Source organism: Oryctolagus cuniculus, chromosome 1, assembly GCF_051225735.1.
Source record: "Oryctolagus cuniculus isolate XC-2025 breed Fujian yellow rabbit chromosome 1, ASM5122573v1, whole genome shotgun sequence".
In the NCBI taxonomy this organism is placed as follows: Eukaryota; Metazoa; Chordata; class Mammalia; order Lagomorpha; family Leporidae; genus Oryctolagus; species Oryctolagus cuniculus.
In genome coordinates, this window is record NC_142867.1 from 130,198,239 (window position 1) to 130,342,417 (window position 144,179).

At 40.9% G+C, this 144,179-nt stretch overlaps 1 protein-coding gene and 3 pseudogenes across 1 annotated transcript; 1 reads left to right on the forward strand and 3 right to left on the reverse strand.

Moving 5' to 3' along the window:
- Positions 1-7,461: 7,461 nt before the first annotated feature.
- On the forward strand, positions 7,462-52,391 carry LOC103345342 (zinc finger protein 248). The gene is made up of 4 exons (XM_017338021.3): positions 7,462-7,761; positions 41,775-41,901; positions 42,146-42,238; positions 49,151-52,391. Exons 1-4 carry the CDS (start codon positions 7,741-7,743, stop codon positions 50,740-50,742), a joined length of 1,833 nt encoding a protein of 610 aa, XP_017193510.2. The 5' UTR covers positions 7,462-7,740; the 3' UTR covers positions 50,743-52,391.
- On the reverse strand, positions 19,937-21,134 carry LOC108175702 (vacuolar protein sorting-associated protein VTA1 homolog; annotated as a pseudogene).
- Positions 52,392-73,603: 21,212 nt separating the features above from the next.
- Positions 73,604-74,730, reverse strand: LOC127488069 (NIF3-like protein 1 pseudogene; annotated as a pseudogene).
- A 33,777-nt stretch (positions 74,731-108,507) lies between these two features.
- Positions 108,508-110,610, reverse strand: LOC100357783 (palmitoyltransferase ZDHHC5 pseudogene; annotated as a pseudogene).
- Between the last annotated feature and the right edge of the window lie 33,569 nt (positions 110,611-144,179).

Below are 144,179 nucleotides of genomic sequence, written 5' to 3' on the forward strand. Positions count from 1 at the left end.
GGGGTTTGGGCTGAGGCTGGACTCTGAGGCTGAGCTGCTGAGATAGAGGGAGACAGCTTGGGAAGAGTGGAGGAGATCTCAGGCTGATAGCAGAGTTTTCACATAGTGTTGTGTCCAAAAGTTGAGGCAGAGCAAGGCGGGTCAATGCATGGTTGGGGAGAGAGGGTGTATTAGCAAGACAGAGAAACAGGGGACTGCTTGTTCTGTAGGTGAGAGATCAATATGGACATAAGGATTTTTGTCCTTTTTCCATCACTGTGTATGATAAAGTCAGAATAAAGCAGACTTTGGTGGCAAATTTCTGATATAAATTCTATAATGAAAATTTAGCCAATCACAATCTTTTGCAGTTCAGATAGATTCGGTGGGTGATCCCATGGGACTTTCTGCCCTGCCCATGTGGGAGATGGAGAGGGCATGGTGTGCCATGCCTCCCAGGAGGGACCCCACAACCAGGCTGCTGGCGGGTGGCAGGAGCTCCAGGCCCATTTCTCCCATCCCCTATTCCTGTTGGAAACCTTGTGGCTGTGCTTTTTGTGGTTGATAAACAGAGAGCTGATAAGCAATTCTCAGCTGTAGGCCAGTTGCACAAAGGAGCCCAGGGGCCTATGTGTCCTATGTGATTGGCTAGGGGCCATTTGGCATGCTGCCCCTTCTGTCCTGTAGAATTGCTGTTACTAAAAAAAATTTTTCTTCCCCTCTTCCCCTATAAATTCTGTGTCTGACTGCTAATAAACAGACAGGCTCATCAGGCCTGTTTCTGGTGTTTCTTGTGGAGAGATGCTGTTGCTCTTCCAGCCCGACAGCTGAGGGTCTCACACAAAGAGACCACAGATGTCAGTCTTTAGATAATGGGATTCATGTTTCACTGCCTTTTAGCTGGGAACCTGAAGAAATGTCTAGCAAGGGTAAATGCCATAGGAGTTGTCAGACTCTAGTAGAGAAAATGATGTGCACCACCAATGGCAAAATCCAGCTCTAGTGACGGAACTCACAATCCCCAATGTGGGGCCACACATTTAGTATCTTTCAAGTCAGCAAGGAGTACTTATATTTTGCAACAACTCTCAGTTTCAAGCTATGTGCATGCCTATATTTGTTTTAAGAAAATATCATTTGTTGGGCCATTTTAGGAAAGACAATCAGAATATTATCCACATTAGGCCCTTTATTCACAAGTTCCAACATCATTACTACAACCAATTCAGATTTAAGAGGAGGGTAATTGCTAACCTTGGGTGTGCATCTTGGGGAAGGGGCAAAGGGGATGTAGTATTTCCTATCTCTTTGCTCATTTTTGAGCCTGCAAACCTTTCTTCTTCTTTTCTAGTAGCCCCAGGTAAGAAATCAGCCTGCTTCACTCGCTCATAGGTCCTTCTTGAAAATCCCATGGCCCACTCTCCCTCTGTCTGACCCTCATCCATATCAGGCATGTGGGTGAACACATGGGCCAGCACCCATTGTTGCACATATGGTTGCCACTATGACCCACAACCCGCATACATTAACCAGAATTTCACGTGGTGGTCTCTCAGCATCACTCACCCAGGTTGTTGCACTCAACTCAGGCTCATGCAAGTTCAGAGGAGCACAAGAGGAAGGACATGTAGTTAGGAGGCCACCCTGCCTTGCAGGGCTACCCCTGCCACATCACCTTCTGAAAATATTGCCATGGCAACTTTCCAACCTTGAGGCCAGTGCTTCATACTTCCTCTGACTGTAGGTCTACACACATCCCTTGGCCTCATCAGGCACTGCAGGAGCAGACTCACTCCATGCATACTACAGTGCTGGGCAGGCAGAGGCAGGGTTAGCTCAAACCACTGCCCACCAGTCATCCCTGATGTGTCAACAGCTGCAGCCAGTACCATGAGGCCACAACTCACAACACATCTTTAGGCCTTCTGTGATCATCCTTCTCTGTGGGCAGATGTGTGATGCGGCAAGACTCTAAGTCTTCTGCTGAATCCTTTGACCAATGGGCTTTAGTGGGGCAGGGCTTTTCCTCCCCAAATGATTTCTTTTTTTAAAAAAGATTTTTTGTTTATTTATTTGAGAGGTAGAGTTACAGACAGTGAGAGGGAGAGGCAGAGAGAAAGGTCTTCCTTCCGTTGGTTCACCACCCCCCCAAATGGCCGCTACAGCTGGAGCTACACTGATCTGAAGCCAGGAGCCAGGAGCTTCTTCCTGGTCTCCAATGCAGGTGCAGGGCCCAAGCACTTGGGCATCCTCCACTACCCTCCCGGGCCACAGCAGAGAGCTGGACTGGAAGAGGAGCAACTGGGACTAGAACCCGGTGCCCATATGGGATGCCAGTGCCGTAGGTAGAGGATTAGCCAAGTGAGCCATGGTGCTGGCCCATCCCCAAATGTTTTCTACACTGGAGACAGTGCCTGCCCAACTCTGGCCTTAGGGGATTTGTCATTGTTCCAGGAGCATGTACTCAGGAAGTGGGTGGCTGGGCACTTCTGAAGTGTGAATAGGATTTTCTGTTTTCTTTTCTTTTTTTTTCTTTTCTGCTTTGTAAGGACTCTATGGTTGAGCATGACCAAAGTCCCCTGCCTCAGTTTTCTCACCTTCAAGTACACCCATAAGGTGCAAATAGATTCATACATCTTCCATTTACATGATACCTCAAGATTCTGTTCATTCATCCATTCATTATCATGTGCCCTGTGATGCGGGTCTATGGAGGTCTGGTGGCATGAGAGGTTTATGCTAAAAGACAAGGCCAGAAAAGCCTTCCTATGAAAGAGGGAATCTCAGGGTTAAAAAGATTCTGGCTTCAAATGCGGGGAGCTCCCACAGTCCCCTCAGCCAAAGCCAGAGATGATTTTCTCTTTCTTGGTTATGCCTCTCTGCAAAGACATGGGCACTATGATAGAAGTTGGGAGATTCCAGCCTTGTCCAGGTTAATAATTGGTTTGACAGCCTGCCAGTCAAGATCCATGTTCTGATCTCAGCTTCAGTTACCAAGCTTCTACCTACCATCTGCCTATTTTCATTTCACACAATGGTGTCATTTCTGGGCTCTGCTATCTCTAAGATCTGACCCCCTTTTTTAAAAAAAAGATTCATTTACTTATTTGAAAGTCAGAGTTACACAGAGATAGAAGGAGTGGCAGAGAGAGAAATAGGTCTTCCATATGCTGCTTCACTCCCCAGTTGGCCATAATGTCAGGAGCTGCCCTGCTCAGAAGCCAGGAGCCAGGAGCTTCCTCCAGGTCTCCCCATGAGGGTGCAGGGGTCCAAGAATTTGTGTCATCTGCTTTCCCAGGTCACAGCAGAGAGTGGGATTAGAAGTGGAGCCAGGAATTGAGCCAGTGTGCTTATAGGATGCTGGCATTGCAGGTGGTGGCTTTACCCTTTACACCACAATGCCAGCCCCGAGATCTGACCTTAACCTGATGGTTCCTGCCTGATGGGCATGGCATCCACAAATGATGTAGGTGTTTCTATTGTGCCCCTACAACTTTTGTCAAATTATTTTGTAATTGTCTATGTCCTTGTCATTCATCCACCAGGACTGAAATAACCTTTAGGGTAAGCATGATGTTCACATTATTCATGTTGCATCAGTTTTACCCAGGAGAGTACCAGGCATAATGCAGATAAGTCATGCTGTCTTCATTCATCCTCTGCTCCTCATTCCCACAGTGCTAGGGGCTCTTGCTCTTCTCCTCCTCCACTCCTCCCTCTGCACAGCTATCACCACCATGAGACTCACACACCATGCTCCTCTACTCCCTCTGACCATATATGCTTTCCAGTTCCAGTGGATCCAAACAGAATGACATATTAGGTGTGGGGGCTTAGTTGTACTCATGAAGCAAAGCTACAGTGCTCCACTATCACTAAGTGAATTGTGGATGTTGGACTTGAAAGCTCTGATTGTTGTGATCAGTTCTATGGTCCTAGAACAACTCAGAGCATGGCAGAAATTAAGGAGATGCCTGCCTGCATATCACATTCAGTTAGGAGCCACAGAGCTCTGCAGCATTGTTGTTGGAGCCCTTTCCATTTATTCACTGCTCAGACCTATTGCTTTCTTTTCTGCTTTGTGTCCATCCACTCATATCAGAGTAGCCAGGACAGAGTGAGTTTTTTATGAGTCAGGATGGTGAGTCAGTGGCTAGACACCTTACTTGGACTTTATAAAGTGCATTTTGGCTATTCTGGGAAATTGTTTTTTTTTAAGGATTTATTTATTTGTTTGAAATAATTACACAGAGAGAGAAGGAGAGGGAGAAAGAGAGAGAAAAGTCTTCCATCCATTGGTTCATTCCCCAGTTGGCTGCAATGGCTGGAGCTGCACCGATCCAAAGCCAGGAGTCAGGAGCCTCTTCCAGGTCTCCCATGTGGGTGCAGGGTCCCAAGGCCTTGGGCCATCTTCTACTGCTTTCCCAGGCCATAGAAGAGAGCTGGATCAGAAATGGAGCATCTGAGCCTTGAACTGGTGACCATATGGGATGCTGGCATTGCAGGTGGTGGCTTTACCCACTATGCCATAGTGCCAGCCCCCTGGGAAAATTTTTTTCTCTTCTTTCCTGCTTAATTGTGCTTTGGTTACCTACAGTTGGTGAATACATGAATTGTGAATTAGCAAAGTATTACAAATTTAGCTTTGAATTATATGATTTTGTGGGTTTTTGATTTAACTTTTTAAATAAATATTGACCATTACTATTCTTTTTAAAAATTTATTTATTTATTTGGAAGTCAGAGTTACAGAGAGAGGAGAGGCAGAGAAAGAGAACTCTTCCCTCTGATGATTCACTCTCCAGATGGCCACAACGGCCAGGGCTGCACTGATCTGAAGCCAGGAGCCAGGAGCTTCCTCTGGGTCTCCCACATGGGTGCAGGGACCCAACAAGTTGGCCTATCCTATACTGCTTTCCCAGGTCATAGCAAAGAGCTGGATTGGAAGTGGAGCAGCTGGGTCTTGAACCAGTGCCCATATGAGATGCTGGCACTTCAGGCCAGGGCATTAACCTATTGTACCACAGCACTGGCCCCTGAATTTAACTTTTTTATTTAGATTGTTCTTATAGACACTGATTATGTCTTCTAGTTTCTAAGTAACTGCATCATAATGAGGACCATTGTATATTGTAGCAGTTAAAAATATTTGGCTTGATGATCAACATAAGGCTTATAGATAGTAGATACCCATGAGATTGTGTCCTGGATTTAGGGGAAGTTTACAAGTCAGTTGGAGGTAGCCTTTTATTACTGATGAACACTAATGTACTAAGAACTCCTTGCCTATTAAATAATAAAATTCAAATGAAGATTTACACATGAGTTCCCTCCTGCCTTCATCTACCATTGAAATCCTGTTGTTTCTGCCTTTTAGATCGCCCTGTAATCTGTTGCCTCTTCTTCATTCCCACTACCACCATACCTTGGTTCAGGTCCTACTAAATATCTTTGATATACATTTTTATTGACCTCTCTGTGTTTTTTTTTTTTTTTTTTTTTTTTTTTTTTTGCCTTTGTGTCAAAAGCCTTTTAGTTCATCTCAGCCTTTTTCTGATTGCTCAGGATATCTTACTCCAATATCTAGGAAAATCATGTGGCTGGTAGTTCTTTCAACACACCACACAAAAGAATGCTCAGTAAATGCTTACTAAATAGTGGATGGAATGCCTTACAAAGCTAGGGTGAACATTTAAGCTGCTTGGCCCTGGATGGTTTCTGTTATACATTTCAACCCTGTGTCATTATTAATATGTCTCTTTTATTATCAAATTTGTCTCTGAGCAACAAATTATACATTCATCTAATTGTGGCAGTTATGAAATAGACATCTATTTCATTGTCTCTTCAACTAGGTAGTTCTTAGGCATCAGAAATTGTATTTATTTCTTTTTATATCCTCATTTATTCATTCAACTAAAAGAATGACTCTATCAAGATGCTGAGTTTTAATGTCAAAGCAAACATGTTTCTTGCCCTCCTGAATTTTCAATCTGGCATGAAAAAGCAGTCTACACAAAGACTATTGCCTGATATAATAAACATTAGTGTGAAATGAATGGATACATTTAAGCATTCCTAATCCAGCAATTCTAATCCCATGAATTATAATTGACAGAAGTAATCACAAACAGAACTCCATGTCATCCTGCTTCCATTTACATTTCTACTTAAAATCTTAAAAATCAAACACCACAAATATACTTAAGAATGCATTTATATGCTATCTTGATATTAAACATGAAAAAAATAACCATACAGCAACAGCAACTTTGAATCTCCTTTCTTATTCAGACAAGTTACAATCCTATGTGTTTCTCTGCAGTGAAGATTAGCATTATAGATACTCTTCCTCTCCCTCACTTCTTATTTTAGAGATGAGAAACCTGGGGTTTTAGAAACTGAGCCCCAAGATAAAAGAAATATTTACTTTTTTAAGGAAGATTTATTTTTTTATTTGAAAGGCAGAGTTACAGATAGGCAGAGGCAGAGAGAGAAGTATTCTATCCACTGATTCACTCCCCAAATGGCTGCAATGGCCATAGTTAAGCTAATCCAAAGCCAGGAGCCAGGAAATTCTGGGTCTCCAATGTGGTTAAAAGGTCCCAGGCATTTGGGCCATCTTCTCCTGCTTTTGTAGGCTAGAGCAGAAAGCTGGATTGATAGTGGAGCAGCAGGGACTTGAAACAGCACCCATATTGAATGCCAGTGCTGAAGGCAGAGGCTTAGCCCACTATGCCACAGTGCTGGTCCCGAAAAATTTCATAAACCAATATTTCACTTTGGTTTGCCTTTAACCTAGACTTTTTATCCATATTTCCCTGGGCAAATTCAATTCTAAACTCTTTCCTCCTCAGCTTTCTCTTTGTAAATTGATAATACTGTCTCCAGAATTAATCTAAGGTATAAATGATACAAAGTAAGGCATTTACTACGTTAATCTGGCCCCTAGAAGATACTCGGCAATGTTAGTTCTGTATCCAGTTCTCCTTTTTTTTTTTTTTTTGTACTTGGTGAATTAGAGGGTACAAAAAAATTGTATTCTCAAATCTAGAGGTTAAACTATGCCGTCTACACCTGTGCTGTGAGTTAAATTGAAATAGTTGTCATTTATTACCTGAGAGAAGCTGTCCAGGAATAAAGCAGCAGTAGGATTTTTCTGAGGGAAGCAGCGTGTGTGAGGGAACCATCATTTGGGACTCAGCAGCAGTGGCTCTCACTTCTTAAGATTTTGTTCAAGAAAGGAAGAACAGCACCTGACCCTTGAGATTTGGGGTGGGAAGGAAGGGAAGGGGGATGTAAACCAAAGCAAATGCCCTCTGGTTCCCAGCCTGTCTCCACCCACCCCACACCGAAGCCCTAGGAGAGGGCCAGTAAGTCTAACTAGGAATGCCCTGGCCTGGACTCCATTTCCCAGAGTCACCCGGTGCTGTAACGTTTCCTGTTCTGAATGCCTGTGCGTGTGAATGTGGGAGAACATGCGCATGCGCGTGCCTTTCCCTGTGGCTGGGGGTTGGGAACAGATGAAGTTCACTTACTGATCAGAGTGTGCCCTGAGAGGCTGCGCTGCTCCTTCTCCCACATTCACTGGGGAGTCTTGCTCTGCAAGTGCAATTGCAGGCAATTTGGGAGCACACACCCCACACCTGCTGCCCGCTGCTTCTGTGCTTCTGCATCTGCCACCCCTGGGTCCCAAGTTCCAGCGACTTCTCCTGGCCCACACTCTCTGCTTTGCTTCCCGTGTGTCCTGAAGAAAGGGGCATGCTCCCGAGATTTTCCACGGCAAGTATGGAGAACAGGAAGGGGCATCTATGCGTGTGTGGGAGCGGGGTGGGTGCGATGGCGGGTGGCAGCTCCCAAACATTGATCACTCACTTCTCAGTGATCCTAGGAGCTTCTCCTGCAGAGAACAAGGCTGGGGCCCAGGTGTCATGTCTCCCACTGCCGCTTACCAGTCTCCCACCGCTCGGCCGGTCCCACGGGCTGCCTCGCTCAAATTCTCCTTAAAGTACACTGGACCAGGAACGACACTAGCAGGGCAGTTGAGAGTATGGGTGAAGGAAGGAGTCCCATTCCCTATATTTAAGTAAGCCCAGTTCTCACTTTGGGTGGGTCAAAGAATGCCTTCCTGCTGGGCCTCCAGCTATATCCCCATGGATATAGCTGGGTGGGGCTTGGTGGCCCTCAGCTGGAGCCCGAGGCAGTGGAGTGGTGGGGATGGATGATCAGAGTAGGATCATGGCTCATGGCCCATTGCTGGACCCCCAGGACACATTTGCTAGCAAGGGCGCTGTGTGTTTGGATGTATTTCCCAGCAGCACGTGAAGCTAGTGCAGTAGCTTTGTGGATTGATCTCTCTTCTGTGTATAATTAGCAGACTCTCAATCTGGAGCTTGAGGCCATGGGAACGTAGCAGAAGATTTATTTCCCTGCTTTTCGATTTCTGTCTTCAACCTTTCCTTCTTCTCATGTTATTAGGAATGTCAATTATTATTACCTGCAGCTAATCCCTTTGCAAAGTGAGAAGTGAACTGAAATTAATGCAAGTCTACCGCGTGAGTCAATAATGAGCCAATTTAATATGGATTTTCATAAAGTGGAGAGCTACGAAAACATAAATACAGAAAAGTAACAATTTTTCTCTTCCCTCACTCAACTCTCCGCCAAGCTGATTATCTTACAGTCTATACGGTTTTAATTAAGAGGACCAGTTACTTTTCTTTTTAAAGATTTTATTTATTTATTTGAAATGCAGAGTTACAGAGAGGCAAAGACACAGAGAAAGAGAGGTCTCCCATCTGCTGTTTCACTCCCCAGATGGTCACAATGGCCAGAACTGCATGGATCTGAAGTCAGGAGATTCTTCCAGGTCTCCCACACAGGTACCAGGGACCATGCACTTGGGCCATCTTCCACTGCTTTCCCAGGCCATAGCAGAGAGCTGGATCAGAAGTGGAGCAGCCAGGTCTCAAACTGGCACCCATAAGGTTTTACCTGCTTGGCCACAGCACCAGCTTCAAGTTACTTTTTTTATTCTGGGTTCTGTGTTTAACCCCATGACATTTTCAACATGGGAGGATATTAGTGATAGATTTTCATAGTTACTGTGGTCTGTGGAAGCCTTCGTACAGGGTATTAATGTGAGGAGGGATAAGGAAGAAATAAAATATGCCCCTCTGCCCCCACAGAGATGCCCACACAGTAGGGTAAAAGATGTGGCTTTGGGCTGACACTGTGACTCAGTAGGTTAATCCTCTGCCTGTGGAGCCATATAGGCACTGGTTTGAGTCCCAGCTGCTCCTCCTCTGATCTAGCTCTCTTCTATGGCCTGGGAAGGCAGTGGAAGATGGCCCAAGTGCTTGGGCCTCTGCACCCATGTGGGAGACCCAGAAGAAGCTCTGGCTCCTGGCTTTAGATCAGTGCAGCTCTTCTGGCCATTTTGGCCATCTGGGGAGTGAACCAGCAGAAGGAAGGCCTTTCTCTCTGTCTATCCCTCTAAGTATCTATAACTCTACCTCTCAAATAAATAAATAAAACATCTTTTTAAAAAAGTGTGTTGTGGCCTTCAAAACTATTGCTGTAGACTAACTTTCAGTATAATGAAATTTTCACTGGGTTAACTGAGTGATTCATAGATTCTGTTAGAGTCCTGTTGTCACCAGATTACTAATCTATGAAACTCATTTAACATAGTAAGGTTACCTAGGAAGTAAAAATAGGAAGGGAATCCTGGCTAGAGGTTGTTAGGGTAACAACATTCTTCCTGTCAAACCCAGTGTGTTTTTGACCTTTTCTCCCATGTACACTCTATCACAGTGCTTGTGAGTGGACAAGCAGTTATGTGTTTCTGCTGAAAAGAGTTGCTTCACACCCAGGAAACAACTATAAGACACTTTCTCAGCAATTATGTTGTGTGTACATTAATATGAACTTGAAAACAGCCAAGAACAGGATTCCTGGACTACTCAGGCTAACTGACTGTTCTTGGCACATCATTCCCTGCTCTAAGTTTCTGGCAAGTTCTTTAAAATTTTTAGGAGAGACATGTTTCATATGAGAGACATAATCTGGTAATGTAGCAGTGATGTCTTTAAGGTGCCATGTGAGGAAGCAGTCTGATGGTGTCCATTCATCTTCCCATTAATGACTTTGATTGATGTCTAGCACAGGGTGGCAGAAGGCAATCCTCCTCCTGAATTGCATCAAGCCAGGAGGATTCATCTACAGTTTATCGGAGCTTTCTTTGTGTGAAGGAATAACCAAGATACTACATTGTATAGGTTTTTTTTTTTTTTTTAAGATTCATTTTATTTACTTGATAGGCAGATTTACAGAGAGATGGAAAGACAGAGAGAGGTCTTCCATCCATTGGTTCACTCCTCAAATAGCCACAATGGCTTGAGCTTGGCCAGGTGAACCCAGGAGCTAGGAGCTTCTTTTGGTTCTCACACTTGATTGCAGGGGCCCAAATACATGGGCCATCATCTTTTGCTTTCCCAGGTGAATTAGCATGGAACTAGATTGGAAATGGAGCAGCCAGGTCTTGAAGCAGTGCCCATGTGTGGTGATGGCCCTGCAAGTGGCTGCTTAACTACTACAGCAGCCCCATGTGCATTTTTTCAAAGTGGGGGGAGGGGTTAAATTTTTTATAGTATGATTCTCAATATAGAGATGATAATTTGTAGTAGATGATGATTTTGGTTATATTTGAGTTTCTTTGAATTTCTATATTTTTGAAGTTAATAAGTACTAGTAGTTATGTTATCCTTACTTTGATAAACAAACTCTCTCCCATCCCTCATTTAAAATGCTTTTTAAGATAGATTTAGTTTGGGGGGACTGGCACTGTGGTGTGCCAGGTGAGGCTACCACCTGCCATGCTGGCATCCCATATGGGTGCTTTTTTGAGATCCAGCTTTCTGCTATGGCCTGGGAAAGCAGTGGAAGATAGCCCAAGTTCTTGGGTTCCTGCACCCAATGGGAAACCTGACAGAGGCTTCTGGCTCCTGGCTTCAGATAGATCCAGCTCTGGCCATTGTAGCCATTTGGGGAGTGAATCAGTGCATGAAAGACCTCTCTCTGTGCCTCTACCACTCTGTAACTCTACCTTTTAAATAAATAAATAAAATTTTTACATGCTTCACCATGGCACTGGCCCCAACACCTAACAGGTTTTTTGGGTTCTTACCCTGGGGTTCACTTTGAGCACTAAGTACAGTTATTCTGTGTGACTGCATATTTCATGTTCCTTCTATGGAAAAGCTTTTCACATGTTCTGAGTGCCTGGTTGGGCTACATCTGCCCATAATGGAAACTAAACCTCCATTTGGCACTTGGAGAGAGAGAGTGCTGGGTCCTGCAATCTTCTAAATGAATTTAATCAGAAAATGTGTTTTGAAACATTTGGTCTATAGGTAGGCAGGGCAGTTTTCCTGGATCCCTGTGAGAATTGATGAACTGATGGTGTTATTCTATCTCACATTATATTCTGAAATTTACTTCATTTTATTTTCTTAAAATAGCTATATTTGAAATTTGCTCCCCCTTCTGAAATTTTTGTGCTTCTGTCTTCCTTATAACCATGGATATGTGTAGCCCTTTTCCTTCTTTTTATGATGCTAGAAGAACAATGGGACATTGCAACTCTCTCCCCTGGCAGCACACCTTCCTTCTCTTTGAATTAGACCCTGGGTTAACTTGGTTGCACAAAAAGCATATATCTAAACCCAGTGTACCTAATGAATGAAAGTCATCATGAAATCAATATGCCTTGTAAACCTCTCATCTCTTGTTTTGAAATGTGTTGTGAATGTGTCTTTTATGTCAGTGTAAGCTGGAGTCTTCCCACTTAAGGCAGAAGGCTGCTGAGGGACAGCACAACTGTAGCCTTGCTCTGTTATTTTACTGTGGCTCCTCTCTCACTCTTTCCCTTTATTTAAGTTGAAAAATTTTATTTTAAAGACAGTTACAGAGAAAGAGGCAGAGACAGAAGGATGGGGATCTTGTGTCTGCTGGTTCACTCAAGAGACTGCAGTGAATAATGCTGGCCCAGCCTGGAAGTCCAACCAAGTGTCCGATGTTGGTGCAAGGACCCAAGACATCTGTTTCTGCTTCCCCAGTTGCATTAGCAGGGAGCTGGATCAGAAGTGGAGCAGCTGTGACTCAAACTAGCACTCATGGGGCTGACATTGTGGCACAATAGGGAAAGCCACCATCTGCAATACCAGCTTCCCAGATGAGCAGCAGTTCATGTCCCAGTTGCTCCACCTCTAACTAGCTCCCTGCTGATGGCCTGAGAAAAGCAACAGAGGATGACTCAAGTGTTTGGGCCATTGTAACCCATGTGGGAGACCCAGATGAAGTGCCTGGCTCCTGGTTTCTGTGTGGTTCAGCCCTGGCCATTGCAGCCAATTCAGATGGGAAATCTCTCTTTTTTAGCATCTATTTATTTATTTGCAAGGCAGAGATAGAAAAAGGGAGAGAATGAGAAAGAGATTTTCCATCTGCTGGTCTACTCTCTAGATGGCTGCAATGGCTAGGACTGGGCCAGGCCCAAGTCAGGCACCAAGAGCTTCATCCAGGTCTCCCACATGGGTGGCAGGGACCCAAGTATTGGACCATCTTCTTTTCCAAGGCCACTAGCAGAAGAGAGAGAGCTTGAGCAGAAGTGGATCAGAGCTGTACTGGGTAGTATTATTTCTTTTAGATTTGAGTGCTTGGATAGCAAAAGAAATAAATATTTTTTTTTCTTATAAAATGAATTGAGGAGGCACTACATAAAGTCAGCAGCAACTTTCTTGGCTCCTGTTACATGTCAAGATGAATCAGAATAAAAATATTAATTTATTAGAAAGGCAGAGTTAGAAAGAGAGAGATGTAAATCATTTATCCACTGCTTCACACCCCTAATGGCCACAGCACCTGGGGTTGGAACTGGGTTAAAGTCAGGAGCCAGTATCTTCTTCCACATTTCCCATGTGGGAGTAGGAGCACAAGCACCATCCTTTGTAGCTTTCGTAGGCACATGAAAGAGCTGGATCAGAAGTAGAGCAGGTGGGACATGAACTCATGCACAATATGGAATACCAGCATCACAGGCAATGGCTTTCCCACTGTACTCTACAAGAGAAAAAGGGAAGGCCGGAAGAAATCTTGAAAAGTATTCCAAAGGATAAAGTAATAGGACACAGGACATTTGTGCAGATTTCTATTATAGGGTTTTATTATAGGGTTTTCCTTTTTTTTTTTTTTTAATTAGAGATAATTTCTAACATAATTTGTGATATACTTGACTCACTTTTCAGTTTTCTTACAGATAAGATGTGCTTATAAGATGTAGAGGGGCTGGTACTATGGCTTTGTAGTTTAATCCTCTGCCTGTGGCACTGGCATCCTATATGGGCCCTGTTCTAGTCCCAGATGCTCCTCTTCTGATCCAGCTCTCAGCTATGACATGGGAAAGTAGTAGAAGATGGCTCAAGGGCTTAGGCCCCTGTACCCAAGAGGAAACAGAGAAGAAACTCCTGGCTCCTGGCTTCAGATCAGTGCAGCTCCATCTGTTATAGCCATTTGGGCAGTGAACCAGCAGATGGAAGACCTTTATCTCTGTCTCTTCCTCTCACTGTCTATAATTCAACCTCTTAAATAAATAAAATCCTCAAAAAAATATGTAGAGAAGTACTGTAATTAAATGCAATAGTACACTCCTAAATATGCAGTTAGCATTAAATTTTTGTTGAGAAAGGGATGAGCTTGTCTTTATGTGTGTCTTGCTTAGAGCAGAATTTTTATGACTGAATTTGAGATAATTAAAAATCAGTTTTATAATTGAAACATTGACCATTTTTACAGCTGCAGCCTCCCACTCACACTCTGTGTCCCTATGCAGATATTCCACATGAGGGTACAACAGAAAGAGAGGCCTGCATATCTGGAGTAATGCAAATATGCCCTTTGCTTAAACCAGGGGATTGATTGACTGGAGTTCTTTGTGATTCAGTTTGCATTTTTCTGTACAGTGAAATACAGTGATTTGGGTAAAGTATCTTGTCTTCTAGTAGATGATTCCATTTGTCTTTCTTATCCATCTACCTGGCATCACAGGTGATTCCCAAGACAGGGAAAAAAAAAAGTAGCTTCTTCAGAGTTGATGTATTTCTCCTGGAAAATTGGAGAAATATTTTGTAAGAAGCAGTTCATGGAGGATGTATAAGTCCCTAGAAATGAAACGGAAGTGATTCCCTTTAATTGCCCCTCCCTGAGCTAGGTCCAGAGGCTCATTGATCAGGGCAAGAATGCTAATATTTATAGGCCAATTATGAATGATCCATGTTTGTCTTACACATGAGATGTCTACAGATCTGTTTCTCAAGGCCTTTAAGATAAAATAAGAAAACTTTGTAACAAAAGAGAAGTTTGGCATTGCCTGTTGCCTTGGTCTAAGATCTGTGCATTTATTACCCACTTAGTTCTCTGACTCCTATTGTGAGCATCTCCTAATGGTTCTTTTTTGGCCATTCCTCTGTCCAGATTCCTTAGTGGGTGACAACCTTTGACCAGACTTACAGTCTGATAACTCAGCCCAAATTGGAGTTGACTAGTTTATGTACCCACTTCAGGATTAAGGTGGTCTAAAACTGCCAATGACCAATGACTGGGTGCCTTTATGCTCCCTCAAGAGATAAGACTCTGGGCAAGGTCCCAAGTGGCTTTGCTTGGTCCTCTTCCCTTGATCTCTCTGGTGACCAGCCTGATTCTCAGGTAGGCAGGGAACTTGTTGGCTCATAGAAGTCTCCAGATTTCTGTTTTGCACTCATCTGCAAAATATTGAGTTTTCTCTTGGATCTCAAAAGTCCTGAGTAGGGGGTTTTATTTTGTGTTGAGATGTGTCTTTATAAAGACAGGTGTCACTGAAGACTGTGAATCCTCAGAATCTACTGAACTCACCCAGGCCTGCATGGAGTTCTGGGATCCTGGCTTCAGGCTGAACATTGCCTGCTGTTGTGAGCATTTGGGTGTGTACCAGAAAATGGAAAAAATCTCTCTCCCTCTCTATCTCCCCCTACCTTTCAAAGAAAATGAAAAACAGATAAAAATTGGAAAAAGTGTGTTTTGCCTTGTGTCCTAAGGAAAAAGTAATTGCTGTTGTTATAGGTAGAACTCATTTGTACACTTCACAAATACTCACAAATCTCAGGTTAAAGGCTTGGTGATCACTGCTGGCTGGCAGCCTACTCAGCTCCCATTCTGTAATGCATCTCCTTCCATCATCTGCAGTTCACTTTGGGTGCTCATAAAACACCAAACTACCTCCTGACTTTGCATCCCTGTGTTCTTTATACATAGCTTGGCCATAATCTCATTTTCTTTAGCAGCATGCTAATTTTTATGAGTACTTCATAGGCAAAGAATAACGGGGACATTGATTTTTTTCTGAGCTTTTGCCCTAAGTGGTTTATTTTATGAAGCTGATTCTGGGTACTGTATAGAACTTTGCTGGATCATAAGTTGGGGTGCAGAGGTTGATGTTAGAGAAATAGGGCTAGCACTGCCACTTCCACCCTGCAACCCATGCCTGCCTTTGGATTCTGTTTTTATAGAGTGTTGGAATGAGGCAGTAGTGATGCAATAAAGGAATGAACTTTCAATTGTTAAACATTTTTATCTTTATTAATACAAAGAGAACAGATTGCATAAGAATGTAATTCCAGAAGAACATAACCATACTTCTCTATTTCCTCCTCCTTTCTTCCTTTCTCTTTTTAAGGATTTAATAAGCTGGCTTTTTTCCCTAACCTAGTCTTCACCCCTTCACCTCCAGCCTTCCTGTCCATTTGTTCCTACTTTACAATCTGGTACTTTAAGCTTTTTCCCCCTTCTTTCATGCATGTTTTTGCCTACTCCTACCCCAATTCCAAAGAAGGAAAAATGAATAAAAATCATGAGATATTGATTCAATGACAGGAATCCTATCCAGAAATATAGAAAAAAAGTTACCTCCTTTTTCTTTTTATTAACAATTTATTTATTGATTTACCTTCCTGGAAGAGGCAGCTGGAAGTTCTCCGAGGTCTGTCCTTAGAATGTGAGGAGAGCCAGAGATATTGGACAGACTCTTTACAGTCTGTTTGTTTTACTGTGAGAGATGTTGTTCCACTTGCCTGTGGCAGAAAAAAATGAGATTTAAATGATTTTTTTTCTGCATTACTAATTTTTATGATGAGTCTCTTCTTTATCAATGGATAGAGACCCGTCAAATTTACTATAAGCAAAAAATTTCACAAACACAACTGCTTCCAGAGGAGATGCATGCCTCTCCATTCCCACATGGCCTTCCCCTGAGAGCTCCAGGTGGCTTCTCTTGGTCTCCTGAAAGCAAAGAGAAGATTCCAACCACAGAAAAAGTTCACTATGACTGTGGTGTTGTTTCTTGGAAGTTCCTGTCCAAAAAGTAATCATTTAAGAACACCAGGGGCATTTTATTAGTTTCATAGGAACTCTTCTTCCTGGCTTCAGTGGAGAGGAAAAGTATCAAAGTTGAAGCATGATTCTAGGCAAAGCACAATTATTTATCTGCATAACAAAAATCCTCATGCTTTTCTGCACATTGTTAGTCTTACATGGGTTAGAAAAAAAATGCCATTTAATGTCGTAGAACTCTCTAATGCTAAAAAGTGCAAGAATTAAAAATTGCTATTTTATGCTCTTATAAAGCTGCAAAAGCATTAACATTGTGCATTTCTGGGAGATTTGAAAATTCTAAATTTGCATTTATTTATTTATTTATTTTTGACAGACAGAGTGGACAGTGAGAGAGAGAGACAGAGAGAAAGGTCTTCCTTTGCCATTGGTTCACCCTCCAATGGCCACCGCAGCCGACGCGCTGCGGCGGCACACCGCGCTGATCTGATGGCAGGAGCCAGGTACTTATCCTGGTCTCCCATGGGGTGCAGGGCCCAAGCACTTGGGCCATCCTCCACTGCACTCCCTGGCCACAGCAGAGAGCTGGCCTGGAAGAGGGGCAACCGGGACAGAATCCGGTGCCCCGACCGGGACTAGAACCCGGTGTGCTGGCGCCGCAAGGCGGAGGATTAGCCTAGTGAGCCGCGGCACCAGCCAAAAATTCTAAATTTGAAATCAATTGCATTGACTGGCTTTACAGAGTAGGAAGAAAATAATTGGTTTATTAATTATTTATAAAGAAAGACTATGAAAGAAGCTATTCATTGGTACCAGTTGTCTATGATAAGCTTTAGTGTTTATGAAGCTATGATTTATTTTTTGTTTGTTTATTATATTTTACAGGTAGAGTTATAGACAGAGAGAGAGAGAAAGGTCTTCCTTCCATTGGTTCACTCCCCTAACGGCTACTACGGCCAGTGCTCTGCTGATCCAAAGCCCGGAGCTGAGTACTTCCTCCAGGTATCCCATGCAGGTGCAGAGACCCAAGCACTTGGGCCATCCTCTGCTGCAGAGAGCTGGACTGGAAGAGGAGCAAGTGGGACTAGTACCCGGTGCCCCAACTGGGACTAGAACCCAGGGTGCTGGTGCCACAGGTGGAGGATTAGCCAAGTGAGCCATGGCACCAGCCTATGATTTATTTTATTTTATGAGCTATGTCCACTTGAAGTTGTGAAAGAAAACATACAATAGTGGTTGCAATTCACTTTAACAAACTTTTTGAAAGATTTTATTTATTTCTTTGAGAGGCAGAGTTACAGACAGTGAGAGGTAGAGACAGAGAGAAAGGTCTTCCATCCATTGGTTCACTCCCCAAATGGCCACAACAACCAGAGCTGCTTGATCCAAAGCCAGGAGCCAGGTGCTTCTTCCCAGCCACCCATGGGTGCAGGGGCCCAAGCACTTGGGCCATATTTTACTGCTTTCCCAGGCCATAGCAGAGAGCTGGATTGAAAGAGGAGTAGCTGGGACTAGAACCAGTGCCCATATAAGATGCCAGTGCCATAGGTGGAAGATTAACCCACTGCACCATGGCACCGGCCCCGAAATTCTCTTGAAAACAAAACATTTATTCCTGAGTTTTTTGATGAGTTAGGCCAATGAAGTCCTGACAGGGCACATATGTCTCTAGAATTAGAGGAGTGCTTATCATTCTCATACTGTGTTCTGTTGCTGTTCAGCCTGTGACAGTGAGACATGTAAATAAAAAAACAGATATTCAGCATGTTGTTACCCCACAAGGAATCTTATCTTGTCTGCATCTGAATAATTTTGATAGCCAGGTGTTTTTAAGTTGCCAAATATTCTCCTAATTTGTATTTATTTAAAGACTATTAACTTAGTACCATAATTTTTGTTATAATAATTTGATTGCAGATAAGAAATTTACAAATTCATACCTTGACTAGAAGTTTTACTTTGTAACAATCACAGACTAGCAGAAGTCATAAACCCTTAACCCTCATTTTTTTTTAAAATAAGAGGTTGTAATTAATATGAATATATAAAGAATATATTTTTTAAGATTTTATTTATTTGAGAGGTAGAATTACAGACAGAGAGAAAGGTCTTCCTTCCATTGGTTCACTCTCCAGATGGCTGAAATGGCCAGTGCTGCACCCATCTAAAGCCAGGAGCCAGCTGCTTCTTCTTGGTCTCCCATGTGGGTGCAGGGGCCCAAGCACTTGGGCCATCTTCCACTGCTTTCCCAGGCCATAGCAGAGAACTGGACTGGAAGAGGGGCAACTGGGACTAGAACTGGCACCCATAAAGGATGTCAGCACCACAGGCCGAGGATTAACCTCCGCACTGCATCACCAGCCCGAAGTACATGAAGAATTTAGAACAGAAAATCTACCAACCTCATGGAGTTTATCTCCCTTTCAAAACTTTTAATAACCTTTGGGATGGAGAATGCTAATTTAAGGTACTGTAATTAAATTCACACAAACAAAAGATGTTTTAGGATGTTTTACTTCATTATTTAAGTTAGATACTGTTAGGAAATTCTAAATTATTTTGTGGATAAATTGTAATTTCTTTTCACAAGTGTATTTGAGTAGAAACACAAGATTTTATAATCAATTATTTATGTTTAACACATATGCTTAAGTATGTTTTGTATTAAAATAACAGCATTTTATGAAGTTTAGATACATCTTGTTCAATACAAGCCTAAACTTTTTTTTAAGTTTTATTTAAAAAGAATCTTTCTATTTTTTAACACAGCAAATTCAGATGACACAGTAAGTCCATAATTTCCCACAAAATTCATAAACTTAACAACTGAGTATCTTAAGTCTTATAAATCTTCTGAATCATTCATAGTTATACACTCAATGGAACGTACTCCACAGCACCTGAGAAGAATCTTAACATAAAAGCATCAAGTCTTCAGGCATCTCTACAGATCTCTGTTTTTCATTCTCCAAGACATGCAGTCAGACTGCTGATGCAGCAAATACCAATTCACCTTAAGCTTCAATGTATAAAAGAAAGCATTTGGGAAACCAACATTATTAATATTAAGTCTGAAAGCATTTCTACCTCTTGACTCAATGACTTTCCCTTCTGTCAATATTAAACTCTAATGAATAAAAATTGTGTTTTGAACATAATTTTTTCAGGTTAATCTAGCACTTTAGGACATTTGTATTTGTTTTATAAGCCTTAAGGAAAACAAAAAGATAATCTCTAATCTAGACAATTCTGGAATCTTTTATTAGATTTAGAATTTTACAGCAAATTAACATGATCTGTTTGTCCAAATATTATGGCTGTTAAAAAATTCTCTTCATGTATGTAAATTAATAAAGCTTATTTCCAATATATATTTTCTGTGTTTTCATTTGATGAAGCAGGGTTCAAAGGGTGTTTTTAGGATCTTGCCAACATCAGCCCTATGTACCCATAAATTGTCAGAGCCATTAAATGGACAATAAAAACTGGTTGAGGCTACTGATGAATGCTTCAAAAGGAATCTGATACACAGATTTTATTGTCATATTCAACTCAACTGAAGACTTTCTTAAAACTGTACTCTTGATGAGCTGAAGGCAGAGTAATGGAGTTAGTTCAATGGAGTTAGTTCTTTATGCCAAAGATACATGGATCTGCTGTACAAAGGCTTCATTCTCTGTTAGTCATCAGTAACTTGAGGACTTTCTGTAGATTCTGAATGGCAGTGCTAACATCTTCATATTGCAAAGCACTGCAATATTTGCAGTATTTCTGAGCTCTCACAAAGTCCTCAGGGGTGAGGTGGGTATTGCCTTGGGAAACCATAATGAAAAGTGTGGGATCATCATCTATTATTTTTCACTTTATGTGTCTGTGTGGGAGCAAACTGTTGAAATCCTTACTTAAGGTATACTAAGCTGATCTTCTGTATATTAAGATAATCGAAAATGAATCTTGATGTGAATGGAAGGGGAGAGGGAGTGGGAAAGGGGAGGGTTGTGGGTGGGAGGGACGGTATGGGGGGGAAGCCATAGTAATCCATTATTCGTACTTTGGAAACTTATATTCATTAAATAAAAGTTAAAAAAAAAAAAAGAAAAAAAAAGAAAAAAAAAAAAAAAGAAAAGTGTGGGATCAATGGCTGGAATAGTCTATAGAGTAGGGTGGATGGTATTCCTTGTTATACCCATGCTATGAGGCACTTTTGCTGGTGTATTGGCTGGGGCATGTGCACCCAGAGGACTCTGTATTCAACTATAGCTGTCTGATGGCATGCTGCCTGGGTCAACTGCTGAAGATGATGATGGTTGAGGTGTGCTGAGTGGGCAGAGATGCTACTATAGCATCTTCATTTTCTTCACCATCAGTATCTTCCTCTATTGCAATAGGGCCTGCTTGAGGAGTCTCCTCATTCTTTAAGCAATTATGGATATATGTTGCCTTCCACCTTGCATACTTTGTGTGTTTCACATTTTCATCAGTGTTATGTCAAACACAGTTATGACATCTATTAAAAGACTTGCAGTATAGAAGAACTTGATCATGTTTTTTGTGAAATCACCCAGCACAATGTTCATTGTCTACATATATAATCATTTTCAAATCATAATTCCCCAAATGGGCAGAACCAACTACTCCTTGAGTAATAGCTTCATTATCACCACCACTGTTTCTTTTTGTTGTTGTTGTGAAGAATCTGAGCCTGGATCAAGGCACAGCTATTTTAGACTAGGCCTCCATCTTGTAACTCAGGCCTGACCAGGCCCTGAACCCTATGACAAAATCTCCTTAAAGAAGAAAAATAAACTCCCCTAGCAGCAGCCAATCAGCAGATAACAGGGAAATACCTGCTATCCAGGTGTCTTTTCCAGGTGTCTTTTCAGGCCATTAAGGTGATTGATAACATCCCAAAACCCTGCAGTTTGGAACATACACCCTAGCAGCTTGAGCCCTACACTTTAGCCAATCATTTTAAACAGTATCCACCCCAAAGTCATCCAACCACCTTTACTAGGTCCATTCCAGCCACTGGATTTACTAATCAATTTTAAGAATTGTTCTTTAAATTTCCGCAGAATGAGATGATTTGCTGAATGGTGCTATAATGTATAGAATGTCTCTGAAAACCCTATATAAACCCTACAGAGGAAATGGGATGACTGCTGTGAGGATTGGAGGAGTGGACCCTAGCTCAAGCTAGAACAATAAACCTTTTTGCATTTGCATCATTGAAGTCTCTCATTGGGATAATTGAGTCCCATCCAAGTCCGGTCTAACAGTTGTTGTTAAGATTTATTTATTTATTATAATGGCAGAATTACAGAAAGGCAGAGAGACAGAAAGAGAATCGGCCTCTGCCATCCACTAGTTCACTCCCCAAATGGCCACAATGGCTGGAGCTGTGCTGATCTGAAGCCAGGAGCCAGGAGATTCTTCCAGGTCTCCCACATGTGTGCCGGGGCCCAAGGACTTGGGCCATCTTTCTACTGCTTTCCAGGCCAGAGAAGAGAGCTGAGTCAGAAGTGGAGCAGTTGGGACTTGAACTGGAGCACATATGGGATGCCAGCACTGCAGGCCAGGGCTTTAACCTGCTGTACCACAGTACCAGCCCCCCAACTATTTATTAAGAGCTCCTAACTGACCTGTTAATTTTGATAAAAATTTATGACACTCAGGAGTTTTATTATCAATCTTCATTCTAGTTTGCACAGCATATAAATGACCCCCTTGGTGAAATACATAATGATCAAACAATGGCTGCCAACAAACACCCCTCAGATCAATTCTTGAGCAACTATTCAGTAATAGGCCACCACAGGGTCCTACTTGTCATGCTCCTGAACCATGAGGTGATACTGTATGTTCTTTTATTTTTTAAATTTTTTTATTTTGACAGAGTTATAGACAGAAAGTTCTTCCTTCTGAATGTTGTTGGTATTTTGATTGAGATCATGTTGAATCTGTCAATTGCTTTTGAGGGGCTGGCACTGTGGAATAGTAGTTTGAGCCTCTGTCTGGCATTGGCATTTCATATGGATGCCAGTTTGGGTCCCAGCTGATCCTCTGATCTAGCTCTCTGCTCATGGCCTAGTAAGGCAGTGGAAGATGGCCCAGGTGCTTGGGCTCCTGTATCCACATAGGAGATGAGGAGGAAGTTCCTAGCTCCTGGGTTCAGATCATCCCAGCAGCAGCCATTAAAGCTATTTGGAGAATTAACCAACAGTTAGAAGACATCACTTCTTGTCTCTCTGTCTCTCTGTCTATAACTTCCTCTCAAATAAATAAATGATTGTAAAAGTAAAATTAAAAATAATTTCTTTTGGTAGAATGGGAATTTTGATGATATTAGTTCTTCTAATTTATGAACATCGAAGATTTTTCTTTTTTCTGTGTTCTTTTTCTTTAATGTTTTGCAATTTTTCTTATAGAGATCTTTCACACCCCTGACTAAATTTATTCCAAGGAATAAAAAAATTTATGGTTATCGAGAATGGTACTGATCTGATAAGTAATTTTTCAGCCATGGCATTTTTGTGTATATAATGGTTATTGATTTTTGTGTGTTGATTTCATATCTTACAACTTTACCAAACTTTCTTGTGAGTTTCAATAATCTCTTGCTGGAGTCTTTTGGTTTCCCAATATTTAGGATCATGTCATCTGCAAACAGATTATTGGACTTTCTCCTTTCTAATTTGTTTTCCTTTGATTTCTTTTTCTTGCATTATTGCCATAGCTAAAACTGTTAGTAGTGTATTGAACAGCAGTAGTGATGGAGAGCAACTTTGGGTTCAGATCTTAGTGGAAATGCTTCCAAGATTTCCCATTCAATATGATGTTGGTTGAAAATTTGTCATATATTGCCTTGATTGTGATAAGGAATGTTTCTTCTATTCCCCACTTGCTTAAGGTTTTTATAATGAAAGGTTGTTTTTTATCAAATACTTTCTCTTCATCTATTGATCATCATGTGGTTTTTATTCTTTAGTTTGCTAGTGTCACATTTCACATTTATTGATTTGCATATGTTGAACTATCCCTGCATACCAGGGGTACATTCCACTTGGTCCAGGTAAATTATCTTTATAATCTTTTGTTGGATTTTTATTAGCTAGTATTTTGTTAAGAATTTTTGGATCTGTGGTTATCAGAGATATTGTTCTTTAGTTCTGTTTCTTTATTGTATCATTTTCTGGTTTAGAAAATAAGGTGACACTGGCCAAATAGAAGGAGTTTGGGAATACTCTTCTCTTTCAATTGTTTTGAATAGCTTAAGAAGAATTGGAATTAGTTCTGTTTTAAAAGTCTGGTAGAATTTTGCAGTGAAGCTTTATGGTCTTGGGCTTTTCTTTAGAGGGTTTTTGTTACTGATTCAATCTCTGTCTTTAGGTTTTCTATGTCTTCATGACTCAATTTTCTTATCTAACATGTGTCTTGATTTCTTCTAGGTTTTCTAATTTGTTGGTCACTGCATGAGATACCCACATTCTATATTGCAGTGCCAATCTAAGTTTTCAGTGCTCTACTTCCAAACCAGTTTCCTGCCTAATATCTCTGGGAATCATGGGGTAGTGGCTCAAATTCTTCAGTTCCTTTCACCTAAGTGCAAGATCTACTACTTACTAGGGGAACTGAGAGCCTGGTCCAGCCACAGCTGTTGCAGCCACAGCTGTTGCAGACATTTAGAGAGCCAACTATATGGAAGACCTCTCAGCCTCTCTCTCTTCACCCACTTTCTGTGTGTTTCTCTGCCTTTTTAAGAATTATTTTAAAAGTTATTTACATCTTTATTTGAAAGTCACAGTTACAGAGAGAGAGAGAGAGACAGACAGACAGAGAGAGATCTTCCATCATCTGGTTCATGCCCCTGGTGTCTCCAATGGCCAGTGTAATGCCAGGTTGAAACCAGGAGCTTCTTTTGAGTCACCCATGGGGGTGGCAGGAACCCAAGTATTTGGGCCATCTTCCACTGTATCAGGCCATTAGCATGAAGCTAAATCAGAAGTGGAACAAGTGTGACTTGAACCAGTGCCTATATGGGATGCCAGTATAACAGATGGCAGCTTTGCATACTGCAGCACAACACCAGCCCCCTCTCTGCCTTTCAAATAAACAAATCTTTAAAAAAGAGATGAAAATGTCCTTAAGATAGTAAAAGTCATCATGATTGAGCAGTGAAGAATCTATTGAGATGATTACATTTTAAAAGTTTTATTTATATATTTGAAAGGCAGTGTTAGAGTGAGAAAGGGAGAGACCGATCTTCCTTCTGGTTTGTTCTCCTCCAAAATGACTACAATGATTGGGGCTAGACCAGGCTGATCCCATAAGATAGGAGCTTCTTCCAGATATCACATGAGTTCAGGGGCCCAAGCATTCGGGCAAGCCTTTACTGCTTTCCCAGACACATTAGCAGAGAGCTGGATAAGTTTGGGGCATCAATATCTATGACATCTTCCTTGCAGTATAAGAATATAGAACACATCTGGCACAATTAACGTCCTATTTATGGGTGGGCCAAGGATAACAGCTTCCAACTCTCAAGGTTTGGACTAGATGGGTTCTGAGGAATTGTATTATAAGAGATATTAATCCATAACTCTTGGTTTAAGCTTTTTTTAGCAGATAATGGTGTGACTACTTTGGGTCTCTGGATTGTCACCAGTGAAGGCATCCAGATTAACAGGAATGAGATCAACAGTCAGCAGAATGGTGTCCGGCTGAACTTAAATGGTTTTTCTTTTTTATTGCTAGAATAGTGACCTCCTGCAGTACCCTGGCATCTGGACATAGACAGTAGACATTGGAAGCCATCCTCTTTGCCAAATGGAGTATGTCAAATTTGGGTCCATCATTTATTAAGGAGGCCTTAGTAGCCATTTTCATGTTTTACTGTTATATATCAATGGCCAAAGTCCTACTAGACAACAAGGTTTGGAGCATCACAGGCTCAAGGTGTGTAGGTGACTGTTTTTCCAGTATAGCAAAGTTAATAGCCATCTAATTTAATTTTACTGGCACATAGCAAGGTTCCAAGAGAGGTTATTTCTTGCATCACAGCCCTTGAGAAGTAATGGATATCATAGATGATCCAAAGAATTTAGAAGGCATATGAGCTCCACAAGTGAAGAAGTCACTGAGAGCACTACTGATAGTGCCTACAGAATTTAATTTGACTGATTTTAGCACTTTTCATTGGAAGGGGTTCCATATAAGCTGGGCTGATTTGTAGCATCCATGACAATTTTTTAAATGAGGCATGCATTGTACCAAAACCCAGGAAAGACTAAAAGGTATTAGCATTGTATGTTCTTCACAAGTATGTCAAATAGTCTCATTCAGGGAGGAAGTCATCAATGTGATGTATTCTTGTGCTCCTGAGAAAAGGTGAGTACAGTTAAATTCTTTGAAAAAATTGTGTTTGATGGCAAAGTCAATGAGATGCTCATGTATACCCTAGAAGTGTCTTCAAAGTGAAGGCAAATTAGACTAACGGGATGTTGGAAAGCTTTGAGCAAAATACATTTGCCACTTTTGTAATAGTTAAGATGGGTCATTTATCTATTAAGAGGCATCAGATATGTTAATATTAGGTATAATGTATGGTGGACATAATCGATGGCATATAGCATTAAGATTTTAGTAATCTACCATGAGATGCCATTTACTTTTTTCCAGATTCAACAGGTAAAATTGGGCTGCCAAGTGCGAAAGAGCTGGAATAATCACCTTTTTTTAAATTAAGTCTAATGTAATAAATTTTAATGCATGAAGACATTGAGTTTCCTTTTATTATGTCATCTTAATTATTTTAGTTTGGGACCTGTGGATTGTTATTTTCCCTAGTTAAATTGTAGCTTAAAATTTTTATTTTAATAATTACTTGCTACTGTTGAAATCTTTACTTAATATATACTAAATTGATCTTCTGTATATAAGAGAAATGAAAATGAATCTTGATGTGAATGGAAGGGGAGAGGGAGTGGGAAAGGGGAGGGTTGTGGGTGGGAGGGAAGTTATGGGGGGGAAGCCATTGTAATCCATAAGGTGTACTTTGGAAATTTATATTCATTAAATAAAAGTTAAAAAAATAATAATGACTTGCTGTGATAGGCCATCTCTCCCACCTGTGGGATTTTTTTGAGTACATCTGCCTATTGGAAATTTAGGTAATACTACAATTAAAATGAGATGTACCAAATAAATTATTTTTTTCTTCTGATACACATTTTGGAACTTTTCTAAAATGGTATTGAGTACCCTGTTTAAATTTGGGATCCCCTGAGTAAAACTTATTTGAGCCACATTACTGATTACACCTATGAAACTCTGTGAATAAGTGCATCTAGAACCTGGAAAAATTGATGTCTTATGCTGAAGAGACATAAGAATCAATGTCTCTTTTAATTATATAATTTTAAAATAAATTCGAGATGTCTAAAAGGATGAAATTATGTACTTTTCAGAAATTTATACCTATATACAACTATAATTTATACATTTTACATTTTCCTTCTTTAGGTTTTTAAGAATATTTATTAGGGCTGGCACTGTGGTGTGGGCAGAGGCCCACACATTTGGCCATCTTTTGCTGCTATTTTCCCAGGTTCAATAGCAGGGAGCTGGATCAGGAGTGGAGAGATTGGGACACACACTGGCACAAATATGGGATGCCATTCCCATCTAGTAAAACTTGATCAGATAACATTGGTTGTTTCTATTAATGACATTTCTATTAGTGATAAGTAGCTCAAGCTTGACTTCAAATTTAGTCCTTGTAGGATCCTGAATTAATTTCAGTCTGTGATCCTCACTCTCTTTATATCTTAGGGACTATATTTTTCATTATTGATTCAGTAAAATCAAGTGTTAGAGCTCCTATTTCTAAGTGCTTGAAATTATAAATGGTGGTCATTACTCAGAAGGTGTATGCAGGGGTTGGTGCCATGGCTCACTTGGTTAATCCTCCACCTGTGGCACCGGCATCCCATATGGGCACCGGGTTCTAGTCCCAGTTGCCCCTCTTCCAGTCCAGCTCTTTGCTGTGGCCCGGGAGGGCAGTGGAGGATGGCCCAAGTGCTTGGGCCCCTGCAATCACATGGGAGACCAGAAAGAAGCACCTGGCTCCTGGCATTGGATCGGCACAGTGCTGGCCATAGTGGCCATTTGGGAAATGAACCAATGGAAGAAAGACCTTTCTCTCTGTCTCTCTCTCTCACTGTCAAAAAAAAAAAAAAAAAGATATATTTCAAACCAGTTAGAGAAAATGAGTTGTAAAAGATCAATCAACAACAATTGAGTGTTGCGTGCTGCCTGCCCACTTTCTTCTCAGGAATCCACACAGAATTTACAACTGTAATTCAAAAATCAGCAACTCCTGCTATCAGAAAAGTGTGCCTACCACTATAGGGAGCAATAATTTTTAGAAAGGACAAGGGAATCCACTATTTCATGGTACTATTCTTATTTGATGCCTACAACTTCATTTTCTGTTTACATTGTATGATACTGGGAACTAAGTAACAATTTTTTTCTGGGTCTGAGATGAAGTTATTTAAGGTAGAAGTTCAGGACTGAGGTCCCTCAATTTGTAGAATGAAGTCACTGAAAGGCAATTACCAGATCAGTGATGATATAGGCATTTGAATAACACAATTCATACACTATACATAGAAAAAATGACCATTAGCTGTGGGCCAACAGTCAATGGCCCATGAGATCATCAGTCAAATCCTCAAGAGTTTTACTATAATTTCACACCAATTCTCATTTAGACAAGAAGAGGAGTAAAAACAAGAGTTCCATGACACCCTAATATTTGTCTCTTTGCCTAATTTGTGGCAGAAACCGCAGCTTAAGTGCAGTTTTTTTTTCTTAATATAGCTTTGTTGAAAATATACAGATAACTGGATTGATGCATAGATGAATTTCAGGATGTTTTGGGTACAGAATTATTAGATAGTGCAGTTTTAACAGTTCACAAATATTTTACAAGGCATTCAACCTATTTTCCAGCCATATTAAATCACCAAATTATTACTATTTTTCTGTGAAATATGATCCAGAAATTGTTTTAGTAGGTAAGATCAAGCATCATTTTAAAGGATTAAAAATGATTTATTCAGGGATATTGTTTTCTTCTTTAAACACTAAAGTTAAAAAGAGTCCTTGAGCCAGCACCGCAGCTCAACAGGCTAATCCTCCACCTAGCGGTGCCGGCACACTGGGTTCTAGTCCCAGTCGGGGTGCCGGATTCTGTCCCGGTTGCCCCTCTTCCAGGCCAGCTCTCTGCTGTGGCCAGGGAGTGCAGTGGAGGATGGCCCAAGTGCTTGGGCCCTGCACCCCACAGGAGACCAGGATAAGCACCTGGCTCCTGGCTTTGGATCAGTGCAGTGCACCAGCCATAGTGCACCGGCCGCAGCGGCCATTGGAGGGTGAACCAACGGCAAAGGAAGACCTTTCTGTCTCTCTCTCTCTCTCACTGTCCACTCTGCCTGTAAAAAAAAAAAATCCTTGGAGGTTTTTTTCTAAGTATCTGTAGCAGTATTTGAGGTTTTAGAACCACAATTTAATTATGAGAATTGAAAAAATAATAATATATCTAATGACAATTTCCAAAAATTCTATCCACATTTTAATTTCTCCACTTATAGTATGTTTCTTTTCTTTCTTTTTTTTCTTTTTAAACAGGCAGAGTTAGAGAGAGTGAGAGAGAAAGAGAGATAGGTCTTCCTTTTTCTGTTGGTTCACACCCCAAGTGGCTGCAATGGACAATGCGCTGTGCTGATCCAAAGCTAGGAGCCAGGTGCTTCCTCCTGGGCTCCCATACAAGGCCAAGGACCTGGGCCATCCTCCACTGCACTCCCAGACCACAGCAGAGAGCTGAACTGGAAGAGGAGTAACTGGGACAGAATCCAGCACCCCGACCGGGACTAGAACCCAGCCAAGCGGGCCATGGTGCTGGCCAACTTGTAGTATGTTTCTTTCAAATGTATTTGCCAAGCAAGGAATTAATGAGGAATTGGAATATTATGTGAGCACTTCATGTGGTTAGACAATTTTTTATGTATCCCCACTGTATCCTAAGAGGTTGATTTTCCAGTAAATTTCTTCCTAATGGAGGTGTGCACTGTTTTACAGGGAAAGTAGCTTCTTCAGCCCGTGATGTCAACAGGGAAAGATCAGGGAAAGTCTCCTTTGTTTTCCTTCTCAGCATATGCCATTGCAACCACTCCCATCATCTTTAGAGAATTTCTGGTCCTGAAGCTGTCCTCACATTGCTCAAGGACTGTGTGATTGGTTTCTATGTCTGTGAATGTTAGTGTGGGAGTAAAAGGAACTTTGGAGAGCAGGACAGGTTCCTGTCTCTTGATGGCACAGGTGCAGTTGTAGATTGGAGGCATTATAATCTCTCATTCAGGTACACCATATAGACCTTGGCTGGTTTAGGAAGGGATACCAGTGGTATATCCTCAGTTCCAAAGCCATAGAAGAAATGAATAATGTTGGATTTTCAAGGATTTTTTTTTCCAGAAGATGAGGGCCTAGTGCTGTGTCTCAGTGGGTTAACGCCCTGGGCTGAAGTGCCAGCATCCCTTATAGGCACTGGTTCTAATCCCAGCTGCTCCTCTTCTGATCCAGCTCTCTGCTGTGGCCTGGGAAAGCAGTAGAAGATAGCCCAAGTCCTTGGGCCCCTGCACCCATGCGGAAGACCTGGAAAAAGCTCCTGGCTCCTGGCTCCTGGCTTCGGATCAGCACAGCTCCGTTGTGGCCATCTGGGGAGTGAACCAGCGGATGAAAGACCTCTCTCTCAGTCTCTACCTCTCTCTGTAACTCTGCCTGTCAAATAAATACAAATAAATCTTAAAAAAAAGTAAATGATGTGTCTGACAGAAGACCATTGGGTCTCCAGGTATACAGAAATGGGTTCTAAAATTTCTATAGAAAACTGGTCTCATACAAGATGGCTGTGGGATGGAGATGGATATTCAGACCATTTGAGCTGAATTGTGTATGAGCTGAATGTAGGTTGCACCTCTGTCACTGTTTACTCATCTTTAAGATGAGTATGGCAATAATACTAGTGAAATGTCCTTACTGTGAGATGTGTGCAGGCTGACTTACACTGTGTTGCAATTGCATTTATGGGGTTTTGGTGTATCTTCTTTAAATGAAGTTTCTGGTTTCCTGCACTGTATAGCCTGCCCAGTGCTACTCATTTGAGGTTACAGAACTTATGCAAAACCTAGTTTCTGGGAACATGGAAGTTTGGGTACTGGAGGACAGTCCCATTTCCTTTGGAAGTGAGAAGTTGTTATGGTATTTGAAGAAGGGAGCTCAACAAATAGGAATCTTTTCTAACAGAATACAACTTAATGCTCTCTGCGATAACACCTTAAGGCTAAGAGCAGAGACAAGAGTCATTAAAAAGTAAAGATCCCAGTTGCATGGTCCAAGCAGTTACAGATCATACTGACCAAAGTGAACAAGATATACTTGATATTACCTTACCTCATCCATTAGTTTTCAAGACTTGGTGGTAATAGAAGTTCTGGACCAGCATTCAAAAGAGAGTTGTGAATGGATTAGAAAGACAGTGGACTTAAGGGTGCAGCCTGGGTTGGAGGGATAACCTCCATATCTATCTACATTGCTTCCTACCACATGCCCATGACTTCATTCCACTATCAACATCTCTAGAAATGGAGGTCTATGAAACCTAGTCTGCCATATACTTGGTACCTGGGCTATGCTGCTGCCCCCTGTATTCTTTTTAACTTTTATTTAATAAATATAAATTTCTAAAAGTACAGCTTTTGGATTACAGTGGCTTTTCCCCCCCCATAACTTCCATCCCACCTGCAAACCTCCCATGTCCGGCTCCCTCTCCCATTCCATTCACATCAAGGTTCATTTTCAATTATCTTTATATACAGAAGATCAATTTAGTATATATTAAGTAACGATTTCAGCAGTTTGCACCCACACAGAAACACAAAGTGGAAAATACTGTTTGAGTACTAGTTATAGCATTAATTCACATTGAACAACATATTATGGAGAGAAATCCTACATGGGGAGTAAGTGCACAGTGACTCCTGTTGATTTAACAATTGACACTCTTGTTTATGGCATCAGTAATCACCCTAGGCTCTTGTCATATGTTGCCAAGGCTATGGAAGCCTTTTGAGTTCACCAACTCTGATCTTATTTAGACAAGGTCATAGTCAAAGTGGAAGTTGTCTCCTCCCTTCAGAGAAAGGTACCTCATTCTTTGATGGCCCGTTCTTTCCATTGAGATCTCATTCGCAGCAATATTTCATTTATTTTATTTTATTTTATTTTATTTTATTTTATTTTATTTTATTTTATTTTATTTTTTACCAGAGTGTCTTGGCTTTCCATGCCTAAAATACTCTCATGGGCTCTTCAGGCATATCTGAATGCCTTAAGGGCTGATTCTGAGGCCAGAGTGCTGTTTAGGATATCCGCCATTCTGTGAGTCTGCTGTGTATCCTGCTTCCCATGTTGGATCGTTCTCTCCTTTTTAATTCTATCAGTTAGTATTAGCAGACACTAGTCTTACTTATGTGTTCCCTATGACTCTTAATCCTATCATTATGATCAATTCTAAACTGAAACTGATTACTTTGACTAGTGAGATGGCATCAGTACATGCCACCTTGATGGGATTGAATTGGAATCCCCTGGTATGTTTCTAACTCTACCATTTGAGGCAAGTCAGCTTGAGCATGTCCCAAATTGTACCTCTTCTCCTTCTCATATTCCCACAATTATATTTAACGGAGATCACTTTTCAGTTAAATTTAAACACCTAAGAATAATTTTGTTTTAATTAAAGAGTTCAACCAATAGTATTAAGTAGAATAAAAAAAATACTAAAAGGGATAACATATTAAGTTGTTCATCAACAGTCAGTACAAGGGCTGATCAAGTCACTGTTTCTCATAGTGTTCATTTCACTTCAACAGGCTTACTTTTAGGTGCCTGGTTAGTTGTCACAGATCAGGGAGAACATATGATAATTGTCCCTTTGGGACTGGCTTATTTCACTCAGCATGTTTTCCAGATTCCTCCATTTTGTTGCAAATGACCAGACTTCATTATTTTTTACTGCTGTATAGTATTTTATAGAGTACATGTCCCATAATTTCTTTATCCAGTCTACTGTTGATGGGCATTTGGGTTGGTTCCAGGTCTTAGCTATTGTGAATTAAGCTGCAATAAACATTAAGGTGCAGACTGCTTTTTTGTTTGCCAATTTAATTTCCTTTGGCTAAATTCCAAGGAGTGGTATGGCTGGGTTGTATGGTAGGGTTATATTCAGTTTTCTGAGGAATCTCCAGATTAACTTCCATAGTGGCTTGACCAGTTTGCATTCCCACCAACAGTGGGTTAGTGTCCCTTTTTCTCCACATCCTCACCAGCATCTATTATTGGTAGATTTCTGTATGTGAGCCATTCTAACTGGGGTGAGGTGAAACCTCATTGTGGTTTTGATTTGCATTTCCCTGATTGCTAGTGATCCTGAACATTTTTTCATGTGTCTGTTGTCCATTTGGATTTCCTCTTTTGAAAAAATGTCTACTGAGGTTCTTGTCCTCTTAAGTGGGTTGTTTTTTTTGTTGTTGTGGAGTTTCTTGATCTCATTGGAGATTGTGGTTATTAAACTTTTATCTGTTGCATAGTTTGCAATTTTTTTTCCATTCTATCAGTTGCCTCTTCACTTTCCTATTTCTTTTGCAGTACAGAAACTTCTCAATTGGATGCAATCCCAATTGCTAATTTTGGCTTTGACTGCCAGCACCTCCAGGGTCTTTTCTAGGAAGTCTTTGCTGGTACCTGTATCTTGCAGGGTTTCTCCAATGCTCTCTAATAACTTGATGGTGTCAGGTCATAGATTTAGATCTTTAATCCATGTTGAGTTGATTTTTGTGTAAAGTGAAAGGTAGGGGCCTTGCTTCATGCTTCTGCATGTGGAAGTCCAGTTTTTCCCACACCATTTATTGCTCCAGGAATTGGTTTTAGATCCTTGATCAAATATAAGTTGGCTGTAGATGTTTGGATTTATTTCTGGTGTTTCTATTCTGTTCCATTCGTCTATCTATCTGTTTCTGTACCAGTACCATGCTGTTTTTTATTTATTTATTTGAAGCCAGAATGGACAGTGAGAGAGAGAGACAGAGAGAAAGGTCTTCCTTTGCCGTTGGTTCACCCTCCAATGGCCGCCGCAGCTGGCATGCTGCAGCCGGCGCACCGTGCTGATCTGATGGCAGGAGCCAGGTGCTTCTCCTGGTCTCCCATGGGGTGCAGGGCCCAGAGACTTGGGCCATCCTCCACTGCACTCCCTGGCCACAGCAGAGAGCTGGCCTGGAAGAGGGGCAACTGGGACAGAATCCGGTGCCCTGACTGGGACTAGAACCCGGTGTGCCAGCGCCACAAGGTGGAGGATTAGCCTAGTGAGCCGTGGCGCCTCCATGCTGTTTTGGTTACAACTGCCTTGTAGTATGTCCTGAAAACTGGTATTGTGATGACTCCAGCTTTGCTTCTGTTGTACAAGATTGCTTTAGCTATTCTACGTCTCCTGTGTCTCCATATGAATTTCAGCATCATTTTTTCCAGATCTGCGAAGAATGTCTGTTATTTTGATTAGTATCACATTGCTTTTGGAAGACTGGACATTTTGATGATATTGATTCTTCCAATCCATAAGCATGGAAGATTTTTCCATTTTTTTTGTATCCTCTTCTATTTCTTTTGTTAAGATTTTGTAATTCTCATCATAGAGATCTTTAATGTCCTTGGTTAAGTTTATTTCAAGGTATTTGATTGTTTTTGTAGCTATTGTGAATGGGATTGATCTTAGCAGTTCTTCCTCAGCCGTGGCATTGCCTGTGTATACAAAGGCTGTTGATTTTTATGCATTGATTTTATATCCTGCTACTTTGCCAAACACTTCTATGAGTTCCAACAGTCTCTTAGTACAATTGTTTGGATCCCCTAAAGAAAGAATCATATCTTCTGCAAAGAGGGATAGTTTTTCTTCTTCTTTCCTAATTTGTATCCCTTACTTTCTTTTTCTTGCCTAATGGTTCTGGATAAAACTTTGAGAACTATATTGAATAGCAGTGGTGAAAATGGACATCCATGTCTGGTACCAGATCTCAGTGGAAATGCTTCCAACTTTTCTCCATTCAATAGGATGTTGGCTGTGGGTTTTTCATAGATTGCTTTGATTGTATTGAGGAATGTTCCTTCCAAACCCAGTTTGCTTAGAGTTTTCATCATGAACGGGTGTTGAATTTTATCGAATGCTTTCTCTGCATCAATTGAGATAATCATATGGTTTTTCTTCTGCAGTCTGTTAATGTGGTGAATCACATTGATTGATTTGCGAATGTTGAACCATCCCTGCATACCAGGGATAAATCCCACTTGATCTGGGTGGATGATCTTTCTGATGTGCTGTTGTATTCTATTAGCCAGAATTTTATTGAGGATTTTTGCTCCTATGTTCATCAGGGTTGTTTTTTCTGTAATTTTCTTTCAATGACCATATATAAGCTGAATTGTGAAGAACAACCTATGGTCTCCAGATAATTTATTTGTATGAATCTCGCAACTTTTTTAAAATTTTTTTTTTTTTTTTTTAGTATCAGCAGCTTTTCTAAGGTTTAATTGATAGGCAAAGATTTTGTTTATAGGAGCTTTTTTCTAAGTTTTTAAAAAAATTATTGAAAATATTGTATAGAGAGAAGAGACCCAGAGAGATCTTCCTTCTCCTTGTTCACATCACAGATGGCCACATTGAGCAGGGCCAGGACAGAATGAGGCCAGGAACCAAGATCTTCATCTGGATCTCCCACATTGGTAGCATTTGCCCAAGTATTTGGATCATCTTCCATTGCTTTTCTCAGGCTATCAGCAGGAAGCTGGATCAAAAGCAGAACAGCCAGAACATGAACCAGTGCTCATACGGGGTGCTTGTATTGCAGATGGCAGGTTTACTTGCTATGTGACAATGCTGGCCTGTTTTATGGGAACTTCTAAATGAAATCTTGAAGTTGTATGCATTGTAGTTTGCATGTAATTCAACTTTCTGCCATACTTACTGATATATATCAGCATTTGATGTAGGCCAAATCAGAAAACACAATGGCTTAACAAATAGCCATTTGATTTGCAGTTCTGACTCTGTGTTATGGACTGCACTCAGCTGGGCAGTTCCTATGATCAGTCCAGGAGCAGAAATGAGAGTTTTGTCATTTGGGGAACTGATTGAGGCTTCACTTAAGTGTCTGGGGTTTGTGGTGAATCTTGGCTACATATTATCTCTCTCTCTCTCTCTTTCTCTCTTTTTTTTTTTTTTTTTGACAGGCAGAGTTAGTGAGAGAGAGAGACAGAGAGAAAGGTCTTCCTTCCATTGGTTCACCCCCCAAAATGGCCACTATAGCCACCATGCTGTGCCGATCTAAAGCTAGGTGCCAGGTGCTTCCTCCTGGTCTCCCATATGGGTGCAGGGCCCAAGCACTTGGGCCATCCTCCACTGCCTTCCCAGGCCACAGCCAAGAGCTGGACTGAAATAGGAGCAACTGGGACAGAACAAACGCCCCAACCAGGACTAGAACCCAGAGTACCAGTGCTGCAGGCAGAGGATTAGCCTAGTGAGCCATGGCAGCAGCCTACACACTATGTCTTCAACAGGCAGGCCCCAGGGTTTTTCAGAAGATAACTGTCAGAAAAAGAAAATCTGAGAAGGCAAATACTTTACAAATTGTCTATTTCTGGGGCTGGTTCTGTGGCATAGCAGGTAAAGCCACTGCCTGCAGTGCCAGCATCCCATATGGGTGTCAGTTCGAGACTTGGCTGCTCCACTTCTGATCCAGCTCTTTGCTATGGCCTGGGAAAACAGTAGAAGATGGCCCAAGTCCTTTGGCCTCTGCTCCCTTGTGGGAGACCTGGAAGAAGCTCTTGGCTCATATCTTTGGATCTACACAGCTGCAGCCATTGCAGCCATCTGGGAAGTGAACCTGCAGTTCGAAGACCTCTCTTTCTCCCTCCCTCCCTCCTTCCTTCCCTCCCTCCCTCCCTCTCTCTCTCTTTTTCTGTGCCTCTCCTTCTCTCTTTGTGTAACTCTTTCAAATAAATAAATCTTTTAATAAATTGTCTATTTCTAGCACATTTACTGGTATCTCATGGGGTAAGTCGAGTGAAATGGTGAAATTCAGGGTCTTTTTTTTAAAAGATTTATTTATTTTTTTGAAAGAGTTACACACAGAGAGAGGGAGAGGCAGAGAGAGAGAGAGAGCTCTTCCATCTGCTGGTTCACTCCCCAGTTGGCTGCAATGGCCAGAGTTGTGCCAATCCAAATCCAGGATCTAGGAGCTTCTTCTGGGTCTCTCACATGGGTACAGGGGCCCAATGACTTGGGCCATCTTCTACTGCTTTCCCAGGCCATAGCAGAAAGCTGGATCAGAAGTGGAGCAGCTGGGAATCAATCCAGTGCCCCTATGGGATGCCAGTCTGCAGGTGGCAGCTTTACCCGCTAGGCCAAAATGCCAGACCCAATCCAGGGATTTGTAAAGGGATGAATACAGGGAAAAGGTCTATTTAGAATCAGTACTGGTTAAGTGCACTGCATTAAATATACATTATGTGTATGTGTTAACTTTCTTTAGTATAAACTTTAATAACAAGCTATGTTTGTCTCTGACAACCTCATTTATTTGAACACTCTTAGCATTTCTTTTTACTTTTACACTATTATTTTACAGAATTTGTAGGTAATGTTTTCGTTAAACCAATGATAACTTCTTTTTAATCTCTGCCACTTAATATAGGTGGGTGCATTTTCCTATGTTTGTCCATTATTACAGGCTTATTCCTCCACTTCTGATCCACTTCTTTGGTATGGCCTGGGAAACATAGAAGATGGCCCAAGTCCTTTGGCCCCTGCTCCCTTGTGAGAGACCTGGAAGAAGCTCCTGGCTCATATCTTTGCATCTACACAGCTGCAGCCATTGCAGCTATCTGGGAAGTGAAAACATCAGTGAAGCTGATGTTTTCTGGTTAATGTATTTATTGTTCTTTTTTTTAACTTTTATTTAATGAATATAAATTTCCAAAGTACGACTCATGGGTTACAATGGCTTCCCCCCCCCCATACCGTCCCTCCCACCCACAACCCTCCCCTTTCCCACTCCCTCTCCCCTTCCATTCACATCAAGATTCATTTTTGATTCTCTTAATATAGAGAAGATCATCTTAGTATACATTAAGTAAGGATTTCAACAGTTTGCTCCCACACAGAAACATAAAGTGAAAAATAATAGATGATTTTTTTTTAAATGATGATGAAATCAGATCAGACCTAATGTCATGTTTAATCCCAGTGAGAGTCAAGTTGGGAGTTGATAATTTCTTTTTTTTTTTTTTTTTTTTTTTTTACAGAGGATCAGTTTAGTATACATTAAGTAAAGATTTCAACAGTTTGCACCCCCATAGAAACACAAAGTGAAATATATTGTTTGAGTACTCATTGTAGCATTAAATCTCAATGCACAGCACATTAAGGACAGAGATCCTACATGAGGAGTAAGTGCACAGTGACTCCTGTTGTTGACTTTACCAATTGACACTCCTGTCTATGGCATCAGTAATCTCCCTATGCTCCAGTCATGAGTTTCCAAGGCTATGGAAGCCCTCTGAGTTCTCCGATTCTTATCTTGTTTAGACAAGGTCATAGTCAAAGTGGAGGTTCTCTCCTCCCTTCAGAGAAAGGTACCTCCTTCTTTGATGACCTGTTCTTTCTACTGGGATCTCACTCACCGAGATCTTTTGCCAGAGAGTCTTGGCTTTCCATGCCTGAAATACTCTCATGGGCTTTTCAGCCAGATCCGAACGCCTTTAGGGCTGATTCTGAGGCCAGAGTGCTATTTAGGACATCTGCCATTCTATGATTCTGTTGAGTATCTCACTTCCCATGTTGGATCACTCCCCTTTATTTATTCTATCGGTTAGTGTTAGCAGGTACTAGACTTGTTTATGTGCTCCCTTTGACTCTTAGTCCTTTCATTATGATCAATTGTGAACTGAAATTGATCACTTGGACTAGTGAGATGGCATTGGTACATGCCACCTTGATGGGATTGAATTGGAATCCCCTGGTATGTTTCTAACTCTACCATTTGGGGCAAGTCAGCTTGAGCATGTCCCAAATTGTACATCTCTTCCCTCTCTTATTCCCACTCTTATGTTTAACAGGGATCACATTTCAGTTAAATTTCAACACTTAAGAATAACTGTGTATTAATTACAGAATTAAACCAGTCATATTGTTCTTTATTCATTCTATCATATTCTTATTTTCCCACTGTTTAGTGCGGAGGAAAGCAGAGTTTTTTTGTTTTGTTTTGTTTTTTTAAGATTTCATTTATTTATTGAAAGAGTTGCTGAGAGAGAGAGAACGTCTTCTATCTGCTGGCTCACTCTCCAAATTACTGCAAAGGCCGGAGCTGACCAGATCCAAAGCCAAGACCCAAGATCTTCTGGGTCTCTCATGCAGGTGCAGTGGCCCAAGGACTTGGACCATGTTCCACTGCTTTCTCCGGACATAGCAGAAAGCTCGATTGTATGTTGAGTAGGCAGGACTTGAGCCAGCACCCATATGGAATGCTGGCACTGCAGGCAGCAGCTTTACCCATTATGCCACAGCGTTGGCCTCCAGAGTTTTCTTTGAACTCCTGCCATTCACCTTCTCTCCCAAGTATGATTCTGGGTCCTCCTCATGTTTCTAAGAGAAAAGAAAATTTATATATCACCTCTAATTTTTTTTTTTAAATTATTCCCCAGCTTGTCAGTAGTCATTTTAGGTGTTTAATGCTAGTTTATTTATTTATTTATTTAGGTTTTTTTTTTTTAATTTATTTGAAAGTCAGAGTTACAGAGAGGCAGAGGGAGAGAGAGAGAGAGTCTTCCATCTGATGGTTCACTCCCCAGTTTGCCACAATGGCCAGAGTTGCACTGATCCAAAGCTAGAAGTGCAGAGCTTCTTCTGGGTCTCCCACACAGGTTCAGGAGCATAAGGACTTAGGCCATCTTCTACTGATTTCTCAGGCCATAGCAGAGAGCTGGATTGGAAGTGAAGCCACTGGGACTTGAACTGGCACCAATATGGGATGCCAGCACTGAAGGCAGTACCTTTACCTGCTATGCCACAGTGCCAGTCCCAGTATACTAGTTAATTAAAATGGAAAATATGGGGCTGGCTCTGTGGATCAGTGAGTTAATGCCCTGGTCTAAAGCATTGGCATCCCGTATGGGCACCGGTTTGAGACCCGGCTGCTCTACCTCTGCTCCAACTCTCTACTATGGCCTGGGAAAGCAGTGGAAGATGGCCCAGGTCCTTGGGCCCCTTCACCCATGTCAGAGACCCAGAAGAAACTCCTGGTTCCTGGCTTCAGATTGATGCAGTTCCAGCCATTGCAGCCAATTGGGGACTGAACCAGCAGATGCAAGACCTCTCTCTCTCTGCCTCTCCTCTTCTGTGTAACTCTGACTTTCAAATAAATAAATAAATAAATCTTTAAAAATTTTAAAATAGAAAAATAAACATAAAATTTGTTATCATGGAATATACAGAAATGAATTATGAATTTCAAATGACTATGGAACATTACTGTCATTTATAATAATGCAGTTTGGTCTCTTGTTTTTCTGTTGCTGTAGCAAAATATATATTTGTTACATGAACTGAGTTGAAACTTAGCACAATATGCTACATTTTTGGGGTCATGTTGTCTGAAACAGTCTACACATAGATGATATACTGAGCAGTATTTTAGTGCTACCTATGAAGTAAACACTTAGCATTCTGCAAGAGTAAGAGTTACCTAGTGCTAAAACACAAATCAGTTAAGTTTGTTTTTGAATTGTTAGAGTAATGGAGTCCTTAACACCTTTGAGAAGCTGAATTGGATTCTGGAATAGGATAAGGAATGTGTGGAGAAAAAAATCTACTGGAGGCTCATTTATTTTTTAAGATTATTTATTTGAAAGGCAGACTTACAGAGATTGGGAGAGACAGGGAGATGAAAGGAGATATCTTCTATCTACTGTTCATTCCCCAAATGCCCACAATGGCTGGGACTGGGCCAGGCCAAAGCTAGGAGCCTGGAACTCCATGGGTCTCCCAATTTGATGGAAGGGTTCAAATACTCTGGCCATTTTCACTGCTCTTTCAGTTAGATTAGCAGGGAACTAGATTGGAAGTGGAGCAGCCAGGACTCAAATCCTGTTTACATGGGATGCCAGACTTGATGGTGGAGGCTTAGCCTGCTGGATCACAATTCTGGTGACTATTTCAGGTTCTTAAACAAATCTCTAAGCATTTTTCTCAGTGAGTCACAAATGCAGATTGCACTGCAGACATTCCCAAGTTCTCTTTTTGGGCAAATAATTCCATTGCTTTTACTTTAATTATGTATAATGTTATTTCAAATGTTTACCATTTGAATGTTTTGGGCAAGTATTTCCATTGCTTTCACTTTAATTAGGTATAATGTTATTTCAATTGTTTATCATTAGAATAATCATAGACAAGGGCAAAAGCTAATTTGTATTCTTTGTCTGACCTGTATTTTCTCTCTTACTTAAAAATATTTTTTAGCTTGATAGAGAAAAAAGTTGATGGACTGAGAGATAGAGAGCTTTGACACATTAATTCACTTCCTAAATAACCATAGCAAACAGAGTTGGGGCAGGACTGAAGCCAGGATTGAAGAATGGAATCTAGGCCTCCTTCATTGGTGACATCACCACTGCTTCCCCAGGTCTGCATTATCTGGGAGCTGAAAACTAGAGCTGGCAGTGGAAATCAAACATAGACACTCTGAGGTGGCATCATAAACACTAAACTAAACGTCTACCCTGTCTTTTAATATATTTTTTTCTGACATATTGGAAATGATATGCATGGTGTTTTCCTGGAAATTATTTTCTGTTCATTCCCATCATAGTTTCACTGATAGCTTCTTGCCTTTTTTTCTCAATGCTTCTACATATTTCTCCATAACATTGCATATTCAAGAGTCAGTATTGCCCCTCTTAGCCTGCTGTGCAATTCCCCTTGACAGATGTGGCCTTTGTGATTTGATCCTCCTGTTTCCCTCCAGTTTGGGCATTTTTCACAGCCTGTAGATCATGGGTTTGATTCTGTTGAATGCTCTGTGTGGCTTTCTAAACACTCAACAAGTCTATGTGAAACCATATCCTTCCTTTTTTCCTTCACATCCACACAACTGTCAGTGTTTATTTTGTGCAGAGTCAATATGTTGACTGGAAGTGTAATATTATAGGTGATGATAGCATTTGAAGACCTTGCTGTGTACTTTACGTGGGAGGAATGGAAGAAAATGAACAATGCTCAGAAAATCCTGTACAAAGATGTGATGCTGGAGACCTACAGCAGCCTGTTCTCCTTGGGTGAGTGACACCCATCACATGCCCAGCGATAACATTTTATTGCTATTTGACAAATAAGGGAACACTGTATAATGTTTAATATTGGGCAGGTATAGAACTTGAGTCCATGAATAATTTGAATATCTACCATCTAACCAAAGATTCAAATTGGAACATTTGTTGCATAGCTCCTGGACCAAGCTGTAGTCCTTTAAATAACCCAAGATAGTGATTTCACAAAGTCTTACTTTGTTTCCATTAATAGGGTACTGCACTACCAAACCTGACTTGATCTTCAAGTTGGAGCGAGGAGCAGAGCCATGGATGGTGGATGAATGCTTGAATCGGAGCCTTCCAGGTCAGTCTGCACATAAGGGACAGGGAGGCCAAGGCAGAAAGACTGCAGCAGATGTTGACTGGTGTTCTTTCCATGAATTTTTCTCAAGCCTTACTCCTGATGACAGCGGGTTTCGTGCATCAGACACAGGCATTTAGAGATACCAGTATCTTTCCAACTTTTGTTCTTAGTGAAGATGCTCTTTGATTAAAAAAAAAATCCAGTCATTTTCTGATATTACTAAGGCTTTTATCTAGGTTTGATACGTTCCCCCAATTCTAACTGTCCTTATCTATACTTTCATACCTTTTCCTTCATGCACTTATTAGTTCCTTCAGTGCTTCTTAATTAGGCAACATACAGAAACTTATTTTTTTAAGATTAATGTTTCTGTTAAAGATTTATTTATTTATTTATTCAAAAGTCAGAGAGAGAGAAGAAGGAGAGGCAGAGGAGAAAGAGAGAGAGAGAGGTCTTCCATCCACTGGTTCACTTCCCAACTGGCTGTCATGGCTGGAGCTGCACTGATCTGAAGCCAGGAGCCAAAAGTTTCTTCCAGGTCTCCCACATGGGTACAGGGTTCCAAGGACTTGGGCCATCTGCTACTGCTTTCCCAGGCCATAGCAGAGTGCTGGATCAGAAGTGGAGCAGCAAGGACTTAAATTGGTGCCCATAAGTGATGTTGGCACTGCAGGTGGTGGCTTTACCTGCTATGCCACAACTCTAGCCCCCAGAAACTTATTTCTAACTCACTGCTCAGATTGAGTTCCCACTCATGATTTTGCCCAGGCATAGGACTTTCTCAGGACTGAATCAATAAATGTGAACTCTCTCTTTCTTAGTTTCTTTCTTTTTTTTCTCTGTGCCTCTCAAATAAATAAGAAAATTATAGTCTGTTGGAAACATTTGAGGAGTGAGCCTATAGCTGGCAAACCTCTCTTTCAGCCTGTCTTTTTTTTTTTTTTAAACTTTTATTTAATGAATATAAATTTCCAAAGTACAGCTTATGGATTACAATGGCTTCCCCCCCGTAACGTACCTCCCACCCGCAACCCTCCACTTTCCCATTCCCTCTCCCCTTCCATTTACATGAGGATTCATTTTCAATTCTCTTTATATAGAGAAGATCAGTTTAGCATACATTAAGTAAAGATTTCAACAGTTTGCTCCCACACAGAAACATAAAGTGAAAAATAATAGATGTTTTTTTTTTTAATGATGATGAAATCAGATCAGACCTATTGTCATGTTTAATCCCAGTGAGAGTCAAGTTGGGAATTGATAATTTCTTTTCTTCTTTTTTTTTTTTTTTAACAGAAGATCAGTTTAGTATACATTAAGTAAAGATTTCAACAGTTTGCACCCCCATAGAAACACAAAGTGAAATATACTATTTGAGTACTCGTTATAGCATTAAGCCTCAATGTACAGCACATTAAGGACAGAGATCCTACATGAGGAATAAGTGCACAGTGACTATTGTTGTTGACTACAAATTGACACTCCCGTTTATGGCATCAGTAATCTCCCTATGCACCAGTCATGAGTTTCCAAGGCTATGGAAGCCCCTTGAGTTCTCTGACTCTTATCTTGTTTAGACAAGGTCATAGTCAAAGTGGAGGTTCTCTCCTCCCTTCGGAAAGGTACCTCCTTCTTTGAAGACCTGTTCTTTCCACTGGGATCTCACTCACAGAGATCTTTCATTTAGGTTTTTTTTTTTTTTTTTTTTTTTTTTTCCGCCAGAGTGTCTTGGCTTTCCATGCCTGAAATACTCTCATGGGCTTTTCAGCCAGATTGGAATGTCTTTAGGGCTGATTCTGAGGCCAGAGTGCTGTTTAGGACATCTGCCATTCTATGAGTCTGCTGAGTATCTTGCTTCCCATGTTGGATCACTCTCCCCTTTATTCTATCGGTTAGTATTAGCAGGTACTAGACTTGTTTATGTGCTCCCTTTGACTCTTAGTCCTTTCATTATGATCAATTGTGAACTGAAATTGATCACTTGGACTAGTGAGATGGCATTGGTACATGCCACCTTGATGGGATTGAATTGGAGTCCCCTGGTATGTTTCTAACTCTACCATTTGGGGCAAGTCAGCTTGAGCATGTCCCAAATTGTACATCTCTTCCCTCTCTTATTCCCACTCTTATGTTTAACAGGGATCACATTTCAGTTAATTTTCAACACTTAAGAATAACCGTGTGATAATTACAGAATTAAACCAGTCATATTAAGTAGAACAGACAAAAAAAAAAAAACTACTAAGAAGGATAATGTATTAAGTTGTTCATTAACAGTCAGGGCTATGCTGATCAAGTCACCATTTCTCATAGTGTCCATTTCACTCCAACAGGTTTCCTTTTTGGTGTTCAGTCAGTTGTCACCAATCAGGGAGAACATATGGTATTTGTCCCTTTGGGACTGGCTTATTTCACTCAGCATGATGTGTTCCAGATTCCTCCATTTTGTTGCAAATGACTTGATTTCGTTGTTTCTTACTGTGGTATAGTATTCTAAAGAATACATATCCCATAATTTCTTTATCCAGTCTACCGTTGATGGGCATTTAGGTTGGTTCCAGGTCTTGGCTATTGTGAATTGTGCTGCAATAAACATTAGGGTGCAGACCGCTTTTTTGTTTGCCAATTTAAATTCCTTTGGGTAAATTCCAAGGAGTGGGATGGCTGGGTCGAATGGTAGGGTTATCTTCAGGTTTCTGAGGAATCTCCAGACTGATTTCCATAGTGGCTTGACCAGTTTGCATTCCCACCAACAGTGGGTTAGTGTCCCTTTTTCCCCACATCCTTGCCAGCATCTGTTGTTGGTAGATTTCTGTATGTGAGCCATTCTAACCGGGGTGAGGTGAAACCTCATTGTGGTTTTGATTTGCATTTCCCTGATTGCTAGTGACCTTGAACATTTTTTCATGTGCCTGTTGGCCATTTGGATTTCCTCTTTTGAAAAATGTCTATTGAGGTCCTTGGCCCATCTCTTAAGTGGGTTGTTGGTTTTGTTTTTGTGGAGTTTCTTGATCTCTTTGTAGATTCTGGTTATTAACCCTTTATCAGTTGCATAGTTTGCAAATATTTTTTCCCATTCTGTCGGTTGTCTCTTCACTCTCCTGACTGTTTGTTTTGCAGTACAGAAACTTCTCAATTTGATGCAATCCCAATAGTTGATTTTGGCTTTGACTGCCTGTGCCTCCCGGGTCTTTTCCAGAAATTCTTTGCCTGTGCCAATATCTTGAAGGGTTTCTCCAATGTTCTCTAATAACTTAATGGTGTCAGGTCATAGATTTAGGTCTTTAATCCATGTTGAGTGGATTTTTGTGTAAGGTGTAAGGTAGGGGTCTTGCTTCATGCTTCTGCACGTGGAAATCCAGTTTTCCCAGCACCATTTATTGAATAGACTGTCCTTGCTCCAGGAATTGGTTTTAGATCCTTGATCAAATATAAGTTGGCTGTAGATGTGTGGGTTGATTTCTGGTGTTTCAATTCTGTTCCATTGGTCTATCCATCTGTTTCTGTACCAGTACCATGCTGTTTTGATTACAACTGCCCTGTAGTATGTCCTGAAATCTGGTATTGTGATGCCTCCGGCTTTGTTTTTGTTGTACAAGATTGCTTTAGCTATTCAAGGTCTCTTGTGCCTCCATATAAATTTCAGCATCATTTTTTCCAGATCTGCGAAGAAGGTCTTTGGTATCTTGATTGGTATTGCATTGAATCTATAAATTGCTTTTGGGAGAATGGATATTTTGATGATATTGATTCTTCCAATCCATGAGCATGGAAGATTTTTCCATTTCTTGGTATCCTCTTCTATTTCTTTCTTTAAGGTTTTGTAATTTTCATCGTAGAGATCTTTAATGTCCTTGGTTAAGTTTATTCCAAGGTATTTGATTGTTTTTGTAGCTATTGTGAATGGGATTGATCTTAGCAGTTCTTCCTCAGCCATGGCATTGTCTGTGTATACAAAGCCTGTTGATTTTTGTGCATTGATTTTATATCCTGCTACTTTGCCAAATTCTTCTATGAGTTCCAATAGTCTCTTAGTAGAGTTCTTTGGGTCCCCTAAATAAAGAATCATATTGTGTGCAAAGAGGGAGAGTTTGAGTTCTTCCTTCCCAATTTGTATCACTTTAGTTTCTTTTTCTTGCCTAATAGCTTTGGCTAAAACTTCCTGAACTATATTGAATAGCAGTGGTGAGAGTGGGCATCCCTGTCCGGTTCCAGATCTCAGTGGAAATGCTTCCAACTTTTCCCCATTCAATAGGATGTTGGCTGTGGGTTCTTCATAGATTGCTTTGATTGTATTGAGGAATGTTCCTTCCAAACCCAGTTTGCTTAGAGTTTTCATCACGAACGGGTGTTGTATTTTATCAAATGCTTTCTCGGCATCTATTGAGATAATCATATGGTTTTTCTTCTGCAGTCTGTTAATGTGGTGTATCACATTGACTGTCTTGCGCACATTAAACCATCCCTGCATACCAGGGATAAATCCCACTTGGTCTGGGTGGATGATCTTTCTGATGTGTTGTTGCATTCTATTGGCGAGAATTTTATTGAGGATTTTTGCATCTATGTTCATCAGGGATATTGGTCTGTAATTCTCTTTCAATGCTGCATCTTTTTCCGGCTTAGGAATTAAGATGATGCTGGCTTGATAGAAAGAATTTTGGAGGATTCCCTCTTTTTCAATTGTTCTGAATAGTCTGAGAAGAATTGGAGTCAGTTCTTCTTTTCAGCCTGTCTTTATCTCTCATTCTGTCTCTCTGACTCTCAAGTAAGTAAATAAGTAAATACTAAAAGATGGTCATGTGGCTGGTGCTGTGGAGCAGTGAATTAACACCCTAGTCTGAAGCGCCAGCATCCCATATGGGCACCAATTTGAGACCCAGTTGCTCCACTTCCAATCCAGCTCTCTGCTATGGCCTGGGAAAGCAGTATAAGATGGCCCAAGTCCTTGGACCCCTGTACCTGAGGGAGACCCAGAAGAAGTTCCTGGCTCCTGGCTTCAGATCAGCACAGTTCTGGCCATTGTGGCCAACTGGGGAGTGAACCAGTAGATGGAAGACCTTACTCTCTCTTTGTCTCTCCTCTCTCTATGTAACTCTGACGTTCAAATAAATAAATAAATCTTTAAAAAAAAAAGATGGTCATGAGTAAGCCTCTGTGCTGTGACATCAGAAATTATGAAGCTAGGAATGACACTGTGGTGCAGTGTGTTAAAGCTGCAGCCTGCAGCTCTAGCATTGCATATGGGTGCCAGTTCAAGTCCCAGCTGGTCCTCTTCTAATCCAGCTTTCTGCTAATGCACCTTAGAAAAGAGAAAAGGTTGGCCCAAGTCCTTGGCACCCTGTACCCATGTGGGAGACAAGAAAGAAACTCCTGGCTCCTAACTTCATCTTGGCCCAGCATTGGTTGTTGTGCCCATATGGGGAGTGAACCAGCAGATGGAAGACTTCTCTCTGTCTCTCTCTCTCTCTCTCTATAATTCTAGATTTCAAATAAATAAAGTCTTTGAAAAAAAACGCATCATAAACTAAGCATGAACTTACATAAAACATAAAAATAATTGATCCCAGATTCACCAAGAAAGTAATGAAATTTTGAGACCCAAGGTCAAGTAGCCTCATGGGTTTATGTTGAGTGGCTCAGATTTCTTTAAGGGTGGAGTCTGAAGTATGATTTCTCTCTTGTTTTTCAGTATCATTGAAAAATAAGCAAATAAAATGATAAGAAAAATACAGGAAATTAAGCTTTCAGAGAAAATAGGAGGTAACTGATCAAAAGCCTCCAGAAATTCAAATTATCACATAGGAATGTTTATAGAAAGAATTGAGACAAGGTAACTGGCACTGATGATTTCAGAATGAGCTAGAAAACACTTTTCAAAGAAGATGAGCACATCCCGGCTTGCAGAAACAAATTCTCCAAACTGTTTGGGAATGTTTAACTAAAGTGGTATATTTGGACTTTTCTGTACCTGTTGTACTTCTGAGAAGCTGAAGGAGTTGGGTGTCCTTAGAGATTTGGGGAAGCTGTCGTAGAGTTGAGACAAAGTAGTTTTTCAATTTAAAAATCCTAGAAATGATGTTTACCTAGGAAGACTGAATATGAGACAATCATAGATTCAAATCATACTCCTTAAATGTTGTCCTGCTTAAAGTACAGGCACATTTCCCTCTTCTCCACCTGCAAGTAAATGATCTGTTAAACTTTTTCATGTTCATGGTTGAAATATCAGAGAAGCAAGAAACACACAATTTTTATAAAAATAAACTGGAGAAAAAGGACAGGGGAAAAAATGGTTGCTAGGTAGTGGGTGAATATTTTTATTAAATTTTTGTCCATTCTTTAAAATATTTTATAGTCATTTAATCTTTGTGATGAAATATGGCAGAGTGATAGTGATGAAAATTGCAGAGTGATAGTGAGAGGAGAGAGTGAGAAAGAGGTCTTCTATGAGCTCACTTCCAAGATGCCTGCAACATTTAGGTCTAACTAGTCTGAAGCTGAAACTCTAGAATTCATCTAGTCTTCCCTGGTGTCTCACAGGTTCCCAGGCACATGAACCATTATCTGCTTCCTTCCAGTTTACACAGGCAGAGAGCTGTACTGAAAGCAGAGTAGCCAGGGCTCAAACTGACACTGTTTTGAGATGCAAGCATCCCACACATCATAGCACAAACGTCATTCTACCATCCTTGACAAATTCCCATAGTAAACAGGATCATGGGAAACCTCATGGTATATTAATGTATTAAGGAGAAAAACCATATAATGGTCATAAATAAGTACCTCATACTGATTTTGTGAAAATCTTATGCCACTTGGATAACAAGTAACTTCATTCCCTTTACATGAGTATACCAGGAGAAACAGCTATATGTGATTCAGTGACATCATTGCTTTTTCTCATTTCAGTGGTCATGAAAAGGGATGACCTGATTAGGATCAACCAGGAAAATCAGGATAAATATTTGAATCAGGATTTTATGAAAAATAACAAGACATCAGTTCTCGAGAGAGTTGAATTAAGAAAAACTCTTAGTTTAAATTCAAGCCATATTCCAACACTGATTGTTGAAAAGGGTACCTATTCAGGATTGAAGCCTGCGAAATGCAATAAATGTCACGCTATGTATTGCCCCAGTGGGCCTGATCAACTACAGGCTGGAGAGAAATTTGATAACACTAAGATACCTGGAAATTCTCTCCAGTTCTGTGAGCCTCTTGGTCAGCATGACAATATCCACATCACGAAGCAGCCATTTGGACCCACTGGACAAGCAAAAGTCTTCACAAGAAAGATGTTCTATAAATCTGAGAGGGTTCATATGGCAGAAAACTGCGATAAATCAACTGTCACTTTTGGAAAAGCAACTCAAGTAGAAAAAGCTATCCATGAAAATTATAGCCTCAATATGCATCAACAAAGTCACACAAGAAAGAAATTGTATAGGTACATTAGGTATGTTGAACCTGTCATTCACCAGTCACATCTTGCAATAAATCAGATACTAAATACAAGGGAAAAACTCTATACATTTAAACCTTGTGGAAAATCACTCAGTTTTAATTCACCTTATGAATGTAATGACTGTGGAAAAGCCTTTGGACAAAAGTCAGACCTCAGGAAACATCAGCAAATTCACACAGGGGAGAAACCTCATAAATGTAATGACTGTGGAAAAACCTTTGGACGAAAATCAGACCTCTTCATCCATCAGAGAATTCACACAGGGGAGAAACCTCATAAATGTAACAACTGTGGAAAAGCCTTTGCAAGAAAGTCAGACCTCATCATACACCAGCGAATTCATACAGGGGAGAAACCTCATAAATGTAATGATTGTGGAAAAGCCTTTGGACACAAGTCATACCTCATCGTACACCAGCAAATTCACACAGGGGAGAAACCTCATAAATGTAATGACTGTGGAAAAGCCTTTGGACATAAGTCATGTCTCATATTACACCAGAGAATTCACACAGGGGAGAAACCTCATAAATGTGATGACTGTGGAAAAGCCTTTGCAAGAAAGTCATACCTCATATTACACCAGAGAATTCACACAGGGGAGAAACCTCATAAATGTAATGACTGTGGAAAAGCCTTTATACAAAAGTCACACCTCATCGTACACCAGAGAATTCACATGGGGAAGAAACCTCATAAATGTAATGACTGTGGAAAAGCCTTTGGACAAAAGTCATACCTCATCATCCACCAGAGAATTCACACGGGTCAGAAACCTCATGAATGCAATGATTGTGGAAAAGCCTTTGCAAGAAAGTCAGCCTTCATCATACATCAGCGAATTCACACTGGGGAGAAACCTCATAAATGTAATGACTGTGGAAAAGCCTTTGGAAGAAAGTCAGACCTCATTGTACACCAGCGAATTCACACAGGGGAGAAACCTCATAAATGTAATGACTGTGGAAAAGCCTTTGTACGAAAGTCACACCTCATTGTACACCAGAGAAATCACACAGAAGATAAACCTCTTTAGTGTAATGAATGTGGAAAAGCCTTTGGACACAAGTCCTGCCTCATATTACACCAGAGAATTCACATGGGGCAGAAACCTCATGAATGTAATAACTGGAAAAGCCATTGGACAAAAGTCACACCTCATCAAACACCAGAGAATTCACACAGGGCAGAAACCTCATAAATGTAATGACTGTGGAAAAGCCTTTGTATGAAAGTCACACCTCAGATCACACTGGAGAATTCACACAGGGGAGAAACCCCATGAATGTAATGACTGAGGGAAAGCCTCTGGATAAAAGTCAATCCTTTGGAATCATCAGAGAATTCACACAGGGGAGAAACCTCATGAATGTAATGACTTTGGAAAAGCCTTTGGAGAAAAGGCAAAGCTCATATCACAGCAGAGAATTCACACAGGGTAGAAAACTCGTGATTGTTATAACTGTGGAAAGCATTTAGCCGTAAGTCAACCTTCATCGTGCATCAGAGAATTCACATGGGGCAGAAACCTCATGAATGTAATGACTGGAAAAGCCTTTGGACAAAAGTCAAACCTCATAATGCCCCAGAGAAGGCACACAGTGTTGAAACTTCATGAGTGTAATGACTGTGGAAAACTTTTGATTTTAAGTTCCAGTTCCAAATGCGTCAGAGGATTCACACAGGGAAATAACCTTATAAATGTAATAACTGCAGAAAAGTCTTTTCCTATACATTATACCTCATATCATACACAATTCACACAGGGCAGAAACCTTATGAATCTAACGAGTTTGGAAATGCCTTTATAAATCATATGTTATAAAGCATAGCTCATATCACACCAGAGAATTCACACCGGGGAGAAACTTCATGAATGCAATGACTGTAGAAAAGCCCTTGGCAATAAGTCATATCTCTGAATGCATCAGAAAATTCACATGAAGAGAAACCTTTTAAACATAATGACTTGGAAAGCTTTTTCCCATAATTCAGCCCTCATTGCACATCATCAAATTCTTATGGGGGAGAACACTTTGGATATAATGCATATGGAAAGGCCTTTATCCATAAGTAACACCTCATAAAACATCAGAATTCACATGGGGGAGAAACCTTATGAATGGGAATGAGTGTTGGAAAACTCTGCCAAAATCACGCAATATAACATCAGAGAATTTATTACATGGTGGAAATCTTGTAATAAATGTGGGAAAGCCTTTTGTCAAAAGGAATACCTCATAATACATGTAGTTCACACAAGGGAGAGAACTTAAAAATATAATGAATGTGAAGGACTTTTTCCAAAATCAACATAACTATGTGACAAAGCCTTTTGCTGGAATTTACATCCCATACAATAGGCACTCCCATAAGGAAGAAAGGTTGGGACCAGTGCTGTGGCACAGTAGGTTAAAGCCCTGGCCTGAAGTGCTGGCACACCATGTGGGCACCGGTTCTAGTCCTGGCTGCTCCTCTTCTGATTCAGCTCTCTGCTATGGCCTGGAAAAGCAGTAGAAGATGGCCCTGTACCTATGTGGGAGACCCAGAACAAGCTCCTGACTCCTGGCTTTGGATCGCTGCATCCATCTGGGGAGTGAACCAGTGGATGGAAGACCTCTTTCTGCTTCTCTATCTCTCTGTAACTCTGTCTTTCAAATAAATAAAGTAAATAATTTAAAAAAATGAAGTTCAGAAATATTATTAGTGTGACAAAAAGACATTTGTCAGAAATCGATCATTATACATCAGAGAATTCACACAAGGGTTTCTTAGGAATGTAATGAATGTGGAAGTATATTTTCATGGAATTCAGGCTTGCATAAATATGCAGCTCAAAAAATGTGATATCCTTCAAGTGCAGTAGATCTGAAAAAACCATAACCAGAAATTAAACATCAGGCTGGGGCCATGGAGCAGTAGGTTAATCCTCCACCTGTTATGCTGGCATCCCATATGGGTGTCAGTTCTAGTTCCAGCTGCCCCTCTCCCAATGCAGCTCTGTACTGTGGCCTGGGAAAGCAGTAGAAGACAGCCCAAGTGCTTGAGCCTCTGCACCCACATGGGAGACCAGGAAGAAGCACCTGGCTCCTGGCTTCAGATCAGTGCAGCTCTGGCCATTGTGGCCATTTGAGGAGTGAACCAACAGAAGGAAGACCTTTCTCTCTGTCTTTCTCACTGTCTGTTACTCTACCTGTCAAATAAATAAATAAAAATCTTAAAAAACATGAAATTAAACATCAACAAGCACCAGAGAATTCAAACAGTAAAATGTCAATTGAATGAATGTGAAAAAATTCTTCTGCCATTAATCAATTCACATGAAGAGACTCAGAAATGAGAAAACATACATGCATACAAAAGTCATGTACCACATGTCACCTCTCAGTGGTTACCTGACAACTCATAGAAAGAAAAAAATCCTATGACTGTATTGTAATGGGAAATACCTTTATTATTAAGCAAACTTCCACAAAACATAGCAAGATTACAGAGAGAAGTCCCTGAAATATAATTTGTTTGGAAGAATGCTGTGGTGGAATCACACCTTAGTAAGTATTGGGCAGTTTTCATGATGAATTGTGACAGAGCAGTTAAGCATTTTTCAGAATTTTTTTCTCTTATACAAGCTGCACTTTTGGTTTCTTATTATTGTGATCAAGTATATGAACTGAACTGGGCTCTTGTGTAAATTTTGTTAATAAAAATTTAAAGTTGAGTAACAGTGATTTCAACAGTTATTTGGAATACCATCTTCATCAATTACAAAGTTATTTGTTTTATTGCTGATTTGTGGGCCACCCAGGATTCTTTCCCCACATTATTGTAGTGCAAGCCAGTGATGTGACCATAGGCATATCAAGTACACATGTTCCAGCCATAATAGTGTACCCTAGGCCTGGATAATAAGTGTTGTGTGCAGCACAAGGCAATGAGTTTGTGGTGACCCATGAGAAATTTCAACTTATCTGTGCACACATCTGGATTAGACTCCACTACACAAGGTCTATTTGAATATGCAAGTAGATGTTGTCACACACATCTCCCTCATTCTTTAAAGGGACAACCTCAAACCCTATAAGTTGCAACACTCATCTGAATTTTCCTGTATTACTGAGTGCATAATGCCTTTTTCACCCATAATCCCCCTTTTCTACACTTCTTCATTCTATTCCTAATTGCCTTGAGAGAAGACATGGGATGAAATCTATCCAGGTGGTACCCAATGCAACAGAGAAGCAGGAGCATAAATGTAGTATACTTTTTTTTTTTAAAAAAAGATTTATTTATTTATTTGAAAGTCAGAGTTACACAGAAAGAGCAGAGGCAGAGAGAGAGAGAGCATCTTCCACCCAATGGTTCACTCCCCAATTGGCCACAATGGCCCGAACTGTGCTGATCCAAAGCCAGGAGCTTCCTCCAGATGTCCCATGTAGGTGCAGGGGCCCAAGCACTTGGGCTTTCTTCTACTATTTCCCAGGCCATAGCAGAGAGCTAGATTGGAAGTGGAGCAGCTGGGTCTTGAACCAGCACCCATATGGGATGCTGGCACTGCAAGTCAGGGCATTAATCTTCTGTGACAGTGTTGGTCCCTGTAGTACACATTTGTATTAATTTAACTTTTTAATTTTTTTAACTTTTTTTTATATTATTCCCTGCTCCTGCAGGTGGCCCTCATTTTTATTGAAAATGTGCGTTTTTATCCCTTGCAATTTACAAAGTCCTTTCTGGATTTATATAAACCTGATTTACATTCAGTTAATTCCTCAGGATACCCTCAGGAGGAACACATTTCCTAGGTTGCATGGCTATCCCATGATAACAGGGCTACAAATGCTATGATGCATCTAGCTGCAGCAGCTCTTTTATTTCCCATCTAGATAATAGCTGTGCAACTAATCCATTCCACCTCCATTACTACCCAGGAGAAATAGCACTTCATCCCTCTTTAAGTCCCCACAGCTTCTTAGAAGTATTCATCAAATTAAATCTTATTATAAACAGATTTAACAGAAAATGAATGATGTAGCTGCTGGTAGTTTCGGTGAGGTTGAATGATTTGCTGGACTGCTGTTTTGTCTGACTTATCTTTCATATTACTTAGAACTAATTTTTCACAATATTGCTTGCCTGAGCACTTTTTCCTAGGCTCCCAGCTAAACAGGTGTTTGAAGACTAGATTTACTGTTAATTCTCACTAAGGACAGAGGTCCCACATGGAGAGCACAGATTCTTATGTGGTCCTTGGGACAGAGTGAATATTATACCCACTTGATTTAGTACTCAGGCACTGGTCTCCATTGAAGAGAAGAACTCAGCTGAATAGGATATAACTCCCTTCTGATTAAAAAAAAAAGAGATTTACCATGCAAGTGGTGGCAAATTCGTTCAATTTCTGTTTGTTATGAAAGGTCTTTATTTCACCTTCATTCACAAGCTTTGCAGGGTATAATAATCTGGGATGACAGTTTTTTTCTCTTAGGACTTGGGCTAGATTTTGCCATTTTCTCTTAGCCTGCAGGGTTTCTGATGAGAAGTCTGCTGTGAGTCTAATTGGAGATCCTCTGAAAGTAATGTGGTGTTTCTCTCTTACCCATTTTAGAATCTTCTCTTTTTGTTTCACTGCAGCAGTTTGATTACAATGTGTCATGGCAAGGATGTTTTCTGGTCATGTCTATTCAAAGTTCTGTGTGCTTCCTGTACTTGGATGTCTCTTTTTCCAATCCCGGAAAGTTTTCTGCACTAAAAATGCCTTCTAATCCTTTCTCTCTCTTCATGCCTGCAGGAACTCCTAGAACCAGAATATTGGTTTTATTTCTTTATAGTATCCTGTAGATTCCCAACAGTCTTTTTTAGATTTCTAATCTCCTATTCTTATGTTTGGTTTGACTATATACTTTCCTGTGCTCTGTCTACTAAGTCTGATGTTCTCTCTTCTGCCTCTCTGATTCTATTTTTAAGGCTCTCCACTGCACTTTTTATTTGTTCTGTTGAAATCTTCATCTTGATTCCTCCTGATAATTTCAATTTCATGGGAGAGATGTTTTTTCATGTCCTTCTTCATGGATTTCAGTAGTTGGTGCATTTGCTTTCGATTACTTCTATGTAATCTTATGACTAAATTTTTGAATTCTATTTCTTCTATCTCATTATCTTCATGATCTAGTATTGAAGTGTCATGTTCTTTTGGGAGCATGACTATGTTATTCTTATTCTTGCTTCTTGGATTCTTGCATTTGTTTGGCATTTGTGCAGATATTCATCTTTTTTTTTTTCTGCTGTGGTGGTTTTTCTCATTGTATTATGACTGTAGCTTAATGGACTTTCTGCTTTCAGTGAATCTCTAGAGGCTTGTAGTGGGTGTGACCAGAGAGCTCTGTTCAGTTTTCAAGGGGAAAGGGTATGCCTAAGGTGACACCCCCAAGTTTGGCATGTTAAGTCTTCCCTCTCCTCTTTTTAATCAGAAGGGAAGTATATTCTGCTCCGTTGGGCTCTTCTCCTCAATGGAGACCAGTGCCTGAGTACTAGCCCCAGTAGGTATAATATTTGTCTGCTCTGTCCAAAGAACCACACAAAGGATCTGTGTAGTCCTCAGTATAAGTTCAGATTCTCCAGAAATGTCTCTCATCAGGTAGCCAGGAACCCCCAAGCTTGTGGCATCTCCCACTGAGAGTGCTCAAAGTCCCAGCCACACTGCAAGTCTTCCCACACACGCTCAGTTTTTTATTTTTTCACAGTCCTGCTTCAGAAGCTTCACACAGTTACAAGTTCCTAGTTTCCTGTTATTTCTCCCCACCAGAGTCAGGAGTCAGCTGCTTACCTGGTGCAGACACAAGCTGGCACAGCTGTTATGTATGTTCAAAATGGCTCCTGCTCTATCAGCTTGCATGCCTTTGTGAGCTGATTGGAGAGAAAGAAAGGTGTCTGTACTGTGCCCTTTTGTTTCTCTCCTCTATTTTGGCTGACACACTTTCCCTCAGAGATTTAAGCCTCATTCCCTCTAGGTTCCTGCCACATTTTTGCTGGTGGCTCGGGCTACTGTGGTCTTGTCTCACCTCACTTTACAGTTCTGGTGCATAGGCTCTCAGCTGTTGTAGGTGTGAGCTGTGGGCACCATGCCCACAGGTGTCCACCTCTACCATGTCCCTCTAATGTCAGTAGAATTTCCTCTGTCATTTTTTTCCTAACTCTTCCCTGAGACTACTCTATTTCCACTTTTTTAAAACTATCTTCTCCTGGGCTAGAGCAGTAAGTGCCCTCCCTACTCCACCATCCAATTATTAGTCCATCTGTATATGATTATGCCTCTGTTTCTGCCAAATTACTAATTTATACACCATATAATCAAAATTGAATGCCTTCCCTGGAATGCATATTTATGTTGTCATTTGCTACTGTCACCTGCATGTGTAGTGAATAACCCAATTTGTGACATTCCTAACACAGGGAAATGATGGGTACCATGGTTTGGTTTCTAATTGTGTGGTCATCAACTCACTCTAAATGCTGGAAGTTGTCCCAGCAACTGTCATGTGTACAGGATTTGAGTACATCGCAGTGCCAGCACCATCATGGTCATCAGCATAGGATACATTCTTAATGTTTCTAGATGCTCTTGGAACTTTAAATTATTTTCTGATTGTGGAAACTTTCCAAACGACAAGTCTGTATCATACTGTAATTTTTCCAGTTTATTCTGGACTGTTTTTTCTCCAAATAGGCATCCACATATTTGTTTTTTAATTATGGCTCACATTAAAATACACATTGTTACTAAGGGCAAGGCAAAGTTTTAACTTCCATGTGCATCAGGTTTCTATTTTTTATTTTGTCTTTCATTTTATTAATTTCATCTGAGTATGTCAATATCCACATGGAAACCAATCTTAGCGCTGCCAAGGTATGATGATTCTTTGGGACACTTACATTTTCATGTTATGAATGCACTAAATAATGTTCAAGTTGTCTTAGCAACCTCTATCTTTATGGCCTATCAAATAATTTTAGAACATTACATTCTTTTACACTTTCATGGACACTTTTTTATAGCTTCTTTATATTTAGAGAATCAAAATTGTCATTCTCTTTAAAATTTCCATGCATTAGATCGAGACAATTTTATCTCGGTTTTAAAATTACTGAATTCAAAGACATAAGCTTTCTTTGATTTAAGAGAGCACAAATTTTCTGTATTTAAATGTGTATTTAGGGCTATTTTTATTAATATCTGTTACATCTCCTTGTAACCTTATTCCTGCTTCTACTAAATTTACCATTTGTACACACAACTGTCAATATACAACATATATTGAAATGAATAGATTTCTCTATTTTTCATGTTTATTCAAATTTATTATTACACCTCAATAAATAGTCAATAACCTAATTTGTGCCAGTTCTAGTGCAGGGAACTTCAGGCTACCATGATTTACATTATCATTGTAAGGCCATCAACTATCTAAATTCTGGAAGATGTCCAAATTTTATTTTCACAGTATATGAGAACAATTTAGGGCCAGTTCCATCACTCATTAGCAGGAGATTTCATTCTTAGCCTTACAAACATTCATGGAACTTGAAATTAACCTTTAATTATGAAAATTTTTAAATTCACTGGAGTCACTCTTTTGCACAAATATTTTAGTCTAGGCCAATCCTAGCTCTGTGAGTCTGTGGCCATGGTGATTTCACTTTTATTGTAAGATCATCATCACCCCCAACATTCTGTAAGTTGCCCTGGAAACTGTCAGGTACACAGTGTCTCAGGGCCATTTTAGCCAAGGGTAATAATTCTTTCTCCTCAATGTAATATATATATATATGAATATATGGAACATATATAATATACATATATTTTAAACATATGTAAATTTGCCACTGTGTGTCTAGATACTAGTATATTTCCTGAAAATTATGTGGGAAAATAGTGGGATCTTAATGTTATTTTTATCTCAGAATTATGTATGTTTATTTAATTTTAGAGGTTGGTAGCCTTGGAGACACAGAGAAATAGATTATGAGCTACAATTTGGTGGCTCACTCTTCACTCTTGTAATGATCAGAAAGTGAATTATTACAGAAATCTGAGCTATTCTTTTCTGATTATAAATACATTATAAAAATTTAAAAATGTTGCTCTATATACATTTATATTAAAAATTATATATATGTACATTTACATTGTAATGTCATAAATTACACACACACATGTTATATACATAAACACCTTTAAAATTCTCCTGGTTATTGGTATTATTTTTTTGAATTTTAAATATTTACTTCTTTTTAAAATGTTAAGTAATATAAGTTTTATATATTTCATATATACAGATTAATGAATGTAAGTGACACTTCTCCTGATACCCTCCCTCCCACACACACTCCAACCCTTTCTCCTCTTCCCTCTCACATTCCCACTTAAATTTTACAAAATCTGTTTTCAGTTTACTTAATGATTGTATAGTTAACCTACACTAAGTAAGAGTTCAACAAGTCAGCAAATAGTATGAAGAAAAAAAATAAATTAAAAAATATCACTGTTTCTCAATGGAAGAGACAAGGGCTGTAAACAATCATCAAATCTCAAAATGTGTATCTAACTCCAATACATTACCTTTTAGGTACTCTATTAGCTACCTCAGATCAGGGAAAATATATGATATCTGTCTTTTGGGGACTGGTTTATTTCACTAAGTATAATGGTTTTCAGTTGCATCTATCTTGTTGCAAAAGAAAGGGTTTCTTTTTCTTTTTGTATAACTGAGTAGTATGCCATAGTGTGTATATACCATAATTTTTTTATCAAGTCAACAATTGATTGATATCTGGATTGTTCCCAGATCTCAGCTATTATGCATTGTGCTGCAATGAACATGGGGTTATAGATAACTCTTACATATGCTAAGTTCTTTTGGTTTGGGTAAATTCCAAGAAGTGGGATGGCTGGATCATATGGTAGGTCTATAATCAGATTTGTAAGATGTCTCCATATGGTCTTTCATAGTGGCTTGCACCAGTTACATTCCCACCAACCGTGGGCCAGGGTAACTTTTTTTCCACATCCTCATCAGTTTTGTCATTTGTTGACTTCTTTTCTTTCTTTTTTTTTTTTTTTTTTTGACAGGCAGAGTTAGTCAGTGAGAGAGAGAGACAGACAGAGAGAAAAGTCTTCCTTCCATTGGTTCACCCCCCAAATGGCCACTATGGCTGGCATGCTGCAGCTAGTGCACTGTGCTGATCTGAAGCCAGGAGCCAGGTACTTCCTCCTGGTCTCCCATGAGGGTGCTATTCTTTCTTCCTTAGTTCTGACTCTTAAAACTGTTCCAAATTATGGGATTTGATTCAATGCACCAGGTCTTAAATTTAAGTTTTTATTTCTGACTTCTGAACAACCAAAGAGACAGATTTTGTGTTATTTTAAAGTAATTTATTTAGTTCTCTTCATGCCTCTTAAGTTCTAATTGTTTAAAACAACTGAGTTTTAAAGGAGTTATGATTTGATCAAATCTGGTCTATACTTTGTCATGATGTTAAGCCAGATATTTTAAGCCTTCTTGTCATCTTTGACAGGCATTCAAAAAAATCAAAGTTCCAAAGAATTTGGACTTTGATATTTCCAGTTGGGTCCCTGGAAATGTCAAAGGATCTATGTCTCTCATCTTCAAGAGACACCAGCTAATCAATCAGGCAACTTGGGTTGTATTAAAGGTACTGTTAAAATGTGAAGTCGTGCTAAATTTTAAGTTTTGATAATATAAAATGCCACTGATACAAATGTCTGAAAGTTAAAAAGTCTAATGATCTCGTGTTACTAGACATGATGGTTATCTTAATGAGAAAGGCCCAGAGGCCTAAAAGAATGAAATGTTTTGTAAAATCCTATAGGTGCTTTTGAAAATACTGTGTGAAGTAAGCAAATACCTCTTGGTTAATAAGTTTATCATTTGAAACATGGCTAAAGTCTTTTCTCATCCACAGTTTTGTATATCAGATTTGCTGCTCATTAAACTAAAACATTGTTGGTTCTGTGTTTAGCTGCCCTCCTATAGGTTCTGATGGACTTTTCCCAGCCACTTCTATTGTATTCAGTAGTTTTGAATTGTTCTGTAAACAGATGAAGTCAATAACGCACTACAGGTTCCAACTGGAAGAAAGCATGGTTAATCAAGTTCACCAAGAACAGAAAGTAATTTTAATTGGTTGGTAATAAAACAACAGCTAAAGATTTTAGAAAACTATTACTAAAACTGCTTTATTGTTCTATCTTGTATGTTGTGTTATGTGTGTGTTCATGTTGTATGTCTACATGGGAAAATTTATTTTGAGCTCTGTCTTAATTGGTTTATCAAGGAAAGATTGCTATAAATTTAATAGCTAAAATTAATTGAAGATTCATGTGACCTGAATCTATCAGATGTTTTAAATTTGTTGATAGAAAGAAACTAAAAATGTTTTATGTTTTTGTTTGCTGTTTAAACAAGCCACACCGTGTTAGATATTTAAGATATATTTAAATACATGTATTCTTAAAATTTATAGAAGGCATTGGACCTTCCAGTAAATATTTTATAAGCTATTATTTAATGGTTAAAACCACTTGCTAAGATTCCATTTGGCATTGTCAGTGTGTATTCTGGCAAGCCTGACTTGTTCCCACATTTCTCTATTCTCTTTAAGACGGGACACTGACTCTGTCCTGAGGGATTCCTCAAGATGTAGTTTGATTTTTAGATCTTATGAAAGGAGTGACTAACATATTCTGTGTAACAACATAGCCAAAATGAAAGCTTAAATCATAATTTCACAGCTGGATTTACTCACCATGGGATCCCAAATCCCCTTGGGCTAGATGATGAAAGTGACATCAAAAGTTTTAATATAATTATATATGATCAAGTTTAAAAGTGACTGCATTTGATTGCATTAAGTTTTAAATTGGTCATATAGAAGGCACTAATTGTTAAAGTGGTCATATCAATAGAATTAATAGAATTAAAGAGGAGTAATGCTTCAACATGGGAAGCAGTCCATACAACAGACTCATAGAATGGCAATTGCTCTAAGTAACAATCAGTGACCTCAGAGTCATCCCTAAAGGCATTCTGGTCTGGCTAAAAAGCCCACAAGAGCATTTCAGGCATGGAAATTCAGGACACTTGTGCAAAAAGGTGTGCCTACATGGAGAGCCACCCTGGGTGAGACCCCAGTTGAAAGAAGTAGTCATCAAAGAAGGATGTACTCTCTTCAAAGGGAGAACTTTCACTTTGCTTAGGTCCTTCTCTAAATATTGATGGAGTTTGTGGATTCAGAAGGCTTCCATAGCCTAGACAGCTTATCTCAGGAGCCTTGAGTGATCACTGACATCACACAAAAGAGTGAATTGTTAAATTAACCATAGGAGTCACTGGATTCCCATGCAAGACCTTAAGACTATGCTTAAAAAACAGACGGGAGAGTATGGTACCCTCACTGTGAGTGTGTTAACTTTGCTCCTTTGCTGCTTTCACCTTAAATTTCTCACAGGTCTCACCCCCTGGAGAGCCACCAGCAGTGAGACACTGGAGACCTCTCATAGGTGCAACCCAATTGCCTCTGGTTTGATGGAGGGACCTGACCACCCAACAATGGAAGGGGCCTGATCCCCTCATAATGATGGGCAAAGGTTTTGCTTGTGCTTTCCAGAGACCACTTTGCGGCCTGTGTGGATACCAGCCTGAAATGCCAAACCCTGGACCCAGTCTGAAAGCTGACCCTCTAGAAACCAACTTTAGCACCTTTCCCTGAAGAAGCCATTCATAGAAAGATCCTCTTCAGATCGATTACAGCTTAAATGGAAGGGACCTTACTAGGTGCTACTGAACATGACTACCTCAGTAAAATTAGGATTAAATGTCTACCTCTCAAGTCCTCACAGGTGTACTCAAAAGACATGCCTGATTATTCCTGTAAGCCAGAGATCTTCAGCAAAAAGATAAATAAAGCCTTTGCTTTCCTCACATCAAGTGTTGCATCTGAAGGCAGGCATGATGTACCTGCCTCTTTGCTTCTCTCTGTTATTAATAATAAAGTTCCTAATGTGTTCTTCTATTATAATTCTCTATACTCAAGCTAAATGGGTTTATAATGTATCACCACCCACTATCTGGGAGTCTGTAGGATGTGGTTTTTTCATCTTGAAGGGGCGCTCCACTTACAATTGGTCATGGTCCATTTTTGCTCGTACTAATTAACAAACTTATATGTTTCAGAACTCAACAACTTCTGGGAGAAACTGACCATGCAGGGGACACAGACATTGGTGGTGACCAAGAATGCTCCAGTTCACAAAGAGAATTTTTAGGTGAGATAGGCAGAGACTTCCAGACCCAGGACAGGCAAGGCCTGCACTTCATCCCTTATAAACAGGAAGCAGCTATAGAAGATGTGATGATTTTACACCCTTGAATATCCCTTGGATTAAGGGAATGGAGTCACTGAAGGGGAATGATGTAGGCAGTCTATATCATTAGGTTTGAGAGCTGGAAGGCTACACATTCATCACATTTTCCCCATGCCCCCTGTGTGATCTCATGCCCCTGCTTTCCCATACCTGTGCACCTGCCTGCCAATTACAAAGGCCTGAAACATGGTGGGCCTGGCCTTTTTCCCTTTGCCCTTCTTTTCCTCCCTGCTCTTAATCCCCATGGTAGGCATTCTTCAATTTAATTTAAAGCTTATTGTGGGCTGCGATTTGTTGCTGTGCAATGCTAAGCAGAGTCACACTTGCCCTAAAACAAAGGAGGGAGATGTGGATGATCCTGTGAGACTTCCTGCCTAGCCCATGTGGCTAGCCTGACTGATGGTGGGAGGTGGGAGCCTCAGGCACATTTCCTCCCACCCCTACCTTCTGCCAATTAGGCAAACTTCTGCTGGGGGTGGACCAGGCCCACCTGGAAAGCTACGCTAGCTATGAGACCTTCAAGCTGATTGGAGATGCATATTGGTGCCAGCGTTGGTTCTATCTTATAGAGTTAGTGTTGCCCTGAATTAGTTACACCCCTTCTGCCTGCCCTTTAAAAGTGTACATGGTCACTAATAAAGGTGGACATGTTCACTGAAGCTTGTCCCCAGTGCTTCCTGTGGAAGAACACCATTGCCTCACTCTCCCCGATGGTGTGGGCCTCACAGGACAAGTCCACAGCTCTTGGCCTGCTCCCTGCTTGGTATGGCCCCTACTTAATTTCCAGACTTTCTCCTTTAGATAGAGCCCTCACTCTCCTATGCATTTTTCTCACTGAATAAAAGCTTAAAAACTTAGCTTATCATCTGGTCTATTTGAGCCAGTATTCAGAATTTGTCTCTGAATTCATGGCAAGAACCCACAGAGCTTATTAATTTCAGAAATATTAATAAGTGCTGAAGTCTCAGGGCCAAATTATGGAGTCTTTTATTTCTGAAAGCCAGGAGCTGCACAGGGACATGTGTTCTCCAAATCATACTGCCCTGATAGAGCTCAAGGTTGAACATGCAGATGAATATTTGTGAGATGGGATAACTTCAGTCAGAGTAAAGTTAAGTTTCAAGATAAAGTCTGGGACCTGGCACTGTGGTGTAGTGGCCTAAGCCTCTACAGTGCCATAATCCCAGATGGGCTCCAGTTGGAGTCCCTGCTGCTGCACTTCTGATCCAGCTCTCTCCTTTGGCCTGGGAAAGCAGTGGAAGATGGTCCAAGTCCTTGGGCCCCTGCACCTATGTTGGGGACTTGGTTTGAAGCTCCTGGCTTTGGATTGGCCCAGCTCTGGCCATTTGGGGAGTGACCAGCAGATGGAAGATCTTTCTCTCTGTCTTTCTTTCTCTATCTGTAACTCTACCTGTCAAATAAATAAATAAAATATTTAAAAAGAAAAGATAAAGTCTGCCTGATTTTTTTTTTTTTGGACAGGCAGAGTTAGACAGTGAGAGAGAGAGACAGAGAGAAAGTACTTCCTTCCATTGGTTCACCCCCCCCCCCATGACCACTATGGCCAGTACACTGCTCTAATCCAAAGCCAGGAACCAGGTGCTTCCTCCTGGTCTCCCATGCAGGTGCAGGGCCCAAGCACTTGGGCATCCTCCCCTGCCTTCCTGGGCCACAGCACAGAGCTGGACTGGAAAAGGAGCAACACGGACTAGAACCAGGGGTGCCCGCACCACAGGTGGAGGATTAGCCTAGTGAGCTGTGGTCTGCCTGATTTTGTATCACTGTTTTGTTGTTGCTGAGGCCTGAGGCAGCTTTCCTAGTTTATCTCAGTGTGCATGGCGGGGGGGGGGGGGGGCGTCCCTATACCTCTTCAGTGGATGGGGTGTTTGAAAAACTTAACATTGTTTCCTGACTTAAAAATTCTCAGGAAAGTGAAAATACAAGAAGACTCCATCAATATGATAAAGAATATATATGATGAAACTCCAAAACATATTTAATGAGAAAAATTAAAATAGTTTACCATTAATATCAGGAACAAGATAGTAATTTGTTTTCACTACTTTTATTCAAATTAGTAGTGAAGATTCTAGAAATAAAAAGAAATAAAAGTAGTGAAGTTGAAAGGAAGAAGAAAAGATGGGCTGGCGCCGTGGCTCAATAGGCTAATCCTCTACCTGCGGCACCAGCACCCCGGGTTCTAGTCCCAGTCAGGGCACTGGATTCTGTCCCGGTTGCTCCTCTTCCAGTCCATCTCTCTGCTGTGGCCTGGGAAGGCAGTGGAGGATGGCCCAAGTGCTTGGGCCCTGTTCCCGCATAAGAGACCAGGAGGAAGGACCTGGCTCCTGGTTTCAGATCAGTGCGGTGTACCAGATGCAGTGTGCCAGCCGTCGTGGCCATTTGGGGGGTGAACCAACAGAAGGAAGACCTTTCTCTCTGTCTCTCTCACTGTCTATAACTCTCTCTCTCTCTGTCTCTCTCTCTCTCTGTCTACTCTGCCTGGCCAAAAAAAAAAAAAAAAAAATTCACTGTGGATCTCAGCACAGCAATTGCAGAAGTTGCCATTAACTCAAGTAGGGAAGACTACCTAAGGGACAGGTATGAGAAAGAATAACATTAGTAATATTTTGGACATGTTGGGATTTAAGTACACAATAGATAATCAAAGAGAGGTCTCAAGTAGGCAGTGTGATATGCCAATCTAAAATTAAGGAAGGGTTCCTTGGCTGGAGATACACATTTGGAAACCATTAGTACAAACAAGGTTGTAAAAGTCATTAGAAAGAATATAAAAGACTGAGCTCTACAGCACTTCTGTTTAAAAAGGAGGAGATGAGAAAAAAACAAAAAACAAAAGAAATAGGCTATGGTGGATACACTAGAAAAGCAATAGAAAAACTAGGTGAGTGACAGTTTTAATGCTTATTTCAGAATATGTATGAGTGATAATGCCCAGCATTTTCCATTACTGATTTTGGATGATGACCATTCTTACTGGGGTGAGGGGACACACACTGTAATTCTTATTTGCATTTCCTTGATGGCAGTGATCCTGGAGTTTTTTCATCTGTCTGTTGGCTTTTTTTTTAAGATTTATTTATTTATTTCAAAGTCAGAGTTACACACAGAGAGAAGGGGGGGGCTTCCACCCACTGGTTCACCCCCCACATGGCTGCAATGGCTGGAGCTAACCCAGTACGGAGCAAGGAGCCAGGAGCTTCTTCTGGGTCTCCCACATGGGTGCAGGGGCCCAAGGATTTGGGCCATTTCTACTCTTTCCTGGGCCATAGCAGAGAGCTGGATCAGAAGTGGAGCAGCTGGGACTTGAACCAGCACCCATATGGAATACTGGTACTGCAGGCGGTAGCTGTACCTACTATGCCACAGTGCTGGCCCCATGTTGGCCTTTTTTATTTCATCCTTTGAAAATGCTTGTTCCTGCCCTTGGTACATTTTTAACTGGATTATTTTGTTGTTGAGTTTCTGGAACTCCTTATATATTCTTGATATTAATCCTTTATTGGATACATAGTTTTCAAATATTTTCTCTCATTGTTTTGATTACCTCTTCACTTTGTTAATTTTCTTTTTTGTGAAACAATTTCTTAGATTGATGTAATCACATTAGTCTATTGGTGTTTTATTACTTGTGCTTCTGCTATCTTATTCAAGAATTCACTGCCTAGGCCAATAGCCTTTCCCTTATGTTGTTCATCAGTAATGTGACGGTTTCAGATATTAGGTTTAGATCCTTGATCCATTGTGAGTTGATTCTTGTATAGGGAGTAAGATATAGGTTTGATTTGGAACTACAGCAGTGGAAATCCAGCTTTCCAAACATCATTTATAGAAGAGATAGAATTCATTTCTAAAATACTTATTTATTTAAAAGAGAGAGACACAGGGAGGGAGAGGAAGAGAGACAGAGATTTTCAGTCTGCCAGTTCTCTCCCCAAATGGCTTCAATGGTCAAGGCTGGCCCAGGTCAAATCCAGGAGCATAGAGCTCCTTCTGGGTCTCTCACATGGGCACCGGGACCCAAGGTGCATTACAACAAAGGTGGATTGGAAGTGGAGCAGCTGAGGCTTGAACCAGCACCCATATGGGATGCAGAAACTGCAGGTGGAAGCTTGACATTTTATGCCCCATAGCCAGCCCAGAAGCAGCTGAATTTTATCAAACTTTGAAGGAAGAACTGACCCCCATTCTTAAATTATTCAAAACAATTGAAAGGGATAAAATCAACCCAAATCTATTCTTTGAGGCAAAAATTAGCTCAATTACAAAAGCACAGAGATGCAATAAATAAGAACTATACACCAATATCCATAATGGACATAGCTTCAAAATCCTCAACAAAATGGTATGAAATACATCAATAAAACCATCAATAATACATCAATAAGACCCAAAGTAGAATTTATTCAAGGGATTCAGTGGTAGTTCAACATATGCAAATAAATAAATATGTTTTTAAAATCAATAAAATGAAAGATAAAACCATTTGATTTTCTGATAGATGCAGAGAACCATTTGATAAAATGACATCCTTTCATGATAAAAACCCTTAACATTTGGGATAGAAGAAGCATACATTGACACAATCAAAGCAATATATGACTAAACCACAGGCAGCATCATATTGAATGAGGAAAAGCTGTGAAGGATTTCACTAAGTCTGGAACCAAAGATGACCATTTTCATTATTATTTTTTCAGTATATTTCTGGAAGTTTTAGTCAGGCATTAGGCAAAAAAAAAAGTGATACAAATTGGAAAGGAGGAATTCCAATTATCCCTTTTTGCAGATAATATAGTCCTTTGTATACAGGAACCAAAAGACTCCACTAAGAGACTATTAGATCTCATAAGTGAATTAAGAAAATTTGCAGGATGTAAGATCAACACACACAAACCAGTGTCATTCTTATACATGAACAATTCTCTGCCTGAGAAAGAACTGTAAGATTAGGCCCATTTACAATAGCTAAAAAGAAAAAAAAAGACCCTTGGGATAAATTTAATCAAGAATGTGAAAGATCTCTACAATGAAAATTACAAAACCTTAATTAAAGAAACAAAGGACAAGGGCAGCACCACGGCTCACTAAGCTAATCCTCTGCCTTGCGGCGCCGGCACACCAGGTTCTAGTCCCGGTTGGGGTGCTGGATTCTGTCCTGTTTGCCCCTCTTCCAGGCCAGCTGTCTGCTGTGGCAAGGGAGTGCGGTGGAGGATGGCCCAAGTGCTTGGGCCCTGCACCCCATGGGAGACCAGGAGAAGTACCTGGCTCCTGCCATCAGATCAGTGTGGTGCGCTGGCCACAGCGCGCTGGCCATGGTGGCCATTGGAGGGTGAACCAATGGCAAAAGCAAGACCTTTCTCTCTGTCTCTCTCTCTCTCTCTCACTGTCCATTTTGCCTATCAAAAAAAAACCGAAGGACATAAAAATGGGAAAAATCTCTCATATTCAGAGAACAGAGAAAGTAATATCATCAAAATGTCCAAGGACATTCTTCACAATTGTAGATAAAACTGATTTCAAATTTCATAAGAAAAGAAAGAAGATCCCAATTACTGAATCTTAAGTAGAAATGAAGCTGCAGGCATCAGAATACAAGATTCCAAGACATAATAGAGGTCTGCTGTAATCAAAACAGCTTAGTACTGGAACAAAAATAGACATGTAAACAAATGGGACAGAATAGAAACCCCAGAAAGGAAAACACACATTGACAACCAACTAAAATTTGACAAATGAGCTAAAATCACTCCTTGGATGCAAGTATTTTAGAAGAAAAATGAGGAAGCTATTTTGGAGAAGAGTGTTGTGTTGAGAACAATACTACTGACAGGTTACATTAAATGACATTGAAGAAATGATCTCTAATTTTATAAAAATCACTGTCAACCTGGAGAGAACAAATTTTGAATGGTCAGGGGAGTGGAAATTACTGGAATGAGTTAAGGAGTAAAGGAAAAGGATATTTGAGACAAATCGTAAAGGCAGCCTTTCACAGTCATCATTGTTGAGTGACGTAATCATACACAATCTAATTTTACTTTATCTGTGTTTTCTAATCCTTAAATAATGGTTACAAATTATATTGGCAATACTTCAAAGCTTTTAAACTATGAAGTGAATATACAGCAGTAAAAGGCAGATCAAGGTACTAAATGATACACATCTAAAGCTAAAGAATAAAATGACTTCTTCAAAATTCCCAAATATGTGTTATGTATACTATTTATCATCTTGATTAGGTTTATAGATAGCATAAAATGTTTGAAAAACTTAACAACTTGGTAATTCTACCCTAGTCAAATATAAAATTTCTTAATCATATTTAAATTTTGAGTTACTTAAAAATAAAATAAAAAAGCAGAAAGAAACCTTATTTTGTAATTAAAGATTTGAAAGTTTTATTTGAATTTCCACTTGAAAAATGTGGTATGGCACACATTGGTATCCATAAAATGGGTAGTAACATGCATGCAAGATATTCTGAAAAGGAAGATTCACTGCATTAGTAGTTCCTCTAGGCCCATTACATCTCTTTTTGTAAATAATGATTCATTGGAAATCAACCACATCTATTTACTTAAATCCCTTTAACTCAGGAACCTCATAGTACAAAAGTTCTCAGATGTTGTCACAGGCTTGTTCTAGCTTTACTTGCAGCTTGGTATAGAGAATTATAATTCTTTTTTTTAAAACATTTTCTTTATTTTGAGTTAGAGTTACAGTGAGAAGGAGAAACACAGAGAAAGGTCTTCTGTCCACTCGTTCACTCCCCAGAGAGCCGCTGCAGCTGGAGCTGTGCTGATCTGAAGCCAGGAGCCAGGAGCTTCCTCTGGTCTCCCAATGGGTGTGGGGGCCCAAGGACTTGGGTCATCTTCTGCTGCTTTCCCAGGCGACAGCAGAGAGCTGTATTGGAAGTGGAGCAGCTGAGACCTGAATTGGCACCCATATGGGATGCTGACGCTTCAGGCTAGGGTATTAACCCACTGTGCCACAGCGCTGGCCCCGAGAATTATAATTCTTAAAAACATACAGCTGCTGAAAACCCAATGAGAGCATTTCAGGCATGGAAAGCCAAGACACTGTGGCAAAAAAAAATTATCTACATGAAGGATCTCTGTGAGTGTGATCCCAGTAGAAAGAAGGGGCCATCAAAGAAGGATGGGAAAGGCAGTAGGAGGTGGGACAACCTGGGGTTGGGAGGGTGGGTATGGGAGGAAGAATTGCTATATTTCAACAGTTGTACCTATGAAATTTATATTTATTAAATAAAAGCTTTCTTATAAAAATAAAGATATAGGGTGTATCCCCTAAGAAGCTAAAAGGGCCAGGGAGGCATCAGCACCCTATCCTGCAGCACAGACTTTGGCACCTGGGGAAATCTGGCAGAGCCTGGCAAGATGAGGCACCCCCAGCCTCCAGGACCTGCTTGGAAGCTGAGATACCTCAGGCAGCCCCAGAGTTCTCGGGTCTAATCTCAGAGCTGGACACCATTGCTGATCTTGATGCCTTCAGTTCCAGCATCTAAGGCAGCCCACAAGGTGGCCAATGGTCCAGGTGACTTCCTGTGTCCCCATGCCAACCCACTTCCCAAAGCCAATGCACCACAAGAAGATAAAAAGATAAACTTATTTTAAAATAGACAGTTTTGAGAACAGGTGCAAAGTCACAGCACCATTAAATCACAAACAGATTTAGGTTTGCTCGCTGTTTCTCAGTCCTCCCCTTCCTCCCTGCTCCCATGACTGCATATTTTGCTGCTATTCTGATGGGGAAAAATGCAAAATGCCTGTTTTCTCTTTTGTGGTTTGAAGAGTTATCTAGAGCTGGACTTGGGATCAAATCCAAGGTTTTCTTTTTCTGTGCAGTGTTTTAGCCATTACATCTAAATGCTTGACTGTGAACATCACTTTTCCAGGCCTTCCTGAGAGGGTGCAGTTTATTTTCACAAGTACTACTCAGGTATTATCTTTCATCATAAAGCACAGCCACTGTGGCATTCAGCTCATTTTTTATTTGTAGACAATAAAAATTCATTTGATCTGCCTTCTATATTTGATTTTTCCACTTAATATGTGTCAAATGGTACATTTTCAGCATTTTGTCTGTTTTCCTCCTTTTACAAATTTTACACTAGGACAGAAGGACCAATCCATGGCGGTTACTCATAAAGCCTCTATTAGACTTCAATAACTGACTGATGTTTTCTGAATTTTTTTTGCCAAGTTGCGGTTTTTTCTCAAACTAAGCCACAAGCCTTCCACATGTATCACCACAGTGACACCTAGAAGTTTAACAAAAATTTGCTTGAAAATGGGATATTTTCAGAATTGGTGACTAATGATGGCACCATTCAAACACAAAAGGGCTTGGGCTCTCTGTTTCTCTGAGCATTTCAGTTACTCAAGTGTATATAAACCCTGACAGTTCATGTGAATGCAAATTCTGCCATTTAGGGTTAGAAGTAAGTGTAGGGCTAGATATAGGATGAGTGTTAGGGTTATTATCAGGACTAGGATGAGAGCTAGGATTGGTGTTAAGGTTTAGAATGAGCATTATTATTAAGGCTATTGTTAGGGTTGTGGTTAGGGTAAGATTTAGAGCTAGGTTTACATTTAGTGTCAGTGTTAGTATTAGGTTTATAGCAAGAGTTGGGGCTAGTTTTAGGATTAGGGTTCTGTTAAGTTTAGGCTTAGGTCTAGGTTAGATTAAAAGCCATGGTTATGGTTATGGTTAGGGCTAGGTTTAGGGTTAGGGCTACACATAGAGTTATGTTTAGCTTTAGGGTTAGAATAAGGATTAGGTCTAGGACTAGGGTTATATTTACATTAGATTTGTGATTAGAGTTATAGATAGGGTGAAGGCTATTGTTAGGCCTAGGGATAGAGCTAGGATTAGGGATAAGTTTAGGTGTAGGGCTAGGAATAGAGTTAGAGCTGTGGTTTTATAAACATTTTACATATATAATATATATATTTTATATATATAGTTATAAATATATATGGTTATATGTGGTTATATATCTATATATATAATATATAGAGAGAGCTGTCGTTATATATAATATACAGTTATAGTTGAAGTTAGGGTCATCATCACTAGGATGAGGCTTAGTCTTTGGTTAGCATGATGGTTAGTTTAAGGCTAGTGTTAGATATAGCATTAAAGTTAGCATCGGGACTATGGTCAAGTTCACACTGAAGGCTAGTTTGTTTTAGGGTTAGGCCTAAGCAGAAAGGTAGGACTAGTGTTGGGGTGAGATTTAAAATTAGTTTAAGATTAGGGTTATATTTAGTTCTATGGTAAATTTTAGAGTTAGAGCCAGAGTTAGGACTATGGTTAGAGCTAGTGTGATAGTTAAAGTTAGGACTATGGATAGGTTTTAGGCCAGGGTTAGGGTTAGGGTTAAGGCAGGGTTAAGTTTAAGTTTTGGTATTAGTGTTAGGGTTAGAGTTGGGGCTCAGATTAGGATTAAGGTTAATGCTTGAGTTATTAAGGCTAAAGATAGGGATGGGATTCGTGCTAGTGTTAGAGTTTAGATTGGGTTAAAACACCATGTTGGGATACAATTAGGATTTTGGATAAGTATAGAGTTAAGGTAAGGTTATGGTTAAGATGAGGGCCAAATTTAGGGTTAATGCTTTGTCTAAGGATAGACTTAGTATTAGACTTCAGAATTGGTTTAGATCTAGGATTAGGTTTAGGCTAGGGCTAGGACCAAGGCTAGGGCTAGGGCCAGGTAAGGATTAGGGCTTGGACTAATGTTATAATTTGGTTTACTTTTATAAAATGAAAAGCAATAAAGACATAGTAACATGAATAGCAATCATATTTAAAAAAAAATTCCTCCTAATAAATCTCATGTTGATTCTAAAACTGAGGTGAAAGACTGAAGTTTAGGTGGATCTACAGAACATGGACACAGAGACAGACCATATCATCCCAAACTGGCTACTGCCTAAAAATAGGTGTTTAATTCCAAGTTTTTAAAGGACATTTTGAAACTAACCAATGGCAGAGATATCTAGGTTAACATATCCCAACTATAATTAAACTAAGGAAAGAATTACTTGGTTACTTCCCCAGAAACTTTAGTAAACTGATTTTAGTTGATCTTTCTTAATATTTGCTCTTCATTATAGTAGTTCAGTTATTTCATTATGAACTAGAAAACATTTGTTGAATCAGATAAACTAGAAAGATAATATACGGGCTGTTCAAAAGGTTTGCAGAAAATGGAGTTAAAAGTTTTTATTTTGTGAATTTTTTAAATCTATGGAGTTTTCTCAAAATAAACATTTCCATGAACTTTTTGAAGCATCCTCATACATCTTAAGATACTCTTCTAGAAAGATATATCGAATCCACTGACTCATGTTACACATCCACAGGAGTGGAGATGCAATCTGTAGGTTGTATCACCTTGATGTTTCTGTATGCCTTATACCACACAAAGAAGATCCCTATCTGCTTCTGACAGGATAATATTAATCTGATTCTCCAAGTGGGCACCCACCCAGCATATCACAAAGGTCAGAAAGAAAGCCTCATTCACTGTTACTGTGTTCACAGAGGATGGCATTTATTCCTTGGGAAGTAGCATCCAGACCATCATGATGGAACATCCCTCCTGTGAGGTACAGGTCTGCTTCCACACCCTGCAGGACATTGCTCCCAGAACCAGCACACAGGGCCACAGCTTTGACTCATGATGCTAAGGTCCTTCCTACCCCAAGAGCTAATTGAATATGAGTTAGTTTGAGGTTTCTTTTGATTTGCTCAATTATGGTTGCCAGGGCAACAGATTCATCCAGGGTGCATGATCCACCCATTCCAGTATGTAGGGCAAAGGCTTCTGCAGTGACAGAATTTCAGTTCTCTGGTAAAGTTATCCATTTTAAGAGAGCTGAGCCACCACCTGCATCAAAGTCTTCTCAGTACAATTCAGGCTGATCCTTATTTTTCTCCTCATCAATCCTAGCAGAAAAAGAAGTAACAGGAACACCTTCAGCTTCTCTCACTGCAGACACAACTTTGTTCATATCTTGGGTATGCTTAATGTTGAATTGTACTCAGTGGTTCCCTCTATAGGATAGCTTTGGAAGGATATATATACCTGGATGTGCAGGCTCCAAGACCTTTGGAAAGCCAGTTTTTCAATCCCTGGGGTGCAGCATCATAGGCTGTGTGAAGAGAGTAGATGCCAACTCTGTTCTCCAAAGCCCGGAACACCAGGTGCTCCTCTCAGGACATCCAGGTAATAGGCTTTATGTGTAGGAAGATAGGTGGAAGGTAGGAAAAGATGAGATCTGCCTTCTTATGCAGAGCCTCCTCCATCACCTGCTCAGTCAAGTCATTGGTCAGGAAGAGTGCATTTATAGTTTGTGGTGGGCTTGGTTCCACCAGCAATCCAACATTGTCCCAACTCTCAGCAGAAGACAGGGGTGCAAAGTCATTCAAGGAGGAAATGAGAGTCTTCAGACCCATAAAGGAATAGGAAGAATTGCAGTTCAGAGATTGGATAAACCAGACTGTCATGGGGACCAGGCGTAAGCAAGATGACAACATACAGCAATTGGGCAAAACTCAATTTGAGTCCAGGTACATCTCCATAGCCTTTAATCTGTCTTTTTACATTGGCTTTTGTTTTCTAAATATCATTTTTCAAGTTGTTGTATATTTGGATTGCAGAACAATTTGTAAGATGAATTTTTTAACGTGCATTGCCAAAAATGTTCTGAGTGAAGCTAATTGTCAACTTTATTAAGGAGGATTGCTTTCTGTCCACCTAGTGTAAAAATAAAATCAAGTAATGAAAAAACAAGATTACAAATGTAAAGACAAAGAAACAGAAAGATCTGAAATTAGACCTGATAGAAAATGAGTAGTCCAACAAAAATCCCATTATGTTGATTTAACTCATGGCTGGCTTGTACTACTACCATATACAAATAAAAAAGAATGAATGCTGCAGGTTTCATTTGAGATTAATCAAGTGTGACATATTATTTGAACAGCTACCAAGAAGCATTCAAGATGGAGAAGAAACTATAGTCTAAAGGTCATGGAAGACGTTCATACTGGAAAGAGAAGTGTCTGATTACAGATGGCAAAATCAGGCAGAATCAGAGATTGGAAAGAATGGGAGATTAGAGGGAATAACTAGATGGGTAATGTTAAGGAGAATGCAAATGGTTTCAGGAGGAAAATACAAGAAACCATCAGTGGAGTTCTGATAGAAACAGAGAGGAATTACCAGGGGAAAATCATGTAGAGTACTTTCAAATACGACAAAGAAAAATATTTGAATGGGCATTATGCATTTAGTGTAGTGGTTATGATGCCTATTTTTTTTTTTTTTGGACAGGCAGAGTTAGACCGTAGGAGAGAGAGATAGAGAGAAAGGTTTTCCTCCCATTGGTTCACCCGCAAATGGCCACTAGAGTCGTCACACTGTGCCAATCTGAAACCAGGAGCCAGGTGCTTCCTCCTGGTCTCCCACATGGGTGCAGGGGCCCAAGCATTTGAACCATCCTCCACTGCCTTCCTGAGCTACAGCAGAGAGCTGGACTGCAAGAGGAGCAACCGGGACAGAACCGGCACCCCAACCAGGACTAGAACCTGGAGTACTGGTGCCACAGGCTGAGGATTAGCCTAGTGAGCTGCGGTGCTGGCCTATGATGCCTATTAAGATACCCTAGTTCTACTTTACAGTACCTGGATGTGACTTCCAGAATCAATTAATTAGGCTTCTACCACACCTGTGAGAGACTGGGACTACATTTCTGGCTCTTGTATTCACTCATGGCTCAGGTCTGGCTGCTGTGGGTGTGGAGGAATGAATTGATGCAAAAAAGTGTTCTCTCTACCTATATGTCTCATTCTACCTAGCTCCCTTTCTCTTGAAGGTAAAAATATTTTTTAGACATGACAAAAGATTCAATTAATGCAATGATTAGGGAATAGCCTTTGGCTCTGACTATAATTTATGTTACTGGTAAGTGTTTCAGGGCTTCAATTAAGACTAATTTGAGTAGGTAAAAGTTCAAATGTATAATAGAATGATTTCCCTGAAAATATAACATTAAAAAGTGTCTGTGCAACCTACATTAATAGACTGAGAGAAATGCATGGAGAATTATTTAAGGCCACACAATAGATTCTGTCCTCCACACACTTCTGGTCTTATCTATATAAGTACAGGCTCCAAAAAGCTATCAAAGATCACACTGTTTTAGCAATTGCAAAATAACCTAAATAACCTGTTTATGTTTTTTTTTTTTTAATTTGACAGATAGAGTTAGACAGTGAGAGAGAGAAGGCTTCCTTCTATTGGTTCAGCCCCCAAATGGCAGCTATGGATGGCACTGTGCTGATCTGAAGCCAGGAGCCAGGTGCTTACTCCTGGTCTTCCATGCAGGTGCAGGGGCCCAAGCACCTGGGCCATCCTCCACTGCCTTCCTGGGCCACAGCAGAAAGCTGGACTGGAAGAGGAGAAACCAGGACTAGAACCCATATGGGTTCTAGTGCCCATATGAGATACTGGCACACAGGTGGAGGATTAACCAACTAAGCCATGGCACTGGCCCCTGTTTATGTTTTAACATTAGGTAATTCTTGGCTCTGCAGCATATTGAGAGTTTATTTCCAGCCTTGAACTAAAACATTATGCACAACATCATCTTTATGACTCATAAAGGTTCTGTTTCAGAATACGTCTCATAAGTATTTAGCAAATTTCATCTTAATTTTTAATTTGAAATGTAACAAATATATCTTTTTGCTATAGCATCAGAAAGACAAGAGACTGTCTAAAGCCATACAACCCTGAACCTCCCACCCCCAATCTCATCTGATCTTGAGAACTAAGATGGGTCAGGCCTGGTTAGAACATGGATGGGAGAAAGACAAGATACTAATTTGCTCTCAGCTTACATGGCTATATTGTCTTATAACCATGCCAACTTTATCTTGTTCATGTGCATTCTCTAAAGATGAATGTTGTGGTTGCCTTTCCATTTTAATTAACAAATTTTCATAAAGGTCCTAAAGCATAATGTAAAATGTGCTGAGGAATGATAAAGTAAGCAAGTTACTGAGATATATTAATTTCTCTGGTCTGAGAAACATGTAAACATGTAGAAGTCAATAGAACTATATCTGGAAGAGAAAGTGAAAGAAGGTGGTATTGGGGGAACTGGTCAGGATTGTACCGACATTCTACTGTGCAAAACAAGATTATGATAGAAATGTATACAGAATAACAGATATATAAGCTGGAAGAACAAAAACAATAAACCTCCCTCTGCAAGAGTAGTGTTTTACCCATGATTACAGGCTGGAAAGACATTCCTGAAAGGGCACTCACAATGTATTAATTGGTAAAAATTAAACACAACTTAGTTTCATGAAGACATTCATTTGCTACTGATTTTGTAAAAAATTACAGTTAGTAAAGATAACATAATTTTAAGAATTCTTATCCAAATAAATTACAGAATTCCAAAGGAAGATCATGTGTCACCAACAACTGAACAATGGACAAATAATTCAATGATATTAACTCTGTTCTTCTTAATACAGGGGTACCCATGGGATTTCATGTTAGCATTTTTCAATAGAGTATCTCTGGATTTTATATTCCTAAAATTCCATAAAAGCATGCATGTTGGAGGATTCCAAGATGGTGGAATAGGGAAGGGTATATACTAGAGGTAACTAGTTTCAAAAAATGTTGGAAGTACATTGTTGGGGAAGAGTTAGAGAAAACTGTGGTGGAATTTCTACAGGAGAGAAACACCATGGATCAGTGTGGAAGATGCAGACATGCAGCATGAACACAGACACAACATGATGCCAGCAGCCAAGAGGAGGAGAAAGCACCAGCTTTGGAGAGTGAGGTGAGATCAGACTGCAGCAACCCCTACCACTGGTAATATAGACAGAGGGAGACTTTGAAGTGAGTCTGGCCTGGAGCTCTGAGGGGGAAAGTGTACCCACTGACCCAGTAAAAAACTAAGGGGGCATGTTTCTCTCACTACAATCACTAAGCAATGGTGCCCAACAATCAGTTTGGAGAAGGTGGGCACCATTTTGGACATAAACAGCAGATGCAGAAGCTCTTGTGCATGTGCCCTGCACCTGGCTGAGACAAGACGCCATCTTCTAACAGTACCAGTGGCAGCAACTTGAATGCATGCAACTTGCAACTGGTAGGGGGAAGGAAGCATTTGGTTGGTGGCTATTGTGCATGTGTGTGATCCAGAGATTCTAACAGAAGGAAAACTCCATGTTTCCCACTGACTTTGAGCATGGCTGGGCAAATTGACTAGAGTCTGTGCACCCACATATTACTGAGGTCCCCCCAATCTCTCAACATGTCACAGGCTCCAGTGCTCAAACTGTCAAGGCTCTGGGAATGTCTCTGCCTCTCTGTGAATGAGAGTCTAGCAAGGTGGAGCAAATCCTCTGCACCCATTGACAGTGGGAACCTTGTGTGCTGAGACTGTGGAAACTCTGTGACTGCATAAGAGGGCACAGGGTACAGCTGGTTCTCTGGGCAATCAGTGTGAGCTGCTCTACAGGCACTTATCAAAAGAAAAAATTTTAAAAACCACAAGCAAGTAAAAAATGCTTGATATCACTAGTCACCAGGGAAATACAAATCACAGCCACATGAGGTTTTACCTCACCCCTGTTAGAGTGGCTCTCATACAGAAATCAACAATCAACAAATGCTTGCCAGTATGTGGGGAAAAGGCATCTTAATCCACTATTGGTTGGAAAATAAACTAGCACAGCTATTGTGGAAGATGTATGGAGACACCTCAGAAACTTGAAAGTAGGTATACCATATGACTCAGCAATCTCAATCCTGGGAATTAATCTAAGTGAAATGAAATAGGCATATGAGGGGCCAGCACTGTGGTACAGTGGGTTGATGTCCTGGCCTGAAGCAGCAGCATCCCATATGGGAGCCAGTTCTACTCTTGCTTGATCCTCCTCTGATACAGCTCTCTGCTATAGCCTGGGATAGCAGTGGAAGATGACCCAAGTCCTTGGGCCCCTGCTCCACATGGGAGACCTGGAGGAAGCTCCTGGCTTCAGATCAGTGCAGCTCTGGCCATTGTAGTCATCTGGGGAGTGAACCAGTGGATGGAAGACTCTCCTTCTGTCTCTACCTCTCTCTGTAACTCTTTATTTCAAATATGAAAGAGCTATCTGTATCCTCATGTTCATTGCAACTCAATTTACAATAGCTAAGATATGGATTTAACCTAGATGTCCATCAACTGATGATTGGATAAAAAAATTGTGATATATATATAGATATACATATATATGTATGTATAATAAACAATTCAGCTATAAAATATAATGAAATCCTTTGTTTGCAACAAAATGAATATAATAAAAAACCATTAAATTTAGTGAAATAAGCCAATCCAAAATATACAAATACCTTATGTTCTCCTTGATCTGTGGTAACTAATAGAACAGCAAAAAATGGAATGTATAGGAGTGAAATCGACATTTTGAGATTTTATGATTGTTTACACTGCTGTCTGTACTGCTGAACAACAGTACTGTACTCTTTACTTAGTATAGAGTGAATCTTAGTATAAAGTCCACTGGAAGTAGATCACTGTAGAAAGTAAGAGAAGTAGGGCTACACTCTGGTGTAATGGGGATAACTATGCCCAGTTTCAGTCCCAGAGGCTCCACTTCCAATCCAGCTCCCTGCTAATGTGTCTGGAAAAGATCAGAAGATCACTCAGGGGCTTGGGCCCCTGCAACCATGTGGGAAACTTGGAAGAAGCTCCTGGCTCCTGGCTTCAGACCAGCCCATCTCCAGCCATCACAGCCATGTGGGGAGTAAACCAGTGGATGGAAGATCTCTCTGTCTCTCCCTTCCTTTGTCTTTGTAACTTTGCCTTTCAAATAAAAAATGAATGGATCTTTAAGGAAAAATAAGACAGGGAGTTATAGAGGAAGGATGAGAGAGGATGTGTGGGTGGGAAAGAGGATAGGGTGGGAAGTATCACTATGTTCCTAAATCTGTATATATGAAATACGTGAAATCTGTTTACCTTAAATTTAAAAAATTAAAAGCTGACATCTAATTTCAATAGTTGTGAAATAAAGTAACTACAATAAAAAATTCTACTTGTAGGCCAAATAAATTGGAATAGTAATAAAAATGGAATATAATTTTAAAAATGGTCTGACTTTAACTTGTATCATCCCAGACAGGTGATGTATTGAGAACCTAATACCTGGGACTGGTGCTGTGGTACTGTGGGCTGAGCCTCTGCCTGTGGTGCCAGCATCCCATATGGGTACCAGTTCATGTACTGGCTGATCCTCCAATCCAGCTCTCAACCACCTGAGAAAGCAGTGGAGAATGACCCAAGTACTTTGACTCCTACATTGATATGGGAGACCTGGAGGAAGCTCCTAGCTCCTAGGTTCAGACTGGCCAAGCTCCAGCCACTGTTACCATTTGAGGAGTGAACCATCAGATGGAAGACCTTTCTCTCTGTCTCTCCCTCTCTCTGTCTGTAGCTCTACCTCTTAAATAAACAAAATCTTCAAAAAAAAAATCCCCAAGACAATTGTTTCAACCCTCAGGAATAGATTGACACCAATTTTGAAAGGACCTTGAGGTGAAGAGTTTTAACTCTTACACTCTCTCTCACCATGTAATGACTTCTACCAAGTTAAGTTACAGGAATATGGCCCTCTCCTGTTGGGGCCTCTTGATCATGGACTTCTCGTATGGACTGTAAGATACACTTTTTCTCTATAAATTACCCATTTTACACTGGTTTTGTAACAACACAAAATAGACTAAGACTGAAAATGGATCAATACATATTTTCTCATCTTTAGGGAAGAAAGAAGGAAAATGGAGAGCTAGCATGTGGCTTAGCAGGTAAACTGCTGCCTGGAGTGCTGGCATCCTATTTGGGCACTGATTCTAGTCCTGGATTGCTTTACTTCTGATAACTCCTTAATAGTATGCCTGGAAAAGCAACAAAAGATGCCCTAAGTACTTGAGAGTGTGTATTCATGTGGGAGAATTGGATGAAGATCCTGACTCCTGGCTTCAGCTTGACCCAGCCCTGGATATTGCAGCCATTGGTGAGTGAACGGATGGATGCAATATTCTCTCTTTCTCTCTCTCTCTCTCTCCTTGTCTCTTCCCCTCTCTCTGTAATACTGCCTATAAAATAAATAAATCTTTAAAATAAAACAGAACACTAAATTCTGGAGGATATCATGTTAATTTATTTTTATTTTTTTTAACTTTTATTTAATGAATATAAATTTCCAAAGTACGGCTTATGGATTACAATGGCTTCCCCCCCATAAAGTCCCTCCCACCCGCAACCCTCCCCTTTCCCACTCCCTCTCCCCTTCCATTCACATCAAGATTCATGTTCGATTCTCTTTATATAGAGAAGATCAGTTTAGCATACATTAAGTAAAGATTTCAACAGTTTGCTCCCACACAGAAACATAAAGTGAAAATAATTGATGATTTTTTAAATGATGATGAAATCAGATCAGACCTATTGTCATGTTTAATCCCAGTGAGAGTCAAGTTGGGAATTGATAATTTCTTCTTTTTTTTTTTTTTAACAGAAGATCAGTTTAGTATACATTAAGTAAAGATTTCAACAGTTTGCACCCCCATAGAAACACAAAGTGAAATATACTGTTTGAGTACTCGTTATAGCATTAAGTCTCAATGTACAGCACATTAAGGACAGAGATCCTACATGAGGAGTAAGTGCACAGTGACTCCTGTTGTTGACTTTACAAATTGACACTCCCGTTTATGGCATCAGTAATCTCCCTATGCTCCAGTCATGAGTTTCCAAGGCTATGGAAGCCCTCTGAGTTCTCTGACTCTTATCTTGTTTAGACAAGGTCATAGTCAAAGTGGAGGTTCTCTCCTCCCTTCAGAGAAAGGTACCTCCTTCTTTGAAGACCTCTTCTTTCCACTGGGATCTCACTCACAGAGATCTTTCATTAAGGTGTTTTTTTTTTTCCAGAGTGTCTTGGCTTTCCATGCCTGAAATACTCTCATGGGCTTTTCAGCCAGATCGGAATGCCTTTAGGGCTGATTCTGAGGCCAGAGTGCTGTTTAGGACATCCGCCATTCTATGAGTCTGCTGAGTATCTCACTTCCCATGTTGGATCACTCTCCCCTTTATTCTATTGGTTAGTATTAGCAGGTACTAGACTTGTTTATGTGCTCCCTTTGACTCTTAGTCCTTTCATTATGATCAATTGTGAACTGAAATTGATCACTTGGACTAGTGAGATGGCATTGGTACATGCCACCTTGATGGGATTGAATTGGAGTCCCCTGGTATGTTTCTAACTCTACCATTTGGGGCAAGTCAGCTTGAGCATGTCCCAAATTATACATCTCTTCCCTCTCTTATTCCCACTCTTATGTTTAACAGGGATCACATTTCAGTTAAATTTCAACACTTAAGAATAACTGTGTATTAACTACAGAATTAAACCAGTCATATTAAGTAGAAAAAAAAAAACTACTAAGAGGGATAATGTATTAAGTTGTTCATTAACAGGGCTATGCTGATCAAGTCACCATTTCTTATAGTGTCCATTTCACTCCAACAGGTTTCCTTTTTGGTGTTCAGTCAGTTGTCACTGATCAGGGAGAACACATGGTATTTGTCCCTTTGGGACTGGCTTATTTCACTCAGCATGATGTGTTCCAGATTCCTCCATTTTGTTGCAAATGACTTGATTTCGTTGTTTCTTACTGCGGTATAGTATTCTAAAGAGTACATATCCCATAATTTCTTTATCCAGTCTACCATTGATGGGCATTTAGGTTGGATATCATGTTAATTTAAAAAAAGAGAAGGAAAATGCACAGAACTTTAGAAAGCCATGAGAGTATTAATTTTTTATTTTAAAAATTTTTAAATATTTATATATTTGAAAGTAAGAGTTACACAGAGAAAGAAGGAGCGGCAGAGAGAGAGAGGGTTCTTCTATCCGTTGGTTCATTACCTGTCTGGCTGCGACATCTGGAGCTGCACTGATTTGAAGCCAGGAACCAGGGGCTTCTTCCAGGTTTCCCAAGCAGGTGCAGGAGCCCAATGACTTGGGCCATCTTCTACTTCTTTCCTATGCCATAGAGAGAGCTAATTTGGAAGTGGAGCAGTTGGGGCTTGAACTGGTGCCCATATGGATGCCAGTACTGCCAGCAACAGGCTTCCTGGTTATGCCACAGCACTGGCCCTATTTTTTTAAAATTTAATTCATGTCTGTTTTTTTTTTGACAGGCAGAGTGGACAGTGAGAAAGAGAGACAGAGAGAAAGGTCTTCCTTTGCCGTTGGTTCACCCTTGAATGGCCACCAAGGCCAGCGCACCATGCTGAATCAAAGGCAGGAGCCAGGTGCTTATCCTGGTCTCCCATGGGGTGCAGGGCCCAAGCACTTGGGCCATCCTCCACTGCACTCCTGGGCCATAGCAGAGAGCTGGCCTGGAAGAGAGGCAACCAGGACAGAATCCAGCACCCCAACCAGGACTAGAACCTGGTGTGCCAGCACCGCTAGGTGGAGGATTAGCCTATTGAGCCACAGTGCCGGCTCATGTCTGTTTTCTAATGAGAATAGGGAAGGATTTTTTTAAAAATATTTGTTTGTTTATTTGAAAGGCAGATTTACAAAGAGGCAGAAGAAGAAAGAGAGGGAGAGAGGGAGAGAGGGAGAGAGAGAGAGGTCTTCCATCCACTGGTTCACTCCCCAAATGGGTACAAGCAGCCAGAGCTGAGACAATTGATGCCAGGATCCACAGCTTCTCCTGGGCCTCCCATGTGATTGCAGCGTCTCAAGGACTAAGGCAATCTTCCACTGCTTTCCAAGGCCATAGCAGAAAGCTGGATGGGAAGTGAAGCAGGCAGGACTTGAACCAGCATCTATATGGGATTCCAGCACTGCAGGCAGTGGCTTTACGCACTATGCCACAGAGCCAGGTACATGATATTATTTAGCAACCTACATAAAGTATACTTCAAAAAGTTTACAGAAAGTTGAATTAAAAATAAGACTGGAAATAAGCTGAAGAATAATTAAGTAATCATCTTACTGGAAAAAATTAGTTTTCTTTGATCGTGGAAATATATAGATGTCCTTATGATCATAAATAGAAGAAATGCTGAATGGAGAGAGTTGTGGTTGGGTTCATCCTTCAATTCCAATGTGCAAACTAAAATTATTATTGGGCAGAGTTAAGATTGCAGAATCATGAGGGCACGCACTGATAGTCCTGGAAAAGATAGTTTAATAAAAGTGGAGTTACTGTAGTCTCAGGGAAAGGCTTGGGAAAAAATGGCAGTGGAAACTCTTCTTATCTTCTTTTACATGATGTAGAGGACCTACAGGGAGAGCAAGGATGACCATGGCTTGGAAGCCCAGCCTTGGAGTCTGCACACGAGCGCTGGAAGGAGAGGTGATACAAACCTCGGTAGCCCAAGACCTTGGTGGGGAAATGGCAGAAAGAGCCTAGAGGGAATGAGGCTTGAAGATCTGCTGAGGAAAGTTCAACAGGCTGACTGGAGGAGAGAAAAAATGAATAAATTAGGGGGACTGGCATGGACACAAGCCTCTCTCTTCACTCACCTTACAAAGCCAAGCAAGACAAAAAGCAGGTGCCATTTTGGACATACATAAAGTGGCCCCACCATCAGCCAAGCAGAAAAACCTGACTCTGGTGGGGAGAAATAACAGGAGGTTAGGACCTAGTGAAGGTGTGGAGCTAATGAACTGAGACTGTGAAAATCTGAGTGTGGGGGAGAGAACTCATGGAGTACACAAACTCTATAACTTTGGCAACCCAGTGGGAGACTGCAGAGAAATTTGAGACCACACTGAGGGCTGCATAGACTGTGTGGTCCTTGGGGTAGAGCAGATGAACATTATACACTCAGGGGCCAGATTTCATACATCGACTACCCTCAATTCAACTCAGCTGTGCCAAATTACTTCCCTTCTGAGTTAATAAAAAAGAGAGCGAGTGAGTGAGAGAGAGAACAACCTGGGTGAGTCACCTTTGGCACACCCTTAACTCTGAAGAACCAAACAGAACTCTCTGGCCACACCCATCACAGCCTCTAAGGATCCACCAAAAGCAGACAGTCCACTTAATCTAGAGACATAGTATAATGAGAAAAACTGCTACAGCGAAGAAACCAAAGAATATCTCCACAATGCCAAACAAATGCAGGAACAGAGGTAACAAGAACAAGGAAGACACTATGACGCCCTGAAATGATAAAGACACCCCAATTCAAGATTATGAAGATGATGAGATAGAAGAAATGCAAGAAGTGAATCTCAAAAAATTGATAAGAACATTAAGAAGTTCTCAACAACAAATTCTTGAACTACAGAAATCCTTACTGGACAGGATAGAAAATCTTCCTCGTGAAAATGAAATATTAAGGAGGAATCAAAATAAAATGAAGCAACTAGTAGAACATGAAACTGTGATAGTGATGAGAAATCATAATGAAACGAAGAATTCAATACATCAAATGACAAACACATTAGAGAGCCTTAAACACAGAATGAGTGAAGCAGAAGAGAGAATATCGGACTTAGAAGACAGAGCACAGGAAAGTATACAATCAAACCAAAGAAAAGAAGAGGAAATTAGAAATCTAAAAAATATTGTTGGGAATCTACAGGATACTATTAAAAAACCCAACATTTGGGTTCTAGGAGTTCCTGAAGGCATGGAGAGGGAGAAACGATTAGAATGTCTTTTTAGTGAGATACTAGCAGAAAATTTCCCAGGTTTGGAGAAGGACAGAGACATCCTAGTACAGGAAGCTCATAGAACCCCTAATAAACATGACCAAAAGAGATCCTCACCACAACACGTTATAATTAAATCACCACAGTGAAACAGAAAGAAAAGATCCTAAGATGTGCAAGGGAGAAACATCAGATTACTCTCAGAGGATCTCCAATTAGACTCACAACAGACTTCTCATCAGAAACCTTACAAGCTAGAAGGGAATGGCGAGACATAGCCCAGGTACTAAGAGAGAAAAACTGCCAGCCCAGAATATTATATCCTGCAAAGCTCTCATTTGTGAACGAAGGTGAAATAAAGACATTTCATAGCAAACAGAAATTGAAAGAATTTGTTGCCACTCATCAAGCCCTGCAAAAGATGCTTAAAAATGTGTTGCACACAGAAACACAGAAACACGGTCATCAATATGAAAGAAGGTAAAGGAAGGAAACCTCACAGCAAAAGATCACAGGGAATTCAAAGCATATATTAGAAAATATGTTTGGCAACTGGCAGGGCAAAGTTACTACTTATCAATAGTCACATTGAACGTTAAGGTCCTCAAGTGTCCAGTGAAAAGGCACAGACTGGCTGAATGGATTAAGGAATGAAACCCAACTATTTGCTGCCTACAAGAAACACATCTTTCCTTTTTTTTAACTTTATTTAGTAAATATGATTTCCAAAGTACAGTTTATGGATTACAATGGCTTTTTCTCCCCATAACTTCCTTCCTGCCTGCAACCCTCCCAACTCCCACTCCCTCTCCCATCGATTCACATCAAGATTCATTTTCAATTATCTATATACACAAGATCTATTTAGTATGTATTAAGTAAAGATTTCATTAGTTTGCACCCACACAGAAACACAAAGTGTAAAATACTGTTTGAGTAGTAGTTACAGCATTAATTCATATTGGACACACATTAAGACAGAGATCCCACATGAGGAGTAAGTACACAGTGACTCCTGTCATTGACTTAACAATTTGACACTCTTGTTTATGATGTCAGCAATCTCCCTAGGCTCTAGTCACGAATTGCCAAGGCTATGGAAGCCTTTTGAGTTCACTGACTTAGACTTATTTAGACAAGGTCATAGTCATAGTGGAAGTTCTCTCCTCCCTTCAGAGAAAGGTACCTCCTTCTTTGATGGCCCATTCTTTCTATTGGGATCTCACTCACAGAGATCTTTCATTGAGGTCTTTTTTTTTGCCAGAGTGTCTTGGCTTTCCATGCCTGAAATACTCTCATGGGCTCTTCAGCCAGATCTGAAGGCCTAAGGGCTGATTCTGAGGCCAGAGTGCTGTTTAGGACATCTGCCATTCTATCAGTCTGCTGTGTATCCCACTTCCAATGTTGGATCATTCTCTCCCTTTTTTATACAGTTAGTATTTTCCTCCATTTTGGTGCAACTGACACATCTTTCCAAAAAAAAAGCCTGCAGACTGAAAATGAAAGGTTGGAAAAAGATATTCCATGACAACTGAAACCAAAAAAAAGCACGTGTAGCCATCTTAATATCAGACAAAATCAACTTTAATACAAAAACCGTTAAGAAAGACAAAATTGGCCATTATATAATGATTAAGGGTTCAATTCAACAGGAAGATATAACTATTTTCAATGTATATGCACCTAATCACAGGGCACCAATTTATTTAAAAGATATGTTAAGGGACTTAAAGGGAGACTTAGATTCCAATACAATAGTACTGGAGGAGTTCAATAAACCACTCTCAGAAACAGACAGATCAACTGGACAGAAGATCAACAAGGAAACAGCAGATTTAATCAATGCTATAGCCCAAATGGATCTAACAGATATCTACAGAAATCCTACATTTAAAGACTACATTCTTCTCAGCAGTGCATGGAACCTACTCAAGGATTTACCACTACTAGACCATAAAGCAAGTCCCAGCAAATTCAAAAGAATTAGAATCATACCATGCTGTGGGGAACAACTCGGACTAGACTAAGTTACTGGAATTAAGACTTATTCTATGCATCTGCTCTCCCACAATATGGCACTGGGAAGGGAGAAACAGTTTCTACACAGCTGCCTCCAGTTCAACCAATCAACAGCAGGACCTGCTCCTGATTGGAGGAGAGCAGCGTACTCGGCGTGTGGGTAGCAGAGTTGGGATTGGTGGAAGAGGACTATAAAGGAGGAGAGAGACAACATGCACCAGGAACATCTAGGAGGAACATCTATCTGAAGGAACACCTGTGCAGCCCCCGAGAGAGCCGGCCGGTGGTGTGCTGCTCCCCCGCGGAAGTGGGGAAAGTGGCTAGGGGGAACTACCCTTCCACGGAGGTGGAGGGATGGTAGCCAACCCGGGAAGAACCAGCAGCAAACCCGGGGAGGGCCGAGCAGACAAAAGAACAGCGCAGGGTCCTGTGTCGTTCCTCCATGAAGAGGGGGAGCGACACCATGCAGCTTCTCAGATCACAGTGGAATTAAGGTGTAAATTAGCAACTCAGGAATCCCTAGAGAGTATGCAAACACATGGAGACAGGACAACATCCTACTGAAGGAACACTATGTCATAGAAGAAATCAAAAGAGAAATCAAAAATTTTCTGGAAGTTAATGAGGATAACAACACAACATATCAAAACTTATGGGATATAGCAAAGCAGTGTTGAGAGGAAAGTTTATAGCAATAGGTGCCTACATCAAGAAATTGGAAAGGCACCAAATAAATGACCTGTCAACACATCTCAAGGATCTTGAAAAACTACAGCAAACAAGATCCAAATCTAGTAGGAGAAGAGAAATAAATAAAATCAGAGAAGAAATCTTTTGGGTTGAATCCAAAAAAACATTACAAAAAATCAGCCAATCGAAGAGCTGGTTTTTTGAAAAAATAAACAAAATTGACACCCCATTGGCCCAACTAACTAAAAAAAGAAAAGACCCAAATCAATAAAATTAGAGATGAAAAAGGAAACATAACAACAGACACCACAGAAATAAAAAGAATCATCAGAAATTACTACAAAGAGTTGTATGCCAGCAAACAGGGAAATCTATCAGAAATGGATAGATTCCTGGACACATGCAACCTACCTAAATTGAATCAGGAATACATAGAAAACATAAACAGACCCATAACTGAGACAGAAATTGAAACAGTAATACAGGGCCTCCCAATAAAGAAAAGCCCAGGACCAGATGGATTCACTGCTGAATTCTACCAGACATTTAAAGAAGAACTAACTCCAATTCTTCTCAAACTATTCAAAACAATCAAAAAAGAGGGAATCCTCCCAAATTCTTTCCATGAAACCAGCATCACCTTAATCCCTAAGCCAGAGAAAGATGCAGCATTGAAAGAAAATTACAGAACAATATCCCGGATGAACATAGACGCAAAAATCCTCCATGAAATTCTTGCATATAGAATGCAACAACAAATCTCCTCCCCCTCAATCGGAAGTGCCCCAAATGGTGGAGTTAGAAACATGCCAGGGGATTCCAATACAATCCCATATAGGTGGCATGTACCAATGCCATCTCACTAGTCCAAGTGATCAATTTCAGTTCACAATTGATCACACTGATAGGTCTAAGAGTCAAAGGGATTACACAAACAGACTAGTGTCTGCTAATACTAACTGATAGAATCAAAAAGGGAGAGAACGATCCAACATGGGAAGCGGGATAAACAGCAGACTCATAGAATGGCAGATGTCCTAAATAGCACTCTGGCCTCAGAATCAGCCCTTAAGACATTTGAATCCAGCTGAAAAGCCCATGAGAGTATTTTAGGCATGGAAAGCCAAGACACTCTGGCAAAAAAAAAAAAAAGACCTAAATGAAAGATCTCTGCGAGTGAAATCCCAGTGGAAAGAACGGGGCCATCAAAGAAGGAGGTACCTTTCTCTGAAGGGAGGAGAGAACTTCCACTTTGACTTTGACCTTGTCTAAATAAGATCAAAGTCAGCGAACTCAAGAGGCTTCCATAGCCTTGGAAACTTATGACTAGAGCCTAGGGAGATTGCTGATGCCATAAACATGAGTGTTAAATTGTTACGTCAACAACAGGACTCATTGTGTACTTACTTCTCATGTGGGATCTGTCCTTAATGTGTTGTCCAATGTGAAATAATGCTGTAACTACTACTCAAACAGTATTTTACACTTTGTGTTTCTGTGTGGGTGCAAACTGATGAAATCTTTACTTAATATATACTAAATTGATCTTCTGCATATAAAGAGAATTGAAAATGAATCTTGATGTGAATGGAAGGGGAGAGGGAGTAGGAGAGGGGAGGGTTGCAGGTGGGAGGGAAGTTATTGGGGGGGGGGGAAGCCAATGTAATCCATAAGCTGCACTTTGGAAATTTATATTTACTAAATAAAAAAAGAAGAGAAAAGGAAAAAAAAATAGGAAATAAAGCAGTACAGATAATTTTGCCATATATAAATTTTGTAAAATAATGGCTCAAAAATCACATGCTCAATACCTTATAACATTTTAGTTTTTATTATATATTGACAGACTATAACTGTGTAAATTTATGGAGTTCAAAATGGTGTTATGGATTATGAATACAATGTGAAATAATTGAATCAAACTAGTACATGTATCAGTCACCTCAAGTACTTCACACTTTTTTTTGAAAACATTGGCATTTACTCTTAGCAATTTTGAGATGTACAGGACTATATTATTAACTATATTCATTGTACTGTGTAATAAAAATGAAAAAAGAAGGAAAAAAGAACACTGGAGTTAGGCAGAAAAAATAACAAAATATATTTTGCTCTTCATCTCTCAAAATAAAACAAAAAAAAAAGAATACAACAACATATCAGAAAAATCATCCACCTAGAACAAGTGGGATTTATCCCTGGTATGCAGGGATGGTTCAATATTTAAAATCATTCAGTGTGATACACTATTTTAACAAACTGCATTATAAAAACCATATGATTATCTCAATAGATGCAGAGAAAGCATTCGATAAAATTCAACACCATTTTATGATGAAAACTCTAAGCAAATTAGGTATAGAAGGAACATTCCTCAATACAATCAAAGCAATTTATGAAAAACCCACGGCCAGCATCCTATTGAATGGGGAAAAGTTGGAAGCATTTCCACTGAGATCTGGCACCAGAGTGGGATGTCCATTCTCACCACTGCTATTCAACATAGTTCTGGAAGTCTTAGCCAGAGCCATCAGGCAAGAAAAAAAATTAAAGGGATACAAATTAAGAAGGAAGAAGTCAAAATATCCCTATATGCAGATTATATGATTCTTTATTTAGGGGCTCCAAAGAACTCTACTGAGAGACTATTGGAACTCATAGAAGAGTTTGGCAAAGTAGCAGGATATAAAATCAATGCACAAAAATCAACAGCCTTTGTATACACAGGCAATGCCATGGCTGAGGAAGAACTTCTAAGATCAATCCCATTCACTAGAGCTACAAAAGCAAATACCTTGGAATAAACTTAACTAAGGACATTAAAGATCTCTACGATGAGAATTACAAAATCTTAAAGAAAGAAATAGAAGAGGATACCAAAAAATGGAAAAATCTTCCATGCTCATGGATTGGAAGAATCAATATCATCAAAATGTCGATTCTCCCAAAAGCAATTTATTGATTCAATGCAATACCAATCAAGATACCAAAGACATTCTTCACAGATCTGGAAAAAATGATGCTGAAAATCATATGGAGACACAAGAGACCTCGAATAGCTAAAGCAATCTTGTACAACAAAAACAAAGCCGGAGGCATCACAATACCAGATTTCAGGACATACTACAGGGCAGTTGTAATCAAAACAGCATGGTACTGGTACAGAAACAAATGGATAGAGCAATGGAACAGAATAGAGACACCAGAAATCAATCCAAGCATCTACAACCAACTTATATTTGATCAAGCATCTAAAACCAATTCCTGGAGTAAGGACAGTCTATTTAATAAATGGTGCTGGGAAAATTGGATTTCCACGTGCAGAAGCATGAAGCAAGACCCCTACTTTTCTCCTTACACAAAAATCCACTCAACATGAATTAAAGACCTAAGTCTACCACCCGACACTATCAAATTATTACAGAACATTGGAGAAACCCTGCAAGATATCAGCACTGGCAAAGGCTTCTTGGAAAACACCCTGGAGGCACAGACAATTGAAGCCAAAATTAACATTTGGGATTACATCAAATTGAAAAGTTTCTGTACTGCAAAAGAAGCAGTCAGGAAAGTGAAGAGGCAACCGACAGAATGGGAAAAATATTTGTAAACTATGCAACAGATAAAAGGTTAATAACCACAATCTACAAAGAGATCAAGAAACTCCACAACAACAAAACAAACAACCCACTTAAGAGATAGGCCAAGGACCTCAATAGACATTTTTCAAAAGAGGAAACCCAAATGGCCAACGGACACATGAAAAAATGTTCAGGATCACTAGCAATCAGGGAAATGCAAATCAAAACTACAATTAGGTTTCACCTCACCCCGGTTAGAATGGCTCACATTCAGAAATCTACCAACAATAGATGCTGGAGAGGATGTGGGGGAAAGGGGACACTAACCCACTGTTGGTGGGAATGCAAACTGGTAAAGTCACTATGGAATTCTGTCTGGAGGTTCTTCAGAAACCTGAATATAACCCTACCATTCAACCCAGCCATCCCACTCCATGGAATCTACCGAAAGGAAATTAAATTGGCAAACAAAAAACACTGTGCACCTTAAAGTTTATTGCAGCTCAATTCACAATAGCTAAGAACTGGAACCAACCCAAATGCCCATCACCAGTAGACTGGATTAAGAAATTATGGGATATGTACTCTATAGAATACTACACAGCAATCAAAATCAACAAAATCCAGTCATTTGCAACAAAATGGAGGAATTTGGAAAAAATCATGCTGAGTGAATGAAGCCAGTCCCAAAGGGACAAATATCATATGTTCTCCCTGATCTGTGACAACTAACCAACAACAAAAAGGAAACCTGTTGAAGTGAAATGGACACTATGAGAAACAGTGACTTGATCAGCCCTTGTCCTGACTATTGATGTACACTTTAATATTTATCCCTTTTAGTATTTTTTTGTTCTAGTTAATACTATTGGTCGAACTCTGTAATTAACACACAATTATACTTAGGTGTTGAAATTTAACTGAAAAGTTATTCCTGTTAAATATAAGAGTGGGAATAAGAGAGGGATGAGATGTACAATTTGGGACATGCTCAAGCTGACTTGCCCCAAATGGTGGAGTTAGAAATGTGCCAGGGGATTCCAATTCAATCCCATCAAGGTTGCATGTACCAATGCCATCTCACTAGTCCAAGTGATCAATTTCTGTTCACAATTTATCACACTGATATGTCTAAGAGTCAAAGTGTCTGTAAATACTATCCGATAGAATAAGAAAGGGAGAGAATGATCAAACATGGGAAGTGTGATACACAGCAGACTCATAGAATGGCAGATGTCCTAAACAGCATTCTGGCCTCAGAATCAGCCCTTAAGGCATTTGGATCTGGCTGAAGAGCCCATGAGAGTATTTCAGGCATGGAAAGCCAAGACACTCTGAAAAAAAAAATGACCTAAATGAAAGATCTCCACAAGTCAGATCCCAGTGGAAAGAACAGGTCATCAAAGAAGGAGGTACCTTTCTCTGAAGGGAGGAGAGAACTTCCATTCTGACTACAGCCTTTCCTAAAAAAGATTGGAGCTGGTGAACTCAAAAGGCTTCCATAGCCTTGGCTACATATGACAAGAGCCTAGGGTGATTATTGATGCTATAAACAAGAGTGTTAATTTGTTAAGTCAACAACAGGTGTCACTGTGTACTTACTCCCCATGTACGATCTCTGTCCTTAATGTGCTGTACACATTGATTTAATGCTATAACTAGTACTCAAACAGTATTTTACACTTTGTGTTTCTGTGTAGGTGCAAACTGTTGAAATCTTTACTTAATGTATACTAAATTGATCTTCTGCATATAAAGAGAATTGAAAATGAATCTTGATGTGAATGGAAGGGGAGAGGGAGTAGGAGAGGGGAGGGTTGCAGGTGGGAGGGAAGTTATGGGGGGGAGCCATTATAATCCATAAGCTGCACTTTGGAAATTTATATTCATTAAATTAAAGTTTTAAAAAAAGTAGTATACCTTTTAGCAGAGGTGTAGAGGGTATAGTTTAACATGCAGATTTGATAATACAATTTTTATTTGTGTTTTATTGATGTTTATAGTTCTTCTCAAATCATTTTACACCATCTTTTAATTCCTCAAGCATAGAAACAAAGAAGGGAACTGGATACAGAACTAACATTGCTAAGATTCTTCTAGGAGAAAGATTAAGGGTCTAAATGCCTTATCTCATAGCATTTATACCTTAGATTGATTCTGGAGACAGTATAATCAGGAATTCACATAGGGGAAACTGAGGTGCAAAGAGTTAAGAATTTGCCGATGGCAGTACCATTAAAAGGTCTAGGTTAAAGCCTAACTAAAATATAATACTGGTCTAAGAAATTCTTTTGTCTTGGGGTTCAGTTTCTAAACCCCAGATTTGTCATCTGGGGGAAAAAGTGAGAGACAGGGAGGCTGATGCCATGATGAAGCAAGCAAAGCTGCTTCATGCTGTGCTGGCATCCCATATGGGCACTGGTTTGAGTCCCAGCTGCTCCGCTCCAGACCCAGCTCATGTTCTGCGAAAGCAGTAGAAGATGACCCAAGTCCTTGGCTCCCTGCACTCATGTGGGAGACCTGGAGGAAGCTCCTGGCTCCTGGCTTCAAATGGGTGCAGCTCCAGCCATTGCAGCAGATGAAAGATCTCTCTCTCTTTCACTCTCTCTCTCTCTCTACCTCTCCTTCTCTCTCTGTGTAACTCTGACTTTCAAATAAATAAATAAATCTTTAAAAAAAGTGAGAGAGAGCAAGAGTACCTACAAAAATACTCTACACTGTAGAGAACAACATAGGATTATAACTTGTCTAAAATGAAGGGAATTTAAAATTGCTATTATTCCATTGTCATTTTCATTTTTTCTTATGTTTAATATCACGATAGCATATATATATATTATGCAATCTTAGTTATATGTATGGTTTTTTAAAATTTTTAAGTAGAAATGCAAATGGATAACTGATGAATTGGAGTTCTATGTTTATGATTGCTTCTGTTTATAGTTCATGGGATTAGAGTTGTTGTTGGATTAGGAATGCTTAAATCTTTATCCATTGACTTCACACTAGTCTTTACTATGTCAGGCAATATTCTTTGGGTAGATTGCTCTTTCTTGCCAAATTGAAAATTTCATGGGGGCAAGAAGCATGTTTGCCTTAAAATTCACTCAGCATCTAGACAGAGTAAGTCTCTTAGTTCAAGGAATAAATGATATAGAAAGAAGCAAATAAGAGTGTAACTCCCAAGAACTGCTTAGTAGAGGATACAAGGAAATAGAAATCTATTTGAAGACTGTCACAATTAGGGTTGAAGTGTATAAACAGGAACCATCCAGGCCAACAGGTCAGATGTTCACCCTTGCTCTAAAAGGCATTCCATTCATTTATTTGATAAGCATTTATTGAGCAATCTTCTGTGTTGCATGTGGAAAGAACAACCAGCCACTTGATTTCCCTAGAAATTGAAGTAAGAGACACTGAACAACCAGATACAGTCAGGGAGAGTGGGCTGAATCACAAAAGGCTTTGGACATAAAGTAAGGAAAATAAAAGACAGGGGGTAAATTAAGGTCTATTAAAGATAATTTAGTAGGATCCATGCAGAGGTACTGTGTCAGTGAGAATGAAGAAAAGGCAAACATTACTTTGAGATCTACATGTAGAGTCAACAGGAGTTCAATGCTTAATATGGTGGTTGAAGGCAGGTGGAAACTCATGTGTAAATCTTAATTTGGATTTTATTTTTAAAGGACAAGATGTTCTCAGCTAGCGCCGCGGCTCACTAGGCTAATCCTCTGCCTTGTGGCGCTGGCACACCGGGTTCTAGTCCCGGTTGGGGCGCCGGATTCTGTCCCAGTTGCCCCTCTCTGCTGTGGCCAGGGAGTGCAGTGGAGGATGGCCCAAGTACTTGGGCCCTGCACCCCATGGGAGACCAGGATAATTACCTGGCTCCTGCCATTGGATCAGCATGGTGCACCGGCCGCAGAGGCCATTGGAGGGTGAACCAATGGTGAAGGAAGACCTTTCTCTCTGTCTCCCTCTCTCCCTCACTGTTCACTCTGCCTGTCAAAAAAAAAAAAGGACAAGATGTTCTCACCACATTAATGTTCATCAGTAACAAAAGGCTACCTCCAATCAACTTACAAAGTTTGCATAAATCTAGAACACAATCTCATGGGTAAATGTTATGTATAAGCCCTATATAAATCATCAAGCCTATCATGTTAATTGCTACCATATACAGTGGTTCTCACTATGATGCAGTTACTTGGAAATAGAAGACATATGGGGTCAGTGCTGTGGTGTAGTGGGTAAAGCCTCTGCCTGCAGGGCCAGCATCCCATATGGGCAACAGTTCAAGTCCCAGCTTCTCCACTTCTGATCCAGCTCTCTGCTGTGACCTGGGAAAGCAGTAGAATATGGCCCAAGTCCTTGAGCCCCTACAACCACGTTGGAGACCCAGAAGAAACTCCTGACTCCTGGCTTCAGATCAGCTTAGCTCTAGCCATTGCATCCATCTGGGGAGCGAACCAGCATATCAAAGACTTCTCTCTCTCTCTCTCTCTCTCTCTCTCTCTCTCTCTCTCTCTCTCTCTTTCTCTCTCTGCCTCTGGCTCTCTCTAGTTCTGCTTTTCATATATATAAATAAAATCTAAAAAAAAAATGCCGATGAGAAACTATTAAAAAAAAACAAGAAGACATAATCAGTGGCTATAAGAACAACTTAAATAAAAACAAAATTCAAAGTCTCACAAAATTACATACTTCATAGTTGAATTTGGAATACCTCACTAAGTCACAGTTCATGTGTCCAGCAATCTCAGGTACTCAAAGTACAATGAAGCAGGACATAAGTAAAAATGTTCCCAGGATAGTCAAAATATGCATTATAAAGTCCAAGTGAGGTGTCCTGCCACTGGCTCAGCATCATGGCTCTTAAACTGGCTACTCTGGCAGGCGTAAGTGGGCACAAAGAGTAGAAGAAAGCAGTATGTGTGAACTGTGAATAAGTGCAAAGGGTTCCAAGAACAGTGATGCAGAGCTCTGTGGCCCCTAGCTGAATGTAATATTTAGGCAGGCATTTTGATTTCTGGGAGGTGACCATGCTCTGAGTTGTAATGGGGCCATCAGAACTGAGCAGAATCAACACATTCAAGGCCAACATCCACAATTCATCTAGTGATAATGAAGCACAGGAGCTTGGCTTTATGGGTACAACTAAGCCTCACTTGCTATATCTTTCTGTCTGGAACTGGAGAGCACATGGGGTCAGAGGGGGTAGAGGAGCATGGTGTGTGGTAGTACTAAATGTGGTAGTAGTGTGCAGAGGGAGGTGTGGAGGAGGAGGAGAAAACCAAGAGCATCTAACACTATGAGCATAAGGAGCAGAGGAGGAAGGGAGACAGGGATGATTTGTCTGCATTATGCCTGGTACTCTCCTGGGTATAACTGATACAACATGAATGATGTGAATATAGTGCTTACCCTAAAGACACTTCAGTCCTGGGGGACAGATGACAAGGACATAGACAATTACAAAGCAGTGTGATAAAAGGTATAGGTGCACAATAGAATCACTACACCATTTGTGGATTTCATGTCCGTGTCAGGTAAGAATAACTGGGTTAAGGTCAAATCTCAGAGGAAGCAGAGCCCAAAAATGCCACAGTTTTCTGAAAAGAAAATATACAGGTGATAGGCAGAGGCTTGGTAACTGAAGCTGGGGGCAGAGCGTGGATCCTGACTGACTGGGAAGCTGTCAAGCTGTCATTAACATGCACTGAGGTTAATACGGCTGAGGTGTCCTAGCTTCTATCCTGGTGCTCATGTCTGTAGAGAGGCATAACAAGAAATAGAAACCCACCTCTGGCTGTAGTAGACCAGAGGGACTGTGGAGGTCCTCCATTTCAGGCCAGAATTGTTTTACCCTGAGGTTTCCTCATTCATGGGAAGGCTCTTTTATTTTCTTTGTTGCATTAAACTTTCTTGCCACCAGATCTCCCACGTACCAACAGAGGGCAGATGATAATGATTTATTGAATGAACAGAATCTTGAGGTGTCATCTAAATAGAAGACTCATCTTATGAGTCAATACTCACCTTATGGGTATACTGAAATATGAGAAAATTGAGGCAGCAGATTTTGGTCACACTCGACTTAAGAGTTTTTTTTTTTTTTTTACTTCACATAGCATTTTTGAAAGCACCTAAGCACCTGTAGGATTTTACAGAACATTTAACTATTTAACTCTTTAGGCCTCTGTGGCTTTCTCATTAAGATCCAAGATTTCTTTCTTTCATAACCTTCTGTGACTTCCACACATCCTCTTCAACTTACTTGAAACATTCCATCAATTCCATTCCAGTCTAGAGTAAACTAGCCATCAGGATGAAGTCAATCTTACAAACTTTGTCCTTTCTTTATTCAAAATAACTCTAAGAGTTCTTTTTAAATATCAAAATAAATAGGGGCTGGTGCTGTGGTGCAGCAGGTGAAAGCTCTGGGCTGAAGCACTGACATCCCATATGGGCACTGGTTCAAGTCCTGGCTGCTTCTCTACTGATTCAGCTCTCTGCTATGACCTGGGATAGCAGTAGAAGATGATGCAAGTCCTTGGGCTCCTGCACCCTCGGGGGAGATCTCCTGGAAGAAGCTCCTGGCTCCTGGCTTTGGATCAGTACAGCTCCAGTCATTGAGGCCATCTGGGGAGTGAACCATTGGATGGAAGACTTCTTTTTCTGTCTCTACCTCTCTCTGTAATTCTGTCTTTCCAATAAATATTTTTTTAAAAAAAATCAAAATAAATAAATAATCCCTTTCACAGCTCAGAAGTGCCCAGCTGCCAACTTCCTGAGTATATGCTCCCAGAAAATGACAAATCCCCTAAGACTAGAGGTGGGCAAGCACTATCTTGACACTTTCAAAACCATGTGAGGAGAAAAAGCCCCACCCTACTAGAACCCATTTGTTCAAGGCTCAGAAGCTAGCCTCATTGCACATTTGCCAACAGGGTAGGCAGGGCAGAGAAGGTGTGAAGATATTTGTGGCCCCATGGTGCTGGCTCCAGCTGCTGACACAAAGAATGGGTGACAGGCAGGCATTTGAGCTAGCCCTGCCTCTGCCTGGCCAGCACTTCAGTACGCATGGACCAAATCTGCATTTGGAGTGCCTGCGAGGCCAGGGGATACATGGGGACCTACAATCAGAGGAAGTCTGAAGCACTAGCTTCCAGGTTGGAGAGTTACCATAGCAACAACTCTTTCAAGGGTTGATGTGACAGGGACAGCCCTGGGAAGGTGAGCTGGTCTCTTGACCCCATGTCTTTTCCTTTATGCTCCTCTGACCTACAACATCATGGAAGGGGGGTGACAGTGTGAAGCTGCCAGATGAGATTCTGGTTAATGTAGGCAGGTTGTGGGTCCTAGTGCCAACAGTATCTGCAATGTTGGATGCTGGACAATGTGGTCACCCCAGTGTGTGATCTGAATGAGGGTCTGACAGAGGGAGAGTGGGGCATGGGATTTGCAAGGAAGACAGGTGAGCAAGTGAAGCAATCTGACATCTTACCTGGGAATACTAGAGAACTGGAGGAGAGATTTGCAGGCTAGAAACAGAGCAAAGAGACAGCAAAATAATACATCCTTGTTGCCTCTTCCCCAAGATGCACAATTGACCTCTTCTTAAATGACAATTGATGGTAGTAGTGATGTTGGAAGTTGTGTGTGAATGGCCCAATGTGGCTAATTTTCTGTTTGTCTTTCCTGCAAAAGGTATAGCAAATGATATTTACTTAAAACGTACACATAGCTTGAGGCTTGACTGAGAGTTGTTGCAAAATATAAGTACACCTTGTGAACTTGAAAGATGCAAACTGTGTGGCCCCTCATGGGGGATTTGGAGTTCTGTAATTAGGGCTGGACTTTGTCACTGGTGGTGCACAATGTTGTCTCTACTAGAGTCCACGGCCACTGTTATGACATTTACCCTGGTTGGACATTTCCTCAGATTCCCAGCTAAAAGGCACCAAACATGAATGCCTTTAGCTAAAGAATGAAATCTATCTGAACTGCAGCAGATTGTGATTGGATACATTTGTATTGTAGAATTTCTACTGGGAATGGCCTTCGTCAAAGCATGCTTTGTTCTGACTTTATCATACATGGTGATGGAGCAAGGACAAAAGCCTTGGATCCATGTTGACCTCTTACATAGCAACAAGCAGGCCCCTGTTTTTCTGCCTTGCCAATACAGCTCCACCCTACTTTAACCAGGCCTGCCCTGACTTGACTTTTGGACATGTTACTATCAGAAGACTCCTGCTGTCAGCCTGAGATCTCTCTCACTCCTCTCAAACTATCTCCCCATATCTCAGCAACTCAGCCTGAACCTCTTCCAGCTCACACTGTTATCTCAAAGGACCCTGAAATCTAGTCCAAACTCTCCCTCTTTCTCATCAGCCCCGCATTAGCTCACAGCTCCAAGTCCTTTCAGACTACTTTGTTCTATATAAACCACTGTTCTGTAAGGAAGGGGGTCTTCTCACTGCTGTATGTTCACTGGCAACTCTTTCCCATGCACTCACCCATGCATTGTCCTATATGGGGTCTAGAGCACTCAAGGGAGGGATACAGGAGACATCAAGTCTCTAAGCTGCATGATGTGTTGATTGGGCTTATAAGCTCAGAGTATAGGAACTCAAGTGTGGCCTACTGGATAAAATCTGATAGCACAGTAGTAGTAAAAATGGTAAAATAGTATTCATTGAGTCATTATATGTTAGACATGGATAGCAGTGTTTTAAAATGTGTTGTCCCATTTTATTTCTGCTTAAGCTCTAGATATTATTATTGTCATCATTTTCCAGGTGAAGAAGAATGGAGATTACCCAAGATGCTATATTGCTAAGCAGTGGCAAAGCCAGCATTCAAACCTGGAAGCATTTCTTAATGATGATGGTTACATTTTGGTTGGATTTGTCAGAGTCTGATTGATTATACATACTGTGTATACTGTCTACACACTCCAGAAGGTTTTGCTTAAAAAAGATTAATTTATCTTATTTGAAAGTCAGAGTTAGAGAGAAAGACACACACTCCAGAAGGTTTTGCTTCAAAAAAGATTTATTTATCTTATTTGAAAAGCAGAGGAAGAGAGAGAGAGAAATTCAATCCACTGGCTCACTCCTCAAATGGCTGCAATGGCCAGAGCTGGGCTGATCCAAATCCAAGAGTTTCTTCTGGGTCTCCCACTTGGTTGTAGGGGCTCAAGCATTTAGACCATCCATCACAGCCTTCCCAGGCATATCAGCAGGGAGTTGAACCACAAGTGAAGCAGCTGAGACTCAAATCAAAGCCCATAGGGATGCCAAAGCTTCAGGAGATGGCTTTACCTGCTATGCTACATCCCAAGATTAAGACTTTCAAAAGTCTTTATATATGGCCTAAGTTACAGAGAGGCAGAGGCAGTGAACGAGGTCTTCCATCTGCTGATTCACTCCCAGATGAATGGCCCAGATGAATGTCCAGAGCTGTGCCAATCTGAAACCAGGAGCCAGGAGCTTCTTTTGGGTCTCCTACACAAGTGCAGAGGCCCAAGGATTTGGACCATCTTCTACTGCTTTCCCAGGCCACAGCATAGAGCTGGATATGAAGCGGAGCAGCTGGAACTTGAACCAGCACCCAATACAGGATACTGGCATGGCAGGCAGTAGCTTTACCTGTTAAGAAACAATGCCAGACCCAAATGTTCTTTTATTTTTGACAGGCAGAGTGGACAGTGAGAGATAGACAGAGAGAAAGGTCTTCCTTTTGCCATTGGTTCACCTCCAATGGCAGCCGTGGCCGGTGTGCTGCAGCCGGTGCACCACACTGATCTGAAGCCAGGAGCCAGGTACTTATCCTGGTCTCCCATGGGGTGCAGAGCCCAAGTACTTGGGCCATCCTCCACTGCACTCCCTGGCCACAGCAGAGAGCTGGCCTGGAAGAGGGCAACCAGGACAGAATCCGGCGCCCCAACCTGGACTAGAACCCAGTGTGCTGGCACCGCAAGGTGAAGGATTAGCCTAGTAAGCCATGGCGCTGGCCCCCAAATGTTCTTAAATGCAGGTTTTGGACTAATTTTGACAAAAATTTCCAGAGCTCTGAGGGAAAAAAACTTTTTTTAAAAAGCACTAAGAGGCTGGTGCTGTGGCACAGTGGGTTAATGCCATGGCCTGAACTTCTGGCATCCCATATGGGCACCGGATTGAGACCTGGCTGCTCCACTTCCTATCCAGCTCTTTGCTTTGGCCTGAGAAATCAGTAGAAGATGGCCCAAGTCCTTGGGTCCCTGCACCTGCATGGGAGGCCTATAAGAAAGTCCTGACTCCTGGCTTCAGATCGGCCCAGCTCTGGCCGTTGTGGCCAGTTGGGGAGTGAACCATCAGATGGAAGACCTCTCTTTCTGTGCCTCTCCTCTCTCTGTGTAACTCTGACTTTCAAATAAATAAATAAATCTTTAAAAAAAGCACTAAAATTCTAAAGTAGAGCAATCAAGAATTAGTTACATAATACTGAATAAATCAAACAAATTTATGGATTTATGTTTTTATTTAAAATATTGTTGGTTCTGTATTTGAATGTCTCACCTAAGTTCTGGAATATATCTGTACTTTCTGTTTTTTATTAAGCTTTGATATACTTTTGTATATAGATGGAGTGTTCACCTTTTCTCCTAATTAATTCCTCTAAAATGTAAAACTTTTAGGAGGATTTTTGGTTTCGTATGACATTGTGATTGTGTGAGTTCAGTAAGAATTTGTACTCATGATATCATGTTATAACTGAGAACATTAGCATATCACAAATTAAGCACAGAACACATGACTACAAGTGTTCCTAGACTTTCAGTGAGTGAATAGACGTTGTCACTTCTTAGTAGGCCTCCCAAACATCAAAACATTAGATACCAAAGTTAAAAAAGAAAATATAAGGGGCTGGCACTGCAGCAGAGCGGGTAAAGATGCCACTTGTGATGCCAGCATCCCATTTGGATACCAGTTCAAGTCCTCTCTGTTCACTTCTGGTCCAGTTCCCTGGTAATGCACCTGGGAAAGCAGTGGAATATGGTCCAAATCCTGTACCTGTGTGGGACACCCAGAAGAAGCTCCTGGCTCCTGGCTTCAGATTGGCATAGCCCTGATCATTGTAACAAATTGGAGAGCAATTTAACGGTTAGAAGACCTCTCTCTCTTTCTTCATAAGTCTGTCTTTCAAATAAACAAAAATCTGTAAAAAAGAAAATATAATTCCTTCTTGGATTGGATTTTTAGCTTGGAGAGATTATGAATCATAGCTCATTGTATGTGTTTAATGCAAATAAAAATAGATTATAATTCACTTGCTTTTTAATTGCAACTTTGTTCATTGTTTTTAGACTTGCTAATTAAAAAGAAAGTACATGGTCAAGTTGCTTTATCCTTTCCAAAATTTTGCAAATCTGTTCTGTCCATTATTAAAAGTGACATATTTATGTCTCCTAATATTAATTTTTTAAAAAAATTATTATATGTAATGCTGCATGAGAGAGAGAGAAAGAGAGGTAGATATCTTCCTCTGCTGATTCACTTTCAAAATGGCTGTAAAGCTGGCCAGTGCTGTGGTATAGCGTGTAAAGCCACTGTCTGCAGTGCCAGCATCCCATAAGGGTCCTGGTTTGAATTGTGGCTGCTTCACTTCTGATTCAGCTCTCTGCTATGGCCTGGGAAAGCAGTGGAAGATGGCCCAAGTCCTCAGGCCCCTGCATCCAACTCCAGCCATTGTGGCCATCTGGGGAGTGAACCAGCGCATGGACGACTTCTCTCTCTGTCTGACTCTCCATAAGTCTGTCTTTCATGTAAATAAATGAATCTTTTAAAAAATGGCTACAAAGACAAGAGCTGGGCATATCCAAAGCTAGGAGTCAAGAGACTCTACCAGGTCACCCCTATGGGTGCAGAGGCCCAAGTTCTCCAGCCATCCTCATCTGCTTTCCTAGGTGAGTTAGCCAGGAGCTGGATCACTAGAACTGCCAAGATTGGAACAATGCCAGAAGTGGTGGCTTTACTCTCTATGCCATAGTGCAACTTCCTAACACTAGTCTTGAGCAGTCTTTTCTCTTCAATTTTTGTCATTTTCTTTCATTTAATGTTGGGCTTCTTTGTTAGATACAAGCATATCTAGAATTGAAATCTTATCCAGGTTGATTGACCCTTTTATTACTCTAAAATGTCATTAATCTGTAGTAACTTTATTTTAGAGTTTATTATGTCTCTTATTAGAATGATCAGCAAGTATATATATATATATCTTTTATAATTATCCTACATTGCATATCCATATTTCATGCTTTAATGTCTAATACTTTTTAAAATTTATTTATTTATTTATTTGAAAGTCAGAGTTACACAAAGAGAGAGGCAGAGAGAGAGAGATCTTCTGTCCAATGGTTCACTCTCCAGATGGCCGCAACAGCCGGAGCTGTGCCGATCTGAAGCCAGGAGCCAGGAGCTTCTTCCAGGTCTCCCTCATGGGCACAGGGGCCCAAGGACTTGGGCCATATTCTACTACTTTCCCAGGCCATAGTAGAGAGCTGGATCGGAAGTGGAGCAGCCAGGACTAGAACCAGCACCCATATTGGATACCAGCACTTCAAGCCATGGCGTTAATCCACTGTGCCACAGTGCCGGCCCCTAATGTCTAATACTTTTATATTAGAAGCAACACTTTTCTGGTGCTTAAAGCTCATTTGCTCCATGATTCTGGGTTTTTAAATTTATCTTAAAGATTTATTTTATTTTGAAACAATCATGAAGGGAGTACAGTTCAGAGTAGGCAAACCAACCCCTGGTACAAATCACCCCTGTGAGCTGCCTCACTGCTTCCTGAATATTTCTTTGAATCAGAAATAACCTGAGCAACTAATTGTTGACCTGGTATCATTGGCTGAAGGTGTTTCAGATTTGTAGAAACCAGATTTAAATTCAAACTGAAATCTAGGGAAATGTATTGGTAAGTATCAAACTTGCACATGGTACTACCAGGGTAATATCTCTTTTAATATTTTGTTCAGCTGTTATTGGACATAGTTTTTTTTTTAAGATTTATTTATTGATTGAATGACAGAGGTAGAGAGAGAGAGGGAGACAGAGAGAAAGAATTTCCATCCATGGTTTACACCCCAGTTGGCCACAATGGCCAGAACTGGGTTGGTCCAAAAGTGGGTACCAGGAGATTCTTCTTCCAGTTCTCTCACAAAAGTTCAGGAGCCCAAATTCATGGATCATTTTCTGCTGCTTTCCTAAGCACATTAGCATGGAGCTGGATTGGAAGTGGAGTAGCTGACACCATAGGTGGTGACTTTACCATTATGCTACAATGCTGACCCTGGAACATTGCATTTAAGAGAGCTCTCCCTGGGGCCGGTGCTGTGGTGTAGCACGTAAAACCACTGCCTGCAGTGCTGGCACCCATAAGGGCATCTGTTTAAGTCCTGGCTGCTCCACTTCTGATCTAGCTCTCTGCTCTGGCCTGGGAAAGCAGTAAAAGATGACCCAAGTCCTTGGGCCCCTGCACCTGTGTGGGAGACCCAGAAGAAGCTCCTGGTTCCTGGCTCCAGATCAGCACAGCTCTGGCTATAATGACCAATTGGGGAGTGAACCAGTGAATGGAAGACTGCTCTCTCTCCCTCTGCCTCTTTTTTTTTTTTTCTGTGTGTAACTCTAATTTTCAAATAAATAAAAAAATATAAAATAAAAAGAGAGCTCTCTTTTTTTGTAGCTAGAGATCTCTGCCCTGAGAAATTGCTTTCTAACTTGGTTTTTTACAGATCTGGCCTAAACAGCAATTGTGATCAGAGCTCTATTTTTATTGCCCCTTAGCACTTATTTTGCAAAATTAATAAATTGTATTTGGAAACTATGAAAGAAAAAGATGTTTTACTATAATACTGCTTGACCTCCTTGAGACTGCATAAGTAATGGCCACTTAAAAATCTCTGAGTGGAGTTGGGCTGTGATGTAATGGGCTAAGCTACCACCTCAGGTGTCTGCATCCCATGTGGGCATTTCTAGTCCTGGCTGCTCCTCTTCTGATCCAGCTCTATGCTGTGAACTGGAAAAGCAGTAGAGATTTGGCACATGCTTGGGCCTCTGCACCCATGTGGGATACCCAGAAGAAACTCTTTTCTGACTTAGGATTGGCCCAGCTATGGCTGTTGTGGCCATTTGAGGAGTGAACCAGATGGAAGACCTTTCTCTATAAATCTACAGATGGTCTGAGTGGAGGCTTCTTGGTAATAGAATTCAGTTGTTTGCAGTTGATTGTTACATATTTTCTCATGAGTTGTCAGTGAGGTCTGCCTTCTATCATTTCCTTCAGTAGGCTCCTGAACTTCCATGCAAACACCATTATTCATAGGTCATTCAAAACACCAGCAGCAGTGAGTGTCAGCCAAAATATGAAAAGAGAATGGAAGATGTTTTCACTAAGGTTAAAATTATGTTCTGTGTATTAAATACCATGAATCAGAATCAGCCTTTTGAGTTTTCTTTCACAGGAAAATTGTTCAAAATTATAGCTTTAAGAAGCTGGCACTGAGTCATAGCTGGTAAAACCACTGCCTGCATTGCCATTATCTCATATGGGCACTGGTTTGAGTCTCGACTGCTCCGCTTCTGACCTAGCTCTGCTGTGGCCTGGGAAGGCAGTAGAAGACGGCCCAAGTGCTTGGGCACCTGCACACATGTGGGAGACCCAGAAGAAACTCCTGGCTCCTGACTTTGGATTGGCCCCATTCCAGCAGTTGTAACCATTTGGGGGAGGTAAACCAGCCAATTGAAGACCTCTCTCTCTCTTTGCCTCTGCCTCTTTGTAACTCTTCCTTTCAAATAAATAAAAAAAATCTTTTTTTTAAAAAAAAGGCTGCTGTTGAACACTCCCAAATGGAGGAATTGTTACAGCAACTTCAAATGGTTTCATTTGCCTGAGATACAGCAAGTCAATCACTGACTCTGGGGTAGTTAAAAAAAATTATAGCTTTAATTATATAGTATCTCAGTTTCTTCAGACATCTAGGTATTGCTGTTAAGTATAAACTGGGTAAAGCAAATTAGATAAATGTTTCTAAATATAAACTTAAGTACTCTTCTTTTTTTGTTTGCTGATAGATCAGGATTTTTCTCATTTGTCAGTTTAAAATGGCTAATCAGAATAAAAAAATGAAAGGGACTCTGTGAAGAGGCTGTGGTCTCCCCTATTTAGAGATTAGAACCCAGGTATCTACCCTACCCAGCACCATACTAAGGTGGGCTGAGGGGTAACTCCCAAGGGACATTTGGAAGGGCCTAGGCCTGCCACTCCTTTCCTTTATTCTGTTTTTGGCATGTGATAAAAATTATTGCAATTTGGATTTTTCTCTCCTGTCCTTGGACTTTAAAATCATCTTACCTGTAGGCTAGAGGAAGCTCTGAGGGGCTCACTTAAGAAAGCCACCCTAATCCCTCTCTCCCAAGAAGTGTGTGGGGGGGTTTCTAATAGTGTTTCAAATGAGGCCAGATGCTTTTCCTGATCCCCCTCCTACCACCACCACCAATGTCATAGAGCTGTGATCCCTTTCCTGGGAAACTAAATGCCAATAAGCCTACAAAACTAACTTTCCAAAAGTCCTTTCCTCTTTTAACCAAGAGCTCAGACTCACCTCTCCCCAGGTTTCTTTCCTGATCACTTAGCACCAACAGGGGGTTCTACTACTTCCTTAGTCGGTAACAGACAAGAGAGGGAACCATGGGGGAAAGGAATACGGTGTCTCCCCTCTTTTCCTGATGGTCTGAGGACCAGGAACAGTAAGATCCTACTTCTTATACATATCCAACCCTCATTTTTCCATCCCAGGATAGATATATAAAATTTCCTTGATATTTACGCACATACCTGGTAATGCAGAAGAGGAAAAAATAGAATCTGTAACAATAATAAAAAATTATTTCTGGTTTAAAATATGATCTGGTTCTCTCCAGGGCAAGCAATTGCACAAATGTCCACTGAGTCAGGTCCAGGGATTAGGGAAGGAAGATCTTAAAAGGTAAAAGGGGGGAGTTACTACCCCAGCTCAGGGCCCCAACTCTCCAACTCTGTTGCATTTTATAAAACACTCATCCTCTGGGAATCAGTGTTTTAAAAAATGTCCATGCAGGGGAAGGGAGCCTTTTGAGGGAAGGAAAGTGGCTACCTGGGGCCCTTTGTTGAAGGCACCAAAAGGGTAGAAGGTAGGGGAAGGGGAGGGGCTGAAGGCTCACACCATAAGCTCATAGGTGGTACCACCCACTCCTGATACTTTCTTGACTCCTCCCCTTGTGGGGCCAGGGAAGGCTGAGCATGTGCTCTTGGGTTGCCCGTTGGATTTGCTGTGAGCGGTCTTGAGCTGTACTTCACCTTTAGGCATCTGTAGTGGCTGAAAGTCCACTTCCTCTGTCTTAGAGACACCAGGTGGGGCTTTTTGGCTGCTGTAAGATGTTGAATGGCCCAGATATGGGGTGATTGGACCTGGTTCAGGGGACCCTAGTCCCCGGGCCATTAGCCTTTCTGGCTTCCCAAAATGTGGGAAAGCTGGGTGTCCAAGTGGAGTCTTGCCCAATGGTGATCCCTTCGAATCATCTGAGAAGGAACTTGTATGAGGGCATTGCCTGAGCCAGCTGTTGATTGAATGCCTGAGTTTCCCAATCTTGGTTCTTACTCATGGCCTGGGAGAGGGGGTGACTGGTGCAGCAGCTTCTCTCATTCTTGGAGGAAGGCCACAATATGGCACCACAGATTGTAATAACGGACTGGTGAGGGCTCTCATGTTGGGCCTATTGGCACCAAATGTGGATGCCTCTTGGCTTCCCATTGTTGGGCCAGGCGGGCTGACAGGAAGGGAGAGGTATAGCTTAAAGCCAGGTCTGCCTCAGGCCCTGCCTGCACTGATTTGAAATCAGGGCTGTCTGAAGAAGAGAGCAGGCTGTCATAAGACAGGCTTCCATTGCATGCCTGGTTGGCTAGGCTCTTAAAGGAGGTGGAAGTGATGCCTTCTCAATGAATGGACTGCAACTGGTCCAGCACAAAACCTGTTCTCTGGGCTGACTTGAGGCTGGAGGAACAAAAGTCACTGGAAAGTGGGTTGAAGTGAAAGCTTTTGCCAAAGGTGGGAGAACAGAAGCTCTCTGGTTCCAAGCTGGGCTCTGAGTGGTAACTGGGATGATGGCTGCTCTCTGCAGTTGAGGATGGGCTCCTTCAAACTGTCCCCATGACAAACTTGGTGCTGGAGGAATGAGGCAGGGCAGCTGATGTACTGCTGCTACTATAACCTGGCCGATACTTGTACATGGTTGGTGTGGGAGGGCTGTCCTTGCCCAAAAGGCTGCTATATCCATTAGTAGCCAGGCTGAGGTGTGTTTGCAGTCCCATGTAACTGCTCAGGTCTGGCGTAGGAGGAGGCCAGGGTTTGGCATTTGCAGACTGGCTCTCTGTTATTTCCAAGCTTCCCTTAGACTTAGTTCTCCTGAGCTCTCCCTGGATGCCATTATCCATGATCGTTACAGTAATCTGACATCTGACACTTCTGGCTGAAGGAAGGGAGGTCTGATTACAATTGTCTTCTTTTTTTGGTCTTTCCAAATATCTGGGTGCTGAGGAATTGCAAATTACACAGCCAACATTGTTACAGCAGCCAATGGTGAAGGGGTTCACACCTCCCCGGAATTTACCCATAACCTTTTCATTGGCTGTGCGTCCCCAGGCCACCAACACCACATGAAACCCTGTGAGGCCAGCTACAGGGATGAAGAATAGGCCAGCCACATACATCACTCCATTGTGACAGCTGTGAAGACCCCTGAGAGCTCCTCTATGTGGTAGAGGACACAAAGGAAGCCAAGGCCAAATACACCCTTAGAGTGGGCTGTCAAGGAAAGGAAGAAGAGGAAGAAATAACGGTAGTTCCAATGACCAATACAGTTGTTCACCCAGGGGCAGGGATGATCAAATTCCTCCACACAATTATCACAGACACTGTGTGGGAATGCCGAGGACAGTAGAAGTGGCTGGTGGCACACCCTTTCATGAGCACCTCGATGCCCTTCATCTCCACTGCTTTGTAAAGGGGAGCTTGAAAATCTTCCTTGTCCTCATCTTCCTCAGCTCAGGGGAAAATGCCTGGGTCCATGAAGGTGGCCCTACTGTAACTGGCCAGAACAAAGAGAAACATAAATTCATTGTAGATGGGCACTGCAGGTGACACATTCAGGCTTAATCCTGGACACGTACAAGCAAAGAGTGTGGTAGCTCTCTTTAAGAAGATAGCGGCTGCTGAGGCCAGGAAATGTTTCTGGGTTTGTCTCTTTCCAGACTCTGCAGGCATGTTGGAGCTCTGAAGGGAGATCTGCCCTGCCGCATAGCCCAGGCCCACACAGCGGCAGAATGGACAAGACAATGGGATAAGGGAACCAACAGAGAAGAGTACAGAAAAAAAAGGGAAAATAAAAATTTAGAATTATCATCCTTCCCCCTCCCGAATAAAATTGAAGGTAAAAATATCTCAAATGAAGGAAAGCAGAAGAGGAGATTAAGAAACACAACTTGGGGGCTGGTGCTGTGGTGTAGCAGGTAAAACCACCACCTGCAGTGCCAGCATCCCATATAGACACTGGTTTGAGTCCTGGCTGCCCCACTTCTGATCCAGCTCTCTGCTATGGCCTGGGAAAGCAGTACAAGATGGCCCAAGTCCTTGGGCCCCTGCACCTGCATGGGAGACCTAGAAGAAGCTCTTGGCTTCTGGCTTCGGATTGGCACAGCTCCAGCCATTGTAGCCAATTGGGGAGTGAACCAGCAGATGAAAGACCTCTCTCTCTCTCTCTGCCTCTCCTCTCTCTGTGTAACTTTGACTTTCAAATAAATAAATAAATCTTAAAAAAAGAAACAAAAGTTTAACAGCTTAAAAATTGGAGACAAACAGTAGGTTGCACACATGCAAATGGCTGCAGGTAGAGAACATGGGCAGTCAGACAGATCAAGGTACTGCTCATGGACGGAGGCAGGTCTTCAAAAAAAAAAAAACAGAGAAAATATCAAAGCAGGACAGAAAATTCTGAGCAAGGAAAAATTCCTGAGGAGATACTCTATTACCTCCACAACTACCACACTTCCACAAAATGAGAGCAGCACCTAAAAGAGGTGTGTACTGTGCATTTCTATCCACGAAGGAGCCTGCAGCCCCTTCCAGCTTGAAAGAAGAGCTGTTTTTACTGTAGTCCTTGTCAGTTTTAGTCAGTCTTCTCAATGCCACCACTCCCACACCTTGACTTCACCAGGGTTTGTAGTCTGCAATAGCTGTTTAATGTTATTTTTCTCTTGATGGCTAATGCTGGAGTACAGCTGTTACAAGCTGAGTGGTAAATACTTTTCTTTGAAGAAGAGGGAAAACACAGAGAGAGCAAGCTTGTCTGTCTTCAATCTCTTCTTGCATTCCCAAGCCCTTCAAGGGCCCCGTTTCCTATAGAGTTCATGCAAAACTGAAAGAAAACTTAAAATCCTTGAAGCTATTTCTTCCCAATAAGCAGAATAAGACAAGAAATACTTTAAAAAATAACTTGAAATGAAAGTACAGTTCCAAAGATGTCCCTGTCTCCAGGTTAGTCAATGTGTCTGGTCTTTCTTCTTGGGCTTTCCAGACACAGAGTTCAACTGGGTTTGGTGCCTCACCCTTGGAGCGGCACCCATCACCACCACCGTCATTGTCACTGCAACCTTCCGGCGGTGCTGTGACCCTAGGTTAGGCACACCCGGCACAGAAGCCTAACACTGCTTCTCAGCCCCTCCTTTTATATTTGGTTCACCCAGCAAATTTACATAAGGGACTGAGCATTCAACACCTTGCTAATGGCCTTGCAAAAGCAGAGGAAGATGACCCAAGTACATGTGCCCCTGGCTGATGCAGCCACCTGGGAAAGTGAACCAGCGCAGCAGATGGAAGATCTCTCTCTCTCTCTCTCTCTCTTTCTCTGTGTGTGTGTGTGTGTTAACTATTAAGTAAGCAAATGAATAAATAAAACAAATGCCTACAACCTTCTCTCCTTTCATCCTTAAAATACCCCCACATTACCCCCACAAATTTCACCAAGCAGTTTGAATTGTCATTGTTCCTTTTCCCTAAGGATGGAGGAATAACAAAAAATAAAAACATCTAAAACAAAACCCATATAGAACAAAAGCAGGACCAAGCATCTTCTCTGTCTCCCTTAAACCAAGGCATCCTTACCCATACTGTACCAAAAATAATTCACTGAATTGAGGGAGTGACACAGCTGTCCTGACAAGTCTCTAATCACTGCACAGAGAAGTCATCTGTTTCTCCAACAGAAAAACAGAAAAAACCCTGCTGGCCAATATTGTCTGGATGGGTTTATTTATGGGAGTTCCACATCTAGGTAAGGAAATATCCCAGTCTGGGAAAAGCAAATAACTACCAACTGTATGTAAGCTCTCAGATTAACTGAAGCCCACCTGAACACCATTAAAATTTCCTTAAGAACATGCCATCTTCATCAATAAGATGAAGGTCAAAAGCACCACAAACCAATCAGGAACTTGGACACAAGCTGAACATGCACCTGTCACCTCTAAATTCAATCTATAAGAATGTTTGCCTCTAACTTCTTGGGAAGCCCTGGAGTTAAGCTCCTTGCTCTGGGCTTTAAAATAAATGCTTCTTTACTCCACCACACCAAAGTCAGCGATTGGCTTACTGTGTGTTGGGCAAGTATATACAGGTTAGGGGTTCTATAGGAACACCACCAACCAGATTGGTGGCATGTCCTGCAATAAGGGCAGAGATGGGACTTGAACCCAGGCATGCTGACATAAAAGCTAGGCTTCTCAAGGAGTGCTCCAATCATTATGCCAAATCCCATTCCCTTATATTTTTAAACTAAATTTTTCTTTGAATTCCAGATAAATCGAAGAGGACAGTAGAGATCACCCATCTGCTGGTTTAGTCCCCAAATGCCCACAATAGTTGGAGCTTAGTGAGGCCAAAGTGAGGCACCAAGAACTCATTCTAGGGCTCTCTCATGGATGGCATGCATCTAAGTACTTTAACCAGAAGGGTGACCATTAGAAGGATGATGGAATTAGGAGAAGAGCCAGGACTCTATTCTAGGCACTCTTGTAGGTGTTGTGGGTGTCCCAAGTGGCAACATAACTTCTGTAACAAATTCCACCCAGGCTAATAATTCCCTCTACTGAAAGTAAGGAAAACTGACATTTCTTTGACAAAAATTTGGAAAACCTCATAAATGAAAAGATACTCCCAGGAGTTATCTTAAAAGTTATTTAAAAGTTTGCTTTTAATAAATACAGGAAAGTAAGAAGTTAAAACATTAAGGTTTATGTACAAATAACATATCTTAGCTTGACATAAATTTTCTTATATTTTTAAAGTTTTTTTTTGAATGGCAAAGTTACAGAAAGAGTCATAAAGAGAGAGATCTCCCATCTGCTGGCTCACTCCCCAAATGGTCAAAATGGCCTGGGCTGGGCAGGTCTGAAGGCAGGAGTCAGGAGCTTCATCAGGGTCTTCCATGTGTGTGGCATGGCCCAAGCAGTTGGGCCATCCTCTGTTGTTTTTCCAGGTACATTAGCAGAGAGCAGGATTGAAAGTGTAACAACTGGGATATAAACCAGCTTTTATATGAGATGCTAGTGCTGCAGGTGGTGGCTTACCCACTACACCACATCACCAGGCATGGTTATATTAATTTCAACAGCTCTGCTTTTGAAGACATTTAGAACTATTTTGAAGTTGTAAATTAGTGAGTGATTTGGGCTTTGTGCTGTGGTGCACTGGGTAAAAGCCCCAGCCTGCAGCATCTGCATCCCAAATGGGAGCAAGTTCAGGTCCTGGCTGCTCCACTTCCAATCCAGCTCCCTGGTAATGCACCTTGAAAAGTAGCGGGGGATGGCCCAAGTCCCTGTGCCCCTGCACTGATGTAGGAGACCCAGGAGAAGCCCCTGGCTTTGGATTAACTCAACTCCAGCTATTGTGGCCATTTGGGGAGTGAACCAATGGATAGAAGGCACATCTATCTATCTATCTTTCTATCTATTGATCTCCCTACTTCTTTCCGTACTTCTTTCAAATAAATAAAATAAACCTAAAAAATATAGTGTGGCTTCAGGGAGCCACTATTCAATACTCTCTCCCAAGATTTAAAAAGTCAGTGATAGAGAATTAATGAAGGCATTAGTAGAGGAGCTCACATCTTTTCCTCTTGCCTCAGACTAAACCAGCAGTGAGTGCTCCCCAAGTCTATACTGTAAAATTCTGATAAATTTGTGATCACACTTTCATTATCTGCCAATCTCTGTATCCGTGTCAGTATTTTTTCTCCCAAACACTCCTGGATATATATAAAAACAACACAGCCTGATGTAGCTTCATCCAATTAAAACACTCAATGATGGATACATGACTTTTCCTTAAACTTTATATGAAAAAAAAAATAAGCCACCCAGGAACATCTCAGAAAATGATTGCTTCTCTGTTGCTAGTTAAGAGAAACTTCCAGGGAATAAGCACTTGGCATGGTAGTTAAAGACCCATACATGTGGTGTCTGGGGTCAAGTCCCAGTACTGATTCTGTTCCAGCTCCCTGCACATGCACAACCACGGGAGCAGCAAGCTCAATAGTTGGCTCTCTGCCACCAATATGGGAGATCAGATGAGTGACCAGCTTCTGACTTTGGCCTGGCCAGTTCCAGCCCATGCAAAATCACTATCTCTCCCTTGTCTCTCTGTGTTTATGTGTTTTTTAAACATTTTTTAAAAGGGAGAAACATCCTGGACTGCAACAAGAACAATACATCCTAAGCCATCAGGCTCATGTGCAGGCTAAGTTCCTCCATGTGGAAACAGCCCCAAGTCTTCCAAAAGCTGCAATGGTGCCTTCTTTAGCACAGTCTCTTGTACTTACGGTAGGCACAGCACCTACATCACCTGGTGGATTAAGAATGAGCACCATATGGGGCCTCTAGGATGAGTTTAGAATCAAACTCACTGTTTAGTGGTTTCTTGCTGCCTTCTGCTGGACTTCTGATGCAACTAATACATTTATTTTTTTTTTTTTGTTAGATACAAACTGCTTACAGACTACCCTACACAATGATGAATAGCAAAGTTAAAGTGATCACAATTTTCCATTTTGGTACTTATAAAGCTATAGAAATTGAGAGGGATCATATTCTTAACCTGTTTTAACTGCGTCCTATTTTTATGTTTCATTTTCATTTCCTACCATCTCGTATTTTCTACTTTCACTTTTATCTATTTTCTATAGCTCTCTATTTAGGAATATGTTGTTATTTTCCACATATGTGTGCACTTCTCAAACGTCCTTTTGTTATTGATATTCAAGATAAATCCCCGTGGTCATAGAACATTGTTTTATTTGTATCCTTTTAGTTTATTTAGGCTCTTTTTTGACCTAGCAAAAGTTCTTCTGCAGAGAGTATTACATGTGCACTTGAACAGCAAGTGTATTCTCTTGTTCAACAATCCTGTCAAGTTCTTTCTTTCTTTCTTTTCTTTTCTTTTCTTTTTTTTTTTTTTTTGACAGGCAGAGTGGACAGTGAGAGACAGAGAGAAAGGTCTTCATTTTCCATTGGTTCACCCCACAGTGGCCGCTGTGGCCAGCACACCGCACTGATCTGAAGCCAGGTGCTTCTCCTGGCCTCCATGTGGGTGCAGGGCCCAAGGACTTGGGCCATCCTCCACCGCACTCCCAGGCCACAGCAGGGAGCTGGACTGGAAGAGGAGCAACCAGGACGGAATCCAGCACCCTGACTGGGACTAGAACCCAGGGTGCTGGCACCACAGGGTTAGCTATTGAGCTAGTTAGGATAAGGATTAGCCTATTGAGCTGTGGCACTGGCCAAGTTCTTTCATGATGTTCATATTTCCTATATCCTTTTCAATATATTGCAAGCTACTTTGCAAACTTCTTTCCATTACTGAAAATGGCAAATATATGTGTCCTAATACTAGTTGACAACTTTACTTCTCCCTTTGATTTTGTCTGTGACTCTGCTTTCAAATAAATAAATCTTTTTTTAAACTTTTATTTAATGAATATAAATTTCCAAAGTACAGCTTATGGATTACAATGGCTTCCGCCCCATAATGTCCCTCCCACCAGCAACCCTCCCCTTTCCCACTCCCTCTCCCCCTCCATTCACATCAAGATTCATTTTCGATTCTCTTTATATAGAGAAGATCAGTTTAGCATACATTAAGTAAAGATTTCAACAGTTTGCTCCCACACAGAAACATAAAGTGAAAAATACTGTTTGGGTACTAGTTATCCCTAAAGAATAACATTGAAATTTTCATTGCAGTTGCATTGGTTTGATTGTATATTCTGTAATTTTTCTGAGTTCTAACATTTTTAATGAACTCATTAGGGTTTTTTGATATTTGAAATTCCAAAAGATGGGAGGGAGGGATGGACAGAGAGCAGCCACGTGTTGGTTCATGCTCCAAATGATCACAGTAGCTGGGGATGAGTTAAGTCAAAGCTAGCATCTGAGAGTTCAATCTAAGTTTCTCATGTGAGGGAAAGGGACAACTTGAAGTATCAATCTCCTGCTGTCTCTGTTAATGATATACATGCCATGTAACAGACAAGTAATTGCACTACATTCTTATTTTTATCACTTTGTTCTCTTTCTTGCCTAATAGCTCTAGTTTGAAGTTCCACTGCTACAAGCAAAGGAAATGATGAGGTTAGGGATCCTTATCTTCTTGATATTAGAGGAGACTACTGAATACCGTGAGCAGTGATCTAGTTACGGCCTGGATCGTGCTGATGCATATTTTTCTATACCCAATCTGTTTATTATGCCACATCTATTTCTTTGTGTGATGCAAGGCAATGTCTCTTGTGCTAAGTTCTGTCACATCTCAACTGACCCTTTGTGGGTTCTATATTAGCCTAATATAGGTATTGACAATTGACCATTGAGGTTTTGGTGAGGGAAACATCCCCCAGCTGGAGGCAAGATAGAGTAAAATTGCAGTGGTGCTTCTAATTGACACCTGCAGAAAGCTGGGGTTGAACTCTGGTATTTTTTATTTGTGGAAAGTCTCATAATTTGTGTTCCCCATGTTGTAGTCATAATTTTTGTGCAATGGGAACTGTTTTGTGTTATGCATTTGTACATGTTATTGTGTATGAAGTCCCCTGAACAATTATATTTTTGAATGCTAAATGAGTACTCCCATAAACTAATCTTAATTAACCCAAATGCTGAAACCAGCATTCTGATGTAGGCGCTAGGACACTGCCGGTGATCCCAGCATCCCATATGGTTAAGGTCCTGGCTGCTCCACTTCTGATCCAACTCCCTGCTACTGCTCCTAAGAAAGCAGTGGAAGATGGCCCAAGTTCTTGGATCCCTGCCACCTAAGTAAGAGACCTGGATGGAGTCCCAGTCTCCTGGCTTTGGCCTGGCCTACACAGCTGTTTCAGACATTTGGGGAATGAATTGCTGAAGCTGACAGTAGGTGATATTTTGAATGAAATTAGGTCATTGTTAGTCCCTCCTCAGCTTCCAAATAGCCTACTAAATATTTTTCACCATTAAGATGTTTACCTGAGAGCCTCTGAACTAGCAGATGAAAAATCCCTCTGACGCCCTTTTTTCCGCCCTGCAGCCCTGCCTCTCAAATAAATTAATCTTTAAAAAAATAAATAAAAGAAATCCTTTAAAAATAACAGTAATGAGAAAAGTCTAATAAAAAATAAGGATAATATTCCATAAGTAAATCAATGTAGTAAATACAAATAGATATGTCCCAATAGAAGACATATGAATGGCCAATATATGAAAACATCCTTAACATCACTAATCTTTGGTGAGACACAAATTAGAACAGAAATACCAGCTCCCACCTGTTAGGATAGCTATGATAAAAAAGATACAAAATCATAAGTGTTCATGAAGATGGAGAAAAGAGACTCATTGTACCATATTCAATTGTGTATTAAAACAGACAGCTTGGCAAATAGCATAAGCTTAAACAGAAATAACATTAGTTTTAGCAATCCTCTACCAGGTATATGAAAGACAGAACAAATATAATGAAGAGCTACCTATATTCTCATGTGTATTACACATTACTCAGAATAGCTTAGATATAAAAGTAATGGACATATCTACCTACACATGAATAGACTTGAAATGTGCCACATAAACACAATGGGGTTCCACTGAGCCTTCCATAGTGAAATTCTGTCACTTTTCACAATTTATGTGAATATAGAGATTATCATGTGAAGTGACAAACCCAGAAGGACACAAAAGGACAAATATTATCTCACTGAAAATCTGGAATGCATGTTAGAGAGAAGAATGGTGGAGTAAGGATGAAGGGGACACATTGGTAAAAAGGCACAAAGAATCCCCTAGAAACCATGAATGAAATTATAATGCTGCATTTCATATTTCAAATTTCTTGTAGAGGTTTTTAAATGTTCTCACCATAAAATATGAGGTGAAGAATGTGAATAATTTTCATTTGAAAATCCCAGAATTAACACTCATCAAATGATCACATCATACCCTAAAGTATCTACAACTATTTTTCAGTTGAATATTTTAAAAAGGCAAAGATTATCAGATTACATTAAAAAGCCAAAGAACATACAATGTGTATAGGATTAAAACCTTTTTAAAAACTTTTTTGTATTTATACATAGAGAAATGTTCCATGATTCCATAGCAGGATAAAACTTGAGGGGCCAGCACTGTGGCATAGTGGGTAAATCCACTGCCTGCAGTGCCGGCATCCCATATGCATGCTGGTTTGAGTCCCAGCTACCCACTTCTGATCCAGCTCTCTGCCATGGCCTGGGAAAGCAATGGAAGCTGGCCAAAGTGTGTGGAAGCCTGTACATGTCTGGCAGACCTGAGAGGAGTTCCTGGCTCCTGGCTTCAGATTGACTCAGCTCCAGCCTTTACAGCCATTTGGGGAGGGAACCACTGGATGGAAGACCTCTCTCTCTCCCCTTTCTTCCCCTGTAACTCTGCCTTTCAAATAAATAAATAAATCTTTTTTTAAAGTACTTGGGCAATCTTCTGCTCCCCAGGAGCATTAGCTGGAAGCTGGATGGGAAGTGGTACAGCCAGGACTTGAACCTGGGCCTATATGGGATGCCAGCACTGTAGGCTGCAGCTTATTCTGGCACAACACAGCAGTTGCCCCAATAAAAACTCAAAAGAAAAAAAGTCAAAGATAAAAATAGTTCAAAAACTGAATGATAGGGCTGGTGCTATGACATAGCAGGTAAAGTAATCACCTACAGTGCCCAGCATCCTATATGAGCTCTGCTTTGAGTCCTGGCCACTCCACTTCTGATCTAGCTCTCTGCTATGGCATTGAAAAGCAGAGGAAGATGGATCCTGGCTCCTGGCTTTGGCTCAATGCAGCTCCAGCCATTGCAGGCATCTGGGGATTGAACCAGTGGATGGAAGACCTTTCTTTCTCTCTCACTCCCTCTCTCTCTCTGCCTCTCAACTATGCCTTTCAAATAAATAAATAAATCTTAAAAAAGAAGTAAATTGTCTTGCCTACCTGAAGTTGTCCTGAACACTGGGCTGTCTCAGAAGAAAACATAAGTTTAGTGCTGGCACTTGTGGGCTTCTTACTAACCTATTGCAGGCTGTGCTTTCTAATGCCATTACACTCTCTCTGCTTCTCTGCAATTCTGCCTTTCAAATAAATAAATTTTTCTTTTAAGAAACTGAGTGATGATAAGAGAACTGGCTATACTATCTGGGCATTCCAATACTGGACAGAATGGGCTTGAAAACAAAAGATATTAATGGAGATAAATAAGACATATTTTCTGTAATGAAAGCATCAGTGAATCTGGTCAAAATAACAATTATAGGAACACATGTTTCTAAGAAAATGTGTTGAACAGTTCATGAAAAATGAATAAAAATAGAGTAGACTGGTCAAGAGCAGTACCTGAACATGACAATATACTACTTGGAATAAGAGACAGAACAACTAAAACACACTGAAAAATCATGGAACATTTTGATTTAATTGATTACACACACACACCCATACACACGCAGTTTGCTTAATTCAGAAAGGGAATGCATAGTCTCTGCAAGTATATATGCAATATTTTCCAGAGAAAATGATATGTTGGGTCATAAAATAGCCTCAATAATTGTTGTAGAATTGAACTATTATATGATATTTTCTGTCCACAATGTATCTCACAGGAAAATCAGGAATGCATTTGGTCTAGTGTTTATGATGCCACCGTAAATGCCCACTTCGTATATTTTAGTGCTTGATTTTTTGAGTCCTGCCTCAGCTCTATATTCCAGTTTCCTGGAAATGTGTTTTTTGGAGAGATCCAGGAATGGGCCAAGTATCTGGAACCCTGCCATCCATGAGACAAACCTGGCTTGAGTTCTAGGCAATAGGCCTCAAGCTGGTTGAGCTCATGCTGTTGTAGAGCAATTTTGAGAAAAAAAAAAAACAGCTGATATGGGAGATCCCTGTGTTTCTCTGTCTCTCTTTCCACCCCTCTTAGCTCCTCATGAAAAAAGAATTAAAAACTACAAAACTGGAAAACAAAAGAGAAGCATATTGGAGTTTTCTAACTTGTAGTAAATAAGTATCATATTTCCAAATGGATGTTAAGCCACAGAAGACACTTCAAGAGAAACTCAAAAACAAAATGAGATGACTGGAAATGAAAGTACAACAAACACAAACTAATGATACGCATGCGAAACAAGGGTTAGGAGGAAGCAGCTATAATTCTAACATTTGAAGCTAAAAAAAATTCAGAGAAAACTGAAGCCCAAACAAAAAAGCAGAAGAAATAAAGAGTAAAATGGAGAAGGTGGAGGCAGGAAGAGATAATTCTCCCCATCTACATGTAGGAAAGAAGCAGTGTTGTGATGCTAGCATGTGACAAGGATGCCTCCCCAAGATGACCCTACAATCTCTGCACCTTGATATCAACCCACCATACTCACATATGGATCCTCTTTGGATTCTGCTGATGCCTAAGGGACAGCCATACAACTCCTGCTGTGCATGTAAACCAAGCCCAGGAAGGGCCATTTCAGATTTACCACCCACAAGCTCTTGTCTGTTGGCTGGAAGGGTGAAAAACCCTGCAGGGTTTACTACATACCAAATTCTTTCTATGAAGCCAGCATCACCTTAATCCATAAGCCAGAGAAAGATGCAGCGTTGAAAGAAATTTACAGAAAATTATGGACCAATATCCCTAATGAACGTACATGCAAAAACCCTCAATAAAATTCTTTCCAATAGAATGCAACAACACATCAGAAAGATCATCCACACAGACTAGGTGGGATTTATCCCTGGTATGCAGGGATGGTTCAATGTTCGCAAATCAATCAATGTGATACACCACATTAACAGACTGCAGAAGAAAAAACATATGATTATCTCAATAGATGCAGAGAAAGCATTTGATAAAATTCAACAACCTTTCATGATGAAAACTCTAAGCAAATTGGGTATAGAAGGAACATTCCTCAATACAATCAAAGCAATTTATGAAAAACCCACGGCCAGCATCCTATTGAATGGGGAAAAGTTGGAAGCATTTCCACTGAGATCTGGCACCAGACTGGGATGCCCACTCTCACCACTTCTATTTAACATGGTTCTGGAAGTCTTAGCCAGAGCCATCAGGCAAGAAAAAGAAATTAAAGGGATACAAATTAGGAAGGAAGAAGTCAAAATATCCCTCTATGCAGATTATATGATTCTTTATTTAGGGGCTCCAAAGAACTCTACTAAGGGACTACTGGAACTCATAGAAGAGTTTGGCAAAGTAGCAGGATATAAAATCAATGCACAAAAATCAACAGCCTTTGTATACACAGGCAATGTCATGGCTGAGAAAGAACTGCTAAGATCAATCCCATTCACAATAGCTACAAAGACAATCAAATAACTTAATAAACCTAACCAAGGACGTTAAAGATCTCTACGATGAGAATTACAAAATCTTAAAGAAATAGAAGAGGATACCAAGAAATGGAAAAATCTTCCATGCTCATGGATTGGAAGAATCAATATCATCAAAATGTCGATTCTCCCAAAAGCAATGTATCGATTCAGTGCAATACCAATCAAGATACCAAAGACATTCTTCACAGATCTACAAAAAATGATGCTGAAATTCATATGGAGACACAAGAGACCTCGAATAGCTAAAGCAATCTTGTACAACAAAAACAAAGCCGGAGGCATCACAATACCAGATTTCAGGACATACTACAGGGCAGTTGTAATCAAAACAGCATGGTACTGGTACAGAAACAAATGGATAGAGCAATGGAACAGAATAGAAACACCAGAAATCAATCCAAGCATCTACAGCCAACTTATATTTGATCAAGGATCCCAAACCAATTCCTGGAGTAAGGACAGTCTATTTAATAAATGGTGCTGGGAAAATTGGATTTCCACGTGCAGAAGCATGAAGCAAGACCCCTACTTTTCTCCTTACACAAAAATCCACTCAACATGAATTAAAGACCTAAGTCTACCACCCGACACCATCAAATTATTACAGAACATTGGAGAAACCCTGCAAGAAATCAGCACTGGCAAAGACTTCTTGGAAAATACCCCAAAAGCACAGGCAGTCAAAGCCAAAATTAACATTTGGGATTGCATCAAATTGAGAAGTTTCTGTGCTGCAAAAGAAACAGGAAATTGAAGAGGCAACCGACAGAATGGAAAAAATATTTGCAAACTATGCAACAAAGGATTATTAACCACAATCTACAAAGAGATCAAGAAACTTGACAACAACAAAACCAACAACCCACTTAAGAGATAGGCCAAGGACCTCAGTAGACATTTTTCAAAAGAGGAAATCCAAATGGCCATCAGGCACATGAAAAAATGTTCAGGATCTCTAGCAATCAGGGAAATGCAAATCAAAACTGCAATGAGATTTCACCTTACCCCGGTTAGAATGGCTCACATACAGAAATCTATCAACAACAGATGCTGGCGAGGATGTGGGGAAAAAGGGACACTAACCCACTGTTGGTGGGAATGCAAACTGGTTAAGCCACTATGGAAGTCAGTCTGGAGATTCCTCAGAAACCTGAATATAACTCTACCATAAAACCCAGCCATCCTACTCCTTGGAATTTACTCAAAGGAAATTAAATTGGCAAACAAAAAAAGCAGTCTGCACCTTAATGTTTATTGCAGCTCAATTCACAATAGCTAAGACCTGCAACCAACCCAAATGCCCACCAACAGTAGACTGGATAAAGAAATTATGGGACATTTACTCTATAGAATATTATACAGCAGTGAAAAACAATGAAATCTGGTCATTTGCATCAAAATGGAGGAATTTGGAAAACATCATGCTGAGTGTATGAAGCCAGTCCCAAAAGGACAAATATATGTTCTCCCTGATCGGTGACAACTAACCAACTACAAAAAGGAAACTTGTTGAAGTGAAATGGACACTATGAGAAACAGTGACTTGATCAGCCCTTGTCCTGACTGTTGATGTACACTTTAATATTTATCCCTTTTAGTATTTTTTTGTTCTAGTTAATACTATTGGTTGAACTCTGTAATCAACACACAATTATTCTTAGGTGTTGAAATTTAACTGAAAAGTGATTCCTGTTAAATATAACAGTGGGAATAAGAGAGGGAGGAGATGTACAATTTGGGACATGCTCAATCGGACTTGCCCCAAATGGTGAAGTTGGAAATGTGCCAGGGGATTCCAATACAATCCCATCAAGATTGCATGTACCAATGCCATCTCACTAGTCCAAGTGATCAATTTCAGTTCCAATTGATGACACTGATAGGTCTAAGAGTCAAAGTGATCACACAAACAGGACTAGTGTCTGCTAATACTAACTGATAGAATCAAAAAGGGAGAGAACGATCCAACATGGGAAGCGGGATACACAGCAGACTCATAGAATGGCAGATATCCTAAACAGCACTCTAGCCTCAGAATCAGCTCTTAAGGCATTCGGATCTAGCTGATGAGCTCATGAGAGTATTTTAGGCATGGAAAGCCAAGACACTCTGGCAAAAAAAAAAACAAAAAAACAAAAAAAAAAAAAAAAAAAAACAAACACCTCAATGAAAGATCTCTGTGAGTGAGATCCCAGTAGAAAGAACGGGCCATCAAAGTTGGAGGTACCTTTCTCTGAAGGGAGGAGAGAACTTCCTCTTTGACTATGACCTTGTCTAAATAAGATCAAAGTCAGTGAACTCAAGAGGCTTCCATAGCCTTGGAAACTTATGACTAGAGCCTAGGGAGATTGATGACACCATAAACAAGAGTGTCAAATTGTTGTCAACAACAGGACTCATTGTGTACTTACTCCTCATGTAGGATCTCTGTCCTTAATGTGTTGTCCAATGTGAATTAATGCTGTAACTACTACTCAAACAGTATTTTACACTTTGTGTTTCTGTGGGGGTGCAAACTGATGAAATATTTACTTAATATATACTAAATCGATTTTCTGTATATAAAGATAATTGAAAATGAATTTTGATGTGAATGGAATGGGATAGGGAGCAAGAGATGGGAAGGGTGTGGGTGGGAGGGAAGTTATGGGGGGAAAAAGCCATTGTAATCCATAAAATATACTTTGGAAAATTACATTTACGAAATAAAATTAAAAAAAAAAACCTTTTAAAGTGTTCATGTCCTGTTGCTCCTCCAGGTTGAAGTCCACAGTCCACACCTGTAACAGTGCATTTCTCTAAAAGGTATCAGCTCTGGGTCACAAAAAAGGGTGACAGGGAGTTCATTCTTCTCTATGTGTCTAGCTTGCCTCTTATATAAGATGAAGCTAATTTTTGTATGCTATAGGCCAACAGAAAGAAAAAGGATAATCAAAATATATCAATTGTATATTACCTTTGCAATTATGAAATTTACTATACTAGAGTTTCCCTTATTCTGTAAAAGATCACAGTGTAGTCTGTAGACATAAATATAATGTGTAACTGAAGAGTGTTAAATCAAGTGAGGCACACATTCAAAGTAGATCAGGGTAACAATGTTTTTAAAAAAAATTTTGGAAGGCTGGCCTTCTGGCATAGTGTGTAAAACCACAGGGAACCTGTTTAAGACCCAGTTGCTAACTTCCTTTTCAGTACTCTGATAATACACCTACGAAAGCAGAAGGTGGCCCATGTCCTTGGGCCCCTGTACCCACCTGGGAGACCTGATATAAGTTCCTGGCTCCCATCTGTTCCAGTTCCAGCTGTTGCCACCATCTGGGGAATGAACTAATGATGGAAGATCTCTCTTTCTTTCTCTCTAAATAAATCTATTAAAAATAAATTTTAGCGGATGGTATAGTGCCACAGCAGATTAAGATACCATTTGAACCCACAGCATCCCACATGAGCACCAATATGAGCCACACCTATTCCATTTCTGATCCACTCCCTGTGAATAAATGTGGAAAACCAGTGGAAGATGGCCCAAGTTCTTAGACTTCTGCCACCCACCTGGGAGACTTGGAAGAAGTTCTGGGCAGGTACTGGCCCAACTCCAGCCATTGTGGCAATTCGGGGACAACCAGCAGATGGGACATCTATCTCTTTCTCTCTCTCTAACTCTCTTTCAAATAAATAAATAAGTAGTAAATAAAAATTTTTTGGGTCATCATGTTACACTTCACAGAAAAGACATAGATGTTATATCTCTTCATAAATGTGTTCTCATGAATACAAAATTGTAAAACACATTGGCAAAAAGACAAAGAAAAAACTAGGCCAAATGATGCAAACTACAAATTGCACCATATCTAGATGAGTTGTCCTGGACTGTGAGGAAAAAAAAACAGTAAACATGTTCAAAGAAGTGTTAACTGAATGAATCACTGTTTTTGAAAATTATTTATAAACAAAAGAATACTTATAAGCTTTTTCATATTTCATCTCAAAAATCAATGCAATTGCTATTGTTTACATAAAAGATATTGCCTATGTCCTCAAATAGGGCACATAAATGTGGAAAATTATCTTAGAATATTTGCATTTTTAAAAAAATTTTATTGGAGCTGGCACTGTGGTACAGTGGGTTAAAGCCCCAGCCTGCAGTGCCAGCATCCTATACAGGTACTGTTTCAAGTCCTGGCTGCTCTACTTCCAACCCAGCTTCTGCTGTGGCCTGGAAAAGCAGTGTAAGATGGCCCAAGTGCTCGGGCTCCTGTACCCATGTGGGATACCCAAAAGAAACTCCTGGATCCTGGCTTTGGTTCAGCTCAGCTCTGGTTGTTGTGGACATTTGAGAAGTGAACCAGTGGAGGGAAGACCTCTCTCTCTCTGGCTCTACATCTATTTGTAACTCTATCTTTCAAATAAATAAAAATAAATCTTTAAAAGTAACAGATGAAAGGGACAAGATTTAAAAAAAGATTTTATTGATTTATTTGGGAGGTACAACTATAGACAGGGAGGGATAGAAAAAAGGTCTTCCATCTGCTGGTTCACTCCCCAAATGGCCTCAATGGCCACAGCTGCGTCACTCAGAAGCCAGTAGCCAGGAGCTCCTTCAAAGTCTCCCATGTGGGTGCCAGGGCCCAAGCACTTGGACCATCTTACACTATTTTCCCAGGCCACAAGCAGAGAGCTGGATCAGAAGATGAGCAGTCGGGACACAAAATGGCACCCATATTGGATGCTGGTGCAACATCAGCAGCCCCCAGAAGATTTGAATTTAAGAGCCAACTTCCAGAAGGAGAATGGAGAGATGGAGAGGAAGAATTGGAGAAGACATGATTAGACATAGAATAGTTAGAATAGTGAGCAAAAAGACAGGAAGTATGAACACAATTCAGTACTAATTGGTTACGCAGAGGGTTGAAAGTGGAGTTTAATTCCATGATGTGTACATGAAAGACTATGTGGACACTGGCACAGGAAGTTCAAATTGGGAAAAAAATCAATAAGAATATGATGCAAAGAAGTGAGACTGGTACCCATATGAGATGCTGGCACTACAGGCTATAGCTTAACTTTTAAGTCTTGAAAAAAATTATTATTTGCACACAATTTATACCTGCAAGACTCAAAGAATCTCCTGAAAACACCTATTTGGTTGGTTCAATAAAAAAAGAATACTGGAGCCAACATTGTGGTATAGCAAGTTAATCCACTGCTGGCAACACTGGAATTCCATATAGGTGCCAGTACAAAACCTCTCTGTACCATTTCCCATCCAGCTCCCTGCTAAGGTGTCTCAGAAAGCAGAAGATAACACAAGGGTGTGTGGTCTCTTTCACCCATGTAGGATATGGAAGAAGCTCCGGGATCCTGGCTTCAGACTGTCATAGCAGTAGTCAATGCAGCCAATCGTGTAATGAATCAGCTGATAGAATCTCTCTTTCCTCTTTCTTTAACTCTTCATTTAAAATAAATAAACAAATCATTAAAAAAAAGATGAAACATGACCACTGCTGGACAATAATGGGAGTGAGAGAGTATTCTTATTTTATATATTATTGTTTAACGTTGCCTCCTCCAGTTCTTCCAAAAAGTACAAGCACTCCTTTGGGAAACAATAGCAATCTGTCATCTCCAAAGTAACTGATAACTGAAGGTTATAGCCATGACAACCACTGTTAAGTATGTGAATGAGTTAAATAGACCCCAAACAAATGCTTTAAAATGCTCAAAATTGGCCAAAAGAAAGGACAATGAAGCATATACAAAACATGATTTTAAAAAATTATAAAAGGTAGCCAGTGCCATGGCTCACTTGGCTAATCCTCCACCTGTGGCACCGGCACCACAGGCTCTAGTCCCGGTTGGGGTGCTGGATTCTGTCCTGGTTGCTCCTCTTCCAGTCCAGCTCTGTGCTGTGGCCCGGGAAGGCAGTGGAGGATGGCCCAAGAGCTTGGGCAGTGCACCCTCATGGAAGACCAGGAGGAAGCACCTGGCTCCTGGCTTCAGATTGGCATAGCTCCAGCCATAGTGGCCATTTAGGGGGTGAACCAACGGAAGGAAGACCTTTCTCTCTGTCTCTCTCTCTCTGTCTAACTCTGCCTGTTAAAAACAATCATAAAAGATTAAAATATCATATCTCAAAAAGTTGACTCTATCTAAAATTATGAAAACATATATCTAAGTCCACTTTTTATTTTGTCAGAAGCAATCCAACAGACAAAAAAGTACTGAGGGTTCAAGCCATAAAGAGGCCAAGGGTGATAGATAGGAAATACAACACCTAAACAATCTAGACCTGAGAGTTTTGCCAATGGCTGCAATGTGGATTGCAGAGGAAGGATACTGCAGAGGGCAGAGACATGTGCAGTGAGGGTGCATAATCAAGGCCTCAGTAGAGTGTGTGCCATGTGAACTTAGGTCACTTCCTAATTCTGCCTCCAGGATAGACAAGTTGCTATGATGATTCCCCCTCCTGACTCCCTACTTTTTTCAGATTATAAAGGAATCTGAAAACCTGAGGAGTTATTCTGGTTATCTTGCTCATGCTCTCACCCTCTACACAGGGTACACAGAAGACACATAACTTGTTTCCTCTGTTAACAGGTCTATGGATCAAGGGTAGCTACATCTGGAGATAATATGGGTGCCTGGCATTGTTCTAGATTCTGGATTTGAGTGTAAAATGATGAAAACATGGGATATTATGGTCTCTGGTTATGAGATAAAGTTAAGATACCTGTGGGAGAAGAGACATTTCAGCATGTGACAACCAAGGACCACTCATCTTCAGTGTTGTTTCCTGTGAGAGGATCTTACACCCCCACTCCCATACTGAAAAATGCAGACAAGGCTGCATGACTCTTTCCAGACACAGTGGAAGAAAATTTTGTCACATTTGAGAAAATCACAGGAAATCACTGTCCTTTCTCATCCAGCCACAATGACCATCAGTAGACACCACTCTATCAGCCTGAGGTCAAAATGACAGCTGAAGCTGGCGCTGCGGCTCAGTAGGCTAATCCTCCACCTTGCGGTGCTGGCACACCAGGTTCTAGTCCCAGTCGGGGCACTGGATTCTGTCCCAGTTGCCCCTCTTCCAGGCCAGCTCCCTGCTGTGGCCAGGGAGTGCAGTGGAGGATGGCCCAAGTGCTTGGGCCCTGCACCCCATGGGAGACCAGGATAAACACCTGGCTCCTCCCTTCAGATCGGTGCGGTGCGCCGGCCACAGTGCGCCAGCTGCGGCGGCCATTGGAGGGTGAACCAACTGAAAAGGAAGACCTTTCTCTCTGTCTCTCTCACTGTCCACTCTGCCTGTCAAAAAAAAAAAATTACAGCTGATGCACAGCTTAAACGTGGAAGCCTTGAAGATGCTAGGGTCATTGGTTACCTGAGAAAGCCATCAGTGGCAGTAGACAGCACTCATAGATAGATGGCACTGCAAGGCCATGTGGTATATCTATGGAATTTTTAATAAATAGTGCTTAACACAAATACAGAAAAAAGGGGCCAGCACTGTGGCACAGCAGGTTAATGCCCTGGCCTGAAGTTCCGGCATCTCATATGGGTGCATCTCATATGGGTGCTGGTTCAAGACTTGGCTGCTCCTCTTCTGATCCAACTCTCTGCTATGGCCTGGGAAAGCAGTAGAGATTGGCCCAAGTCTTTGGGCTCCTGTACCAACATGGGACACTCAGAAGAAGCTCCTGGCTCCTGGCTTCAGAATGGTACAACTACCGCCATTGTAGCCTTCTGGGGAGTGAACCATTGGATGGAAGACCTCTCTCTCTGTCTCTACCTCTCTCTGTAACTCTGTCTTTCACATAAATAAAGGAATCCTTAAAAAATACAGAAAAAAGCTAAAATGGAATCCACAGAGCACATCAAATGTATAAAAGCTTGAAAACTACATGAGGTATATGATTTATAATTTTGGGTGAGAAAGTTCCATAACATTGTACTAAAGACTGTGTGACTGAAATAACAGAAATTTAGTTTCTCATAATTTGACACTATGCTGCCTGAAGTTTTGAATTCTTCTGAGGATGCTCCCTTGTTTCAAGATCATCAAGTTTCCAATATAACTCCGGAATCTAGTCTGTTTGTCCTCCCATCTCTAGGGACTCTCTTTTAAAATCAGATTGGAGGGTCCAGCGCCATGGTGCAAAAGGTTAATCCTCTATGCCTGCGGCATCGGCATCCCATATGGATGCTGGTTCAAGTCCCAGGTGCTCCTCTTCCAATTCAGCTCTCTGTTATGGCCAGGGAAAGCAGTAGAAGATGGCCCAAATGCTTGGGCTCCTTCACCCTTATGGGAGACTGGGAAAAAGCTCCTGGTTCCTGACTTCAGATCGACATAGCTCCAGCCATTGTGGCAATTTGGGGAGTGAACCAATGGAAGGAAGACCTTTCTCTGTCTCTCCCTCTCCTTGTCTATAACTCTACCTCTCAAATAAATAAATAATCTTTTAAAAATCTGATTGGATTATGTCAGGATATAAGATAACACACAGAAATCAATAGCCTCTGTATACACAGACAATACCACAGCTGACATCAATTCTAACATTAATCCCATTCACAATAGCTACAAAAACAATCAAATTCCTTGGAATACATTTAAGCAACAATGTCAAAGATCTCTGTGATGAGAAATACAAAATATTAAAGAAAGAAATGAGACAAAAAATGAAAAATTGTTCATGTTCATGGATTGTTAGAATCAATATCAAACTCCATACTACTGAAAACAATTTAAAGATTCAATATACTAAGATTCAATATACAGATTCAATATACAGAATCAATACACCAAGGACATTCTTCTCAGATATAGAAAAGGATGCTGAAATTCATATGGAAACACAGGAGTCCCTGAAGAGCTAAAGCAATCTTATACAACAAATTCAAAGCAGAGGCTTATTTGATAGGTAGAGTTGCAGACAGTGAGAGGAAGAGAGAGAGAGGTCTTCCATCCACTGGTTCACTACCCAAATGTTTACAATGGTCTGAGCTGGGCCAAGCCATAGCCAGGAGCCTGGAAATTCTTCTGAGTATCCTATGTGGACACAAGGGCTCATCCTCTACTGCCCTCCCAGGCCACAGCAGAGAGCTGGATTGGAAAAGGAGCAGCCAGGACTTCAACTGGTGCCCTTATGGGATTCCAGCACTGCAGGAGGAGAATCAACCCACTTTATAACAGCACCACTCCCAGGTTTCAAGACATACTATAGTTCAGTAATCAAAATAGCCTAGTACTTGTACAAAAACAGATGGATAGACCAATGGAACAGAATATAAATGCGGAAATCAATCCTGGAGAAGGATAATCTCTTAAACAAATAGTGCTGGGAAAACTGGATCTCTACATGCAGAAGTATGAAGCAATACTCCTACTTTACACCTTGCACAAAAATCCACTCAAAATGGATTAAAGATTTAAATAACAACATGAAACCATCAAATTATTAGAGAACTTTGGGGAAACTCTGCCAGACATTGGCATAGAAAAAGACTATTTTGAAAAGACCTCAGAGGCACAAGCAATCAAAGCCAAATTTGACAAATGGGATTACATGAAATTGAGAAGCTTCTGTACAGCAAAAGGAACAATCAGCAAAGTGAAGAGCCAACTGACAAAATAGGAGAAATTATTTGCAAACTATGCAACTGATATAGGATTAATAACCAGAATATATAAAGGCTTAAGAAATTCCACAACAACAAAACAAACAACCCAATGAAGAAATGGGCAAAGGACTTAAGCAGGTATTTTTAAAAAGAAATCCAAATAGCCAACAGATACATGAGAAAATGCTCAGGATCACCATTTAACAGAGAAATGTAAATCAAAACCACAGGGAAATTTTACCTCACCCCTGTTAGAATGGCATTCACATAGAAATCAAACAAACGCTGGCAAAGATGTGCGGAAAAGTTAACCCTAATCCACTGTGTCAGAATGTAAACTGGTAAAGACAACATGGAAAACAGTATGGGGATACCTCAAAACATCATACTTAGTGAGTAAGTCAGTCTAAAAAGGACAAAAACTATGTTCTCCCTGACCTGTGATGACTAATAATGCACCTAGAGGTAAACTATAGAAATGAAATTGACACTTTGATAAGCAATGGCTTTGAACAGCCCTTGTCTTGACTATTGAGGAACAATTTTTTTCACATTATTTGTTGAACTCTTTACTTAGTATAGAGTTACTCATATGTGATAAAGTTAACTGAAGTAAAAAAATAGGAATGAGAATAGAAGAGGAAGAAGAGGAAGAGTGTGGATGGGAAGGTGGCTGTGGTGGGAAGAAATACCATGTTCTTAAAATTATAATGATGAAATACATGAAGTTTGTCTTCCTTAAATAAAAAGGTTTCTAAGGAAGAAAAGATATGAAAGGAACATTCCAGGAAAATTTTCATTTTGATGATTTGGGTCAAGGCTACTTGGTAGTAATATTTAAAAGCACAAAATGAATGATATATTTTTCATCTTATTTATTTTTAGTTATTTACTTTTTTGTTTTGAAAGACATAGTTTTGGAGAGAAAGCAGAAGGCAGTGGAAATCTTCCATCTGTTGCTCCACTCCCCAAATGGCTGTAACAGCCGGAGCTGGGCCATACTGAAACCAGGAGCCAGAAGCTTCATCTGGGTCTCCCACATAAGTGGCAGGTGCGCAAGCACTTGGACCATCTTCTGCGGCTTTCACAGGTGCCCTAAGCAGGGAGCTGGATTGGAAGTGGAGCAACCAGGAAACAAACCAGAACCCATAAGGGATGCTCGAATCCCAGGCAGCTGTTTAACTCACTATACTACAATGTCACAATTTTTGTAAATATTGACACTAGAAGTCAGTGTTGACAACTCAAGAAATTAAGCTTCTGCAACTTAAGTGAGAGGCTAGGACTATATTACTGGCTCTCAGCTATGACCCTGTCTCAGCCCTGGTTGTTGTGGGTGTGAATCAATGGATTGAAGGTTTCTACCTCTCTCTCTCTCTCTCTCTCTCTCTCTCTCTCTCTCTCTCTCTCTCATTCCAGGTGTTATGGCATGGTAGGCTAAGCTTCCATCCACCGTGCCAGCATCCAATATGGGCACCACTTTGTGTTCCAGATGCTCTTCTTCTTTTTAAAATATTTATTTGAAAGTAGAGTTGCAGAGAGAGAGCCAGAGAGACAGAGAGGAAGGTCTTCCATCTGCTGGTTCACTCCCAAAATGGCTGCAATAGCTGGAGCTGGGCCAATACAAAGCCAGGAGCTAGGAGCTTCCTCCAGGTCTCTCACGTGGGTGCAGGGGCCCAAGGAGTTAAGCCATCTTTGGCTACTTTCCCTGGCCATAGCAAAGAATTGCATTGGAAGTGGAGCAGCTGGGACTCAAATCAATGCCTATACGGGATGCCAGCACCACAGGCAGAGGCTTAACCTATTATGCCACAGTACTGGCCCCAGATGCTCTTCTTTAGGTCCAGCTCTCTGTTTTTGTCCTGGGAAAGCAGTGGAAGATAGCCCAAGTCCTTAGGCCCCTAAACCCACCTGAGAGACCCAGAGGAAGCTCCTGGCTCCTAGCTTTGGATTAGCCCATCTCCAGCTGTTTTGGCCATTTGGAGACTGAACCAGTGGATAAAAAATTTGTATGTCTCTCCTCTCCCTGTAACTATGCCCATCAAATAAATAAATAACATCTTTTTTTAAAAAACGGTCTATATATATTTCCATCTACTTCTCATTCTCTCTCAAGTATATAAATTCTTTAAGATGGCAAAAGATTCAAGTCAAAGGCTAGCAAATTGTCTTGGGCTCTGACTATAGTTTATGCCATTGATAAATGGAATAATTTGCCTGAAAATAACTTTGTGGAGTATGAAGTAGTCCTGCATTTGTAGACTCACTGTAATAAAACTATGGAGAGTTATTTAAGGACCTGCAATAGATTCTATCCTATACACATTTTCTGATCTGATTCATGAAACAAGTTCAGCCTCCAAAAAGCTTTTAAAGACACTCTAATAATTCAAAACATTACCTTTTTAATTGTTTCTGATGTAGCAAATTCTTGTCAAAGTTTGAATTCAAACCATGTAAACAGTCTTATAGCTATGGCAATAAAAAAACTTGAGACCAATGTACATTCAGCTCAGATGGCTTTAAATCTTGTAACCATGCTTACTTTATCTTATATAAACCCTGATTCTGAATTATATTTCTTTATGATTTTCCAATTTATTTAATAAAATCTCATAAAGCTCTTAAAGCACAATGTGAAAGAAACTGAGGAAAAAATTAGCAACTTACTATAAATGTATATATTTTTGTCTGTCTTGGCCACATGTAGATGTCTCTAGAATCTTATCTGCAAGAGAAATTGCTTAGAGAGAGAGGTGAGACAAACAGTCTAGATTCTTCCTAGATTCTACTGTGCTAATCAAGATCATGAAGGAAATGTATATAGAAAAATGGGCATATTGGCTCAGCTATGGGAGAATATTCTCCCTGTGGGAGAATATAATCTTTATACATGGCGAAAACAGAAAAGATGCCAAAAGAGTGCATACAAGTCTACCAATCACTTTGATTAAACATAAACTATTACTAGGCTAACTAAAATATTAATTTATTACTAATTGTGTAAAAAAAATTGTTGGGGCTGTCACTGTGGATTGGTGAGTTAAGCCACCTCCTACAGTGTGGGCATCCATATGGGCACCAATTTGAGTCCCAGCTACTCTACTTCTGGTCTAGCTCTCTGCTATGGACTGGGAAAGCAGTGGATGAGCAAGTAAGTCCTTGGGTCCCGTGCACTCACATGGGAGACCTGTAAGAAGCTCCAGGCTACTGGCTTCAGATCAGCCCAGCCCCAGCCACTGAGTACATGTGGGAGTGAACTAGAAGATGGAAGGCCTCTCTCTGCCTGTCTCTCTGTAACTCAGCCTTTCAAATAAATAGATCACATAGAAATAATTTATAATGTTCATCACAATTGTTCAAACAAGTAGTAGTATACCAAAAAAAAGTATGCTTTCACTAGAATCTATATTACACAGAAAATTATTCAGGCAGTACTGTTTTCCTTAAAACATCTCTTGCTTTTATGTATCTCAAATTCCTTAAAAGTATCCATCTTGAAAATTAGTTTTTGGCCACAACTATATGTATAGGAAAAATTGACAGAAGCTACTAGCACAGTTTTCTGTGACACTCCTCCCTGTATCCAAATCTTAACATAATTCTCCACCACACAGACTCCTGATATTTTCCAGTTCACTTGTTCTAGCCCATGAGATGACCATAAAAGTGATATAAACATAGTTTGTAAAGTATTTTACCTTTGGGAGTTTGCCTTCTTGTACAGTAATCATGTGGAGAATCCTGAGACTTACCTGATGGACACCTGGGGCCTAGGTCATAGGCTGTGCAAATCAGACATTGGAAGGGTAGGCATTATGATGCAGTAGGCTTACCTACTTCTCTGCACATACCACATCACAGAGTGCCTGGTTTGTGTCCTGGCTATTCCACACCTCCAACTCAACTTCCTGCAAGTGTTTTTGTTTGTTTATTTTTTTAAAAAAAAATTATTTATTTATTTATTTATTTATTTATTTATTTATTTATTTGAAAGGCAGAGCTACAGAGAGGCAGAGGCAGAGAGAGATAGGCCTTCCACCTGCTTGTTCACTCCTCAAATGGCCACAATGGCCATAGCTACACAGATCCAAAATCAGGAGCCAGGAGCTTCTTCCAGATCTCCCAAGAAGATGCAGGGGCCCAAGGATTTGAGCTATCTTCTACTGCTTTCTCAGGCCATAGCAGAGAGCTGGATTGGAAGTGGGCAGCCAGGACTGGAACCAATTACAATGGGATGCTGGCACTGCAAGTCATGACTTTACCTATTACAGCACAGCACCAGCCCAAAAGTGTTCTTTTGAGTCAACAGATCATGGCTCAAAAACTTGGTTTCCTGCCATCTGAATGGGAAATCCACATAGAGTTCCTACCTCCTGGCTTTCATAGATATAACCCTGGCTATTGTGGGGTTTTGCAGAGTGATCCAGCAGATGGCGGACCTTTTTCTCTGCCTTTCAAATAAACAAATCAGTAAAAAATTATCAGTATGTGATATGGAACAATGGGTCGCTACCACCACTGGTTAAAGCCAGAGTTGCTCCACTTCCAATCCAGTTCCCTACTAATGCACCTGGGAAAATATCTGAAGACAGTCCAAATACTTGGACCATTTCTATCCACCTGAGAAACCTGGACAGAGTTCCTGTTTTCTGGCTTTGGCCTGGTCCAGTCCTAGCCACTGAAACCATTTGAAGAGTGAATCAGCAGAAGATATTAGATAGAAAAACAGATCTGTCCCTTCCTGTCTCTCTATGAATCTGCCTTTCAAATGAACAAATAAATAAATTAAAGAAAAAATATTGGTGTGAGTTAAGCAATCTTGAAGGCAGCAGCCTCAATTAAAGCAGTAGCTAACTAAAACATCATTGGTGACTCCAGGTACCACCAGCATATGGATGGCCTAGCAGAGGCCACCCCAAAATGCTTACTAAGAATTACAAATGAAATGATTGAATTTTATAGTTGCACAATTTTTCTCCATTTTGAGTGGCAAGAACCCAAACACTTGGACCATCTTCCTGTTTTTTCCCAGAATATCAGCAAGGGGCTGGATCATAATTGGGGCAGCCAGGACATTAACTGGTGCCTTATAGGATACCAGGGTCACAGGCAATGGCTTCACCTGCTATGCCTTAACACAGGCTGCAAAACTGTTTTAATCTTATACATCTATTTGAGCATTGAACTGTGGTTAATTTGTATTTTACAAACCAACAAGCTGTAAAAGTGTGATTTATTCACATGTTAAATAGTGGAAATAGATTCACATTAAATTTTGTAGCATATAAGTAGCTGATATTAAGTGTGAAAAACTTGTATTACGCCCACTTTTGGATACACAATCCATAGAGATTATTAGGGAAAAAGTGTAACCATGGACAAGGAAGTCTTCCAAACAGTGTTTGTCCCAAATCAACTGTGGTTTCTGAAACAGGTCTCAAAATATGACTTTTAAAATAACTGTGGTAAATTAAATAACCCTAATCAAAAATAAATAAATAAACCAGAGTTTGTGACCATACATAGCAGAGAGCTGGACTGGAAGTGGAGCAGCCGGGTCTTGAACCGGCACGCATATGGGAGGCTGGTGCAGCAGGTTAGCACCACAGTGCCAGCCTCATGATGGAGACCTCTTAACCAGGGGGCTCTGCATCAGTTGAGTGAAGGCTTGTTTGTTAGCTGGGTCAAAAGTCCACCATTACACAAATGCTACTATTTGCCAGAGTAATTCAGGTAATTCAGAATATCAGTAATTGCTTTTCCTACATAAAATATGAAAACAAAAAGAGAAGGAGGATGGCTTTAGTATGGTTACACTCCTTTTTAAAAATTCTGATGAACTAAATATAATTACTTCCTGCTGTTAGTAACCTCAGTTAACCCTATTGTTCCACAGTTGAAACCTGAAAAATTTACTTGAGCATTTAACTTGGAAAGCAACTCTAGTCCCAGTAATGGTACTGGACACTAACATGCATAAAAATAATTATATCTTCATTTCAGATTCAGTAGGCACTCTGTTAGAGAAACATCTTTTATTGCATTATTAACTCTTGTTCTTCAGTCAATTTTATCAGAGATGTCTGTGGAAATTTATAATATATTTTTAATATATTTATTTATTTATTTGACAGATGGAGTTAGACAGTGAGAGAGACAGAGAGAAAGGTCTTCCTTCTGTTTGTTCACTCCCCAAATGGCCACCACATCCAGTGATGCACCGATCAGAAGCCAGGAGCCAGGCACTTCTTCCTGGTCTCCCATGTGGGTGCAGGAGCCCAAGCACTTGGGCCATCCTCCACTGCCTTCCCAGGCCACAGCAGAGAGCTGGACTGGAAGAGGAGCAACTGGGACTAGAACCCAGTGCCCTTATGGGATGCTGGCACCACAGGTGGAGGATTAACCAAGTGAGCCACAGTGCTGGCACCTACAATAGATTTTTTAAGAGATCAGGGAGTTCCAGGGTCTCTGCTCAACCATTGGGCTAAGGCAGAGATGAAGATCCTGCTTTTACTAAATTGACAAGGACTCCTAATCTGTCTCCTTGGACATCAATAGCCACAGACATAGTTGCTGGAAGGTTTAATGGATTTAAATGCTTACTTCAGCCCATTTACCAGATCTCTCACAAAACCTTTACTGTTAGAAATCCACTTAACAGGGGCCAACACTGTGGCACATTGGGTAAAGCAGCCACCTGCAGTTAGTGCCAGCATCCCATTAGGGCTGGTCCTGGGTGCTCCAATTGTGATCCAGGTCTCTGATGTGGCCCTGAGGCAGCAGTGGAGGATGGCTCAGGCCCTTGGGCCCCTGCACTGGATGTGAGAGGGGAACCCAGAGAAAGCTTCTGGCTCCTGGATTCAATTGGGCCCAGCTCTGGCCATTGCAGCCATCTGAGAAGTAAACCAGTAGATGAAGGACCTGATGGAACAAGGACATAAGCCTCTGCCATTCTCCCTCATTGCTCCAAAGAGATAAACATTGGAATGTATTCTTTTCCCATGAAACTCAATTGGAGGGACTGCGCTGTGGCATAGCAGGTAAAGCCAATGCCCGCAGTTCAGGAATCTCATATGGGCACTGGTTTGAGTCCTGGCTGTTCCATTTCTAATCCAGCTCTCTTCTATGGTCCAGGAAAGCAGCAGAATACAGCCCAAATCCTTGGGCCCCTGCACCCATGTGGGAGACCCAGAAGAAGCTCCTGGCTTTGAATCGGTGTACCTCTGGCCATTATGGCCATCTGGGAGTGAACCAGAGGATGGAAACCTTCTCTCTCTCTCTCTCTGCCTCTCCTTCTCTCTCTGTGTAACTCTGACTTTCAAGTAAATAAATAAATCTTAAAAAAAAAACAACCTCAATTGGGTCTCACCACTCTATTGTCTCCATACTCCACCCCTTACAGCTACCTGGAAGACCAGTAGCTCTCAACACCTGAAAGACCAGTTCCAGGAATTCCCCTCTGCCTGCTGCCCCTTACCTCACCCCCACCCCCAGCTTCCTAAAATATAAAAAGGCCTGGCTCCTGGGGGTCAGGGCCTTCTGTCAGGTGTTCCATCATGGGCACATGGGCAGTTGCAGTTGGTCACCCATCTCTATGGATTTATTTTCTCTGAATTTTTTTGGTCTGGCTATGAATTCGTACACTGCCTCCTCTCTATTCCGTGCCTCTTTTCCTAACAGCCCCCTCCCCCGCCTCTCTTTAACTCTACTTTTCAAATAAAATAAACATTAAAAAATTCCACTTAACAACCACCTTTTCTTATGTTTAACACATACACAGGCCACGCAATATTACAATAGAACACCATTTTCTTCTTAGTAATAGGATCATAACTATAAGCTGCCCAATCAGCCATGATGCAACTCAAGGTGCTTTTGGGTGGAAATTAAATTGAACCACTCATATTTCACCAAAGAGGAAGCAATCCTCATACAAACAACCAAATGAGAACTCTTCCAAAAATATCCAAATTTCCTCACAGGGAGGCTGAAGTAAAAATCTTAGAATCTGTCACACAAACCAGTACCACAAAAAATGACCTAAGCCAGGTCCAAATGCCATGAACCCAAGCAGCAGAGACAGAAATTGCAGGTATGCCCCTGGTTCAATTTACCCAATCTCAGAGCTGTTGACTCCATACACAAATGGGAGCCATTGACTCCCCACAAGGTAGCTAACACCACAGCAGGAAGATAAAAGAAAGTCCCAGAGAGAAAGTGCTCTCAGAAGCTGCTGGGATGTCCCCAGAGTCCCAGCCAAAATGTTAGCTCAAAAGCAGCTCTGGGGTGGAGGTAAAAGTGGCTATTGCTCTCCTTACTAATGTGAAAGGGTTAAGCCACTTGAAAAACACATTCCAGTGGCCAGCGCTGTGGTTCAGTGGGTTAATGCCCTGGCCTGAAGCACTGGCATCCCATATGGGCACTGGGTTCTAGTCCTGGCTGCTCCTCTTCTGATCCAGCTCTCTGCTATGGCCTAGGAAAGCAGTAGAAGATGGACCAAGTCCTTGGGCCCCTGCACCCAGTTGGGAGACCTGGAAGAAGCTCCTGGCTCTGGGCTTCAGGTCAGCGCAACTCTGGCCATTGTGGCCAATTGGGGAGTGAACCATCAGATGGAAGACCTCTCTCTCTCTCTGCCTCTCCTCTCTGTGTAACTGACTTTTGAATAAATAAATAAAATCTTAAAAAAAAGAAAAATACATCACAGACTTCTGGGCTAGCTCATCAATGTTACCAGACAAATAATCTGGCTCTTGATGCTCACCATTTCAATTCGCCGTAGATGAGTGCTGGCCAGAGGAAAGGGTGTATTTCCAGAAGGCAGCTGCAATATTGGGGGAAGAAAGCCCTCCCAATCCAAAGAAGCCTTTTGTTACCAAACCACACAGCACAGAGGATGTTTAAAGGGACAAGGGTAATTGGAGGACCAGGCTTGCAATAAACCAATCAGTCTATTCAATTGACAATTATGCAGATTTTCAGGCTTTGTTCTGAGGTCCCACCAGCCAGTCAGGGGGCATCCAGGGTGTCAGGTGGGAGGTGCTTTCTGCCTCAGTTGGGGGGAGGGTTCTTTGTCAGCTGGGACAAAAGTCTGCCATTCCAAATCATCTCCTTTTTTTCAATAGGCTTCTGAAATTCTTTGGCAAATATTACTCACAAGATTAAGGGAAGGTAGGTGCCTTCATTAAGGTAAAAATGTGAAGAGGGAAAATGCACTTATTGTGGTTTCAGGACTACCACGCTGTTGGAGGAAGGTGATTGGGTGTTTATAAAGAGGTTATAAGGAAGGGGGTGCTGGTGTAAGGACTAGATGACCTAATGGGGAGTCCTTATAAGAGTGGACAAGATGCTTGCTTCTCCGCAGAACCTGTCTATTAGCAAGACAGAAGTGGTGATCCCACTCCCCTAGTTTCTAGCTTTATCATGAGAATAGCAAGGAAGTAATGATCCCAAGCTTCTGAGCTTCTAGTTTTATCATGAAAATATAAAGAATTTGCCTATCCTACTATTCCACTGGGTTTTTGTTTTAACAAGAGCAAGCTAGACAGGATTATTGATGGGATTTGTCCCCAGCCTCTGACTGATTGTTAGTGCAATGTGTCTGGTGCATAAAAAATTTTCCCAGGCAGAGGAATTGATTAATTCACAGGCTTGATTCTGCTCCCAGGCAAGGTTCCCCGGTCCCAACAGAGCAACAGAGCAACAGAGTGGGGACTGGGGAAGTCGCGCATCAGAGATTGGGAGAGCTCCTTTTATAGATTCAGAGGATGGGGGTTAAAGGTTGAGGCAGGTCCGATCCTCACTGGTTGACCTTTAGGCACCTGCAGGGATCTTGACAAGGACTTTCTTCCCCAGAAGTAGGCCTCTCCATTCCTGGAAGTGTAGGCCTTCCCTCCTTGTGGGTCCCAAAGCTACCAGTTAGCTGTGATTATTCTGTTCATCCAAATTGCAGTTAAAAAACTCCACTCCATTTTTCAGGTGTCCTTCTCGTGGAGATCCCCTTATTGTAAGGACACCACAAAACACACCAAACACTGGAGTAAGGGACAGGGTTTATTGGCTAAAACCCAGCAGGCCAGAGGGAAGGGGTGAGGAAGGAAAAGAGGGAGAAGGCAAATGTGAGAGACAGAGGCCAGGAGATGGAGGGAAAGAGAGAGAGAGGAGATAGCAAGAGAAAGAAGATGCGAGGAGCTGAGAGGGGGAGAAGAGAGAGGATGAAGAGTTAAAATTGTATATGTGTGGGTGTAAAAAGTTAAGCTTAAGCTTACAGGTTTAAACCTTTCTGGTGCAGATGTGAAAATAAAACAGAGTAAAGTAGCACCTTGACAGTAGGGACTCCATTTTGGAGCACTTGAGACTCCATTCTGGGAAAGCACACCCCCACTGTGAGACTCTGGTCTGAAACTATGATCTCAAATAGTCGGACAATAGCAGTGCACTACATCACCCTTGGCAATGCACAAAAACCCCCTAGCATGATTGCTCAAGCTTAAAAATAAAAAGGTTACACCTGGGTTACCTGAGCTAATAAAGAAGATGTGATTTGTTTATGTCTTAAAATCATAATTGCTGATTGTAAGATTTTAGCAACCGCTTAGCAACCATGTATTCTCTCCCCCCTCCCAATTTTGTGGTTTTTGCCTTTATAAACCCTATACTGTAGTTCCTCGGGGCTCCTCTGTCCTTGTATGTTCAGAGGGCCCCAATATGTTGGATTAATAAATTTAACCCTTTGCTGGTTGCATGAGAGAATAAGTCTCTTTGAGTCGTTCCTCGGGCGGTGGGCTTTTTCGGACCCTAACATTTGGAGGTCCCACCAAGATCTGACTGCTGCCTGCGGATGCCTCCAATGGATATCTCTCGGGGTGAGTATGGCACCTATTGTTTTGATTGAATGTGTACACTTTGATTTGTTGTTTGGTGAGGTTTGTTGTTTGTAATCGGCAACATGGTTGTCAGGCTCGAGCAAGAGCTCCACCCGACTGTGGCGGGCAGACGTGCTCCAGAGCCACAGACCACATCCTGGGGGATGCCCCTGGAGAAAGGGAAAATGGGACGCCCAGTGTTTCCTGTTTGGTGGGTTGCCTGCAGTAGGGAAATAGACTGCAGAGATTCACGTTTTGTTTGTACTGCTGAAATTTTGGTATTTGATCGAGCTCGTTAGTCTTTTGTATTTGTTAAGTGCTTTGTTGGCTGTCTTGTTGTTTGTTGATTGTATTCTCTTGCCATTAAGCATTTGTATGGGACGCCTTGATGGCACCCATTTGGTAGACACTTTGTGTGGTCCTTGTGTGCTGCTTCTCTATGCTGTTTGTCTGTTTGTGTACATTGCGTTGTTTGATAACATGGGCCAGACTGTGTCTACACTTTTGTCTCTAACTGAATCATTGGTCAGAGGTAAGCCACTAGGCACATAACCTTTCTTTGTCAGTCAAGAAGGTAAAGTGTCAGTCTTTCTGTGCCTCTAAATGGCCTGCTCTCAGAGTGGATTGGCCCCTAGAGGGCTCATTCCATTTACCACTCATTAGCCCAGTGAAAGAGGCCATTCTCCAGCCTGGCCATCATGGGCACCCGGACCGGGATTTTTAGAAGACATCGGAGGTCAGTATTCCTTCCCTCAAGTGGGACTGGATCTGTGGAAGTGACCATTGAGTATCCGGCATCCCACAGCTCTCCAAGAATGCAGAGTCCCCCCGGCCACGGCTTAGCTACGGCCAAAACTCCAGAGGGATTGTAAGGAACGGGAGGGAAATCAGGAAGGGCAGTTGGCTGAGAGCCTAGAGAACCCCTGAGCTCACTTCGGCTTCCCAGTGGCCAGACTGCAACCCAAGGACCAGGTCTCTCTCTTGGAAGGACGCCTGGTCACGCTGCCTACTGCTACGTGAGCAGGGCTTAGCTTCGGTCAAGGCTAATATTGGACCTCCAGGTAAACTCAGACAACTAGGTAGTGGGTAACCTTGAGCGATAGGAGATTTCAAACCCCACTCAGCCCCCAGACAAGAGGAGCTTCATTGCTTTCTGCCTTCCTCCTCCTCCCAGGTGCTCCCTCCCCCACTCTTGTGCTCTCCTCATCTCCATTCCTATACCACTGGGCAGGAGAAAGGGAGAGGGAAATTCCACAGGTCTCTCCACCTAGGGAAAAGCTTTTACCTGTTACCTGTTAACCCTTTCCAACCTGGTAGAAAGTTTTCTGTCTTTGCAGCTTATTGTAGCTCTGATGCGTCTTAAAGTTTTTTTGTGAACTATTACTGTTGCTAAGCTTTGATTGC

Bases quoted from the DNA above. Each gene is read 5' to 3' on its own strand.
- LOC103345342 (XM_017338021.3), top strand. From the start codon at position 7,741: ATGCTCCCGAGATTTTCCACG. The intron at 41,902-42,145 runs GTGAGTGACACC...TTCCATTAATAG, and splicing joins CAGCAGCCTGTTCTCCTTGG to GGTACTGCACTACCAAACCT. The intron at 42,239-49,150 runs GTCAGTCTGCAC...TTCTCATTTCAG, and splicing joins CTTGAATCGGAGCCTTCCAG to TGGTCATGAAAAGGGATGAC.